At 41.8% G+C, this 144,179-nt stretch overlaps 3 protein-coding genes and 1 long non-coding RNA gene across 4 annotated transcripts; 3 read left to right on the top strand and 1 right to left on the bottom strand.

Annotated features, from left to right (window-relative positions):
* The first annotated feature begins 14,245 nt into the window (after nucleotides 1-14,245).
* LOC307250215 (uncharacterized protein) lies at nucleotides 14,246-16,144 on the top strand. Its single transcript, XM_080027222.1, has one exon. It carries the CDS (start codon nucleotides 14,333-14,335, stop codon nucleotides 15,329-15,331), a length of 999 nt encoding a protein of 332 aa, XP_079883348.1. The 5' UTR covers nucleotides 14,246-14,332; the 3' UTR covers nucleotides 15,332-16,144.
* A 21,535-nt stretch (nucleotides 16,145-37,679) lies between these two features.
* LOC307250300 (A disintegrin and metalloproteinase with thrombospondin motifs 20) lies at nucleotides 37,680-121,847 on the bottom strand (the record flags this gene model as incomplete). Its single annotated transcript, XM_080027343.1, has 39 exons — nucleotides 37,680-37,769; nucleotides 38,088-38,192; nucleotides 38,789-38,880; nucleotides 40,248-40,381; nucleotides 40,563-40,657; nucleotides 40,758-40,852; nucleotides 41,691-41,820; nucleotides 42,002-42,208; nucleotides 42,823-42,993; nucleotides 43,964-44,137; nucleotides 47,840-48,007; nucleotides 60,398-60,574; nucleotides 60,973-61,134; nucleotides 67,532-67,801; nucleotides 69,035-69,199; nucleotides 70,905-71,012; nucleotides 72,186-72,305; nucleotides 73,410-73,580; nucleotides 73,981-74,145; nucleotides 74,474-74,684; nucleotides 74,786-74,912; nucleotides 75,677-75,806; nucleotides 76,069-76,235; nucleotides 78,827-78,922; nucleotides 82,205-82,322; nucleotides 82,661-82,797; nucleotides 83,641-83,822; nucleotides 84,397-84,542; nucleotides 94,359-94,463; nucleotides 94,809-94,950; nucleotides 98,189-98,335; nucleotides 102,015-102,120; nucleotides 102,503-102,543; nucleotides 102,638-102,762; nucleotides 103,348-103,431; nucleotides 105,799-106,055; nucleotides 116,381-116,549; nucleotides 121,166-121,530; nucleotides 121,757-121,847. The coding sequence occupies 39 exons, from the start codon at nucleotides 121,845-121,847 to the stop codon at nucleotides 37,680-37,682; spliced, it is 5,745 nt and encodes a 1,914-aa protein (XP_079883469.1).
* A 10,150-nt stretch (nucleotides 121,848-131,997) lies between these two features.
* LOC307251286 lies at nucleotides 131,998-132,441 on the top strand. Its single transcript, XR_013844897.1, has 3 exons — nucleotides 131,998-132,061; nucleotides 132,224-132,314; nucleotides 132,409-132,441. It is a non-coding gene; the product is annotated as an uncharacterized lncRNA (long non-coding RNA).
* A 141-nt stretch (nucleotides 132,442-132,582) lies between these two features.
* LOC307251055 (sialic acid-binding Ig-like lectin 11) lies at nucleotides 132,583-134,799 on the top strand. The gene is made up of 5 exons (XM_080028363.1): nucleotides 132,583-132,720; nucleotides 133,527-133,838; nucleotides 133,999-134,283; nucleotides 134,353-134,470; nucleotides 134,583-134,799. Exons 2-5 carry the CDS (start codon nucleotides 133,562-133,564, stop codon nucleotides 134,689-134,691), a joined length of 789 nt encoding a protein of 262 aa, XP_079884489.1. The 5' UTR covers nucleotides 132,583-132,720; nucleotides 133,527-133,561; the 3' UTR covers nucleotides 134,692-134,799.
* Nucleotides 134,800-144,179: the final 9,380 nt, after the last annotated feature.

Here is a 144,179-nt window from a genome sequence, read left to right as displayed (position 1 = left end):
AGGAGAGGAGTGGCCCAACAGGAAGTGTCCAGGGTGGGCCAAAGTGGGAGGCTGTGAGCCTCTGGGTGGTTAGGCCCATGGAGAGCTGGAGCTCAGATCTGGTTTAAGTGTGATGCTATCGCACTGCTGTGCTTTTCTTGATTTTCTTTTGGCTCTTATTGATTTACCCAGGAGACAGTCAATACACCTAGAGTAGGTTTAGTAGTGTGATTGTAGCTTTGTTAGTTTCACTGTGAATGTGATATTGTCATCTCCGTAGAAACCCCATATGATTGTCCAATTGAACTCTGAATTAACAATTTGACTGATTTTATACCCCTATCGCTGTAAAAAAGAAAAAGAAAAAAGTAGCTTTTTTATAGGTTTCTTTAACTCATAAAGATGTGCGTTTGTTCACATAGTTATATTAAATGTAATGTGTTGTGACATTAATAAAGATAATTTGAGATCAGTTGAGGTAAATCCTTGTAAACATTGAAAAAATAACGTGATGTATCCTCACATATTTAAAAGTAACATAGCCACAGGTTAGATAAATAAAAGTAAAAGCATTTACGTTTTGCATTGAGGATTATTTACAGGTGTGTGTGGGGGGAATACAGAGAATTCTGAGTGCTCTGCCCTGTGCCTACTTTTGCAGCTTGATTTCAAAGAATATGTCCAAATCTCTCAGAAATGTATACCCTGTGTGTAAAATAAATACACCCAGTATTTACCCACCCTTCATTCCTGAAAGATTTGACCACATGTATTCTATATTAAAAATTATTAAATGGGTGGTATATTCTGTGCCTTGGAATTGGCTAAAGGTTTTCACCACGGCTTCCACATTCTTGTACATTCCAATGAATGTCTTGATACGGGGGTACACAGATCAAAATACTTTCAAACACATCTGTGCAGAGGAAAAGCAAACAGTTTAGCAGATAAATATGTGCACTAATGTAGCAATGTTTCGGATTAGCTTTTCTCCAGTGGAACCTTCCCCTAGCATCTTTGTGACCTCGTTGTTTTGCTTAGTTTTACTTATTTTACACACATGATGTGCCTGAGCCTTGTTAAGGACAAGGAATGGAAGAAAAAGCTCCTTGAAGTGTAATCCCCTGGTTGTCCCCAGTCGTAATATGTGTGACAGTCTAAATTAAGAGCATGACATCCACAGGCTGACCTTTGACCCAGCTAGTCCTTTCTGCCCACTTGACCCCGGTACTGATTTAAGATACCGAAGACTGAATTACTCAACAAATGCCTGCGAGGTCGGTGCAGGGTCAACGTACCTGTAAACAGGGAAGTGGAAAAGGATCACAGGGACAGGCTAATGCCGAGAGCCTGATAACATTTAGCTTTTATTAGAGTCCTGAGGGTCAAGTCACTGTTACACTGGCAGTCCATCTTAGTTCAATGGGTCAGGACAGTAAAAACTCTACTATCTGTTTGATTGTTTCAGAGCTCCAACAACGGTTTGTAAAAAAAAAAAAAAAAAAAAGTAGATTGAACTCCATTCTAAACTTCAACCAGCTGTGTTAAATTGACATCCTGCCAATTTTGCTGGCTTATCAACCCGTTCACAGTGCGTGCTTGTTGTGTTGAAAATGCTTGTGTGGGATATGTAGTCCGTCATAAATCTTTGAGTCACCCCAATAAAATGTGAACTCAGCAGTGTTTGACAGTGAATAAGCAGCAGCAGTGACATAATCAACAACACTCCCTCCTTGTCTGATTACGCCACATAATTGTTGCGTCCTTACAGTGTTTTTCTGTCACTCTGGTTATTACTTTCAGCTGGCCTAGCACCATCGATCCCCATACTAAGAGCTTTTTATTTTACATGCCAACAGGAAACAAATTGACAGCAAGAAGCCCTAGAGTGATTTGGTTCAAGTCACCGATACAAAGATTGAAAGGGGATATGTAAATAATATTTCAACTTTGGTCTCCCACAGAAACCACAATAGCTGACAGTTTGAAAAGAAATGGGAGGTTGAGAATCTACTTCTATTTCTCTTTTGCGGGGATATAGAATTGCAGTGTCATGATTTTTTCCAAAGCAGAAATCTATGTAAGAAATAGGCTATCACAGAGGTCCAATCCAAGACTGTCTCAACAAGAATGTAAACAGATCCTCCTTCATTTAAAAGTGAAAACAGACATTTTACATGCATTCAGACGCACACACACACACACACACACACACACACACACACACACACACATACGCACACACACACACATGTTCAACTGTCAAACATAAAGACAAAAAAGACCACTTGATTCGAATAAATGGGGTCAAAAAAAACCTGTGAATTATTTTCCTATTATGCTAGCAGTCTACTTGAATAGAAATCAAATTAGGCGTATTGACTTGAGTAAAATGGTTAAAAGGGTTTCTAACATGTATTTAGCTTTCAATGTCAAAGTAAGCACATGCTTAGTCAGCAAAATTTGAGAAACTCCAGTACATTCTTTGGTCATCAATTGATCTGATTGTTGTATATCCAATGTCACTTCCTACCACCCCATCTCAAAAGCTCACCAACATGCTGTAGACCACACCACATGGAAAGAACTCCAGTCATAGTGAGTGCAGAGGCATTAGCTCGCAGCATAGTACCCAAGTGCATGCAAGCCTTTACAAACATGCCAAATTTGATTTCATTTTGAGTATCCCGAGAGCTGCAGTCTTTGACACTGTCCAAAGAAAAACACCAATTTACTTTCAGTCGCCCTGGGCTGATGTTGGAAGCATAGGCGATATTTTGTCAAGGCTTTTGGGAATGTTATCACAAACACAGCACGCTGAGTTTATAATACCTCTTCAATCCCCAGATTATCCTTGAACTCTCTGTTACCTGTGGTTGCTAAACTATACTTGCCGGGCCATGGCTGACACCAAGATAGGTCATATGACCAACATTTGCTGGCCTGTACTTCATTATTATTATTCCAGATTAGAGAGGGATTTCATTCACGTTCTGTAATTTATTAGTGTTGACTATAAATGGCAGATTCCCATCTACCATTCAATTTGACATTTATGGCAGTGAATCCAAAATCGTCTCCAAAATATACTGGGGATCTTTTGAGTAGGGTCGGCTGCTACAGTAAAAATGTATACTGCTGCCATATGCTGAAATATTCTCTGTTGCTACAGTGATATTTCTAAATAATGCTTTTCCAAACAGGGGATTTCTCTTTTTCCTGTGTTCCCTCCCTTTTCATATATTCTCTTTTGGCAGACATGCAAAATAAAAGTGTAGCGTATCATTAAATCAGCAATGGTTCCAAGGTCTCTGCCCCCATGGCATGCTCAGGCTTTACGGCGAGACCTAACTCTTATCGCTCACTAACAACGCTGCATTCCATTGCAGGGCAGATGGAGACTTTTTTTTAAACTCCATTAACAAGATTTACTATTGTGCCAACCATCTCTGATTTGTAGGTACAACGCACTTTGAAATTATCCAATTTACCTCTGCTCCCTCTGGCACAACACAAAGCTGAAGTATGCTCATGTGTTGACACTCCCATGTCAGCAAAATGTTGTATTCCTTAATAAGCATGCCAGCGTATTTTTTTGTGCCTCATTAAACTTAACAGGACGTGGTTTACAAGAGGTCCAGATACCAATATCTAGAATATCTACCTAGAGAACAAGGAGTTTTATCATTTGAACAATACATAATCTATCTACAGCTGAAACTGTTTATAGCTACCAACTAAATTTGGTATGTTGCAATTCCATCAGTACAGTGTTCCCATGACCTAATCTTCTAAACATTCTGAGCATGAAAACAACAACGTACAATTTAAGTACTACATAAATAACAATAATTGAAATTATTGTTGCATAATTTTGAAATATTGTTTATTGTAATTATCGTCTTAATTCATTGTTGCGGTAATTTCAGAATTTAATTAACTCACTTTTTTTTCTCCCTAGTTGTCAACAGTTAACCATCTTGCCCTGTGAGTAGCTACTTTGTCACAAAGCTTGTAACACAAATATTCATATTTAAGTGTGGATGAAATTTCACTGTGAACCTTTCTGTTGTGATCAAATGATTGTAGGAGTCATACAGCATAACTCAGTTATCAGAGATACAGTAGGTTCTCATGTGTCCGAATGATCCTTGTCAGGTCTAGTCTGGTTTCTTTGAGTGTGTTAGATTTTGCATGTGCCACAAAGATCACGTCCTGGATTGGAAGTACCATCAATACTGTGATCAATACAAGTTGTAGTTCTAATACATTTAAAACTAAATAAAATAGAAATATTGGCATTGATTGGGCAAGTGTATAATTGAGATATACACTTTGAATACTCTATTTTGCAGAGACTATAGGCTCCTGAATGGTTGATCAAATCAAATCAAATTGAATCAAATCATACCACCTTCTGCTAGTGCATCTGGTCATGCAAGCAGTTGCATGTACAACTGTAAGAGGAAAATGGGAAATCCTTTTATGTTGGGCTCAGAACCAACAAACCCTCTTTCAAGCCAAATATGCAGCATGGCTCATCCTCTATCTGAAATCACCCAATACCAGAAGCTCCAGAAGTCCAGGACTTTTTGGCAAAGTTAATACTACTGTCTGATTACAGCCTGAATTAAGACGCACAAGGATTACAAAGAACTGACAGAATGGCCTTCTTCTTGCATTAAACAAAATCCCCCTTTCTTTGTCTCTTTGTATCCACAGACAGCCAAGTCAGTGCTGCCAGGGGCAGGGCACCATACCAGGGCGTTGTAAGCTGTTTAACCTACATGAAAGTGTCACGGCTCAATAAGAAAGGATGACCCCTTCTTTCTGGTCGCCATATCCTTCTTAAAAATCATTTGAAGTTAAGCCCTGTGTTAAATGCATCTCTGGTCTGCAAAGATAAGACTCTGCTCTACAGGAGGCCTTTTGGTGGTTAAAATGTCATGGACCAAATAGAAATGCACTTAAAGCCAGCTTTTCCAGGGTTACACAGCAATGTAAGTTTTTTTTGTGAAGTTTGTGTTTACAGTTTGGCCAGAGTACAGGAAGGAGGGAGTGATTGACTCCCAGTGATTGACAATCTCAAATTCAGCGTTTGATCATCCTGAAATCTGTTTTTGGTCCAGAATGCAGGGAATAATTCAAAAATGTTCTGCAGTCACTCATGCATTTGGATTTGCTGGCACTTTTTCTAATGACTTGTTGTGGAAACCAATGATAATGTATTATCCAGTCAAAGAAAGTTTTCCTTTGAAAAAATGTCCTTGCGCTGTATAAACAAAAAACAAGAAAGCTGGGATGTCTTTCAGCGGTAACATTGAAAATGTTTGGATGATGATGTTGACGTTGATACAGGCTAATCTCTGGAAATATCTCCTTGTCGTATACTCACATTAAAGACATGAGCAGACACTGACCGAACACTTCAAAGCACTGGGAGGAATTACTGGTTTCCTTTAATGCTTATCCTTTTCGCTGAGGAATTTGTTGTATGTAAATAGCTGTTTGCGTGGACTTGATCACTTCGGACCACACCCTACTATCGTCTGTCTAGTCCCACTTGCCAAAATCCCTGCATCCTTATCAACAGAACACGAACACAGCCTCTCTGTCGCTTTGTCAGATTCAACTGACAGACATGACCGTCAGCTTTATCTCTCGGATGCAAAGCGTTTTTTTTTATCTCTTGATCTTTTCTCACATTGAACCCACATCAAAGGCTTCACACTATTCAAAAAAGGTGGAGAATATAGCATCCTGTCTTTATGGGAGCTAATCCAAGCCAGGAGGAAGCAGAAGAGAGGAATGAAGACTGATGGGTGGCCTGACATGCAGATGTATAGCTCGTGGCCTTGCCAGACCCTGGAAGCCTGTATACTCCATCACTGCATTCAGACTCTTTTGTTTGAGAATCCGTCACCGTGCTACATAACAGCCACTTCTGTGTTTGTCTTATGCCCAGAGATGGCTTCTGTCGATGTGTGCAGCTTGAAGCTTCAATAAATATTTAGAATTCGGAGCCTATAACCATCCATAACTTAGATATGAAAAATTATAAAATCAACAAATGTTCACTATGAAAGATTTATCATAGACAGACATATTGTTATGTCAGCAGTATACTATCAGCTAAAATGACCACAGAGGTATCAGACTTGTCACCGTGAGGTTGCTTGGAAACATCGGACATTACAGGAAGGAATGAAAACTTCAAAGTGGTGTCCATCTTCTGATTCAGAACAGAGATGGAACCAATATGTTTTTGGGAATCATCACACTAAGGGCTGACGACTCTGACACTATGTTCACTTTATGTGATAAACTGCCACGTGGCAATTGCAGTTTTTTGAGCAAGCAATTTGTGTGAGAGATGAATGGAAAACTACAGCCCTGATTTAACGGGGATAAAAATAATAAATAAATACATATAGGGCCTATAAAGAAAGAAACTTATCAGATTATTGGGTTTTACTATGGTTATTGTCTTTGCCAAGTTTTGTGGCTTGTGGCTTTAATTTTTTACGGTCTTCATTTTTACGGCAAAAAATAGGCGTCCCTCCTGTGCTCAAGCTGACACACTCCCTGAGCCGCACGGCGCTGACTCCAGGGATGCGCTGCCAGATGAGGACTGTGAACGGTTTCACCTGTTCACATGGGAACCTCATTAAAAAGAAGCACACCAGGCTCATGCCACGCCTATAGTGTGAACAAGGCATCAGTTTTCATTGGTTTGCAGCAGTGGGTCAAACCTTGAGTTATGCCAACCAAAGTCTTAAAAATGTGTAACTCTTAGGTATACTCAAAAGTATAAGCAAATCTCCAGGAGATTCATACCAGTGATGACCAATGAAATGATGACATTTACTGAGTTTGGACTTGTGCCTACCTAAATCACTACAACGTTTAATTAGTTTTCCATTTTAACAAGCCATACCTGGCACTTCTCCACACTCCATACTGTTTATATATACAAACGGTATCAAGTTTCCAAACTTTGAAATGATCGTATAAACTGTTTAATGTGCCACAGCTACATTTTGATGGGGTTGCTCAGTTGTTCTGACAAAGCAGTAGTTCCTAACTCGGACTTCAATAGGTCTTAGCAATAAATACAACTGACAATGTGTTTTTGTGGGTTGTCGACGCAAATGAAAAATTGTCCATTGCACATCGTCAAGCTGCTATTTCTGACCTCCAGCTGTGCAGTGATTTATGGCCTGGTACTGTATTTATTTTGATCAGTCTGTCACATGCTAACTTTTAGCTTGTTAAACACAGTCACTTTAAATAGAACTACAACCTTCCTGATTTACCACTCCACTCCATTATCCAATACCTCCATAATTTTAAGTTCCACGGCATTCATTTGCAGGTAGGTAATTGAAGGAATATTTTATGTGTATGGACATTGCACAAGTTGAAATTTAAAATATAAAGTGATAAACATTCATAGCACATACAAATGTGCAGGGAAGACAGAGGGAAGAGAAACATAGTCTCAATGATAAGGAGAGATGAACAGAAAAAAGTCACTGAGCAGAAGAATGGACTTCATTGTAACATTCATTGTCCGCACACAGAAAAACAAAAGGAAATGCTCTGGCACAAGTGGGATGCTTCATCTGCGGAGGATTAACTTTTGATTACTCATAAAAGCAAAAAGAGCAGACCAAAGGATCACCTTCAGGCAAACACAAATGGCATCATCTGTGGCCGACTCTCAGAAACAAGTGTTTGTTCATTCTCTCCAGCTGTTGGACAAACATTGCTTCAACAGAGTTCCCTGAAGTTGGCTTTGAAGGAACCTAAAACAAAAATCTTGTTTGGATAAAACCTTGCAAGTAATTGTCAGGAGATTGTTTTTGTATTAAATTACACTTGTAGGGTATGTAGCTTTTCTGATGAGACTTAATAATACACAACTACGTTAACTTAATGGAAAGTTGTCCAGAGATTATGGTCAGCCACAGAACGTCTCGCTAAAATGTCCTCCATAGTTTCCATAGGCTATTGTAAGACACCAGCGAACGCATGCCCTGCAGCGATGAAAAAAAAGTCAAAAGGAGTTCCCACAAAAACAATCCTTCTCAGTTGTTTAAACTTAAACTCCAACAGGGCCGATGGGAGGTGGATTTTGGGGTCATCGATGCCACAGTGTTTCCCTCTCTATATGGCGCGCCTTACTTGGCCATATCAAAGGTCCTTTAGCATCAGCAGATAGCCAGTCGACTCGTTGAGCATAAACAGCTGTGTTTGAGCAAAACAAAGATGATATAAACGGCTTCCTCCTCAGTGGCGGCACCAGAGCAGTCAACAATGATAAGCCCAAGTCTTTATTGTGTGTGGAGCTCAGTATATCCCCCCCCCTCTCCCCACTATCCCCCAGCACTACCACCAAAACCAGACAATTTAGAGACCCATGTAATGCAAGAGGAAATATAAACTCTGATCTCTTGAACCCTGTCAAAAGAAAAAGGTCTGGCTTTTATCTTCACAAGCATTTTGGGGAAGTACTGGGAGTGACTTTAACTCGAAGGGACTGTGATGCCTTAATGTCAGCAAAGGGGAATGGGGGAAGTATAACGGAGCTGCGCTGGATTTGATTAGACGTACAAATGATGTACATGCGAAAAGAATCCTCTCTTGAGTTAAAGGTCTGACAAATTGTTTCCTTGTTCTTCTCGAGCCTGTGTGGAAGATGTGGAGATCTCATTTTACGTGAACCATCATGACAAACCTCCGCAGTGCCAATAAACCACAATGGTACTATGCAACATGCGTATACACTTATTTAGAACACACCTATGATGTAACAAAAACAACAGCAAAACAGCGATCCTTCTCAAATGATTAAAAAAAAAGATAGCCTGCTGTTTGCAGACCTATAGACTTGTTTTCTTGGACCGTACCCAAGGTAAAAGTAAAAATGTCCTCAACATATGTCATTTACTAATGGATTTTGCTGACAGTGCTCCAGGCATAAATGACACATGGTATAAGCAAGGATCCAACTTCAGGGGTTGCCAGGAACAGACTTTATTACCTCATATGTTTGAAGACTTGGTAGCACACATGAGATATACATTTTTTCTAAATAGATAGAATTTAAGTAACCTTGTTCCTCTAAGTCTTTACCTTTAGTCTTAGTGACCCTGATTTAAACCAAATACACGTTTTGTCCATTAACACCGGGGTGCTAGTTTAATCCAAAATAAATGTACAAGGTTATTAGGATACAGCTGTGTGAGGGATTATGCAGGATTATGTAAATGAAAGGGCTAATATGATTATTGTGTGCATACTCCGTAGGCCACTGACATAACTTTTAGTGTTAAATGGTGAATAAGGTTGATTCTCTTATGTTTATAAATGTATGTATGTGTACAAGTTACCCTCTGCCCAGTCCTGTAGCTTCTCAATTAATAAATCCTTAAACAAACACCTCATTTAATTGACCCAGCCACTTCAATGCTGGCTGATCTGCTTAAATCCATTCAGTAAATGTTTAGTATCATTTGGCCATGTATGTTTGAGCTGACAACCTGTAGACTGCCATAGGACTTCCTAAGCTAAAACATGGCAAACATAAAATGCGGTTTGTCATGTGTTGATCTCTGTCAGTCGATAGCCAGAGAGCGGTAAGCATGGTGAGGTCATTATGCTGACGCTAGCGGAGACCATAAGGAGCATGTCCACATAAAATAGGTGCTTGATGACATAATAAGTAACCTGTCAAGCTATTGTGGCTAACTTTTAGACTTTTTGCTAGCCGGAAACAGGTTAGATTTATAACTGTTGGTGTGTCCCATAGAGAGCATCTGTCAATCCAGTTCAAAGCCCTTGGTTTAAGGTGACATCACTGTCCCTGATTATATTGACTTTGGATTTGGATAGTAGGAGGGGCCACGCTGACCCCTCATCCCCCCGGGGGCCGTCCAGAGCCACATCCACGTCTGCCCAAAGTGTGAGTCAAGGATCTCACAGGCAGGCTGTTACGCCTCCATCTGGGCCCCTGAATTAAACATCAGCTAGACAGACGGGCTCCCTGCCTGAAAGCTTAAGGGACCAGGAACTGGAGCCAATTAACCCATGCCCAGCCTATTCAGACCTTACTTTGTAGCCAATTAAAAGTGCATGGGCATAATACAAAAGGAGATCAAAAGGGATGATAAAACGGTTGGCTTAGATTTGACATCAGGCAAACAGGGTACCGTTTGCATCAAATCCTACTGTCTGAAGAGGAGTGCTTGATTGCCTTTAACATGAACCAATTTAAACACATTCAGAATGCCCTGGATATCATCAATAATAATGAAGTCAACTTAAGCTATTTCGTCCAGGAGCACCACAAACATTTGATTACACTAATATGAGATTAGCTGAGCTCGCAGAAGATGGAAAAACATCGCCTTGACATTTGGCACTATGTCATGTGTTATGTCACGATGTCGCCACAGCTCAGTTCCTCTTCTCTATCTCTGACACCCGTCTATGAGGAAACACTGCAGATGATACAAGGACAGGAAACACAGTGAATGACAGGAGCAGAAGCCAACGCAATAAGGAGAGCTGTTTTCTTATACCGTTATAACATGCAGAGTTGATGTCATGGTCATTATGTCACTTGTTGTTGAGGATTTATGTGGATTTGTTTTATAGAGGGGCTACAAGGTGGAAACGTGTTTCAATAGGTTGTGAATGGGGAAAACATTTGTAAGTTAACAAGAAACAGACAGCGTTCATGGACAAGTGCCATGAGTGTCCCCTAATAATACATCTAGGATGTATCTTCGTACTGTGCAGGCTCTAAGTGTTAGGACAGGGATACGTTATTCATTGTTTTGGCTGCAGTCCAACACCTTGGATATGAAATGAAACACTTGCTATGAAGGTTGACCTTTTGTTTTAAAGGTGCTTGTGGGTTGATATTGCTGAACTTTGTGTGAACACACACGCACAAACGCACACAAGCAAGCATACACACATTTACACGCACAAACACACACACACACACACACACACACACACACACACACACACACACACACACACACACACACACACACACACGTTCCAATATGTGAGCTGGACATTTCTGGGGATATTATCCCCACAACATTTTTAACAAAGAATTCATTGGATTCAGTTCTCAGCACGCCTCCACTGAATAGCTAACATTTTACATCAATCTATTCCCTCAGGGTAGGAAAAAGTGTAATGATGGTGAAACTAAAGGAAACAGGTGTTCTTCTTGCTATGGGTTTCTTTGAAGGTGCTGAGAACTACAGAAAGAGTGTGAATCACTGCTAATTGCATGAAATTATACTTGTGAGGTGCAAAATGAACTCATTCTTATCGAGCTCGAGCAAACTCAGCTATAGTGGTATGTTGGAGGCTCGTAGAAGCCATGAATTATGGAATTACAAGGGTATTTTTTAAACGTTAACCGCACAATGACTCTGATTTAGTGGCATTGCTATAGGGGATTAACAAATACCTCACTTGATTATAATGATTTGGGTACATTTCTAAAGCAAATCTTTTTTATTTAATACGCGAAAAATGCCAACTCAGCTCCAGAGCCATTAAATTAAAAACCAAAGAAAAATGCGCCACTTAGAGACTTGCAGGATTACAACCACTGAGCCGATTGAGGTCAAACTATGACGGGATATGGCTGCAGCCTCTGTTATTGTTTGTGAAGAATAAAAGACTGCAAAACAGCGCTTCTCTCAAGAGAAGAATAATGAAATGATTTAATATCAATTTTAATTGACAGAGTCGCCACCGTCTCTAATTACAAAATAAACAGCCTCTATAGCTGAGCTGCTCAACTGCAGGCACCAGAACAAAAGCATTTGCAACAGATATTTACACAAGGCGGTGGTCTCTCATTATTAAATTGCTTTATCTGAAATGGCAGCCTTGACTAAACCAATTTAGACTAGACAAATAAAAGTCATTTGTATTCCTTGACAGGCAAAAACCAATAATCAGAATGAGTAATGCAAAAAGCCAGCAGGGACATTTCTGCCTGATGATAAATCTTTGAATTTCGGTAATTTATTATACTCTGTGTCCTAACTTGCTGAGACATTATACTGATTATTGTCAGCTTAACATTCTGTCAGCAGAGCACATCGCAAAGCAGTAATAACCGGACAGACACATATTTCATCACATTGTTTCTTTCACATCCATTTGCATTCACAGTGCAGTCTGACATGTTCACCTCAGCAGTTTGACATGAACCACAATTTTTTAATTTGCACAGATTACAGTAAAATAGTTGAAGCACATTGTTAGAAAGTGGCATTTAGTGATTTTTTTAACCATTAAGGGGGCATATCGACTACAAAATGAACTCAAACAAACAAATCCCTGAAATTCGTATTAGCTTCTTCTGCAAACATGTTAGCAAACAGTTGCTACTTAAATAGCCATCCGATACAGAGAAACATGAGCATCTTGAGGAACTTTGTTTTACGTGACAGATTCACATTACACACAAGTATTGCTTAATGAAGCACCTGTCCTGCACCTTAGAACTTGACTTGGTCTTATATATAATGATAACATTACAGAGGAACTAATCACTAATCTATTTAGTTCTGTACATATAATCCCCTTGATTGTTGTCAGCAATACTGTTGATATTTCCAGATATACAAAATAAGCTTCTATGTGTTTTCTTGGATTTGAACATTTGGTCCAGCTGAATTTTCTCTGAAACAGACTAAATAGACGAGAGTCCAAGGTCTACTTCTTATGCCAGCAGCCGTGCCAAGTATACATAGCAGGAAACTAGCTAACTGTAGCCTGATGAGTGCTGGTGGAAAACGTATGTTGTACATGGATGAAATGTATTCCTCTTCAGTGGCAGTGAACATAACACATGTGGGCAAGTGGGTTACTGCAATATTCAGGGCATAACAAGATATTAAGGGCCGAGGAATAACATTAACCCAAGACAAACATTACAACAAACATGGGTCACGGCTTTGTATTGTGGGTAACTCCCTCAAAACGACCATACATGTTGTTTTATTGATCTGTCAGTGATCCACCAGACTCTCAGGAAGATAGAGACATTTGGCCTTAGAGTCATGGCTCCCCCACTCCTCTGTTACATCTTCAAAATAAGCTGTGAGGAAGCAGAATTTGAGAGTGTACTTACCCTTCAATACCCCTCTAATATACTGGTGCTAATACACACTACGAGTTCAAGTATCAGTGGGTTTGAGTTACTAGCCCTCAGCAGCTGTTTTTACAACGTATGGTCCACAGATGGACATCTGTCACTGTGATGGATGGGTCTGTCACAACAGTGAGACTGTAAGGGAAGAGTTATGACTGACAGCCATGCAGTTACAACTTCTAAATCTCCCTGTCTCAGTCAGTGGGCAAAGCAGGAAGAGTTGTTGCTGTTTCTCAAGTTTTTCTTTCTTTGAAAATCACTTTCACTGCTCTTTATTCCTCTTTCTTTGTAGCATATTTATATAACGCAGCCTCTGGCAAAACATTTGTATTACAGATACAAATCTTTCAAATTCATACATATAACATGATTTGACAAATAAGCATGCACAATTCACAAGAGTAACTTTTATAATCTGACATACTGTAACTTGTTTATAAGACATAACTCTGGCTTTAACCAAACCCTAACCTGACCCCTGCTCTGTTTTTTTTCTGTCAGTGTGTGTGTGTGTGTGTGTGTGTGTGTGTGTGTGTGTGTGTTGGTCAAAATGCTATTCTCAAAAGGATACAATTTTCAAAAGAATGAAAAAGGGGGGGAAGAAATACCTGTACATGTTTCTATTGAATTTTACCATAAAAAACACATTTCCCCACCAACTCCAAATTTAACAAACCAGAAACAAAAGATATAAGCTCCATTTCCCACTACAGTAAAACTCAACTCAGAGATCTTTATATTATATATTATATACATGTTTGTACATTGAAGTTAAACAAATGTCATGGGGTTTAAGTGGTAATGCAGTAATGTCTGGACCGCAATTCTTTTTCCATCAAGTCATGCTTGACAGTATTGCAGTAAATTACGACATAGGGCACAATACTTTCACCATGCTTTACGCAGAGAACTGAAAGCAGACTCTTGACTAACAGCGTTTCCTTCCTACTGAAGATTCACTTCTCTTTGGCTTGACGTTTCTCAATTGTGTGCCAGTTCTATTGTGGGTTTCAAATGTATAGTGATCCATCTTGACAGGACTGCTTCTCGATCAGGGCTTAGAAATCAGCAAATCATATTGAAGACTGAAGAAGGCAACAATTTTAAAAAATCTGGTTTTATATCATATTGAAAAACTACCTTGGTCTACACATGTCTACAATGGCGTGTTTTGCTGCCACACTTGGAGTCGTCATTCTATCAGGATTCATCAACATCTCGGCAGCAAACAAGGACACCTGTGAACTGAATGCTGTCGTTGGGCATAGTATTACTCTGCCTTTTGTCTACGTGGGACTGGCCAAGTCAAATGTGCTGAGATGGACTCATAATAGCACCATCATTTTCCTCAGAGAGCAAGGTAGATTGTCTTTCGGAAAGCCAGAGGACGTCTCTGCAAGCGGATCTCTTTTGCTGAAGAACCTACAATTCGCAAGTGCAGGGATTTACCAGGCAAATGTGCTGCATCCCAATAATACTGCAGCCACAACATGGGCCGTTCGTCTCTGTGTGATGGAAAAGGTACCCAAACCCAAGCTCACTTTTACCTGTGACTTCAAGTCTAGTGCTGTCAATCTAAACTGCAATGTAGCTAAACCGCAGGACTTCATGTTTTCATGGACTCTAGATGGAAAGACATTAACGAGTGAAACAAGACAGACACTGAGCATATCCTTGGCCCAGCTGAAAGGGGAAAGGAGCTTTACATGCGCGGTGGCAAACAAAGTCAGCAAGGAGAACAGTGACACAGTCCGTCCGACCTGCAAAAAGCCATCGCCAACACCACCAACTTTGCATTGTTTTCCATCCAAAACTATTGCGGCGTTGACAGCAGGAGGATCGGGTCTGATTTTTCTTTTGCTCATCATTATCATCGTATTGTGTTGCTGCCGCAGACGCAGCAAAACCCAAATGAGACTCAGGGATGAAGGGGAGTTCAGGATGCGTTCTGTAAACAAGGGGGATCCCGAGTCCACCAGCCGAGAATATGAGACCATGCACCAGACTGAGGACAGATACGACACTCAAGCTCAGCCTCAAGCTCAGGCTGAAAACCTGCCTCCACAGCTGTCCACACTGTCTGCGGAAGGACAACAACCATCACCGGTGCCGATGCCAAGGACCAAGAACCCCCAGACACCAAACATCTGATTTGTGCCCCCCTGTCTTATTATCCTAGGACCTACAACAACAAAAAAATACCAGTTTTCAGCTTAATGACTGAATGCAATGCAACTGAACAAAAATGAAGAACACACCAGTTAGGAGCATTTCTCATTTTGTCCGTCATTTTACCCTACACATACCTTAACACTTTAATTGTTCAGTGTACACCTATATGGAAGCATGGCATGGAAAGGGGGTTTGGATCATTTTCATTTCTGTCCTCATTTTCTTATCAACTTTAAATGTGACATTGTGGCTCATCTGTTATGGCTTTAGCTGATTTATTTTGTTCTAAATGTTGAACTAAGTTGTTATAGTGGTGGGATTTGAGGTTTTGAAGGGGAATACTAAGGAGAAGAAACAGTACTGGATGAATTTCATTTATGTATTTTGTTGATATTAATGATGGTCTTATTGCAAGTGATATTCTTTGTTTTCATTTTATCAGAAAATCTCATTGAAAGGCCAAAACCAACAACGCATACAGTAATTCCTTCTCTTACTGCTTTCCAACTTCCTTAACCCTGTCTCTTGCACTCAGCCCCGAGTTCACTGGTTCACACACAAACACACACGCACGCACGCACGCACGCACACACACACACACACACACACACACACACACAAACGCACACTGTTCGGGTTAATGCAATGAAGGGACATGTCACCCAGTGGTGAGGCAGTTCGGCTGCATAGATTTTACTAGTTATTCATTAATTGGTATTTTTTATGGAAATTGGTTGACGCTGAAGAATTCAAAATACCGTTGGACTTTTCCTCTTTTTGTAAATATTGTAATAAATGAAAAAAACGTGAACATTGTTTGCCTCTTCTGTCTGAGACACAACTACTCACCGCCTGACCTACTCTTCACGTACGTAAGCATTTTTGAATGAAGATTTCTATACACAATGATCTTTCAAGATTAGAGTTTACACGTTTACATAGGGTGTTGGGAATAAATGAGCTTGCCACAAATGATCTTACATCTCATATTTGTATGGAAAACTACATTAAGCAGCTTATCCGAGTCAAACACGGCCCTTTGTTCCGGCTTCTTACATGTCAGCATTCTTGCACTTATTAAAATTTGCTTGCTTGCAAGAAGTTATTAAACGGGGGGGACAAATCAATAGAGGAATGGATTAGCCAAGGCAAATATCTATTATCTCCAATGGGTAAATGGTAATCCAGACATGAAAGTGTTTGCTGTCTCGCCTAATGCTGTGTGACAGCCACATAATGGAATCCCCCTGAGCGTCATCGCCTAAAACTTACAAGCCAATGTCATCTTTTGTCAGGCCCCTGCTCCACTCCTGCTCTCTTTACATGGCTGGAATCTCAGTCCAGCCGGCAGGGATTTGGCAGTAAAGCCGGTATCTGCTGCTGGAACAATGCCATTTGTCTTTCTTGAGGAACACTGCGATTTCAGCTGGCGACATGTCACGTGACTCCACTGATAAAAATTAGCTACATATACATATAGACGTACAGATAGAGCAACACGCATGCACATACAGCACAGAGGCAACCTGTATTCTCACATATACAGTACACCCTCTTGTCGAGGGACTATATTGCATGATACAACTTAATGAAACACATCTCTAAAGTCTTTGCCAGATCGGCCCTGGAAATGAAAACGGAAATACTTGTGAAATGTGTTTAATCACTGTGCTCTTGGAGTCTATAGAGGATACGTACCCTTTTGATCTTGGAGTGTGTGTGTCCAGGAAAAGGGTCAATTATCCGTGGAAAGCATTTCTGCTCATGTCAGATCATTCTTGTTACAGTTCTCTCATTGTCACGGCCTGCCAAGTCTGGGGGAAAGTACAAACCAAATCAGGAAATCAGAGGTCAGCCTTTTACATCAGGTTGATCTGAAAATACCGAGACGATTATGACCTATTAGCATTCTTGAGCCACATAGCACTCTTTGACCCTCAGTCCTTTTTCTGAAACTCAAGTTGGATGTAGCCACAAGCCTCCAATTTATTGTAAAAGTAATGTGGTCAATTACTCTCAAAGTCAAACATAGACATAACGACTGGAATACCATTTTGTTTAATGTAATAGCCTTTAAAAGTAATTCAAGGTGGAACATGAGAAGAAAGCTTAGGTTGTGGTCCGGCTGAGCACATCATAGCAATGTATTAAAGTCGTATTTAATCCCCCTTCAAACTGTTCTATTAAGATTCAAAATTCACAGTATCTGTCGACACACCAGTCATATTTATTTGTTCACCATCTGTAAACCTCACACTTTTTTTTCACATGCAATTCGTGGATAGGCTGTACACACTCCAGGCTGTACACCAAATTGATTTCCCAGAGCTAAGGGAATTTTGGCTGCAGTGATTTGTAATGGAGACATAATAATTCAGACCTAAGTAAAAAGCAACTAATTAAAACAGGATTTGAATTTTTTTTTTAATTGCTAATCCATACTTAGTTATTACTGCTATTTATTGGAGAAAACAATATGTCTGTTTCAGAGTACTATCTTAGTTTGGGTAGTACTGTTTAGAATGATGTTTTCATCCAGTCCTACATTATCGATGTGATCATTTGAGCTATTAGTGCCAACTGTGATCCATTACTTCTTCTATTCTTCATGTTCACAATAATACCGACTCCGAGCTAACATTACTTTGTGAGTTGGTTCAGATATGATTGCAACAGTACACCTGGCAGTTATTGAGTGTAAATAAAAATTACACAGAAAAGAATGAATCGCTGTGTAAGCACTAGTTTGTGTCCCAACCATAGATTCATTGAAAGAGCTTAATGCAGCCCCGCCAGACAATTTTGCCAATCATTTTTCCTGGTGACCACTGGTGGTATTGCAAGCAAATAAATCCCCTGTGGCTAGAATATGATTTTCCTCATAGAAAAACATTTTAAAAGAGTCGTTCATAAAACTATGGATAGGACAGGACAAACAAGTTTGCTTATTACTCTTTGTAATAATATACATTTTTATTCCATAAAATGTATAAGTGTAAAACTTTCCAAAAGCCTAAGTGATTTGCTTGAGGTTAATATAAAGTAGTTTGGCCAAGTTGGCAAACATGGGGAAATGTGCAGATGTCCTGGAAAACTTTTTGCTTATGCGCCAGGCCAGCTATTTCCATTAAAGTGAGTGGGTGCCATCTTTGAGTCTGGTATGCAGTTCCTATAATGCATCTATAAGACCTAGGCCATATCGTACATGATAAGCTTTAGGTATTCGTTTGGTGCTGTCTCTCAAAACATTCATATACACACCTTCATTAGAATTCTGCACAAGGGTCAGATCTTCAGTAAGTATATGTGACCTTGCGGTGAATAAAAGTGCCAGGAAAGAAAAGATAAAAAGTAAAGTTTGAAGAGGGATGTACTGTTGAAGGGATTTACCCCCTGTTTTCATCAGCAGGACAGACACAGTGAATCATGGGAGATTAAAGCCAGGCCTCCCTGACAGGAGGACCTTATGAATCCTTAAAGGACCTTCAAAATATGACATGTTGCTCACATACATTTTGCACAGGCTTAGTTATCATCTGAGAAAGGATGTCATTCAACAATTCAGACATGAATCAAAAAGCTTCTATGACAACACATCCTTCCTGCCCTAGAAAAAAACGACTGTTGTGTATGCTTTTTCTGTCCTGGTTACACAAGGATAGCTTGTTGAATCTCTGTTTATAAAAGGATTTTCTTTTACCGGATTTCCTGAGCTGTTTCTCAGTGTGTTCCTTGCACCCTTGCCAAGACCTGTATCGCTGTCTACTTTGACATGGTGGAGGAGACTCCTGAAAGGGCAGATTCCATGAAAATCCATGACAAACATACTTCCAACACGATTCTGATAGTGTAGCCTACCATTTTTATAGTTTTTATCATGGATGACTTAAAGTTCCAGAAAACAAAAGTTTTTTTTTAACAAGGCATTGGACGAAAATTAGAGATGAATGATTGCCTTGGAAGGTTTGATAGGTTTTTGGATTCATTTTTTTGTGTTATGATGATCAGACTTTGCTTACGCCTGTAATTCTAAAACAAATGTTCATTAAAATGGATTTCATATGTTTACTGAGGTCATGGGGGAGACATCTAAACATGCATATTTGGCAAGAGCTATGTGTATTGACCTCTCCTTTCTCAGGGGCCAATTCACAATTATCACCTTAAAACCAACTATGCAGACGCCTAGTGAAAGTTCTGGATGAGTTGGGAATTTGGCTTGAGCAGTGGTTAGGAATGCTTTCATAAATCAGCCTGATACAATATCATGTGTCCAGGACATGACATACAGGGATCATACTGGAAGGGGAGATGGATTGCATCAATGGTCAGACCATATTGACGGCGAGTAGATATTCCCATAATTTAATTCTTATGTCATGGCATATGCTCTGGGCCAAAGAGGCTGGTGTGTGAAATGAGAAAGGCTGAGAAAACAACAGCCCTTTGTCAGACACAGACCTAGACAGAAGCACTGTTAACTTTTGTAGCAAACGAAGGAATGTGACGGCACCAAGGTCTACTGACGTGATTCAGGACATCACTGCTCTCAGCACATCTTCAGAAAAGCTCAGTGGAGCAAACAAGTATTGAATATGGTTCCCGGGTTAAAGAAAAATGTGTAACCTTTCTTTATTTTTCTCAGTATTGTCTTTTTTAAAACCTGTCAGTAAAAGACTTTGTCAAACTATTGTAACTTCAAGGAGATTGATTATATCTCCCTCAAACTGCACCCCAACCGACAGGTTTCAATCGAACTGTGTCGCAAATTTTAAACTAAATGGTAACACTTTACAATAAGGTACACAATTGTAGTAACTACTACATAATTATGCAGTACCTACTACATAGTTTTTATTTAATTTTTTTTAGTAACAACTACATAGGTTTTTTTTTTGTTGTTGTAGTAACTACTACATAGTTATGCATTACTTGCTACACAGGTTTAAATTTTTTTTAGTAACTCTACTACTTTTTTCTTTCAGTAACTACAACATAGTAATAATATTTTTTTTAATTTTTTTTTAAGTCTGTTTTTTTTTTACAACTACTACAAAGTTATGCATTACCTACAACATAGTTTTTTTAGTAACAACTACATAGGTTTTTATTAAATTGTTTTAGTAACTTGTGCATTACCTACTACATAGGTATTATTATATATATTTTCTTGTAACTTCTACATAGTTATTTCCATCATGATTTATGTTTTTTTCATTGAATATACATTTTAACCCCAGGTGGATCTCACCGCTTGTCTCCATTTTGGGTGCTGCCATGAATTCCAGATGAAGCTTGCATTCAGGGGATGAGGCTAAACAAACATTCCAGGAGAATAAGCTGTAGACCAGCGGTTTTCAAACTGTGGGGCGCGCCCCCCTTGGGGGACGCGGGGTTATGGCAGGGGGGGGCGCGGATGAATATGTAAAAAAAAAAAAAACTAAAAAAAAAAAGTATATTTTTTTATACTAAGATCACGGCATAGCTGGACACAAGTTCTTCTGCTTCGTTCCCCTCACTGCATTTAAATGCATTCAGTAAATTACAGAGAAATAGGTCTCGTTAAAGAAAAAGAGCACCAAGCCCAACCCAGAGGACCCTGCATACATTTTGTTTATTTTAAATTAATATTTTTATGGAAAATCCATGTGTCCTTCTTCAATAGCTTCTAATTCATCAGACCCAGTGTCTCCAAATTATTTGTTCACACAAAATTCCTCATATTTAGCCTCTTAATTGTCCTCTCAAAGTGCACCAGATTCATGCATTTCACTTTAAAAAGGTGAAAAAAAATCTCCCGGGAGGGCATACCCCCGGACCCCCCTAGGAGGGTCTGGTTCTCCACTGGCTACTATTCTCCTCCAGCAGGACATTGGAGGCACTAGCAAAAAAACACTGGGTGTGTGAATGACATTTAACTAGTCAATAATTTGGGCAAGTCTGTCTGCCTATCTTTCTCACTCCGATGCACACTCAGTCAGTATTATCCATGCTTAAAGGAAGCAGGATTAAAACACTGGATTAAGATGTTAAAATGTATTAAATGTGTTTAAAAACGCACAAAAATGTTTAGAATGTTTCAAAAACATGTTTAAATTTGTAAAATAATAATAATTTTTTTTCGGGGGGGGGGGGGCTCCGCTGAAATTTGTTCTCTGAGGGGGGGCTCACTCTCTCACACTTTGAAAACCCCTGCTGTAGACAAAAGAAAGAGGGTAAACTCCAGTCCACAAATGCTATAAAGCAGTCCTATCATTTCCACTTAAACCAGAGCTCTGTAATAAAAATGCCTGTATCAGACAAATTACCCATCCATGGTCTTGCACCTGATATAAATCAGATGCAAGAAAAATTCCAACTCCTGCTCTAATAAGCATCTTGTGTGCCCAGACTCAACATTCATGCAAAGATCAAACATTTAATGTAACATTCTTGGCGATTTAGTGAATGTGTGCCAACACAAAATTACAACTTGGCAAACAAAAAATGTACACCTCACTGTCTACGATGTGCATTTTGCACAATAAGACTTTGATGATGATGATTTGCCATTTCGGGTAAAAGCATTTAAGATGACTCTCCCAGATTGCTGTAATACATTTGAGGAACACCCAGAAGAGATAATTTGGATAGTTTGAAGCCTTTGTCTTGGTCTACGGGCCTGTCTCCTCTCAAAGAAAAGGATCCCTTAAGCCTTATTGTGCATGGGGATTCATGTTGGGATAACAGCATGTCAGTGAAGGGCCATACAACAATAGTTGAAGATGAGAGAGGTGTAAAGGTGTGACAGGGGGCTAAGAACACAAGATTTTGCTTTGGCTATGCCATGCATATCTAACAAAGCATCAACAAAACACTCCAATGGCCTGTGTCTGTGTGGCCTTGGTTTCTTCAAATGTCTTTAGAAGGAACTCTGTGTTTTGCATTGACCTCATACTTGAAAATTGCCTTGACAAGTACTTCATCACCAAAATAGATTAGATCTGTGGGGCGGGAAAACAATCTGTGTTAGCAGGTTATGTATTGATGCCATGGAGACAAACTGGTTACGTGAAATGCTAAGACAAAAGTAAACACACGTAGATGCTAAAATATGTACTTTACCAAGCACGACTGTCTAATTAGAATACATCTAATTATGTGTCTAACAAGTCTTCTGGGCCAATTAATCTGAGTTGAATCTTATCCTTATGGCAAGTGACAGACAGTCTGGTCAAAGTAGCCACTGATGCTGCCAATAAATGTGTCACGGGCAGCTGGGTAGTGTACGTTGTTGAGCTGGCGTACCATATGGAGTGCTAAAACTGAAGCAAAAATCCTGCTGCCATCATGGCATGTAGGAAGGCTCATGAATCTTTCCTACCGGACACATTATATTTCACTCAACGCTGTCTGGTGTGTCTGGTGTGCCAACTGGGAACAATGGTATAGGCTACGGGGCTAACAGCATGAGGCTTGAATTAGAGGTTGCCTTTAAACAACACAGGGAAGCCTCAGCACAGAAGAGGCTATGTGAATCACTTTTAGATCATAAAATATTTAGAGCAGACACTATTTTGTTTTACTGCTGCTTGCTTAAAGACCACACCATTTTCCCCCTCGCTGACATAATCTGATCTATGGAAACTTCAAATCTATCCAGCGTAGTTGGGTGAGAACTTTGTTTCTGACTTTTTGATGTTTCCAACTGACTGGTCTTAAGAGGTCCATGTAAATAGGCACTTGAGGGCTACACTAAAAATCACATAATGATAAAAGACTAGTGCTAACTAGCTTGACTGGTCTTGAAATAAAATCCAAGTCCTCTTTATCTGAGGCCGACAAGGCACAGTAAAAATGAGGCCTGGAACGTAATGTGAGGTTCTTTGGTAAGGGGACTACCCATTATTCTGACAGCTCAATACTCCGACATGTTTCCCATTGGACCAAAAGGCCATTGGTCCAGTAGTCCATTATCCTGAAATTACACATACTCCTTGGAGTTGTTTTACCCTTAATATTTAATGTATTTTGACGTGCAAACCATGTGGCTTTGCTTCAGCAAAAGCCAAGGTATATGGCCAAAATGAAAATAAGCCCATACATGTCTATTTCTCACAAAAATACAAATCCAACTATTGGTTTTGTTTTGTATTTAGCAAGCTAGTTAGCAGGGCAAGCTATACTGTAACATTAGCAACTAGCCCGGATAAACACACAATGTAATGGATTCCTTATAATTTTAGGTATAAGGTAAGGTTAGGTAGTACATAGTTTTCCACTCACTGCTGCATCATGTAAATTAATTAAAGGGCCTGGATTGCAGAATTTTACAACAAAGGCAAACACTGCTTTAAACACATAGACATGTCAAATAAATGTCTAGTAAATACTATCAACACTCAGTATTACAGGCACACAGAGTTGAAGGCTAAACGTGTTATTTGCCTAGATTGAAGTACATAATATAAATAGCCGACACTCTCTTAAAATTAGAATGGGTGGGAAATGGAGGGTGAAGAGCTTTGATAGGGACTACAGTGTGATAAAAGCCTTTCATTGGCTATTGCACTTGAAGTGGCTTTGTCTGTGTTTGAGGACCACTACCACAAGACAGACTGGGATGAGTGCCCCTCTTGCCAGCATAAGTGTGTGTGTGTGTGTGTGTGTGTGTGTGTGTGTGTGTGTGTGTGTGTGTGTGTGTGTGTGTGTGTGTGTGTGTGTGCGTGTGTGTGTGCGTGTGTGCGTGTGCGTGTGTGTGTGTGTGTGTGTGTGTTCTTCAGACACAGACACAGACACACACACACACACACACGATAAAAAATAGACACACAGAGGTACCCAGACACACAAAGTCTGCAGCCCAGACAGGCAGACATGCTTAATTGGAGCAGGTAGACATAGGGGTGGATATGTTTTTGGGGGGAGTTGGTGGTGGTGGTGATGGTGGAGGGCTGGAAAAATGTCACTGGTTGGTTGAATAAGATTACACCCTGATGCAACAAAATAATGATTGATGATCACAACACAAGTTATTTTCACTAAGTCCATGCGATAAAAAGTGTCCAACCAAATGTTTAAGTGTTCAGGTATTTCCCATTTTTCTCTTGTCCAGAGATTGTATCTTGCCTTGACAGAGGAGTGCTATAGTCTCCATGTCTCTTGGGTACAAGAAACCAGAACCTATCATTTAGTCAAGCACAGAGAGAAAAAGTGGCTCCAGAGAGCATAGGACCATCTGAGAAGTGATTGATGTGAGTTAACCCTGTCAAATGCAGGGTTATAGATCAGTGCAAAACGAGACATAAATCACTTCCAAATGGTCTAACCTACCACTGTTAGATCAGACTGATACACTATTGCTCTCTTGGCTGCCTCTATGAAGGACCTGAATATCACTGTATCAATCTAACACATTGGGTATTGTAAAGTTAAAGTAAAATTGTAAAAAAAAAAAAAAAATTACAAATTACCTTAAGTCACCAGCGCCCTCTTTAGCTCATATGAAGCAAGGCCACTGATCAGTGGAAACATATTGCACTAAGACAAAAATGTCCTAACAAAAGTATCCACCACAAATCACCAAATTTCGCAGATTTAACTTCAAAATATTTCATTCTATATTTTATATTTTATTCTAATCATTTTTAAAACACATTATATAAATAATGCAGGACATTATTGTCAATGCATTATTCTATCATTGTATCACTGTCAAAACTGCTGTTGTGTTTTACATGAGGATACATCTCCTACTTTGTGGAAGAGCTCCTTGGCTGTGTTTTTATTTATTTTCTATTTTTTTTTTCAGTTTGTTGCATCCCCTCTATTTTGAAGGGGAAAAAGTATGGTTAATTTCAGCAGGAAAACAATTGTGTATGGAAAAGTGGCATAAACTATTCTGAGCCACCTTGACAAGAATTCCCTCATGACCGCTAACGTCTTTTTCATAAGCTTTGAAAAGTTTTCCACTAAACACAAATAGCATGCCGCTTTTTTTCACATACACTGTGGAACCCCCAACATGCTGAAGCCACAAAACAGCAAATGTAGCATTATTTCAGGAATTGTACAGTCTGATGTCTCTGTAATCACATGACAGGGTGTGTGTGTGTGTGTGTGTGAGAGAGAGTAAACTGGGTTGTACTGTATATAGCCTACCTCATAGGCTTTTGTTAGTGTGAAATGCAGACCAACAAAGGCAACATTATGTTAAGAGGTTTAATTTACCCTGGTGACTCGAGCCACAACAGTGTGTAAAAATCTCCAGAAAGCACATAGATTTGAGTGTTAAGCTGTTAAAAATAATTAGCCCCCCTTTCTGTTATCCCGGTTCATGCCTACTAGTTTCACACACAAAAGAACCGACCACAGCTCACAGCTGTAGCCACGTCTGGCCTTTGACTCATTCATTCTAACTGTGCTGACACGGGGCAACATTTTCCAGGCTGCTTAACAGCCTAGAGTTTTACAATGGGAAAGTATTTTCAGAAACGAAAACACTGCCACTGGTCATAATGTGTGCATCTGCAATGGCTGTCAGCAGGCTTTTACGACTTTCATGCTTCTTTTCTTTTTTACAATGAGAACTACTTATTGTGTGCAACAAACAAATATTCTAACCTTAATAATGGCTACAAGGTTTGACTTGTCTAAAGATATATTGCCTTATTGCATTGACACAGAGAATGTCTTCTGTTAGCCTGTTAGTACGGTGGCCCTGAGAGCTCACGGCACTGCAACATCAGAAAACACATGCAAGAAGACAAAACGCAAGCAAATTAAGAAAACATCTTCATCAATTTGGCAACACATGCGCACCATTTAGAAAACGCGCAGCAAAGTTCACAACAAAACACATTAGAAAAACGCTGAAAATAGGCCGAAACACAACGGAAGTGCTTCCGTAAGTGTTTCCAGAGGACACTTAAAAGTGATGCACATGTCCTACCGCAGATCACTTCAATAGGCTAATATCTGAATCATGCGATCACAATGTTTAAATAAATCAAAAACACTTACTTTTTATGTCATTTTCCAACACCACTGACTGAAATCCGAAATCCGGTGCTTGCAACAAGCCTGTCTGGACGTGTGCATCACTTTTAGGTGTCCTCTGGAAACACTTACAGAAGCACTTCCGTTGTGTTTCGGCCTATTTGCAGCGTTTTTCTAATGTGTTTTGTTGTGAACTTTGCTGCGCGTTTTTCTAATGTGTTTTGTTGTGAACTTTGCTGCGCGAATGGTGCGCATGTGTTGTCAAATTGATGAAGGTGTTTTCTTAATTTGCTTGCGTTTTGTCTTCTTGCATGTGTTTTCTGGTGCAGTGCTGTGAGCTCTCAGGGCCACCGTATGTTAGCCAACTGATTCGGCTAGCCTTAATGTGTGTTTCACACAAGAATCTCAGATTCACGGATCAAACAATGCAAGTCAAATTTTTTTTACTTCACCACATGTGCATATGGGCTATTGGCCCAAACATGCGGACCTTAGGGGCCCAACACCATCCCCCCTGGCCCCTTCATACCTCCTCCAGTTGGACTATGCCTGTCTCTGACAGCATACCACCCAGCCTTGCAGTGAATAGGTGGTCAGCTCTGGTCGAAGGCTGCAGTCCGCCACACATCACATGCAGCTGTTACAAAATGGACACTCTAGACATGTAACACAATACCTTAAAATGACCTAATTCAGTCTCAGCCATTTAAAGTCAAAGCTGACATGATTTCCTTCAAAGGAGCTGGCAGCCAGGCTGACAGTACAGTCTATAATGCCTGTGAGGCAAAGTGCCAACAGCCTCTACCCCCAAACTACTGATAGTCCAGTTGGCAAGGGAGATAAGTGTGTAATCGTGTGTGGGTTTCATGGATTTTGAAGCAGACATGGTGCATCAAAAGATGGAATTGATACTGTTCAGGGCCAACTGTTCCACTATAGGACGGATGGGTGTGTATCAGAAAGCGAATCAGGGGTTGGAGTGAGTGGGGGAATATTTGTGTGTGTGTGTGTGGTAAACAAGGATTTATGCATGCTTACATCATTCTCCTACTGCAGCAACTTTTATGATGGAAGAAAGTTTTGACAACAGTTGAACTTCAGAGCTGTTTATCTAGCAGCAGATACAGCCCTGTACGGAAAATACAGAAATGGCTTGAGTATACTAATGTGAAAAAATGGGACGAGGAGATAAAATCCACCACACATTACTGGTACCTAATCATCAAATCAATCAATCAGTCACACATAAGAAAATATTGAACGGCCTGCAGTACCAACTGAGAGACAACAGGACCTCAGAAGAATACCACAAGGGCAGCGCTATTACACATGGGGAACAGGACATAATTCATTTGTAAGAAAAAGTACCGAAAAAACAAAAACACAATTATGTAATGGTGAGTGATGTATGTGGTCTCAATTGATGTTGCATGAGCCAATATACAGTAGATTGCCATGGAAGCAAACCAGCCAGTGGTTGTGTTATGCTTTACCACCATCTAGTGGTCAGCAACACAGATGCATTTCAATGCTTACAGTTTTTAAAGAAATGTTCACCACAGTATAACATTAGTTTAGTATGACTGAAAGTTAATTGTGTTTGCTAAAGTATGATTAAAAAGTAACTGTAAGGATATTCACTTTGATATGACATATAGACAAAATGTCTAGTCAAGTTGTGCTTTGTGTAAATATTTATTTTATCAAAAATCTTTTTAATTTAATTTAATTTAGCCATTATTGATTGCTGAATTCCATTGAACAGTTAAAATGTCCTGGTATTGTGCATGGTGGCTCTTTCACAACCTGATAGCGACACTTGAATGAAATGAAGCCATCATTTATGTAACACCTGTTCCTTTTCTCCAATGACAACTTTACTGTGAAAGTGGCCTCACAAACAAAATTACGTTCCCGGAGAACTATTCGGCATTCTCAATTACGTTTGGCTGACAAAAACGTATTTTGTCCCTGATTACGTTTTATTGAACATATTGCAAATTAGTTTTTTCTTAACCTATTTTTTGTCATTTATTTACCTCTAGGATTATGTTCGGTTGAAACCTATCCCAGATATGTTAAATGTCAACATATAACACATTATTTTCTTTAGGCATATTTACCTCTCGGGGAACATTTGATTGTATGTTAATAGTCCTATGGTTTATATCAACACAGGCTATTTCAGTCACAAAGAGGAGACATCAGCTGCTGACTGGGGAGCGGGGGTTGGTGACGGGAGACGGGTGATTTATTCATATTTTTAATATGCAGTGCAACTGTAGTCAAAGCGGGAGGTGTGCGTTGTCTTGGCGGCTGCCTGAACTACACAGCGCTGCAGTAGGCCTATATGAGTCTGTTCATATTTTACTTCATTCATTCACTGGTTAGGGGGCTGTAGCATCAGCCCTACAACTATACACACCAAAGGATTTGATTATAGGATGAAGAGAATTAGATTTTCATAACCCTAAGTCAACCCTAACCCTGGGCTATTTACATTGACCTCCACTCATTTCCTGAAGTGCTAGGGTTAGGATAGGGTCGCTATCTCCCACTAGGAAAGTCTTACATACATGAAACTTACCCCACCTAGTAGCATCAGCCCTACAACTATACACACCAAAGGATTTGATTATAGGATGAAGAGAAATAGATTTTCGTAACCCTAAGTCAACCCTAACCCTGGTCTATTTACATTGACCTCCACTCATTTCCTGAAGTGCTAGGGTTAGGCTAGGGTCGCTATCTCCCACTAGGAAAGTCTTACATACATGAAACTTACCCCACCTATTAGCATCAGCCCTACAACTATACACACCAAAATTGAGAAATCTCAGGGAGAGTCGACAACGTAAGGGATCCCTCTCTCAGGACGGACATACTGCAATAGATGTCATAAGTAGAGAAAAATCACAAAGGAATTTGATCATTTACCAGATTTTTACATGGTAATACTAAAGTAAAGTGTGAATAGTATGGATGCAGGAGGACTTCAGATGCTGCCAGAGGGGGGACTGGATCCACACCGTCTCGTCTCCACCAGGGAAAACTGGAAGTGGACAAACAGACAACCAATGAGCGAAGCAAAAATGATTGAACAGGCATGCGAGTAGAAAGAGTATCAATGAATCAATGCTGATGTGAGGCACTAGCAGCCGGGGTGAGACCTATGTACTGTATTTTCATAATCTTGATAAAGCAAATTCATATGATCCGTCTGAAGTCTGATAATTCTCAAGAAATGTTCGGTACACAAATAGGCTACGTGCCAAGCTAAGTGTAGATCAACTGGGCAAAATCAAAGATAGCACACCAAGGGCATAGGTTTCGCTTCAATATTGGGGGACACACATTCTAAGTGTGGGTCTGGGGGTACTCCACCAGCAAAAATGTGTTTCAAACATACCATTTTGTGCATTCTAGTGCATTTTTATTAACTAATTTATGCCTTCTGTATTTATTTATTAATTACTCTTGAGGAAAAGACAACAGGCTCCCGGTGACGTAAATATAATGGAATATAAAGCAGTAAGGCTCTCAGGCATTCTGTATTGCTTTCAAATATTTACTCTACTGTATTGATTTCTCTTCATCAGATAATCAAATCCTTTGGTGGGTACATTTGCCTGCCTGATGTTAACAAGTGGAGTAAGTTTCATGAGTGTCAGACTTTTTATGTGGGAGATAGCAACCCTAGCCCAACCCTAACCCTACAGAAAATGATTGGGATTCAATGTAAATATCCCCAAAATGGACTGGCTTGCTGTGAAAAGCATCCCCTCTCAAAATGTATGTCTCTTCATCAGATAATCAAATCCTTTGGTGGATATATTTGCATGACTGATGTTGATAAGTGGAGTAAGTTTCATGAGCGTCAGACTTTCCTTGTGGGAGATAGCAACCCTAGCCCAACCCTAACCCTGCAGAAAATTAATGGAATTCAATGTAAATCGGTCCAAAATGGACTGGCTTGCTGTGAAAAGTGCCCCCTCTCAAAATTGATTTCTCTTCATCCGAGAATCTAATCCTTTGGTGGGTATATTTGCATGACTGATGTTAATAAGTGGAGTAAGTTTCATGAGCGCCCGACTTTCCATGTGGGAGATAGCAACCCTAGCCCAACCCTAACCCTACAGAAAATTAATAGAATTCAATGCAAATGGCCCAAAACAAAAATGGCCTGATGTAAATAAGTGGAGTAAGTTTCCTGATGCTCATGAAACTTACTCCACTTATTAAAGGTGCTGTAAGCGGAATGGTTCTGTTAGCTAACTTCCTGTCAGTTACTGCAGTCAGCAGTCTCCTCGCTCATCCCTACGTCACCACATTAATGCACTGCGGTCTTCAAGCAGCGAGTTATCTAGCATCATCTAGGATCCATAAGTGTGATAAAAACATGATAAAAACCATCAAAACAGACATTGGGAAGGATTTTTACCTGCTCCGCCATTGTAGGCGCATAAATTCACCCATCTGTTACTCTGGCGATGAGTGAGACGGGTGTCGGTTTGTAGAGTTCTCTCTTGTGATTGGATATTCATTTCGGGATCCCCCGAAAAGTTTATTAGCCGATTACATGCAGAGCAGCTGACTGAGAAATCGGCTTTATGAAACGTACACATTATGAAAGTGATCACTGTATGAATAAAGAGCGATATAACACTTATATTAACATGAATAAACCGCTTACTTCACCTTTAACATCAGTCATGCAAATATACCCACCAAAGGATTTAATTTTGGATGAAAATAAATCAATTTTGAGAGGGGGGGCTTTTCAAAGCAAGCCAGTCAATTTTGGGGCGATTTACATTGAATTCCATTCATTTTCTGTAGAATTCGGGTTGGGCCAGGGTTGCTATCTCCCACAAGGAATGTCTGACTCCCCTGAAACTTACTCCACTTATTAACATCAGTCACGCAAATATAACCACCAAAAGATTTGATTCTCGGATGAAGAGAATTCGATTTTGAGAGGGGTAAGCTTTTCACAGCAAGCTAGTCCATTTTTGGGCTATTTACATTGAATTCCATTCATTTTCTGCAGGATTAGGGTTGGGCTAGGGTTGCTATCTCCCACAACGAAAGTCTGACGCTCATGAAACTTACCCCACCTATTAACATCAGGCATGCAAATATACCCACCAAAGGATTTGATTCTCGGATGAAGAGAATTACATTTTGAGAGGTGAGCTTTACCCAGCAAGACAGTCCATTGTGGGGCTATTTACATTGAATTCCATTCATTTTCTGTAGGATTCGGGTTGGGCCAGGGTTGCTATCTCCCACAAGGAATGTCTGACTCCCCTGAAACTTACTCCACTTATTAACATCAGTCACGCAAATATAACCACCAAAAGATTTGATTCTCGGATGAAGAGAATTCGATTTTGAGAGGGGTAAGCTTTTCACAGCAAGCTAGTCCATTTTTGGGCTATTTACATTGAATTCCATTCATTTTCTGCAGGATTAGGGTTGGGCTAGGGTTGCTATCTCCCACAACGAAAGTCTGACGCTCATGAAACTTACCCCACCTATTAACATCAGGCATGCAAATATACCCACCAAAGGATTTGATTCTCGGATGAAGAGAATTACATTTTGAGAGGTGAGCTTTACCCAGCAAGACAGTCCATTGTGGGGCTATTTACATTGAATTCCATTCATTTTCTGTAGGATTAGGGTTGGGCTAGGGTTGCTATCTCCCACAAGGGAAGTCTGACGCTCATGAAACATATTCCACTTATTAACATCAGGCATGCAAATACACCCACCAAAGGATTTGATTCTCGGATGAAGAGAAATCAATTTTGAGAGGGAGTGCTTTTCAAAATTTGTTCGGGGGCATTTTGGCTTCAGGGTGGCCTAACAGTAGAATATTATATCAACCTGAAATTACCTTCCTGATGCTACCCACAGCCACTATATACACACTTGCATGATACTGTTTATAATGTTTTACAAAAGCATGCTGCCTGCCTTCCTCAATGGTGGTGGAAAGAGGTGAACCCGTAAAGGTTGGGGGACCAAGCTTTTAAACCTATTGCCGTCAGTCTGGAACCAATCAGCTTAAATCACCCATACACTCACTACACAATCATTCACTCAGCTAAGCAGAGAGGCTCACCTGCTGCCTATTACACACACACACACACACACACACACACACACACACACACACACACACACACACACACACACACACACACACACACACACACACACACACACACACACACACACACACACACACACACACACAGCCAACAGGTTGACCAGAGGGAAGCATTGAGAGAGAGACAGAGGTCCACAAGCACACAAAGTGGGTTATGAAAAAAATGCAATGCGATGACACAGACTCTGGTGTCAGCCAACACAAAAAAATGTAATGCACCTGCATTTGACAGGAATTCCTGTAAAGACATATCTCAATAGATATACACTTCCATCATATAAGCTATAATACATTCTATCTACAACATTAAACTTTAAGCCACTAATGATGCAGTGTATCGTCATTTCATCATTTCAATGCTAACATTTTCTGTGGGCATTTCACATTGTCATCACGTTCATCTCAGTCAGATAGGCTTTCATGAATTATGCTTACAGTAACAAAACATAGCATAGCATAACCCATCAAAGCTGTCTCCAATGGGGAAAGGGAATGTAAGATCTTGTTTAATACAATAGGGGTCACTGTTTGCTCAGTTTAAGGAAACACACGTTCCTTTGGGTAACTAGTTCCTTAGTGTGAATGAGTTTGAAAATCTGTATAATAATACAGTCAAAATGATAGATTTGTGTGGGAGTAGTAAGTTGACAGGGTTGTCTTTAATGCAACCAAAAGTCATTGGCAGAACTTATGGATAAATAATTATTTATAGAAGTCTCAACCTTCAATCTTCTGCTAATTTTTAAGTAAAGTGTGAAACTTTAACATTGGACATCTCTATAATAATACAGTAAACATGATTAATTTATCTGATTGACTTTAATATTATTTTGAGGTCTTACAGACTTTGACAAAACACAAATTTGATGTTTTTGAAACAGTCATTTTTAACTTAATCCACATGAATCCCACATCCTATTTGACATTTCTGCACTTTTAGCACTATTTTTCAGCTTCTTTAACAGATTGCACTGGAATGTCCGTGCTGTTACCTCAGACCGTGCTTCGTGGTAAACATCCATCGTTTGTGTCTTTTATGAGGATTCTCTGTGCAGGTTTGTGTTTGTCAGCTCACTCATTAAAGATCCCTGGTTCACGCTCACAGTTTTTCCCCAACTTGTCCGTAGCCTGGAGAGTCTGTAAATTTCACTGGAAAAATGCTTTTGAGCGGCGTTGTTGGCGTGCTTTCGAACTCCTTTCCAAAATCCTGACATTAGATTTTAGGGAACAATGCAGGATTCTGGCCAGAAATCAAAGGAGTTCTCCGGTTGGGACCATGGTATCTGTTTTCATTTAATGTATATACACTATCTCTATGCAATGAGCCCTGGAAAAGAGGCTTTTACATAAACAGTTTGTCTTTGCTTAAGTACCTGCACCTGCATTATCGGGGCACTTTGGTAACACTATTCTTCGAAAAAGGGGTGCTTTCCACTTCTTGGTAAAGTTTTTTGGAGCTTATATTGAATTTACATAAATATTTGACTTGACAATAACAATTTGATGAGTCATAAAGCAGTTGACAGCTTTAGCTATTACCGAACCCCAGGAATATGTTAACGTCAGTGAGAAATGGCTTTAAAGGTATTTGCTCTGTTTATGTGTCCCTTAAGTGGAAATTTACTCTAGAACGTCATGTTGTGGAAATGCGACCTGCCCGACTAAGTGAATCCACATGGAGCCACAATCTGGCAATCACGTGCATCGAGCCAGCGCCGACCTGCTGCCCTTCTTCATTAAGGGTTGACGTGAAATTGGCTCTGTGTAGTGGAGAGAAACTCTGCCGCGCTGATGACACAGACTTGAGTTTGTACAGGCCAAATTCTGTTTAAACCAATTTTCTTTTGTCTCTGTGTAATAACACTCTTGGAATGACACTGACAGTGACAGTGAAAAAGGGAAGAGAGACATCTTGTTTTGAGTAGTTAACATTTTAATGGCATCTTCAATTGGATTGAGCGTTGGCGATAATTATAATAATCGTTCTGATGGCAAACATTCATGTCTGTATCAGGTCGAATGGCAAACCAGCTAATAGTTCATGAGCTATTTCCCAAATAATCTAAAACATCAACCTCATGGTGGAGCTAGAGGAAAAGTCAAAGGATCATCATATTCAGTATTGGCTTCTGTCTTCGGGGAAATATCATGGAAATCCATCTAATAGTTGTTGAGATATTTCGACTGATTTGCCATCGCTGGAGCCATTCCACTAGCATGAATATCTTAGATAGGCATGCAGGAAGTGTGATGTTTAATAAACTAAACCCTTTTTTTTATAAAGGAAATAAACATAAATCGACTTTGTGAATCAGCTGGAAAGCCTTTTTAATATAAGTTTTACAGCGTTAGTACAGTAGCAAGACATACAGTATTGGTACGATTAGTAATCATAGCACCAGAATCAATCATTCATTTATTTTATACAGGCTACATACATACTGTAAGTACATATGATTTAAAAAAAATCTTTGGATAAAGCCTGGCAAACAAACACACTGTTTCTCTATTCAGTACCAATGCCCATTCAATATTTAGCACACTGTTTACAATTCAAGTATGAATATTAAAAATACATATATATCATAAGTTACAAATCTTAACGGTTATTACATTTAAAAAAAAAAACAGGATTACATTTCTACAACATTTATGGCACATAGTGCATCAAGTATTCTTTAACTTTCTGATACAGACCTCATAGAACAATTGACCATCACAAAAACGAATGATGGCCAAAGGTTTTCTAGCTGCTCATTGACTTATTTATTTATTTTTCAGCCATTCTTTAAATCAAAAGAAGCTGCATTGTCGGAGAAGAAGAAAAAAAAATTCTGCATCTATCTTCTAACTTTGGTTAAAGCTTAACATCAGAGTACCAGCATGTTAGGTAGGTTGATAGTAGTGGTCATGGTGAAAGTGAGTTACGTTCTACTCAGGGGCGGATTTCCTCATGCAGTGGTTATTCTGATATATCTGATACATATGGCAGCCTTGGAGCTACATTTTCCTTTAGCTATGTACATTAACATGACAACCATTCTAGGCAGATCCTAAATCTGCTCAAGATCCAAAATCCAGTGTTTTCCTTCTCAATATCAGAGGTAATTCCAGTAGTTCAAAAGCACCATTCAAAAGATCCTCACTTAAGGTTAGTGGTTATACACTACTTATAGTAGTAGGCTAATAACTTCTTTTTTCGTTTAGCAAAGCAGACAAAGGACAAAAAACATCAGACAATGGCTTCTCCGTTGGTAGTAGTCATTGTACCCTTAAAACACAGAACATATCTACAGTCATTACAGAATAAATATGGTCAAACATAAATATATTACAAAACATATCTCGGTAGAGTATGGGTCTTTGTGAGAGGTAGGGAAGGCCTATGGAAGGTGAGCGGTGAGACGTCACACCTGATACTGGTTTGCGGTGTAACAGATGAGAACATGTGTGGCGTGTTGAAAGAAAAACACATACACAAATCTAAAAACCAAAGAATCCTCATGGTTAAAAAAAACAACAACACATAAAACTTGTATACTGTACTATACTGTTGTCAGATATTTCCTCACAGCAATTGTGTCATATTTCAGTCAGTGGACTGTGATGCAGATTTTAGTATTTTTTGCATAATTCGTGACACCATTTCACAGCAGACAGACTCTAAACAAAAATGTTAACTACATCTGTAGATGTTCTAAAGGCTCCTTAAGTTCTCCTGAAGTTTGACCTCTGATATAAGGCATGTCTGGAAGGATATCAGTAGTTAGTTGCTAGCTTACTCTTACAACAAGGTTGTGAGCCCCAACAGAACAGTTTGACATTTTATGAATGACCCTACTTCACTTTCTTGATGAAGTCAGATGAGAGGATCGGTATTGCTGTAGTTTATGGTGAGGGTGGAGCTAGTCACAAAGCTAAATAATGTAAATGCCAAAATTCTGAACTATACCTTTAAACCTGTTTAAGGCCAACGTGATCTGCAGTGTAGCTAATTTAGTACTCGCCGGAAAAAAAGGGAGCGTGTCTACGGTCCCACAGCCCTATGTTCCCACATTTCTAATTAATCTTAACTATAAAATAGAGAATAGTATGTCTGTCTCTGTCTCTGTCTCTGTGTGTGTGTGTGTGTGTGTGTGTGTGTGTGTGTGTGTGTGTGTGTGTGTGTGTGTGTGTGTGTGTGTGTGTGTGTGTGTGTGTATGTGTGTGTAATTCCTATTATAACCTCTTCCCCTGTTCCCTTACCCTAACCCTAACCAACCAGCTGTCATGCCTGAACCTTATCGCCAATGTTGGGGACATAGGGCTGTGGGACCATCGGGATGTGGGAACATAGGGATGACCCCCCCAAAAAAACTGTTCTTGTATTAATAATTTTTCAGCCAAATGGCTGTCATAATGTTTAACAAAAACACAGCCAGCCTTCAAATACTATTTCAACATCTCAATGTAGCACTGTCACCAGAGGATCACAATGATTATTACATACATGCAATAGATTGATTTGTATACTGTCTCATTGATTGTAAGTCATTAAGATACATTGTAACTACATGTTTACTGAGTAGCTTTAAATATAAATATCTATATAGCCTACCATGGAAGGTAGAACATTAGTTCCAAGTTCTTTCTAAAAAAAAATCTGGAATAGTTTTTTTTAAACCAGACTTAATTTTTCTTTCTTTTTTTACAGTCTATGCTTTACTTCACAGAATACCATAAGATTTATTTTTTTAATATGAGAATGATTTCCTTCTTGGAGAGAGAGAACCGTTTCCAGTGTTTGTGTAGTTTTCTTGAAGCATTGTATCCCTTTGTAAATATGGTGCAATAAAATACATTACGGTGTTAGAAGAAGAAAGCAACATTTTTCATGTTCCAAAGCGCTGAAGTGTTTGATTGCAACACTGTTGGTTAGCACGTATTGCTGACTCTTCTTCAGAGCTAGCAGTTTGAATGAAGGGCCTGACAGTGGCCCTGCAGTACCGCACAGTACTTAAGTGTCTTGTAGGTTTTAGCTGCCATGTAGAAACTGGGGACGTTACTGTCAGATGATTACTGTTAAATGCTCCTCCACGACACTCACGGATGACTACGGGGTCCAACAAATCAGGACTATATTGCATGTTCTTGGGGCTACTGTCTTCAGTGTAGATTTAAGGGGGTTTGGTCTCAGTGGACTTGGAGGAGTAGGCCATTGTGAGCCTGGGGAATGCACTTCCCACAGAAACCACCACAGCGGCCGTAGATTCTTGTTCCGTCCTACAGATGAAGACAAATGAGAGAGGAAAGAGTGGGCCAAGGGCAGATTGTAACGCGGAGAATGAACGCTTCATAAATGTCAGTGGGGATTCCTCTTGAGTGAATCAGGCAGAAATGCCAAGAATGGCAATTCCGATGACATTTCAAAGCAACCGTCTCATTACAATACTCCTAAGACCCAACACGAGGCACACTTACAGCCCAGTACATTGACAAATATAAGCTTATTACATAATCAGTTCCTTAACAGCATATAATAGCAACAGTACATACAAAAGGGAAACATTATATATACATATACTGTTGCTTTCTCCTTACCTCAGATCTGTGGACTTTGATTGAAACATAGTTGCCCTGAGATGTCCACTTGGTGGCCTCAGACACTTTGAGGCCGGTGCCAATCAGGTTAATGCTGAACTGGCCCTGAAAAGGCACATCAGATTGAGTTATTTATGATCAGTTATTAAACCGGCAGAGTCGAGCTCATTCATATCTGCAGAAAAGGGTCAGTGGTTATAACTGCAATAGGAGAGGCTTAAAGGTGAAGTAAGCGGTTTATTTATGTTAATATAAGTGTTAAATCGCTCTTTATTCATACAGTGATCACTTACATAATGTGCGCGTTTCATAAAGCCGATTTCTCAGTCAGCTGCTCTGCTTGAAATCGGCAAATAAACTTTTCGGGGATCCCAAAATTAATATCCAATCACAAGAGAGAACGCTGCTAACTGCAGGGGACTGCTAACTGCAGTAACTGACAGGAAGTTAGCTAAAAGAACCATTCCGCTTACAGCACCTTTAACACATATGTCTAGGTGGTAAGCACCTCAAGTGGACTACTAGAGAAGTTATTGCCTCGATCAGGGGCATATTCTCTGGAGCATAAGGGAATTATAGAAGCATATTTTCAGTAGACATCTCTCTTCTTTGAATTTTAGGCCACTAACAAACATAGCAAATAACATAACAAAGGTACATTAAACATTTATGAGGCCACAAATGTACAGCATTTCACCAACCTGTGGACACTTGGCTGCACTATAACAATCTCCCGCTGTAGCAAAGGGCACAGGTCGACCAAGAAGAGTCTGGGAAAACTGGAGGTCCGTGACTGAGAGACAGCAAAGATACAAATCTAGAGTCACAATGTGCAAGAGCAAAAGTAAACAGAGACAAAAGACGACAGCTGTGTTAAGGTAAATAACCACACAGAGCATCTGCAACTACAGTTTGTATACAGTTCAATTTCACTGCAGGGTGGATTTCTCATCACTGTCGCCGGATGTTTTTACTACAGCTAAAAGATGTTCCACCAAGATGTTCTCGCAATGAAATTTGGGGTTATAATTAAAAACCAGTAATTGGCAACCCTAATAAAACCTTAAAATCCACAATCAAATCTTTTTTAATTCTCATGTAAAAATTCAAAGAACGAGCTACAAATAATTAAAACTCATATTTTCTGAAACCAGATCTATAAGGAAACTAGCTATCGAAAAGCCTCCCGTGTACATTGTATTCCCCTTTCACAACAGATTGTATGACTAAAGTGGTAACAAATGGTCCCAAACTTTTGTTTCAGTTGAATCAGTGATCAAAATCTGAACCTTTTTTTACCTGACTCTCCTGTTCATTCCCATTTACTTCGCATTGTCGCACATGATAACCATAACCAGTACCATTCCCTCCCTCCCCCTTCATATACCTGTAAAGAATGATGATGAGGATAAAGTTCACAAGATGCTTCCCTTCATCTTGAACTCATTACCCCCCCCCCCCCAACTTTCTTCAGGCGGACAAATTAGTACCACGCAGAGGGCTGGGAACATTTGCTGTGAGGACCCAGACCAGACGAAGAGGATGGGTGGATGACTGTATAGGATCTTATCCAGCCCACAGACACACGTTGTACACTAATCCACAAACTCTAATCGAAAACATACTGGGACACAACAGGGAAGGTCAAGTAATATATGAGCAGTAATACGACTATAATAATGAGCAGAGGAAAATCGCCTGAAAAGATGTGTGTGTGTTGGGGTGTATTAGTCCATGTGTGTCAGTGAACGTGTGATCACTCGCATGCTAGCATGAGTAAGTGTTTGTTATCCATGCACGGCTGTATTCACGGGTGTGTGCACTAGTGTCTTCAGGTCCTCCTGTGTGTGCCTGCCAAGGAAAAGATGTGCGAGGCTGCATCGCATATTGTATGACTGCGCTCTAGAGCCGGCACGCATGCATTCCTTTATTCTGGTGCTCACGTGTTTGTGCTGAGAGGCCCCGGTTTGCGCTAAAAGGTCATTATGTTGGGGATGTGGGGGAGAGCAGCACATATTGCATTTGGATGGCCCAGGCGTTCATACAAGGTGGTATGAGGCTTTACGGGACGAGGCGTCTAAGGGTTAAAACAACAGCGTTGTGTGCGGTCTCATGGCAGCAGACAGTGTGTAGTAGGGTAATCACACAGTAATTACGCACTCATTATCCGCATGGAGCTCAGGTCAAGGCGAACTTTGCTGAAGAGTGTGTATCCCGCTGCTGAGTAGTCGTTCCTACAGTCGCAGTCTTGTCTCCGGCTGCCATTATACGGACATTCAAAGGGGTTCACCAACCTTTGTATCAAGGACAAAAAGGGATTAGGATACATGCGAATACAGCAATCTCACAAACACTATCTTTCATTCACATGGTGTGATATGCAACACAGTCATTCTGACGCACACATGACATATAATCCCTTTTGAAGCTAAACCCAGTCTCAGCTCACATCAGTCAACGCTCCTTTATACACACCTGTTCCCATACACCTCGGAGTAGTTGTCCGTTTGACCGCTGCGCAAGGTCACATACTCCTTAGGAGAATCAGTCTGCATCTCGGCACAGTAAATCTGAGGCCAAACACATTGAGACAACAGATGAGGGTCTGTTGGGATACAGCAGGTTGAGTCATGATGTGTGCGCCAGATTTTTCTGACAGGACATGCGCACCTGTAGGATACGGGACTTGACTTTGAGGTAATACTCCCCATCCATCTTCACTCCCTGTCTCATCTGGACCTCACGGCAGGAACTGAACAACTGGCCTGGGAGAAGAAATATAAAGGGAGAAAGTAGAGGGTTTTTAGTCAAACAGCAAATCTGACAGGCCACATTTGAAAATCATGCCTTTTAGGCACACAGCTTGTGCAATCCAGTCCATAGATCTGTTGTCAAGAAACGCCAGACGGATTTCAAAAGCTAAAGAATTAAACTATCAGGAGGATTATTGAAACCTGGCATTCATCTTCTTAAATGAGAGGTGTTTCTAAATGTCTCATTCTTTGTGTTGCCTCCCCTGTTTTTCCCAGAGTGTTGTAGAGCTCATATCACGCTGATTAGCTGATTAGCATTTATACTTGACAGCAGAACTGGCTGTCATCCGAGCATATCATTTTAATTTCGGCAGTGCCTGACTTGGCAGAAGCCAAGTCGGGAATGAGCAGCCCAATGCGCCAGCACTGAAACATCTGAAATGTGGGGGAGCAAAACCTACAAACTTTGGCCCGCTGCCGGCTTTTAGAGCGCTCGCAAGTTCACAATGAATGCTGCCTCAGCCCCGCCACACACCCCGGAGGCGAATGTTCATATCACAATTTTCTTTTTGAAAACTGCTGACTGTGTATTTATTGTTCCACTAAGTAATCATTCAGAGAGGCTTTATGCTGGGGTCACCGTTCTGCCTAACGCGTTAAACATATAGCAAGAAGTCGAGTTTCTATAAACACAATCAGATACGGTGTTGGTTGCAATAACTACAGCACAGTCAATTTAATACCATCACTCCACATCTTCATGTCTTTAGCCGTAAGCACTACATGGATCAGAAAAGTTGAATAAGACGGGAGACTTTTTTGATTTGAGAAGAAATGGATTTTGACTGACATTCTCTTTCTTGACACGCAGCTTGAGACTCGGGTCTTTCTGAATGACGGCAGTGTTTGTTCATTTGGCCTTTGGCTGTCACACACTCCACTCTGCGCTCCATGACTCCCGCCCCGCAGGTCTGCGAGCACTGTTATACACACAAATAACACAGAGATGCATTCAATCACATGGCAACAAAACAGAAAAATATCAAATGCACTCTGGCCGCATCCAAAGATGTATCAGCTGAGACTTAAATTGCACAAGTTATCACAATGTTTTGATGCAGATTGTGTCATTGCCTAACAAGTGTTTTTTTTGTGTTTCACCTTGCTCCATGGTCCAACTTTCCAGTAGGTTGTGTGTGGGCAGTCCCTAAGGAGGCAGGGCTGGGTGCCAGGAGGATGGGGCTCGGGGCAGTGGGTGCTGGCAGAGGAGGACAGGGCAGCGGAGTACGGGCGCTGAGCTCGAGAGGAGGGCAACACCGAGCAGGAGACAATACGCTGCTGGTAACCCACACCGCAGCTGGCAGAGCACTGAGTTACACACAGATACACACAAATACACACAGAGAAAGACAGACACACACACACACACACACACACACACACACACACACACACACACACACACAGACAGTTACTCCCACTGGCATGAGAATGTCTTCACAGAACAGTAATATCAAATACAAAGGTGGATTCCTTCATCTGGGTCTCAGTGTAATATTTACGAGAACAAAAAGGGACTGATAATTGACTAAATACATAAGAAGTTGTGCAGCTGTGCTGGGAATACCATGTATCCCCGAAATGTCAACTGTTCATAACCATAAGAAAAACAACTCCCTCTTCAGTATTGTGGAAATGTATTCTTGGAACTTGGCTAAAATGGCTCATTTAGCCTGAAATGTTGTAGGCTTTTCTTAACTTATGAGCCAACATTTAATGTCCTCGATTCATCTGTAAAAATTCAAAACTACATTTGGAGAAACGTTTAGCCAGCGACTAAAATGGTTCTGGCTTAAAATGTGATTGTTGGTTGGATAAGAAAAAGCAATCAGAAGACAGTTTTAAACACAATAATTTCCATTTGTTAAGTATTTACAGTAAAAAAAAAATCAATCTGTACTTTCTCTTTCTCAAATCCCCACCTGTGACCATTCTGCTGTTATCCAGGTGTATTGGCAGGGTGCTGCTTTGCAGGGCTGGTGTGACGTTGGCTGGGACGATGGCTCACAGTAATCATCCTGGACGGGTGTAATACCTGGACCCATGCACCCTACCTGCCTGCTTCTCTGTCCTTCTCCGCAGGTTGCATTGCACTACAAGAAAAAAGTAACAAAGGAAGAAATGAGTGATTCAAGGAGTGCAAAAGGGTTGGCAGAGGGGGGGCAGTGTTGTACTTTCAGCAACAACAGCATCACTGACTTCTCAGGCTCCTGCTTGCTCGACTCCTTAGCTCTCCATACTGAAACTCTTTATTATAAGAAGATAAAATGTAGTTCTGTGCTGCCACGGCCATATTAGCTCTCAAGAAAAACACAATCCCAAACATAATGCTCCGAGTTGACATGAAATATAAAAGTCAAGCTGGCATCCCACCCCTTAGGACTGGTAACGGTTTATAGGTGCATTTAAAAGTAGTGATATGGACCAGAATCTTAAAAATCAATTCATGCTCTAAGTGGATTTTTATGAAAATGTATTTGTATTTTATTAGGAACTGAATATAGTGCAGGGGCCAAAACTGTGAAAGAAATGAGGCTGCAAAGCTCTCGAGGCAACACAGACAGGAATCTGAACAGTGCAAACATTCCTGCAGGAGGAGGATACTGACTGGTGTGCGCAGTCCCTACATGGTGCCCCCTGTTTATGCCTCACTTTCAAACACAAAGCACGGGACATAAAAAAGGAAGAGGAGCTAAGAAGAAAAAGAAAAAAAAAACTTGTCTAGCTTGCTAGCGTGACACAGAACAGCCATCCACAGCGGGACAAAAGGCACAATGATGGCCGGGGGTTTGATATGATTTAGCCACTGATGGTTATCACCAAAGACCAACATGATTAACATAAAGAGAGCCAGAGTATACCTGCAGGCCCTCTGTTTAACTGTGCAGAGGAAGAGAGAGAGAGAGAGCGGAGATCTCAGCCAATAAAAATCTTAATAAGATGGTTAAACATCTGTTCATCTGTCTCACACTGGGAGACGAGGAGAAAGGAAAGTGGATGGGGTAGCAGGGGGTGAGGGCTTGTAGATTAGAAGGGAGAGAAGGAAAGAAAGAGTGTGTATACCTCTTCCCATTGGCCAGCAACCCAGGTGTACTGTGTGCATTCAGCAGTTTGGCACGGCCGGACAGTGGCTGGACGCTGGCGGGCATCACACAGATCCTGTCTGACGTGCCCAGTGCCTTTCAGTCTGCAGTAAACGTCTCTGTGCTGAGCTCCGACCCCACAGGTGACAGAACACTAGACAGACAAAGAACATAGGCATCTGATCAGGAAAAAAATTATGTGGTTTATCGAATTTTAATGTATAGCGTGCAAATGTATTCTTGTGTTTTTGTTTTTTTGCGGAAGAGTATTAAGGCCACGGGAAGAGAAGGAAAAGAAAAATTAGGATGTTTTTTTTCATTATGCACTATCGAGAAGAAAGCTGGAATGTCGAGAATAGAGTGGTTGAAATACAAGTTGTGAAAAAAAGTCGAAATGTCCAGAATAAACTAGAAAGTTCAACACTGCATTGAAGTTTGAAAGATTCGGACAGATTTGAACTTCCGGAATCAATATAAAACTCAAGCTTTGAATACGACTCGTTCCGGTCAAAATGAGTTTGTACTTGCAGCCCATTGTCTGCCTTACGACAACAGCAAGGATGCATTGTAAGTGTTTTACCAACGTGTTTGGCTTATGAGTTATTGATTGGGGAAGTTTGAATCCGTCAATATCTTTCAGTCTTGAACTGTCGAGACAATAAACTGTATTTAGACTTTATTCCCAACATTTCGTTATCATTCATATAGCTACTTGTGTTTAAAAGAAATTCTCAAATTGCATATTTGCATAATCCTCTGGCTGTAAAGATTCCTGAGATTCATTCCAGTCCGTTTCTTTAAAGAAAAATCCTAATTAAGAAAGTATGTGAGCCTTGTTTCTGCCTAAGACCTTAAGTTTAAATATTTGCAAACGGTTGATTGTTTGGTCTGCAGTGACAGAGTGTGCTGCTTTGAAGCTCCTGAACAATGCACTTAATAAAATCCAAAAGGCAGTTTGTGGCTTCTGTGTGTGAGACGTATATCTAGGGTCACACAAAGGTCTATCTGGAACATCTCTTTGAAGTGCCTTGAGAAGCGTATACCTGCATACAGCGGAAGCACTCTGTAAAGGCTCAAGCTGATCAGCCTGATGATTTCTCCCTAACTCTCCATCAGACCTCAAAGAATCGTGCCAGGTCTCAGCCATTTCACACAGTCAGAAAAACTCAGCGCATTATACAGCGAGTATCATATTTCCCCAAAAACTTCCAGATGTATTTGTGTTGTTCATTTCTCACTGCGATTTTGTGTTATCTTTGCAGAGTGTGTGGTGGATGGTTGGATGTGACGGTTGAAGTCCTTGGGTTTGGAAAGAGAACAAAAAGCCCCATAGTTAAACGACCCTATAAATGAAAAAGAAAAATGCCTTTTTGTTTTAAATCTTACAAAGCATGAAAATAGAACCTACTGTTAAAGTGATTAGAGTCACAGTTAACTGCAGCAGCTAAAGAAACTGCACAAGACAAGAAGCCCTCTTATCTTTTGTGGAACTATAGATGAAAAACACAGGAGACTATTTAATGATTTCATAACAGTGTTGAGTGAGCCTTGCCAGACCTTAAAGGTTCAGTTCACCAAAATTGCAAGACACATTTTCTCACTTACCTCTAGTGATGCCTATCCATGCAGATAATTTAGGTTTTTGCCCCAGTTGTGAGATAACTGCCTTTGAGATAACTGCTTTCACTCTTTATCAAGTAGATGCAAATTGAACATATTTGTGCGGCTCACAGCAAAACTCCAACAACACCAATGGCTCTTTTCAAAAACACTTAACTAGTAGAATGATCTTCTACTATTTTCTTTTAAACTTTCTACAAAAGAAACAGAGCTCATAAAAACTGTTGCCAAACTGATCTCTGTGAAATAGGAACACTGTTTCTGAGGCAAATAAGAGTAAAACTCAAAAATATCTGGATACACTGTACCTAGAGAGCTCTAGACAAAAATAAAATAATATATTTCTATTGTAATTTGAATGAGCCAACCCTCTGGCAGCAATTTAAAATAGCACACTGGACATATGTGTGCAAAGTATTGCAAAAGCCACCAGTAAAAAGAGGAAAAAGATTCATGAATCTTTGGCTCAAGGGGGTAGTCCAACCCCCTCCATCCAACATGTTGCCCATTACACCCCAGGACTGAGTGGGCCGGGGGAAGCTGTGGAATAACTCAAACTGCGGGTGCTGAGGTTACAAAGTTGTCACATGCATGGATATTAAGAGATAAAACATGTCTCTATGCTGTAGTTGAAGATTTCATGGTTGCTGGTGGTATGTGGAGGGAGATGATTGCTTCCAGACTCCAGTGAGAGAGTGAGTGAGAGGGGAGGAGGAGGAGGAGGACACCCTCCAAGCATGGGGAGTGGCAGTGGTCTTGTGGAGGGAGGCAGACCTGGGTCTTCATGGACCGTTTGGGATTTCACATCTCCTTAGTAAGGAGGATGGATGTGTTACATTTTCAAACAGGAGATGGAAGGATTTTTGAGATTTTTTTTTACTGCGGTTTAAAGAAAAAATCGATCAGGAAACTTTGTAATATGAACTTTAAAGCTAAAGTGTGTAACTTTTTCATTTAAAGAATGTCCGTGGCATTCAAGCCATTGCCAAACGAGTTGACTGAACATTGATTAAGCTCCAAAAAGCTCTCTGTGTATTTTACAGTATGGCAGCTTTAACAAACCGGTGTCACCCTCCGACACTGGCGCAGGAGCTCAGAAAAATCCCAAGAAGAGCCCAAAAATGGTTTCAGTTGTCGATTGTACCGCTAAGAAAAAAACCTTGACATAGAGCAGAGGGGATAAAATCCATGCACGACCACTAAGGCGCTGACAGTCTTCCTGTAACTCCTCAGAATTCCACATGGGGGCTACATAAGTTACGCACTATAACTTTAAAGTATCTAATGGTGTTACATTCACAGATGTTTCCCATGCCACTAAGAGGCCGTTATGAACAAATCAAATGTTGCAATGTACTTGTATCTATTGTTTGTTGTTGAACACAGCTTAATTGTAACCTCAGGATGTTTTGCCAGAGCATTTCTTCTTTCTGTCTGCTCCTTGACTCCGTGTGATTTTGAGCCAAAAATTGTGGTGCGGCTGTACACATCTCCTCTTGGCAGCGGATATCACGGCTGGGAGGTTGGGCCCCACAATGACTGCGACCTCAACACCCCCCTATCGACTCCCTCTATGCAAAGCCTTCACCCTGCCAGTGTCTGGCTGCACTATAGGTACGCATGGCACAGAAACCTGCCGTGCTTTAGGACGTGTGTCATTCTTAGCATCAAGCTTTCTTGATGGGTTTCATAAAAGGAATGTCGTTTTCAGTTACAAGCTTTTGTGTTTCACTTTAAACACACACACAAAGAAAAAACACACACACACACACACACACACACACACAAACACACAAACGAAAAGCTACTGAAACATGCTGGTTGGTGTGTGGTCTGACGGAACGCTTCAGAAGGAGAACCCCGCTCAGTATGAAGCTGCGCCGTAGATCACACTACACCACAATTTCAACTTTTTGTCGGAATCATTTAAAACCTGACACGTAACATCAAGATCAAGTGCACTGCATAAACAGTTTAGCAAATCCATCTAGTGCTGTTTAGTTCACACTCCAGGAAGTGACACATTACTCTCCAAACCAGAATAAACTGATTGGTGATTGGACAGGTGCTCTGTGTGTACATGTCCTATATCCGAAACCGCTGGGAAGCCCTCGGCGGCTGTGTTTGTGCTTGTGTGTCAGCTGCTGGAGACAGTTACTGTTAGTATGTTTCCCTTGAGAGGCCTTTGCAGGGCTATTTTGCGAGCCAAGGGAGGTGGTGAGAAGGGCAAACATACCTCTGTCCACTTGTTGGCCTTCCAGCTGGGGCATCCCCGCGCCCGGCAGGCCTTCTGCGTCCGCGGCCGAGGCAGATGGGCGCAGTGCTCCTCCTCCAGTTTGGTTTGGTTCTGATAAACACAGGCGATCTCCCGTTGCTTGGTCCCACGACCGCAAGTCACTGAACACTGTAAAGGGCCGGGGAGGGAGGGAGGGAGGGAGGGAGGGATGGGTGTTTGGTGGAGAATGAGAGAAAAGAAAGGGCTTATTAGCAAAGGCATGTAGCTCTCAATCTCAACCGATAGTGGTCATGATCAGGGTTACACAACAAGGTATTATAAACCTATACACATTGTAAAAAGTTGCATTATGTTGTCTGTTTTAATGGTGAAGATAATATTCCATTGTGTGATTAGTGTAATGGCTGTAGGGCTGTTTTTTCTAAATCGCATTAGTTCGAAGCCCAAAAATAATTATTTAGTAGAAAGTTTTTCCCATGACATTTTTTCAGAGTGAGATGTGAGTTGCCATTGTTTCTGAAAAAGACTCTTTGCGGTTGAGCGTAGACACAAATGTCATCAACATAGAAATAGATGTAAACGTTATTGTATAGCAAATTTTTCTCTCAGTGCTCAGATGAAGCATTAAGACACAAGAGCCCCTCGGTGCAGCCAACATCTTCCGTGTTGGAGGTTCATGGCCAAGTGAACCCACTGCAAACAAATGTAACCAAACAACTCAAATGGCTTTCGCCCAGAGAACCTTCGGTCAAACACTCACACGCTGATGGAATGCAGCCGACTATTTAACCTGTAAACAGAGAGGAATTACTTTTCGGGCTGCTGTGAATGGCAGAGGCCGGGGCAAGCTGCATGGATGCATGTGCAAGGCCAGACAATCATCTGGTACAAATAAGGAACCTAGAAAGACTTCAGGAAAGATAGAGAGACGGCCCAGAAGGAGAAAAAAAACCCCACTATGAATAAAAATCAGATACACTGAGTAAAGTCCTGAAAAAGACTTTTGCCTGAGATTTGGTATGACATGATATTGTAGAGTCTTCGGTCCCTGTGAGGCCAGACAGCAATTAGTGTGCCTGCTATTTCTGCTTGACGAGTGAGCGCCCCTATACAAAGCCACTCCAAAACTGGGGTGCTGGAAATAAATCGAATACACAAGACGAGGAGAGTTGCATTGTTTCTTAGCCTATTTTCCAGTCCAGATAATAAACATAATATTGCATTGTCCTCTAATTATGATCTCAGAATGTTGCGTAACTGCAAACACATTTTTCTGAGTGCCGTCATCGTAGTATACAGATGACGGACCATTGAAAGGAATAACCTACATTTTGCAAATGTCTTGAGTGCTTTTTTTTCTTTCTCCCAGTTTCAGGGAGCTTAAAGGCTTTTTTTTTCCACTTTTGGAAGAAAAAAAAAATCCACTGACCAAGGTTTGAGCATCCATCTGAAAGCCTTCAAACAAAGCCAGCCCCAGCCTTTTTTTTCTCTTTTCCTCTTAAAGTGTGGTGCGGGGCTGTGGTTGACACTGCACACACATGCATCATACACATTGTAATTACCCAGGCATTTTAAACACAGGGTTGTGGCTCAGCTGACGGAGAACATCAAAGCCAGAGAGCACCAGAGCTGAGTGAATGGACCTGAGTAGATGGCAGATCCAACATACCTGCTGCACACACACTCACTCAAAAATGATAACAGAACTCCCTCTACCTCAAGAGACAAGAGCAAGAGACAGGCAAACATGTCGAAGTGGGGGGTGCTGGTGAATAGCCCCTCCTCACTGCTGTAAAAAGCAGGAGGAGAAAAAAAGAGAAAGAAAAAAAAAGGAGGAAGAAGAAAGGAGATCGCAGCCATACGGGCTACGCTCCCCCGGCTGAACTGTATCTGCATTTTAACGGTGGGAGGAAAAAAGACGCTATATGGCGACCTGCTCCTCCCTCTCTATACTCTGCCAGCCTCATCTGTCAGCCATTAGTTAATCAGGGCTGGTAGTAACATAGAGCACACAGAGCTGGCACCGCTCGTGGGACCAAAGGACAGCTTCACCTCTGAGAGAGAGAGAGAGAGAGAGAGAGAGGGAAAGGACTCGGGGACCCCTTCCTTCAGCCATCTACAGCTGGGGCTCTCCCTCACTCCCTCACTCACCAGCACACACTCAGGTAAGGCTGTTCCACTTATCACTTACTCTCAGAAGCTATACGAGTGTAATAACCTCCCGTCTCGCTGCATTTTAAGCTCCTTACATAAAAGAACAGTGTGCCTATACGTTTGGAGACATTTGAAATGGATGGCTGCATGTCATTTGAAAGTTGGTGCCTGACTGATTGAATATACTAATTTGTATATTGAGAGCATTTGGTGCCTTGTATTGATGAGACATGACATAATGCGTATGTATCTGAACTTGTATGTATGTCGGTTCAAACTGGTTATGTTCATGTTATGTTGGTACTGTAATGTGTCTGCTGAGTGTTTTGAATCTTGGGTACAATTCTGAGGGTCATTTTAAGAACAACTCTGTGAGAGAGAAAAAAAAGGAATTAAAAAAAAACCTAAATCAATTGGTCACATGGGAAGTGTAACACTCTTGAGACAGATTTGCCCTCCCACATTGTCCCAGCAATTGATTTCACTTGATTAGGTGGGCTAAATCTAGTATAAGCCGGTGAGGTTCATCTAGGCATAATGTGGATTACTATAAAATGGAATGACTCCAATGTCCTCAGATTTGCCACAGAGTAGTTGACAACCAGCCAAGCTAAACAGCTTTTGTGAAACAACTTTTTTTTTCTTTCTACCTCCAGCAGAACAGAACCTCTGCAGAGAAAAAGACATAACTCATACTTTAAAGACCGTACATAATGAACAGGAAATATTCAACTTTGTGGCTCCAAAGTGCCATTCGTCATTTAATGGAGTTTCACAGTCAGTGGAACAAATCACATAATTGAGTGCTAAACCAGACCTCGACCAAATCAATGCCTTTTTTCCTCATGCTATACAACCATAAAACAGCCCCAAGGACGTTTGAACATACTGTAGATGTCTTGACTTTGATTTAATCAACAAAGTAGGATTTCATGCAGATAGAGTTACTTCCTACAGATACATTCTGAAATGATAATGAGACTGACATCCAATACTTTTGGTTTTAGATTAATGTCCAAATATGATTTCATACAGACTGACTTCCTGTAGATAAATTATAGCAGGATAATCAGACTGACACCAGATACTTTTTTTTTTGAGATCCATGTCTTTGTCTAGGAGTGGCAGCCAGCGACTTCAAGAAGACCCCGCCCCTTTGCTTTGCTATAAACAGGTAAGCCAATAGCAGGGACACATGGAAACTGTTAGGCATCCAAGGGAAATTCAACTACAGCTTTACTATCTGTCACTCGGCCAATATGGCAATCAAAAGGAGCTGTACAGTGCCTTACATGCAGAAGGTAGATTCCACAAAACCATCTAACCACAAAGGCTCAGATAAAAAAAAAATGCTTTGTGTTTAAAGGTGTATTTATTTGATCACTGATTGCTAAGGCCTCAAGCAGTTTATCAAAACATTTATTACAGCGAGAACTATAATTACACACGCTATAAAAGTAATTTTTTTTTGTTTGGTGATAAACGTTAAATTGAGTGTTTTGAAAACAAAAGTTTATCTTGGAGCTTAGACATTAGAGAGAGAGAGAGGCCTCATAAAGAGTTTTGCCAAATGCCAGGGTTGACAGAATAATGATAAAGCTGTCTTCTTTTACCATAAAAATGTGATACACTGACCTAGGTTGTTTATAACTAATTTGATGCTGGTAAATTGAATTTTTATTATAAAAACAAGATCTTCTGATAGGGCCACAGCCACGTTAGTATCAATATACCATGAAAGTGTGGAAGAAATGATCCATTATGAAGTATGTAATGGCTGCTTGAGGCAATTTGGAAAAACAAATACATTGTTTCCATTATGTTTCATATATTTAGTGGTTCTAAGTGAGACCATATCTTAAAATGTGAGAGCCAAGGTCGAATTCCGATCACATTGCAGCATGTTCGCAATGCAAGAGGATAATAATACCAAGCATATGGTAACCATAGTTACATAGTCTCTTCAAAGGAGCTCAATGCTGACCCGGAGCAAGAACAAACTTGCAAGTGTAGACTGTGAAGGGAGTGTAGAATTATACCCTGGGCTACATGCTGTCAACGCAGTGAAATACAGCATCTTCAAACAAAGGTAGAAGCTCTATTTGGTCAACCATACAATGCAGAATCTTCATTAAGTTGAGAACCAAATCAAGAAAAGAAGGGAACTGAATCGACTTAAAGATAGTGTGTGATGTCTTTTGTTACACAGTATCACAATGTCCTCCGGTACATAGATTAAACTGCAAATCTCAGAGAGAAGGAGACAAGAGGGAGGAAGATAGAGGGTCACAAAACATTCAGGCTGCCTCTCTGTTCATGGTCTTGTTTTGCAGGTTTTCAAAGACAGAAGTCAAAACAGCACATGTTGTCAACGTGGGAACAGCTGGTAAGAACGGCGTCACGGGGCAGAGGAATGTCAAAAGTCATAGATCTTTTATCCATCCGGCCAAAATAGCCACCCACCCTGGTGGTTTGAAACCACGCACAGGAGCAGTGTGAAATCCAAACATTTATGTGTACAACCCATCTAACCTTTACTAAGTTTATTCATGACCAGTCCAACAACATGTGCTAAAGAATTCCTATTATTTAAACAAGGCATATGTAAATGTTTACCAATTGCAAACTATGAGTACAGTCAGTTAAGACTTTAAGATAAAACAAGTAGATTTTTTCCCATATTAGTCATCCCGGGATGGGACTGATTGTAAGATGTGGAAATAATTCCCTGTTTCTATCAATGCTGTTCCTGACCGACAGTCAGCATGCAGCGTACTTCTGATAGGCTGAAACTAAACAGCATATTCTGCACTCCATGCCAATGTATGACTTTGCAATGCAATCTTAAAGGAGTTAAATAAACAACCGGTTGAGTATGCGTATACACTTTCTTCAACACGGTTTCCTTTTTAAGTCAACACCACTCAGAGAGGATAAGCCATGCGGCTATAAGTCAAAATGAAATGACAAAGCAGCAACAGTTTTTTCCGTCTGTCTAAACATTCCACTGAGAGCTTTTTCCATTACCGTGTTGTACTGAAACATCCAGCGCAGCTTACATTAATACTGATGGAAATTAGGACGATAAATAAGATAGAAAATAAAAGCAAGGTTCACCAACTATGGGTGAACTGTCAGAAGATAGACAAATAAAAACAGCAGAGCAGCCGTAAAGTTGTAATGTTGCGACCCTTGACACGGAACATTCAATTCTAACTCCCTCTTCCTGCAAAATGTCAAACAGCTGCTTTTCTAATCTCTCATAGCAACCAGCTTGCCACAGCTTGCATACAGGAAAGTTAGGAGAAGGTAGGAAAAATAACACTGGGAGACCCTGACCTTGCCATTACATTTACAAGAAAGAAAAATGCTATGTGTGTGTCTCATTATTATGACATTTCAATATTCACTTTAAATCCATGGGTCAGATTTAAAATGTATCCTCCCAAAGACACCGTATCAGTGAGAAAACAACGTAAAACAGTTGTTCATGATCTGACAGGCCTTGTAAATGATCAGCATAGCTACAAAGGATTTCAATTCAAATGTACAACTTTCCACAACATCAAAAAATAAACATCAGGGTTTTGGCTTCGGATAATCTTAGGTAGGATTGTTTTGTAGACTCATGCATAATGCAGTGGTAAAGAAATGCAAAATAAAGCACCCCTTCTTAAAAGGACTTTTGCTATTTAAACAAATGGAAGAATGTAAAGTAGTTGCACACTTAAACTGATCCCATGTTAGGGCACTGAAACAATGCTATTAAGTTGTAGGCTACTAAATAATAAGTACATACAAAAATAACTTTGAAAATAATTGGCAGATTATTTGATGATGAAAAAGAATCATTAGTTCCTAGGGTGAATTTCTTTTTGAATGTTGGTGTCTTACTAACAAGTGAGGAAGGGGCCCACAAAATGAATCAGGCACTGACTAAAGTACTGATATTTCCTCATATCTGTCGATCAAACAAAGTCGCAAGTAGTACGACCCGAGGAAAGATGCAACTCTAAACCTCTATGGTGTAGCTTAGACATTGCCAGTCTTGTAACTGTCGGAGTTGAAATGAAGAACCATTATCTCCCCGTTACTTAAAGTGGACACCCAATCCTTCACAGTTGTTCCCATAAGAGGGGAAAAAGAAAGCTCTTTGACGGAGATGCAGAGTCCCACAAACTCCATATCACTCCATCAACTCGATAGGATTAGACAGGCCCCAACAAGACCAGGCCCCATCAAGTCTGATGCACAAGCCCAATGTGAGAAGAAGATTTTTAAGTGGAGTCTACGAAGCGACTCTGAGAGGCTTTCAAACCACTTTACAATGTGTTTGGCTGACGAGTTGAGGAAAAGCAGGGCGATCTCCACCTGTGTCAATGTGAGGCCATGTTCTCTATGGTTTCATGAGCCAGGGGTAGGCCACCCTAAATGCTTCCAGACATTCACGCCCTGTCTCCTCTCATTTCTTCTCACTACATCTGCTCCCAACCATTGGAATCCCCACAAACATAACATCTACCCTGAATAGAAGGGCTTCTCTCTTAATTTCTTCCAATGCCCTGCTGCACAAACTCATCGTGGTTTACAGTCAACTCTTATTTGTTCAGACAAGGCTTTTTCTACTACAGGGGACAGCAGCAATGTCTTTTAAGTGCTCATAGACTACAGTAAATTGTAAGGATGTTTATGCAAGTGCTGGCAACAAACTAAACTTTCTTATCCAACTCTTGGCCTAAAAAAAAGGCTTCAGTTCCTAAAGTGAAAGACATGCTGGGATCCAAATATTTTGAATCTTCAGATAACAGAATTCGGTTTTCTCCTCCCCCCCACGTCTTAATGGTTGCCAAAATCTGTAGGTCACAGTGCTTGACTTTTAACCAGCAAATCATAAACGCAACAATTTGGCTTTCTCTCAAAGGGAGAAATGAAACATTATCTCCCAACTTCAATTTTTAAATTAAAGCCATGACAAGAACCATGCTTGTGAGGACCATGGGGGTGGAGGGAGGGGGGAGGGGAGCTTCAATAGCTCGCGCCCGACTGGCATATGGGCAAGATCAGGAAACGCAAGCCCCAATGATGTCAGGACCAAGTGACCCCAGGGGTGACGGGTTTGGAGAACAGGTTTGTTTTTGCCCATTGCCCTCAGGCCTAAGTCAAGTATATGTCAATGTTGTGCATGTGGATTTCATTTGAAACAAGCAGCATGATTAGTTCACAAACGCTCAACTGCGATCCCCCTCCATGGGAAAGCCACTCTCGGCAGGAAACTGGATGTTTTTGTTAGCAACAAACAGGCATAAATTACCAAAATGGTGCCTTGGTTGCCAATTCATCACACACAGCCGTATTGTTGCTGCTTGCTCTCATTTGACATTGACACTGCTTTTAGAGGTAATTACCATGAGTTTAAGATATTTGCATTCCGGATTCATGTTGAACTATGTGTCTGAAATCCTAAATTTGTGCAATAAATGTGATAATTGTTTTGTGTCTTTTCTTTTTCGATATTTGACATACGTTTTGATGACCTGTATATGGAAAATGAATATAGCTTTCACAATCCTGCATTTATAGTTCATAAAGGGGTGCGTACAAAGTAGAAATGAGTCAGTGTAGAATATAGGCAGATTATTTTGAAGAAACAAATTTATTCGAGGATGATATGCCTTCTCTAATTTAAAAGGTGCTACAAGGAACTTTTAAATATTTCTGAAACAGTGTAATTTTTCCTCTGATGATCATAAATGACATGTAACAGCAAATGAGACCATCAGTGCAAAGAATGCTATTTTATTTAGTTTTTCTTAATGCCTTTGTCATGGGTCCCTCACCCTGGAACTATTGTTGGCGTATTAAAAACTATACCGCTTTTGTCCAAAGGGGGTGCAAGAATTAACAAAAACTGAAAGTTACTCGGTGCACCTTTAATAAAACCATTTCGCTGTTCACACAAGTCCAAATGTTTATTTCCAGGAATGTAGCCTGCTATTTAAATGGCTTCTTAAACAAATAAGGATTTATTTTGCACAATATATGTGTTAACTATATTACCAAAAATGTATTAAACTGTATGCAATAACCTGGGATCTTTTGGGAGAATATAGAGCACGAGTTAGATATGTTTTTTGTACGAATATATTTTCACAAGTACATTAAAAACCTTACAAAAACAAAAGGGATTTAATTTGTGAGCTACTGCTGCCAATTAATGTGACTGATATCACTGGTGCAAAAAAATAAGGTTTTTATGTAGCATAAATATTCTGGGGATACTACAAACAGAAGAGGCCATTACATAAGGTAAGACTCCTTTTAATGCAAAAATAAATATTTTGACAACGTTATGTAATAAGAAAAACCCCAGACAACTGTATCTCCAAATCACAAATACTTTTAAACATTTCCCTTTAAATATTTGGTTCTATAAATGTATTAAAATTTAAAATAAATGGTATAAATGCTTAATATATATAGATAGATATAATCAAAGTCACATGTATAAAAGTAACATAATAATCTATTTTAGCTTCTGATTTAGTTTAATCATTTAGATCAACACTTAATGCTGCATGTCGGCTACACAGTTGCTTTATATAGAGCTATATTAAAATAATACTTCCCTGCAGTTGGTTAATTAAAGGTTTCTTAAAGAAAAAAATCTGACGATATGGTCTATTTTGAGTTAAAGCGTTAGGTAAATTACTTCAATTACTACATTATTTAAAAAGAACTGCCTGCAATTTTTCATGTGTTTTCCTTTAAAGAATGACCAAAGAAAGCAGGACATGAAATAAATAATTCAATCAGTCCCCATCTGTAAATACTGGCTTTACAAGACTTGCTTTTTGGATCCCCTCAACTAAACAACTCTTGCCAGCATGAAATAATACCAATTATTGTTGTGGTAAAAGTAATACTCAGGCGGTCTCCTGCCAAATGCATCACAGAGAGCTCCATTAATGCAATGGTAAACAGATGTGCCACCCAGCACCGAAGTTGGACTGTGCATGTTTTCTCCAGGGAGATTACAAAGTAATATGTTAAAAACGCATAGGGCCTGAAGGGTTTTCTACACTACATTATTCAGAGGTATGTGAAGTACTATGGATACTATAGAAACAGATTTGAAGTATAACCCACTAAGACTGAATTATAATGAGGATTACTGAAAAAGGCCAAGAAACAGGGGAAAGTCAATTGAGGGTCAAATAGCAAAATACCACATAATGAGCCCCAAGTCAAGTCTTTTTCTATCAGCTGTTTACAATAACTCACCTATGCACTATACACTGCATAAACCTACTGTACATGTTTTGCATATAAGTGTGATATAAAGCTATTGTACATGAAAGAATAACTGCTGTATCTAAACAAAAGCTGTTCCCCTGTTAAATCAATAAACTATATATTCCAAGTGTTACTACTTAGCAGTGTACTGTGTCTAATTGTGCTTTTCCATATTGTAAGGATGTCCCCTAGAGAAACATGTCTGTAAGACCTATATGTGTTCACAGCCTATCATAACAAGAACTACGGTCTTCCATTGAAGTGCAAAGCGATCACTGTATAGCTGTTAAAGGTAATGTCCTGTATTTAGTTTGAGGGTAAAAATATTGCCTTGAGAAACAACACAAATGTCACAGTTATGTTTCTTTAATATTCTTTACAATGGGAAAAAGCTAAGTCAACATGTATATGTACTTTTGCACCAAGTGAATGAAATAAATAGCAAAAAGAACAACAAAAAAAACAAAAAAATGTGAAATAATGAAGTAGAGTTGCTCCTTTGAGTTTGGCAACTTTGCACCTTGGGTTTAAAACAATTGAGTGGAAGTGAAGTCTTGGTTGTAGTGGAAGTCTTGGTTTAGAATGACACACACACACACACACACGCACACACACACACACACACACACACACACACACGCACACACGCACACACACGCACGCACACACAGCGAGAGGAGCAAAGACACAAAGAAGGACTGCAGACCTCCTCGCTGAGAGGACGTAACATAAATCCAGACCCATCTGCAACACTTCACCTGAAATATGTATCATGATCATTTCATGTTTCCCTGATAATTGAGCTTGCTTAAGTGTCACATTTTAAATCTCGTCACAAATTGTTTGCACAAGCCTGAATCTGCAAAGCTATACTCAAACATTGTAAAGTGTTTGAGTAGCCACTGTATGTGCCAAAGTACCTAAAGTTTCAAGTCCGCATATCTTCAGGTTTGGTTTGGTTAGAGGTGTGCCTATAGTTGTACCTGTAACCTATCAATGCTACCCTGTTGTACACCCTTGAGATCAACTCTAAATCACCGGAGGTAAGAATACACAAGATCTTCAGCTGCTTCTTAGCAGCTCTTTAGGGCAAACTAGCCAGAGATTCAAATCTATAGGATGTTGCAATGCTTTTACCTGCAAGCCTTTTCCCACTAGCATAATGTTGGAAGTGCCGATTGGATTTGTAGATTTCTATTAATCATTTCAAGTTGAAAATCTTTTGCAAAGGCCACTCATGGAGATTTTTATTTACCTACGAGCATCATTCCCCTTGGAGTATCATGTTTATCTTATATCACTACAAGTGGCCACTGGGCATTGTTTTTGCATACTTTATGTGTATAATGATGACAAATAATTCAAGTAAAGTGTTACATCAATCTCAACTGGAACAAAACATTAAAGCTGCACCAATTAATAATCTATTGTAAACAAATAAATAAGTTTAATTTGAAAAAAACAAAATCCTTCAGAAATACAAAAAAATAAAACTGGCCAAAGGAATAAAGAGACACAGCAACACATGACTATAACGTTATAAGGAGGAGGTATCCGTGTGCTTTAGTGTGTTTTATAGACAACCGTGAAAGCTGTAGAAAGAACGACTCAATGAAAATGTTTAGTTTCACTTTTAGGTTGAATAAGCTACACTGATGCCGCCTACCATTAACATAATGAATAAATTAATTATAAGCCTGAAATATGAGAAATCACTATCTTTACGATACTGTCAGTACACCATTATATAATGTACAACTGAATTAAATTAAATTGGATTTCTAACATTGCTGTTTTTGTTCATGTGGCATTTTTGCAGAGGCATTACTGGAATTAACCTCCGACTGACTCCCTTATACAGTTATGGTGTAAGGCCTAAGTCCCAAAAAGCTCCCAACCATTTCCATCAACACATGCGGTGATTTACTTTGACAAGCCATTATTATTGTGACGTATCGCAAAAACAATCATTCATGCCCAATGGCTTAATTGTGTATAAAATAAGAACCAGGTGAAGAAAGATGTGTGAATGGTAATTACAGTGTAGTTTATAAGAATGTTTGCCTGTTTTCCTAAGCGACATAGACCAAAATGTATACTGTAAAATATACTTTATTGAAGCCTAAAATAACAATTCATATTTTCTTCAGTTACTTTTCAACCTTTCTGCATTTCAAGGCACTTGTGTTTAGTAACATTTTTGGATAATGTTTTAAAGATGAATCTGTATCTTTATTTGAATAGTTTTTTTTGTTTTTGTGACAATGTAGGATGATGATCTAAATGAGTTGAACCTGACCGAGATGAAGCCATTCGAAATTACATTTCAACTTACGAACAAACAAAAACACACACACACAACATAAAAAAATACAAAATGAAACATGTTTTTGAAAATATTTTCCTCTGTACAACCTGTATTTACTCATAGAAAGATAGGAGAGGTCTGACTGAGAGCACCAGCAAAACAAATATTAAATAAAATATTCATATCATAAAACTAGCAACTTGAAAAAACAAAATCATACTGTACAAAGATACATATACAAAATACACTGACAGTCATTTGTTGCTGTTCAATAAAGGTCATAATATTAACTCTTATACACAAATATACACTTGTGTACTTCAGATACAGGGCCGAGACAGCAATAACTACAAAGAACATTTACTTCACGCCTCATATATGAAATAAATATTTTCTACAGTTACGCCTCTACAAATATATGGCATTGTTGGACAACACTCCTGATTTATAGGTTTTAATTTGGAGCCTTGGCTCAAAATGGGATCCATGTGTTTTTAATCATCCCCTTTAAGTGGAGCAGCATTGTGTTTTTGTGTATTTTTCCTTTTTTTCCCCCATCTCGATTCTAATCAGCACCATGCCACTGCAGGGCCCATCTGGGTGGGCTGGAGCTGGCTAGCCTGCAGTGGCGCGAGACACCCAGCGCTCACCACAGACTCTCATCTACAGCTTGAGGGCTAAAGAACACGCCCCCAGTACACACGCCTGAAGTCATTTTAGCACACACCATGTCTACTCACAGTGACGCGTCCTCAGGGAGGAAGGTAATTGTGTTGGAGGGAAACGAGTAAGCACTATCGTACCGGTTTCCATGGTCGGCGGTGCCAGGAGGCAGAGCCTGGGCAGGGCTGCAGGTTGCACTGCTCCATGTCGGGCGGCTTGTCCAGGATGTCACAGTTGTAGTCGTTGAGCCTCTGGCCGCTGGGCCTTTGACAAACCACGAGGCGCGTCTTTCTTCCCCCACCACAGGTCTGGGTACACTAAAGTTAGCAAACAAGAAATTATGTTTAATATCATATGGCATTACATAGTAATTATAATATTTTAATGCTCTAGTGTGTAACATTTTGCTATAAATGAATGACCGTTACATTCAAGCCATTGCCAAACAAGTTGACTTTAATCAGTCTTTTCACTTGCTTCAGTGGTCACATCTCAAGACAAGCTCAGTGCCTACTTTACACAAACTAACTTAGCTAGCCTATCCAACAGGTCTTTTTTTCTGAATGAGATTGGACCAACGCCTGTGTTTTGTTGTGAAAAGATGAGAGACAGACATTCAGAAATAGAAGACAAAACAGAGAAGAAGGATAAAACGCTGTAGTTGTGTGGGAACTGTGCTAAAGGTTGCCATGAGTGAGTAGAAGAGGATGCTCACCTCTCCCCAGACGCCATAGTTCCACAGAGGGCAGGGCCCGGAGTCGCAGCCCTTAGACTCTGCAGGTTTCACCCTCTCGTCGCAGTAGCTGTTGCTTCGACCGTCTGCATCCTGACAGACCACCACCCGCCTCTGGAAGCCCCCTGCACAGGTACTGGAACACTGGGGAGCACAAAACATAGTGGGTTAATTATGACGGCTATACCGCGCACAAATAGGCTTAACTCGCATGCCATTATTATATGGATTGGTTTGATCATCTTAAAGCTGGGGTATGTGATTTCTGAATGGTCAAAATTAACATGAGCAGTACACTTTGACCAATCAGAGCGAGGCTCCGATTCTAAAAAAATCCGATTCTCTGTTCTAATTGGCTGTTGGGACTGTCAATTCACTTTGGCACCGACGTTGTTGGTGTAGAGCGTGTCAGGGAGGGACCATAGGGGAGGGACCAAAGAGAACAAGTGGAGCGGTTGAGGTATTTGGATTCAAATCTCTATCCCAACTGCTATTTCTCCCCAAATTCTCCACCCCAGCTTTAATGAAGAGAATAAGTTAAATTTGGTAAAGATAATTTTTTGCATTTTTATGCTTTTATTAGACAGTTTGGAGAGACATAAATGAAATGGGGCAGATAGGGGAATGACCAATGCAGAGAACGACCACAGGCCTGATTCAAACCCATGGTCTGCTGCTTCTGAGGACTGAGTCTCTATTGGGGGGGGGGGGGGGGGGGGGGGGGAAGGGGGCGCTCTAACCACTACACCACGAGAGCCCCTAAATTAGTTTAAACTTTAGCTCTATTTATAGAAATGAAGTGGAATGATAGTGTGTGCATAAATCCGTCGAACAGTCCTAGTTAGATGATTAGTTAGGATAGGTGGAATGGACTCTTTTTCTCTCTTGCATGTATGTATACATTAAGAAGCTACAGTCAATTATTCCAAACTAAACCTTACATTAGCAGTAGTAGATATTTTAGTTTGATTTTGCTTATTTTAATTATTGGAACAAAATACCCTTTGTGGTTACTTTAAAAAAAACTAAACTTTTTTTAAGGCTATGGATTTTTTTTTGTTAACGCCTACAAAGTTTATCCAGGTCAAATAAAGCAAACAAAGGATACTGTTGTCAAGTATTTTGCCGTTTCCAATGTTTGAAAGTTGGCGTGTTCAGTGTTTACAAAGCAGAAAATGAAGGGGCGGACGTACAAACACATACAAACACACAACTTGTTCTGCTGAATTTACCTGAGTCTAACCAAGAACCAACAACAGCTGTTCAAAATGATCTTATACGAAGATGGAAAACATCAGTCCGTGAAGGACAAACTCAAACACGGAACAACAACACAAAGCAGCCTTGAACGGATCAGTAGGTACACTCTGCATCCAATTAAAATGACACATCCCCACTGTCAATGGGATTGAGTACATTCAGTGCTCTCTCTCTCTCTCTGTCGCTCTCCCTCTGTCTCTCTCTCTCTCTCTCTCTCTCTCTACATGTGAGGGAGGACAGCACAGAGTGAGCCTGAACAGCAGTGCTTCCACTCAGGCTCATTATGTGAGACTGAACAGTGTAGTGGGATGAATGCCTCTGCTGGGGTTGGGTTTTAGAGATTTAGAGAATGGCTTTCAGGAAAAGAAGATAACGCCACTTAAAAAAAACATTTGTCTCGTTTTAACAAACAGAGTTCTACAGTAAAATAAATGGGTCTTTAATGGGTCTGTTGAATGACTTGAAAATGTACCACTTTTGTCACTAATCTTCTAGCAGGCAGCAGATTGTACTCCTTAATAAACAATGCTCTTAATCTATTTTAATGACAATTGGGCCTAGTCTGACGAGAAGGCACAGACACAAATTAGGTAGCAACTGCAGGGATTCTGCTAACGGGAAATGAAGGCCCTCATGCATCCAAAAAGAGGTGGCGGATGACGTCACTAGTAAGAATCACTCGTAACTTTAACTCGTGCTAGCTTCCTGGGATAGTGTATGTGATAAGGCTCGTCTGGGTAACCATAGGCAATGTCACGTCCTAACTGAAATAGCACAATGCAAAACAAAACTGCAGAACACAGAAGATACAACCCCAACTGCTTCAGTGTACCTACTTTGGCATTAAGCAGATTTACTTGCAGATGTGAAACTACCAACAAAAAAAATCAACAACACGAATGTAAGTCCCCAAAAAAAAAAAAAAACATTATGACTGCTTTTTTTGGACAATTTGATTCAAGGCCAAGGACATTAGGTGAACTAAGAGCCTGATCTGCCCCGGACCATTTGGGTTTGTTCATGCCCAATCAATTTTCAGCCAAACATTCGAGGCCATGGTTAGGTTTAGGGTTACGCCTTACACCCCTACTGGGGTATAGGCCGTCGACAAGGGACCTCCAGAGTTCACGGTCACTGGCGTTCTTTTCTATCTGCGACCAGGTGCCTCCCAGTCTCTTGGTGTCTGCCTGGAGGTCCCGGCGCCAGGTGTTTTTAGGACGTCCTCTGCTTCTCTTCCCTTGAGGGTTCCAGGTCAGAGCCTGTCTGGTGGTGCTTGGTTGTGGTTTGCGTAATGTGTGCCCGATCCATCTCCATCTTCTTCGTCCAATTTCGTCTGCTGCTGGGGGTTGTTTTGTTCTTGTCCACAGATCGTTGTTGCTGATCTTGTTCGGCCAGTAGATTTTCAGTATTCTTCTGAGACATTTGTTTATGAAGGTTTGCACTTTATTTATTGTGATCTTGTTGATTCTCCATGTCTCTGCTCCATAGAGCAGGACAGATTTTACGTTGGAGTTAAAGATTCTGATTTTAGTTGTTTCCCGTATCTCCCTAGAGTTCCAGATGTTCTTGAGAAGTAGAAATGATGTCCTTGCCTTACCTATCCTAGCTTTTACATCTGCATCTGTACCACCCTGACTGCTGATGATACTCCCCAAGTAGGTGAAGGACTCTACCTCTTCTAACATGGTGTCACCAAGGGTGATCGGTTCGGTACTAGTTGTATTTATCCGTATGTTTTTTGTTTTACCCTTATGGATGTTAAGTCCTACTTGTGAGGAAGTCTCTGTGAGTGTATTGATCTTGTCTTGCATCTGGTGGTAGCTATGTGACAGTAGTGCCAGGTCATCTGCGAAATCTAAGTCATCCAGTTGTGTCCATAATGTCCATCGGATTCCGTTCTTCCTTTGTTCTGTTGTTGTTCTCATGATCCAGTCAATGGCTAGTAAAAACAGGAATGGGGATAGAAGACAACCCTGTCTGACCCCAGTCTTGATCTGGAACTGTTCTGTGAGCTGCCCATCATGTATCACTCTACAGGTCATTCCAGAATAGCTGTTTTTAATGATGTTCACTAGCTTAGTGGGCACTCCATGGTGTCTCAATAACTTCCATGCAGTCTCTCTATGTACACTGTCGAATGCCTTCTCGTAGTCGACAAAGTTGACATAGAGTGGGGAGTTCCACTCTAGTGACTGCTCTATGATAATGCGAAGAGTGGCAATCTGGTCGACACAGGACCTATTCTTTCTAAATCCTGCTTGCTCGTCCCTCAGTTGGTGGTCAACTGCATCCTTCATTCTGTCCAGGATGACTCTATTTAGCACTTTTCCTGGCACAGAGAGTAGGGTGATCCCTCTATAGTTGTTGCAGTTTCCCAGGTCTCCTTTCTTTGGGAGCTTGCTAATAAGGCCTTCTTTCCAGTCTGATGGTATCTCTTCTTCTTCCCAGATCCTTTTGAAGAGTGGATGCAGCAGGCTCACCGTGGTACCAACGTCTGCCTTTAGGGCTTCTGCCGGGATGTTATCTGGCCCAGTTGCTTTCCCACTCTTCAGGTGTTGTATCGCTTTCCTGATCTCCTCTCTGCTGGGTATGTCACAGCTGATGGGGAGGTCGGTCTGTGCTGGTTGGATATCTGGTGGGTTTACTGGTGGGGGTCTATTTAGCAGTTCCTCAAAGTGTTCTGCCCATCTGTGTAGTTGTCCGTCCTTTGTTTTAATGCTGTTTCCCTCTTTATCCCTGACCGGTCTTTGTGGCCTGCTGTATTTGCCCGACAGCTTTCTGGTGGTGTCATACAACTGTTTCATGTTTCCATTTCTTGCTGCTTCCTCTGCTTCTTCGGCTAGGTTGTCGATGTATTTCCGCTTGTCCGCCTTAATGCTCTTCTTAACCATTCTATTGATATTTGTATACTCTTCTTGTGCCTTTGCCTTGGATGCTCTTGTACGGCTGTTTGTCACTGCTGCTTTCTTCTCTTTTCTTGTTTGGACCCTTTGTTGGGTTTCTGTAGATATCCACTCCTTTTGCTGGAATTTCCTGTAGCCAACCACTTCTTGGCAAGTGGATATTAGTGCGTCTTTAACATGTTGCCACTGACTGTCGATGCTGTTTTCGTCTTCAAGTAGGTCCTGGAGAACATCAAATTTGTTTGATAGTTTCAGTCTGAATTCCTCTTGTTTTTCTGCGTCCCTCAATAGGCTCACGTTGTATTTCTGTCTGTTAGCTGTTGTCTCTGTCTTGTTCTTCTTAAGCTTGAGTTTCAGTCTAGCAGTTAACAAATGATGGTCAGATGCTACATCTGCCCCCCTTTTAACTCTCACGTCCTGTAGTGATCTTCTGAACTTCTTGCTTATGCAGATGTGATCTATTTGGTTCTCTGTTGTGTGGTCTGGTGACACCCATGTTGCTTTGTGGATCCTCTTATGTGGGAAGATGCTGCCTCCGATAACAAGCTTGTTCAGTGCGCAGATATCCAGGAACTTCTCTCCGTTTTCACTTGCTTCTCCAAGTCCATGTGTTCCCATCACCTCTTCATATCCGATGTTTACTTTTCCTACCTTTGCATTAAAGTCACCCATGACGATGGTGGTATCTTTCTCTGGATATTTGTCCAGGATGTTCTGAAGCCTGTCGTAGAACTCCTCTTTTTCTTCTTCTTCACTGGTGTTTGTTGGTGCGTAGCATTGGATGACATTCATCTTTATCTTCTCCTTTGTTGTCCTAAACGATGCTGTGATGATCCTTGGTCCATGGGCCTCCCATTCTATCAGTGCTCTCTGTGCGGCTCTTGATAGCATGAGAGCTACCCCTTCTGTGTGTGGTGCATTGTCATCTTCATGGCCCGAGTAAATCAGCAGCTCTCCACTCATTAATCTTTTCTGGCCTGATTGTGTCCATCTTGCCTCGCTGATGCCCAATAGTACAAGATTATAGTTTTTCATCTCTTGTGCTATTTGGAAGGTTTTCCCTGTTTGATACATTGTTCTTACATTCCATGTTCCAATGGTAATGTTTTTCCTGGTTGAGAGAAGGGTGGTCGGTCCTGCGGCTTCCAGGGGCTCCTGGCTTTCACCACACAACGTCATTTGTCTTCTAGCTGAAGAACTACTCTCTCCCAGGGCCGTGTCCTCTCTTAGTTCTCTTGTCGGCGTTTCTGTAACTGCAAGTGTTTTACAGGGTGGGGTTGTTGGCCCCACGCCCAACCCCCAACCTGGAGGACCAGGTGCTGCTTTTCGTCCGGCCTCTACTCTAAAACCTGCCCGGCATGGTTGCACCTACAGGGGGTATGAATCCCCGCCGGTATAGCCTTTAGAGTCATGGAGGCACGCAAGCCTCCCCACCACGGCAAGGTAGCAGCATTGGGGAGGGCCATGCTTTGAGATAATCTGGTATTCTGGAGTCCTGAATGTCTATATACACACAGTGGCACACAATATATACACACTCTGCAGTCTCTTGTATTGCATAGCATTGCAATCTGTCCCTTGGTGCGTATTTTGAAAGCCTGTTACCATGTATGGCCCTCTGCACTGGGAAATGAAAACATCTGCTACCTCCAAGTTAATGTGTTCACAAGAATGTGTTTACAGAAAGACACGCACAGGCCTTCATGACAACACGTTGTACATACTTAGGTCATGCTGGTCATGCATTACAAAACATACTTCATTGGCTTTCCAATGAAAGTGAAGTTTTGTGTGCCAGCACAGTGTGTACATCATTATCCATATGAAGATCTTAAAGGTGGAGTCAGTGATTTTTGGAGAACGCTTGTTGTCAAAATCCCTTCATGTCAAAATCAGTGAATATCTCCTTACGAAAGAAATCCAGTGTTATTAAACAGCCTAGGATCTGTAAACGGGTATGTTGCTAGCTACAGTTGGGCTCACTTTGTTTACATAGACTTTGTTTACATACCAGTTTACAGAGCCCTGGCTGCATAATAACACACGCTTTTTTTTTACAGCCCACACACAGTACGTACAGGTAACGGATCGTGAGGAGATATTCACTGATTTGACAAAAATGGATTTTGTCAACAAGCGTTCTCTGGGAATCACTGACTCCACCTTTAAGATAAGATAAGGAGAGCTAATAATGTATTAATCCCACAGTGGGGTACATTTTCAGTGTTACAGCAGCAAAATAATTAAATTTAATAGGTTTCCAGTAATTTATGCAAATCCTTACTGGATTATTTTCTTTTTAAAATCAATCAAATCACAAAACACAATACGTCTGCAAAGCTCTTATTTCCCCCCAAAAGATGACATGTTGAACATACTGCTCCCCAGGGTCCGGTCCTCCACTGGTTGTCTGATGAGGGCACGTTCCAGCTGCTGTGCCCTGGGTGGTGCCCGGGGTCCTGGGGATACCCGTAAGGTTGGTCGTTAATGCGTTGGCGGTTGTAGACGGAGGAGCAAGGCAGAGCGTTACACTCCTGCTCTGTGGCGGGTTTATCATCCGGGTCACAGAAGTCCTGGTCCACTGGCTGGTGGTAGTTAGAACAGACCACCTGCCTGTTGGATCTACCCACGCCACAAGTCACTGAACACTGGGGGGAAAAAGGTGTGGGAGAGAGAACCAAGGTGTGAAACATGGAAGTGAGGGAGTGGGACTGAATTGAATTTCTCAAGCAAACAATAGCGTTAACAACTGAACAGACATTTAAAGGTGGAGTGAGCGATTCAAGAGAATGAGTGTTGTTTCGTCAAAATCAGTGAATATCTCCTCACCATCGGCTACCTGTATGTACTGTGTGTGTGCGCTGAGAAAAAAATACAGTGTAAATATGCAACCTAGGATTTGTAAACGGGCATGTTGTTATAGCTACAGTGTGCCCCCTTTGTTCACATAACCTTTGTTTATATACCAGTTTACAGAGCCAAGACTGTGTATTAACACCAGATTCTTTTTTCAGCGCACACACAGTATGGCTAGGTATCAGATTGTGAGGAGATATTCACTGATTTTGACAAAAACTGATTTTTCACAACAAGCGTTCTCTGGAATCACTTACTCCACCTTTAATGTTCAAAAATAACTAATGTTTTCTTTAAATTATGAAATTTTACTTTGGGAAGTTTACCATGGAAGTCTCATTCACAGTAAAGCATAGACTCAGCTACAGTCTTTACTCTGCAGTGCCGTGACTGAAGTCATGTGACATGATAATTGATTAATTGTCACCACATCTTGACATCGGATGCTTTGTTTACTGTCGTTCAGTTCTTTCGACAACATTCATTACATTTATTTCTCCAGCGAGAGTTTGCTAGGAGATTTGCCAGGTTTTGAATCTACATTGATTTCTCTCATGTATTGCTTCATGATGTGAAACCTTGTGATGTGAAGTCCCATGAGTCTGTCACTGTATTAACAACGGGAGTGGAAATCTCCTTTAATATGACATGAATTAAATGAACTTAAGCATTCTCCAAGAGGAACTTTGATGTGGCATTTTGTTTTTAAAAGGACTTAATTGCAAACAAACACATGGATCTAAATATCATGACCCTGTCACTGTAAATCCTGCTTGGCTCCTTAAACTAAGAGTTAAACTAGTCCACCACTTGACTGGCCTTTAAGGGACATTGTCAAGAATGTGTGGCTGTCTTGACATTCACAGATCCATACTTAATTGTCACAGGAGGGCCAAGTGCCTATTTTATTTTTGGTTGATTAAAATTGTTGGAAAAAATGAACTCGATGACAAGTGAAAGTCTCTGGAGTGGAGCACATCTGTATTGATTGGACATAGTGTTGTTGTTTTATTTTTTTCACTCACCGGAGACCACTCCCCGGCACGCCATTGGCCACAGGGGATGAAGCAGACGGAGGTCTCTGGGGGGCGGGGCAGCTGGGCGCAGTGGGATTCGTCGGCCACCCCTCCCTGGGCATCCCTGCAGCTGACATAGCGCGCACGCTTCCCCTTTCCGCAAGACACTGAGCACTGGAGGTACATGCAGACACAAGCAGAATAGAGATGAATATGTGTCTCATGTGGAATTGAAAACATTTTATACCATGTGTGTGTGTGTGTGTGTGTGTGTGTGTATTTAAAAAAAAAGAAGTGATGCCTATATTTGAATTCCGACCCAAAATATTCATGAGATAATGACTGTCTGACTGTATAGAAAATGCACCACAAGATTGGCCTGTTGTGCCATGTAAGCTGTGCCTTGCACATTTTGCAAACTGGCAGCCCTATAAGTAATGACAGCACACTATGCTCTACACAAAATATACCATGTACTGTATCTATAGATCTATAGTTGCTGTAGTACGCATGCAATTACATACTGTATGGTAAAAAAGTAACTTGCGTTTTGATTGACCAGTGCAGTAAGATCAATGTTGATGATTTTCAACCATGATGCGAAACAAACAACTTCATAAGATAATTCAACTTTCTTTAAAAGCCACATGGTCTTGATTGTCACGAGCAAGTTTCTCTAGACCTGGCGGTATTTCTTTTTGCAGTTCAATTATAATTCCTGACATCGTATGTTCGTGTTTACCTGATGTCGGACAAAAAACATGTTTATGATTTTCTCTTCCATCTCCCGGTTGTGTCCTGGAATGACTCTCTGATCAACCTTCACCTGCCTTCACTCTATAGCTGTACTACGGGACGTCACAGTAAACTTTCCTGACGGGGATGAATACCTAATGCAATCAAATGGCTCCGGCTCAAATAGGTCCATTAATAACCTTCTCATATCAATTACACTATTCAGAGGATGGCAGTTCCGCTGCTCTGGGAGAAATGTATGGATGTGTACTTATGTGTTTGTGTGTGTGTGTGTGTGTGTGTGTGTGTGTGTGTGTGTGTGTGTGTGTGTGTGTGTGTGTGTGTGTGTGTGTGTGTGTGTGTGTGTGTGTGTGTTATGTGGGCGTGTCTCCAAGGACCACACCGGCGCTGGCCTCTCTGACATGTGAGCTCACACCGACTTCTTCCAGATTGACAGACGTGGGTTCAATCTTAGAAACCGTAGACTCGTGTTTAGATGGAATCTGGTTTTCATTTGCGATGAGTAACAATGCAAAGTATCAGAGAGACAGAGGGGCCTCTCAGCCCAGACAGTGGAGCCTGTGTGTGTGTGTGTGTGTGTGTGTGTGTGTATGTGGATTCAGCAGGGGGTAAACGAGACAATGCCAACAAGGATCATGGTCCTGCATAGTATGTACTATCGGAAGGAATGTTGGGGTATACATTCAAGTTTAATATGTATACCCAGTATTTGCAAACACACATGCAGGATATCTGTCATTACTGGAGTGTGGTTTTCCTTCCTCTATTAAACAAACAGACACACACACACACACACACACACACACACACACACACACACACACACACACACACACACACACACACACACACACACACACACACACACACACACACACACACACACACACACACACACACACACTCTCATCAGTAATCTCATTTTTCATTCCCCTTGTCAAAGACAGAGCTAAGGCCATTTCCCTCAAGCTGCACACACAGGAAGACGGAACGAAACGATGAAGGAATTTGTTTACCATTCAACAAAAAAACCACATCGCCTTGTGTATATTCTCTGGTCTGTAAACCAACCAGGCTTTAATGTGCTCTGATAGACCCAATAAAGCCCTATTTGTTTTCCTACCGCCGTCCAGGAGCCGTATCTCCACTGAGTCAGGAGCTGGGCTGAGTTGTCTGGACGAGGTGTGCTGTGTGCCGGAGAGGACCATGCACACGCTGGCATCTCACAGTCCTACAAGAAAATAAACACGCAAACACAATACAATGAGCAACGAATGTGAGTTGTACATCACTACTCTACAAGTGGTGGGAGTAAATATACCAATGAGATTTCTAAACACATTTCAGACATCCCCCCCGACCCCCACACACTATATAAGCAGTCCAAGTACCAGAAAGATTCAAGATCCAGTACATGTGGTGCGGAAATCGTCCTAAACAAACAGCTATTGGAGAACCAATATTCAGTATACACAAAATAAAAGATGAAACAAAAGGCTATGTATAAACTGGTTGAGGATGTCTCCAGCTGCAAAAGAAAATCCCTTTTCTTGTTTAGTCCCATTTCCAGAAGCTTGTAACAGCACAACTTCTGTCCAGACAGTGGGGGTGACCTCAATTCCCACAGCTGAGACGGATCCCCCTATCTTGAGACTGACAGGTCATCAGTTCAACACTCTAAGCTAAGTTTCCATCAGTGTCTAAAGAGCCCTTATGCAACACACACTTTAGCCACTCTGGTAAAGTGTGCAGCAGACCTTATGGTCTTTGTCCACCTTGACCTTGACATGGACTTTGGGTCAAAGCAAAGCAGAACAGGCAAACATTTAAAGAGAGCTGCAGAGGTCGAGCGGGTCACAACCTTTTACTTGAGTGAAGTTTGTGATGAAGGTCTTAGACTTGATCTTCAAAGAGTGAAGATCAAGGATACTCCAATCAGTAGAGGATTGACAAAAGCCTGTCCTTAGCTAAACAACTCATCAATATCACCCAAATGAAGTGTGGTCGCTCATTGAGCTGTCAAATGTTATCTAAAGCATCCAGTGGAATCAGATTGGGAGTGAACTTGAAACATAAAAGTATGTCATGTAGTTGGATGTAGAGCCACAGTTGCTGGTCATGCATTACAAAACATACTTCATTGGCTTTCCAATGAAAGTGAAGTGTTGTGTGCCAGCAAAGTGTGTACATCATTATCCATATGAAGATTTTAAAGGTGGAGTCAGTGATTTTTGGAGAACTATTATTTTTAAAACAATCACCAAATCCTGATTTAACTGTGATAAGCAGGTCAAAACCTATACAACATTAAGGGTGAACCTTGGCTTATTTGAGGTGGTTGGGAGAATTTGCAAGCGGTTATTAATATATATATATATTTTTTTTTTTTTTGTTATTGTTTTACCTGGTTGTCTCTGGGCCTGGCCGCAGCATTGCACTCTCTGTCATCCACTGTGTTACCGTAGTCCCCAGACACACACCTAACAGCTCTCATCTGGTATCCGTGGCCACAGGTCACCGCACACTGGAAGACAGAATCACAGACAAACACATGAAGGGAGAAAGCCCAGTCAACCGCAAGCGTATCTCAAACTCTATCTAAGTATGTCAAGGTTGATATATTAGACAGGGGCCTCAGTCAAGGTTCAGCTCAGCAGAGTCTGGGTAGGACTCTTTACACATATAGACACACACACAGACACACACACACACAGACACACACACACACAGACACACACACACACACACACACACACACACACACACACACACACGGTCTCAACCTGACCCTTTACCCAATTCTTCCGACAGTGTTCAGGTACACGAGAGCAGAGGAAGTGCCACGGGATAGGTTTATTTGAGCAGCAAATTATAATTACACAGGCATTAACGGGCCAATATATTCCAGCTCTGTAAATACAACTATCTGACTTCATACAAACACGTGTGGGAGGGCATTAGAGCTACGTGTATAAAGTAGAGTATGAATGGCCAAAGACACCCATTCATACATGTTTTATTCGGTTTGTGCTTTATCCTAACAGGGCTAAATCGCTATAGAAACAGTCGGAAACCTGGAACGAGTGTGGAGTGTGTGTGTGTGTGTGTGCGCGTGTGTGTTTGCGTGCACTGTGGGTCAGGTTTAGTCTGACAGGATATGAGGGCAAACGAAAAGCACTATGGAGGAAATGGCAGCTGGAGTCAGAGGAGCACACTCTTCCGAAACTTGCCGGTGTATCAGGTTGCACATACACACAGTTGAAATCGATACCGTCAATCCTACACACAGCTTTCTGTCTCTGTGACCACACACACATGTATGTATGCACACACACACACACAAACACACACACACACACACACACACACACACATACAGTGACACACACACACACACACACACACACACACACGTGCAGAGTAACAGTTACAAGTCAAACTCCTGTCAGCAATCCACACATGAAACCCATTTCCTCAATCAAAGACTGCATCAGGTCACCTCGCCCCAGTGCGTCTATGTCTTATCTGCATGCATGTGTGTGTGCGCTTGTGTGTGTGTGTATTTTTGTGTGTTTGCGCGCACGGGTGTGTGTGTGTGTATGGGTGTGTGCGTGTCTGCAATACTCACCGCTCCCCAGACCCCAGCCTGCCATGATGCACACTCAGGCAGCTCACAGCTCCCCACAGCAGACGGTTTGCCGGCCGCGTTGCAAAGGTGCTCGCTCAGCTTCTCCTCCCGCGCTCCCATACTGCACGACACCTGTCTGTGCCTCATGCCCTTTCCACAAGTCACCGGGCACTGGGGGAAGAAGGGTGTGCGGGGATGATGGTGGAAATAGATAAAATGATTAATATGAAAGTGTAAGGGAAGGATGTGTGCGCGTGGATAGTATAATTCAACGGCAAAAATAAACTACATCCTTCAAACTTATCATAGAGAAATACAGCGTCAATGAAACCTGGATATAATCTTGCTAAAGTGTACTTTACTAGACTCTATCAGCGCTGAGCAGTTCTGAAAGCTGGTTTTCTGTCAAAGTGTACAGTTATGCTTGAAAGAATCCCTTCCCAGAGGAGAGGAGGAAAGACTTGGAATAAGGTGTATTCAAATCTTCTCACTGCTTTGTTGTGATTTTGGTTGTGTGCGTGGGTGTGGGTGTGCGTGTGCGTGCGTGTGTGTGTGAAAAAGAGGTTCCCACCTCGCTCCACTCGCTAAGAGTCCACTTTGGACACGGCTGGTCGTTGCAGGTTTCAGTGACCGCCCTCTGGTATTCGTTGCAGTCGCGGTCGGCCAGTCGTCTGCCCAGGTTGTTCATACAGTAAGACTCTCTGCTACGGCTCCCGCGTCCACATAGTTTGGAGCACTGTGTGCAAAGAAATACATTGAACATGCTTAGGCCACCTACTCATGTGTTTATCTATGTTGTACTTGTTTCCAATAATGACATTCTTATGATGATGAAATGTGCAAACGAGAAATGCCCTTCAAAATGATTTTTCTTCTGTCCAAAAATGATGTATTGAAGGTACTTAATACAATATTGTATATACCATATTACACATGTTTCAGACGTTCAAGTAGGCTATGAACAGTTATAAGTCTAAATGCACTGTTTATCAGATAATAGTAATAAAAAGGATTCAGTCTGTGTACCCAGCATGCACAGTTTAATACAATTCCCCTGACTGTACCTGTGACCAGGCGCTGTACTGCCAGCTCTTAAGCAGACAGTCCCCGTGGCAGGACTCTCTGGTTTGAGGTTTGGCCACATCGCTACAAGCACTGGCCTCTATCCTCTCACTCTGTCTCTTCATCAGGCTGTACTTCATGCACTGCACATCCAGGGTGCGGTAGCCTGGGCCACATTTAGCAGAACATTCACTCTTTCCGGCAACGTGCCACCTGTGAAGGGAGGGAGATAATTAAGACAAACGTTGTGCCTCTTGTACCCTGTAGAAATGTTTCCTGGGTTTAAGCGTGTCCCTTCGTGCAATAATGCGCACCTGAGTTCACAGTCAGTGCTGCAGGGCTGAGCGACAGCAACGGGGCGAGGTAAACGTTCACAGCGCTGGTCCGATACCTCAAGGTGATCACTCTTACGCACGCATACCACCTTTCGCCTGCGCTCACCTGCACACGCACACACACACACACACACACACACACACACACACACGAAGAAAAAAAACAGGGTTAAAATCACGCAGACGGTTCACTTGCCAAATTATCACATTTCTTCACCTTTGACTAGCTTAATAAGTCCCCCCATCATAGCTTGTTAAGGGTTCATGTCTTTCTCAGACCCCACGACTGGATCCCACTGTGCACTCTGACCCACTGCGAGCCTGATTAGGTTGCTTCTAAAAGGGGAAATTTGATGGGCTTAGTCGGGTTAAGGGCCAGGCTAAAGGGAAAGTGTTGGGCGATGTGATTGGCCGGGGTCACACCGGGGTTAGCCACAGGCCGATTTATATAGAAGAATTCACGGATGACAGAGTTAGCGACGTGAGAGAAATGCTAATCCGCTAATGTGCACTGATGCTTACAACCACGTCCGCCTGACAATAGTTTATGTAGTGAGCGCTGTGAGACACAATATGGATCCCATACATTTCACACTTTTTACAGATCTGCGGTTTATAAATCTTAGGGGTTTATTTCCAGATGAGCTGCGAAATGTGTGTGTCTAGCAACAAACATTCCTTCACAAGAACAAATGTTGCAATTTGTAAGACAACCATGGACCTTAAAAGTACATCAAATATGTACTGCACGATAGGTTCCCAGATCATTCAAATTATAATCAAAGTTTAATTTTTTTTTAAGATTCACTGAAGAGAAACAATCATATTCATCATATTTGGAGGCTTTCTGCAGCCAAGCTAAGATCTTACCCTGACAGTTGCGGTTGCACTCGAGCCAGGAGCCTGAGGGATCCCACACAAACTGCTCCCTGTGTTCTTCGATGGGTATGTTGAAGGAGTAACGGACATCTGGGTTGTAGAGGTTTCCAACACACAAGACCTGGTGGGAAAGGCAAGGCCCGAAAGACTTAGCGGTGCTTTTCTTATGTTTGCCTATACATCTAAAACAGAGATCTCATCCTTTTAAACCTTAAACAGAGGTCTATCTAGCTCGGTATGTTAGTTGGGGAGATGTAGAGATCAAGACATAAGGAGTGAGGCAGGAGGCAAAACAGAGGAATACACTGGATAACTAAAGTAAAAAATAAAGAACTGATAAAGAAAAGGCAATTGTTAAAATGCAAAAGAGTTTCCTAATATACCTGCAGAATGAGCTCCTCTTCGATGCGTTCAGTGCAATTGATGCGCTCCACTTTTGTGTCCGAGCCGCTGTACTCGATGACGCTTCCCTTGAAGGGGATTTCCCTTTTGAACATGGCCACCACAAAGTTCCCATTAAGGAGGGAGTTGGAGTGGCTATCAGATAATGCTGGAATAACAAAAACAGAGCCATATAAGAACCAACACATTTGACCACAAAACCATGAACCAAACGCAGAACTTCAAATGTGAAAACAGCATTCAACCCTAGTCAAGGAACGGATTGGTTCCCGAAATGAGTTCCTCTCTTTTCAGAAATTGGAGGCTTTCCGGGAATGTTTACGAGATGTGGCAGTCCTCATTTCATCATTTAACAATATGTTAAGTAAACAGTGTTTGTGTGTTACCAAACCTATTGTTCTGCAGAGCCATTGTTGTTGGGGGGAGGTATGATGAAACATTGGCAGAACTAAATTGCAGTTATTTGGAGTTAGACTGCGTGACTCTTGCTAATGACTGACATTGCAATGCAAACAAAGCAGCTCCACTGACCGCAAACTACAAACAAGTACATTAACCTACACACACAAATAACACACGGGAACACATGGATAGACACTTTGCAAACTTGCACATATGACCCGAAATGAACACCGACCACCTCTTTCCAAGAAGCACACAGTTAATTACAATCGGAGTGTGCATGGCGAAACAATGTGTGTGATTAAGTCTCCAGGCACAACTTTTTGTGTACATTTAAGTGTGCACATTGTTGGATGCCAGCTAGTCAACTTCAGGCCAACCACGACTGTGGGGTCTGTGGGGTTTTGGGAATGATCCACAGACTCTGGTTGTCATCACTGACACTTTGCAGACATGGAAAGAAAGCCAACAACAATGCTTTAGAAAATAAGCAGACACACAAAGAGTGAGCCCTTACTTATAAGAGAATCTAAAAGTTGTTCTCATGCCTTGTGCTGGCTGGAAGATGCATCTTTGGAAAAGGCTACTATCCAGAAATATTCACACCTTAATGCTCTAAGAAAATGAGTAAACCTGGCATGGTGGCATTGCAAGGTTACATTTGTTTTTCCAGAACAAATGCTGTTCTCAATACAATATGCATCGACACAGCAAAGAGTTTGGAAATAAAAACAGCATCATGATGTGTATTAAAAAGGGTTTGAGCGAGCCACCATGAGCTTCCAGAACAGCTTCAGTCATCCCTTGGCTCAGCACACATTCTTCAAATCTCTGTAACTCAGCCTTTCTTCCAAAAGATACTCTCTCGCTTGGCAGGCACTTCTGAAACATCAACTTAAGAGGCTGTTTCATCACAAGCATGACACAGAGCTAAGATAATGTAAAAGGACTATCCGTCTTCAAGATTTCTTTTCACATTTTATTTTTTCATGATTGCTTTCTGCATTGATTTATCCTTTTTTTTTTTGTATTGGTATTTGTATGTGTAGATATTTCTTTCAGAACGACAATTGAGATCTACTGTACATTTCTTCATGTTTACTTGACAAAGCACAGCTGTGCTCTGGTGGATGTCTAAGTAGACCCAAGGATTCCCCTTTTGTGAAACATTTTCCCTGATAACGGTCATCAAGCCCTTAAGCAGGTGCGTTGATTTATATAGGTCTTTAGTTGATCAAGACTTTTGCAAAGTATCTTATGATAAAAGACAAAAGAATGTCATATAATACAGATACCAGATGGAAGTAATATGTTAAGAAATTTAAATAAAAAAAAATACAACTAAGTATAGGTAAATCAAAACAGGCGCTGAGTTGCCTTACAAGTCGAACTGGAGAAAGCTTTAAAGTTAATTTGCCATGTACGTAAGTTGTTCCTCACAAAACACTTTCTACATACTGTACAAGCCGCACTAACAAATAAGCAGCCAGGTTTAATACAGACAACACTCACTCAACGTGCGGCTTTGGCACTCAGCAACAGCTGCAGTCAAGCTTTCACACAGCAGCATGGCAAAGAGACCCCGCCAGATGTGTTTTCTGACAATTTGACTTCTTGAACCCAACTTGAACCATCTGAAAATGGGCGCCCCGTCCATTCTACATAGGCAAAAGTCTTTTCTTGTTTCCTCTCTCTCTCTGTCTCTCCCACATGCAAGCACACACACAGACACACACACACACACACACACACACACACACACACACACACACACACACAAACTCTGAGCCCAGTGGGTCCATCTAACCTTATACCCCTATATCCACTTTCATGCTCCACATGCCTCTAATTAGCACCTATTGCTGCCTCATTTATCTTTCTCAGGGGCTGACACTCCATTTGCTTTCCCAACCAACCCTACTTTGCCATGACCAGATGGACCAACGCCCCAGCACGTTTCCTTCATATACACTCCAATGACAGCCCCTTTTCCTTTCTGCAAACGCTTTGACAACAGTTTGGCCCGAGTTCCCCTTACCCGTTCCTTCACTAAAAGCCTGGGGGGGTTTATGGTCATGTTAAGGGATAATGGCATTGACCTATGGGGATGAGAACTGAAGGGGTGGAATATAAACATCTTATTAGGGTTGGACTGCTTCCATGTAATGGATTTATTCTTCCAAGAATAACCTTCAATTTGATAGGGTGTTGTTTGAAACCACATCGTTGCACGCACGCACGCGCAAGAACACACACACACACACACACACACACACACACACACACACACACACACACACACACACACACACACACACACACAGACTGCACACTCACCGAGGTAGTTGTCGTCCTCTGGCTTTCCAGAGTAGCTGACCTGTTTGATATCAATGTTGGTGGCTCCGGCTGGGATCCGCACCACTACGTTGTAACCTGGAAAAGAAGAAAAGGAAAGAATGAGACACTGACAGAGACGGAGAGCACAGAAAATGACAACACATTATGAAAAGGTCTCATAGGGGAAGCAATGAAGCAACAACAACATCAGTGTGATGACCGCACCTCAACTTTTTATAATAGCTCCACTATGCTTAACCAAAATCCCAGTCAGGGAAGTCCGCTTCCAACCACCAGGGATTTAAATGTCACACTTGGAAAAATACGGGGAAAAAAAGGCACAGTCCTCTCAAATAACCTGCAGGAGGCCTTGTTTTAGTCTCAGAGGCCCGACCCGTGAAATGATATGTAATTATTCCCTGGACCTATACCTTTGGCCTGTAATTACTACGCCGGGCCTGTTGTCCCATGATAAACTAACATAGAAAACGAGTGTCCATGAGGGAGAGGGAGCGCGTGAAAGCCCAAGAGGCGACAATGAAAATATAGGGCTGGAGACTTAACAGGGGCCAAGGAATGAAATAGGATACAAGGGAAATGGGACCAATACATTTATTTTATGTACTGACAGGAATGCAGCTGTAGCAGCAAGCTTTGCAAACTGTAAGCTTATATTGAATGCTCACATTTTTACTCTTTCTATTTCTTCCATCATCCAGTTTTGGATTCAAATCCTGAATTGGCCATAGCTGCACTGTGCTTTGTTTACTTTTTGTACAGCATTTCAAGAGTATTTAAATCTACAGATTGTGCACATTGTTGTACACCCAACATACATAACAAACCCTGTATAGTTAGTGTCTAATTTTTAACATTGTCTGTTACATATATTTTATAATCGGTCAGGTCAGGTTTCCAACTACCTACTGCTGCCTTCAAACTAAAATGTAAACTGAAAGAAATTGGAGGAAAGGTGTGGGCTGGTGTGACGTGATGGTTTATCTGACACCTTGAGCCACTCGGGGGCAGCACTTGGTTTACATTTCTTCTCCCATCAACCGTGGAGATCTTACATACTGACACACACTGACACACACACACACACACACACACACACACACACACACACACACACACACACACACACACACACAGGGTAATGTCATCCAAAGCCATGTCAATCATGACTGACAACCATTTCCGTTTTAGCCCACGCTTTTCAGGAAAAAGGAAACAACTTATATTGCTTTAAAACCCAAACCCCAAAACAAACCTTTTCACCACAACACAAAAGCCCACAGTATATCTACAGTGAGTCGCCCTTGTCGTTTAGTGTTACTGTTTTTAGATATCATGTTAAACTCCCTCCCTAAACACTGTGGACAGGATAAGCCCATAAAACAACAAAGGCATATGAACTTAAGAAAGCAAATCCAACGATCGCCACCAGCCCAGCCCCTACTAGTACTCAATGAGGGAAACACTGTATCCAAAATCCATCTGAGACCTTGGAGATCCCCCCCAGCTTAGCAACTGACCACACAAACAATCCTCCGCCACCACAGAGTGACCCAGGGATGAACACTAAACACACACACCAGCCCCGGGGGAAAGAAAACACAACCATGCTGCACTTATAGAGAGTGTCAGGGTTTTACACTCACACAAGTTTCTCTCTGCTACTCATAAGAAGATGATGTATTTATAGAGTGGTCAACATGAGTTTTAAGCCTTACCCTTTCACAAGACTTAAAGTGCTATGAGGAAATTTGAAAATATTTCTGAAACAGTCTCATTTTTCCTCTGATGATCAGAAATGACATGGAACAGCAAACGAGACCATCCGTGCAAAGAATGCTATTTTTATATTGTTTTTTTTAATGCCTTTGTCATGGGTACGCTCACTCAGGAACTACAGCTGGCGTAGTAAAAAACGCTACCGCTTTTGTCCAAAAGGGGTGCAAGAAGTAACACAAACTAATAAAAATGAAAGTGATTCATGCCTTTATGACTTAGCCAAGAGATATGGTGCTGGACATCAAACCCTAAATGGCTCTCTTTTAAGACTTGAAGAAACTTGAAGGGGTGTGACTGAAAAAAAGTTTACATAGGTAATCACAATTTTATAAACAACTATGAGTCAACTTGAACTCATACATCCTCACTCTGTAAAGCTTGTTTACTTTTTTTTGGAGGGGGGGGGTGATATTTTTGCTGGGTTGGTTGTCTTGAGACACTCCAAACCAAGCATTTGTTAAGGTCAACAGTGGTTTTTATGATGTAGTCCAAAATGGGAATAAAACCTGACTGCCTTAAGTCTTAGCTCATCAAACATCTCAATTCTTGGAGAAAGACCTCGCAAAAACGTCAAAGTGTCATGTATTTATGTTACATGTTATGTAATGCTGTGCAAATAAGCTGATACGTTGAAAGGGTTTCAGGTCTCAGTTATATGAAAACCCCATTACCATGTATCAACACCCTCTAAGGAAAATGTTTATACGCTGTGTTATTTCAACTGTCAGCTCAGCACTCTGAAACCTGATCGACGTGTTTCTTTAATTGCAATTTGCTAAATGAAGATGTGACTTCGCTTCCCAAAAGACAAAACAAAAGAAAACACAATGAAATAGAAAAAGAACAAAAGTGTGAACGACAGAAAGACAGGACTGGAGGACCCAGGAACTGAGGGATATCTTGCCTGGGCTGTACTCCCACTCAAGTTCTATTTCTTGAGGTCAAGCCAGATTTCAGACAGTGCCTGTTTTTTTCCAAACAGAGTCCTCAAACCCTGTGCCCCCATCCGACAGTGTGCAGAAAGAAAGCAGATGGATAAAGAGAGAGAGAGAATCTGAAGCCCCAGCGCCAAACAAATGCAAAGTAAACATGACAGCGGCCACACCCAGGGCTTTTAATGCTGATGCTTCTGCTGTTTTACTGCCCAGACCAACCAGAAAAAATAAATGGTTGGATGCAATCAGCACTTGGCCCATGTCAAAACACCGCCTTAAACAGAACAGTTCAAAAGGGTGATGTCAGATTTTGTGTTTGCTATCGAAGACACGAAAGAGCGAGATCGCTGTCTTCATCAGTTTCTGAAACCTTTGGAGAAGATTGATGTGCTCCGAAGTGCACATTGTTGCTGAAAAATCTAAATGCAATGCGGTTAAACGTAACCAGACATGACATCAGAATCTCATGTGAGCATACAGCATGTCAGCATTACTGGCAGCCGCATGGAACTGAAGTCTCTCTTAGCCCTTCTATGTATACTGTGCACAAGATATAGTAGCTGACGTACAGAATGTTTAATACCAACACTTTCTTTTGTAAACCCCTAAGCTATTAGTGTATGTCACCTAAGCAGCGAGGACCTACCATATTGAGCGTCGTTGAATGTCCCCGCCAGGGTTTTACAGGAGGAGTTGTCCCCGCCACACACTCCACACTTGTCATTCCTGGCCTTTGAGTTGAGAACGTGGTCGCAGCCTGCTTGCTGAAGACGCAGAGATGAAGAAGGGAAGGAAAACAAATGTGTGATGTGAAGGGATTGAGATAAAAAAAAGTCTTAAAAGAATGAATGTTTTGAAACAGGCATTTGTCGGCAGTGTCTCACGGACATCAACAAATGCAGGTGTTTCTGATTGTCACACTGAAAACTCCGGCTCCATCTTTTCCGGTAATTACAAATGTTGATCGTGTAATAGTACAATAATACTGAACATCCATAATGTAGCTTTGACATGGATAAACATACCGTATGTGGCACTACAAATTGTGATAGTATGAGAATATGGGGGGTTGGGGTAAATTCAATATAAAAGACGACTATACCCTGCAGAGGCCTTGAACACAGATGTCAAAGGTGTCCGTCCCACACGGGGTGCCGTCGGTGACACGGTCTTTCAGCTGATAGTACGCCGTAGTCCCGGCAACCCGACAGAAGAGCTTACAACGATCCTTCATTAGAACTAGAAAATAAAGTAGAGCAAAACAATTGCTATTAATAAGAATAAGAAAATTACAATTCTAAAAAAACACAACACCTTAAATTTGTCTTATACTTTTATCTGCTGTCTGGAATAATGTGACAACATACTGGCTCCAGTGGGCTTGGCCTGTTTGCTTGCATCGCATCAATTAAATGAATGAATCACTTGCAGTAACTTAGACATGGTGGTCTTTGCCAGATGGCATTCTCATGTAGCTGGGCAGGCCAATCTCGGCATGGAACGAGATACGGCTGGGAGATGGAAAGCTGCCAGAAAGGTTTGTATGGAAAGGATGTTTGTTGCTGTAGTGTTGCTATTGCTAAGCGTTTAAGTAAAGATTTACCCCAGGTAGCCCTTATCAAGGCAATGCAAAGTATGGTAAAGGAAAGAAACACACACACATATATATATATATATATATATATTCATATTCATTAATTACTTAATGTACTTATTTATTTAAGTTAAAAGTGGAGGCAGCGATTCTGGAGAACGCTAGTTGTCAAAATCGATTTTGGTCAAAATGAATATCTTCTTTTACAGAGCCTAGGCTGTGATTTAACACCAGATTATTTATTATTTCAGTGTGTGCACACAGAACGGACAGTTTCACAAGGAGATATTCACTGATTTTGACCAAAAGTGATTTTGACAACAAGCGTTCTCCAGAATCACCGGCTCCACCTTTAAATGCACCAAGCAAGGTGTATCACTGGCTTCAACCCTCATAGTATAGTAAATAGTATACGTGTGTGATGTTGCAGCACAAGATGCCACAGCAGAGTCAAATGACATGTGTTCGGATGCCATTGCTGTACTCACTGCCGCTGTACTTGGGCACCCAGCGGACGGAGGGAGGTAGACCGTTGATGTTGAAGTGCTTGCCGTCAAAGTGAGAGCACTGCTCCTCGCGGAAATCTTTCTGTCCTCGTGGACACGGCTCAGTGTTGCAGGAGCGGAACTTCATCCTGCGACCCACACAGAACTTCCCGCCATTCCTGGGCCTGGATTAAGACAAGACGCATCACCTAGGTTCAATATTAAGATCATTTTCGCTCTCATTTTACTGTTGCTTTATGACTTTGTTGTCTACAATTTAAAGGTGCAGTCAGTAATTCTGTAGAAGGCTCAAAATCAGTAAATATCTCATGCTCCGCTACCTGTCCATACCATATACACGCTGAGATAATATCTGGTGTTAATACATAGCCTAGGCTCTGTCAACAAAGGGGTAACACCATAGCTAGCAACATGCCTTTTTACAGAGCCTAGGCTGTATATTAACACTGAATTATTTTTTGTCAGCGCTCACACACAGTAAGGGCAGGATTCAGATTGTGAGGAGATATTCACTGATTTTGACCAACAGTGATTTTGCTTGCACCTTTAATTCACACTAAGGAAACAAGCTAGCTGATGGGTGTTGCTTTAAAAAGTTTCGAGACCAATTGAATCTGACATTGAGGTTAGTAACTGACTTAGGCTTGTTTACACCTCTCAATCGGGCATGACTGCTCTGCTTTGTTTTACTACTGTACTTGGTGGTTGAGAGTCTTAATACAGAGTCTTCATTCTTACTCGGGCTTGTTACAGTCTCTGCCGTTGCTCCGTGTTCCTCCACCACAGGACCTGGAGCAGGCGCTGTAGGGCCCCCAGGGACCCCACTCCCCGTGAACCGGCTGCAGGTCCAACTCCTTGTTCACACACATGCCGTGTCTGCAGTACTGCATATGAATAGAGAGGAAAACACACACACACACACACAGGTCATGTTAGAAAACAATGTGTGAAACTCCTGTAGTGCCGAAGACAAACACAGACTGTTTCAAACACGTTTCTCCTGTAGAGTCATTGCACCCACAGCTGGGGAGCGGTGATTCTCTTTGCCCTTCTTAATTCTCTGTTTTGATCTCAATGTAAACCTTAAAAGAAATCCTAATTCAGCTGATGTTTACCCTCACCGAAAGGCATACAACTCCTCCAGCTGTCCAAAGAAGAAATGGGAGAAGGAGCGAGTGACATTGATACAGACAGATATAGAGAAAGTGAAAGACAGTAAAAGTAGTGTCAATTAGAGTAACCAGAAACTGAAATGTACAGTAGGTGCCACAAACATTCTTTGAGGTCAATCAAATCTATATTGTATGTTGGGGGTGTTCTTTTTGAAGGGAGCTCTAGTCTTATATCACATGTCCCTTCCATCAGCCTCGGACCGATTCCAAAACCATATAGTCATGATGAAAGACATGTATTTAACCCACCCAATAGATATGTCAGTAAGACATTACTGTTTGCTTCTCTCTTTGCACAAAGTGACACAAAATATTTCACATGAGCTCCCCGCTCTATAAGCCTGATGCAACTATTAGGCATTCCACATAAAATGAGTAAGTAGGATTTTTGACATAAAGCTAGTTTAGCCACAATAAGAATTCTGTCAAAATAAAATAAAAACCTCTGATATGCAACGGACAATGGGGCGAAACAGGAGAAATTCTTTCTTGAAATCATCTTCGGCTTGGCTTCTAAATAAACAAAATAACATAATAAAGATTTTCCTTACAGTAGACCCACTGAGACATAGAGAGAAAATAAGGCGCCCAGGTATCAAACAGTGTATCGCCACTGTGACCAACTACTTTGCCAAGAAGTGCTGACACTGCCTTCATAAGCAAAAGCGAGCACGGCAGGCCCATTTCCCTTTGTGTGTAACCAAATCCGACTTCTCACTGACTGAAGCTATCGGAGGGGTCCTGTTCACTGAAAGAATGCAAGACAGGACGGCGTCTGTCTGGGTACGCAGCCCGCCCGCCTGCCTGCCTGCCTGCCTGCCTGCCTGCCTGCCGTCCGGGCACACACAGGCACGGGGAAGCAGTGGCACCGTGATTAGGAAACTCTAGAGTGGTGATAACATGTGGAACCAAGTTCATTACCGGCTTGACATCAGGAGCTCCCTTCTCCTGTTCTGCTGTCTGTCTACTCAGGTACACACCGCTATCAAAGTCTAAAGAAAAAAAGAGGATGCTATTTGCGGATAACTTAGTGTTGTGTTGTTGTGTTACACCCATAACCAGGTCAACTGGCCAAACGCCCATTCCACTACAAGTCACTCAATCCGCTACTCCAGATAAAATAAAACTAAAAGACTGTGCCTGTTCTCAAGACTCTCGAGAACCCTGCAAGATAGTTTTTTAATTATTACGCTAATAAACCAGGGAGGATATCACTCATCTGGCCAGTTTCCGATTGGACATACATTTGCAACTTGCAGCGATAACCTTACATAGGTGAACACCTGCAAAAGTGTAAAGTCGTACACACAAACACATATATACACACACACACACACACACACACACACACACACACACACACACACACACACACACACACACACACACACACACACACACACACACACACACACACACACACACACACACACACACACACACACACACACACACACACACACACACACACACACACACACAGAATTTGGCACTGTACGGTCCTGGCCTCGTATGTATGTTTGTTGCAAATGTAATGATGGAGTGTGAAGTCTTTGCACATGACGGACAGGTGTGAACAGCTGCAGGGTATATGGACTAAACAAGCCGCCCACAAACATTTCCGAAATACAGACCTGGGTTTGAGCAAGGGCCCGGGCTTTTTTCTTTCTTCCCCGTCTGACTCTGCTGTAAAATGCAAACTGAAAAGCACTGATAATGTTGTTGAAGCACTAACAATGGGTTTTAGAGGACAATTTAAACATAAGAGGCACTAAATGGAATGTGATAAAACATTAGTGAAAATGGCTTCCACACCACGAAAAGGCAAACAGGTGCTGGTTCTCGTTAGGTTGTGCAAACTCCTTGCTGGCTTAACAAGTAGAAGTTCACGGAATCGTCAAAGAAACACATTCTAAGAATTTTTCTTTAGACTTTGCCTTAATTACAACTCAAAAGTGTTCTGCCCCCTTTCCCCCACCTTCAGCTTGGGGACTTACTTTCAACCCTGGACCTGAGCATCCCTTCTATACCTCCACCCATCCCCCTTATCCCCCTTATGACCATGCAGGGACCACCACAGTGCAGCCAGGCGGCAGCAACCTTAAGGAACTGTCAAACACAAGGCACACTGTCTGTCAGAGAGGACCAAAGCCTGTGTAAGCCTCTGAGGCATTCCACTCCCCCCACTGGCACCCTGTGTTTACAACCGTTTTGTTTGGCTTGAAAAGGTGAAAAGAAGAAAGAAGGAAAAGGGGGGGAGTGGAAGGAAAAAAACATCTGTGTGAGATGATGTATGTGTGTGCATGTGTGTGTGTGTGTGGGGGGGGGGGGGGGGGGTTTGTGTGTGTGTGTGTGTGTGTGTGTGCGTGCGTACACATGTGAAAATGTGTGTCAAGTGTGAGAGTGATTGCTTAGAGTCTGGAGGCATCTGGGGGCCACGCTCAATTCCAATTAGCCTCTCTTTCTGAAATGCACTAACACACACCCTTGGAATACGCCGAGGTGAAAGGCAGTCTTGGCAAAGCTCAAGCACGCATTAGGGACGCAGGCACACCCTGCGCTCGAAAGATTGTCAAAATTTGCCCCCCCAATTTGGAATGTGGTGAGACATTTGAAGGTCTTGCGAGAAAACCTGTCCAGCTGTGACTATAGCATGTGTTTCAAATTAGGAATCTTAGAGAGACACACGCTGACTCACCAGCTAATACCAAGCCACCCATGTGCATATGTTCATACACATATTTCACACAAATGCATGTTGCACGCGCTGTATGTAGATACTCAGATAACATACATGGTGAAACACACACCATTGACTCTTTGCTCTTCAATCACAAACCACCACATCAAACTAAACAATTTAAGCAACTTAGCCGGACAGCCACAGAGGGTATAGTGTACCAGCATGCTAACCTCAACAGCGGGAATAGTATCTAAGGGGAGAGCAGCATCTGCTCTGAGCACCTCAGCTGGCTGCTTTGGAAGTTAGCACCCTGTAATTGCCAGGAAACTGTTGCAGGGAGCACCTCATTTCTGAACCCAAGCCATACATCACCACAGGAATTAGAAGGCAGCGGACCGATTTAAAAAAGAAAAAAAAAAAGAAAAGCCCTTTCATTTTAGAACGGCCATTTCCAAAAGGCATCACCTTTCATGTCACGGACGGTGTCTTTCTCATGGCTCTGGGATCGGAGTTGACTTTGGCCTTGGCCCGTAAGGAGGTTTGTGTCATTGTCTCTGACAGGCACTCTGTCCTCTCCACAATGCACAATTAAAAACAGCCCTGCAATCCTCATAAACTTCTGAAACATCTTGAGTCACCTGTCAAATTTGCACAACGTGGACCACCACTGTCGATTTTCAATATTGCATCATTCACTTTTACTAATAACTTGACCTGGAGGTGAGAGGTGATAGGGCACCCATCAATCTAAACACTAGTGAAGTATTCAAAGACTGAAAATAAGTCAAATGACAGAGTGTTTTTTTGAGATAAGATTTACACTGACACCTTTATCACCGTTATTTGCATATTTCCTCTTTGCGTTTGTGTTGAAAGTGTGAGAAGACAGGAGGGATAGATGAGCAAGAGAGACAGCGTGAAAAAGCAGTGACGCCAACCAACCTCTAGTCTTATTATATATCTCTTCACTTTGGTTCCTATGCGCTTTTTCCACTCTCTGTGATCATCTTTCCAACAATTAGAGGGGTTGTCATTAGATTGACTTTGCTCTAGAAAAACTAATATGGTTGCTACTAAAACGTGCCTTAAATCAATAAGGTTTGTATTAACCATAGGCGTAAAGATGATGTGCAGTGTAAAATGATGAACCTTCCTAGAATGTTCCACTCTGAGACTTTTGACAATTTTTATTTTTTTTAAACATGCATTATTTTTGGGGGCTAATTGGGGGCAGCATAAGGAGCTCTAAATACAACATTAACATTGTTGTGTCGGCGGCAGGCAGCTGTTTTCACCCAAAAAAACTATCAGCAAATAGACAAAACTAGCAACTAGCTGTTATTAGTTAGCTAAGCAAGTTGGTGGAGCATCAAAATATGGGGCCTACTTTACATTCAACAAGTGACAGACTGACAAATGAAGGCTGATGCCGCTCCATGACTATTAGATGAGAAATTGTTTGCTAACCTGTTAGCTATATAACTTATATAACTTTGTACTGTGTATGTCAGGTGTTGGGATTTTAGCCTCTTGTCATTGTGTAGTTGTTTACACCTTCGGCCAAATATCACCTAATTTCACATAATAATTCAATATTATTAACTGCATTTTGGGGTAGACATTATAATCATGCAAATACATTGTTTTTGTTCTACATTGCCAGCAATGAAAGCTCCACTCATTGGCACAGTAATTCCATCAGCAAACTACATGAATGCTAACACAACAATCCTCTTGTAAGCCCCAATCCACAGATGTCTGTGATGATGGCAAATCAAAGTGGCAACATCCTACAAATGTCCAGAGATTAGCTGAGAGTGACACTGATACCAGTCTCACAATCCCCAAACTCCAGTATACAGATACACGCGCATGCACACACACACACGCACACACACACACACACACACACACACACACACACACACACACACACACACACACACACACACACACACACACACACTCTGTCCCAGCATCGTACGACAAGTCTGTCAGGCTGCCAGGGAGCTGCAGCCAACACTCACCGCCTCCGCCAACAGACTCCATTCTGCCCTGGCTTCACTTTTCAAGACCTCGCTATCTCACTCTAATTGGCTGAAACCAGAGCAGGTCGTCATTCCTTTTTTTCTCCAGGAATGTTCTGGAAATCCAAAACCACTTCCCGTTTATTCACTTCCACTAACCACTCAATTAAGCCCCGATTAAGAGTAACTGGGTTTAACACAAAGTCAGAGAAAAGCTCAGCAAGCATTCATCGGGATGAATGAAATCAAACACTCGTAATCACGACACAATTTTGTTTGACATTTCGCAACAAATTCCCCCCCCCCAAAAAAAATGTCTTTAAAGACAAGCTTACGGTCAAGACAAACATTCAAGTTAGCAATAAACTGAACAATAAGAACTTTTTAATAGCAAACACCACAGTTTATTCAAGCTCCGAGTTCACTTTCTTCCCCCTCTGCCACCCACTGAGCGACGACGTGGTGAAAAGCAGCACAGGGCTGTGGATACAGGGCCAAGCGGTCCCTGGCTATGGCTTGAATGGCTCTTATTGACCATGCTGGCTGGCCCCTAATCTACACACACACACACACACACACACACACACACACACACACACGCACACAAACACACACACACACACAGAGACACGTCTGAATGTGTGCATGTGCTTACACTTATGAAATTTAGATACTTTTGCAAGTGTATAAATGCAACCACACACAAAACTACTACATGCGTGCATGCAGACACTATCAAAACATTGCACAACCACACACACGCACACACACACACACCCACCACACACACACACTCACAGTCGAACAGGCAGAATCCTTTTGAAGAGTGTGAGGGGACCGAAAGGGTGGGGGTGTGTGGTGTGTGGTGTGTGGTGTGTGGGGGGTAAGGGAGAAAGAGCAGAGAGAAGAGGAGGATGGAGGACAGGGTGGCGGTATTTATAGACAACAAGTGATGGGATGCCCTCGTTAGTGCACGGCCCACTGAGCCAGATGACAGACGCACCGCCAAGAGGTCATGTGACCGCATTACTCACTCCGGCGCCCTGTGAGAGGGCCTGCAGAGCAACAGAGAGGGAGCGAGGGAGGGAGGGGAAGGAAGAGAGGCAGAAGAGGAAGAGCACAGAGAGTCAGAGGAGAAGGTGAACCGAGGGGAGAGGGGAGGGGGGAGTAAGCTACCCGTGAACCCTGGCCTGCAGTGCCCTATTTTAACCAAGCTGTATACAAACACTATTTTTTTTCCACTCTTCATTTCCGTGATGTGCCTCTTCCCCAAATGTTTGGGCACTGACTGACCTCAATTACCCGATGCGGTCACAACTTTGTTTCGTAACCCCAAAGAGGACAAAAACTCTCCCCCAGACAAACCAGGAGTTGACAGCAAAAAAAAAAAGGTCTTTACAACAAGAGGTGACGTTTCCCCATGTAATTGCTTAAAATGACATGTCAGACTTTTGCTCTAATGATAGGCTACACACACACACACACACACACACACACACACACACACACACACACACACACACACACACACACACACACACACACACACACACACACTCCCCTTCAGGGCTCTGCAGACACCTCAGAGGCCAAGAGCGCGACCCAAGACCCTCTAAAGCCTTTAGACCTGAACCTCATGACTTCTTCAGAAATGAGTGAGAAGGTGTGATAGATGCCGAGCAGTAAGAATGTGTATAGGAAAGGACCATAGACTGAATATGGACAGGAGGACGCATAGGGAGACACAGTGGATGAAAGCAAGGGAGGCCCCATACCAGGAAACACAAAGAATGAACAAAACAATACCGACACAAGAGAATCAAGGAGAATCATCAAGGTTTGCAGATTATCTGACTTTTGAGGCTGGCATACGCAACAACAACAAAAAACTACGTCTCGCACACACGCAAACACACCAGACCAAAAATACCACATAAAAGAGCTCTTGTGTGGGCAGGTGAGTGTCAGTGCTGGGTCTCCCCCCCGCCCCCCACCCTCTCTTTCAACTCACGCTACTTCAAACAGCTCCCCTGCATGAAGATGAGGGGACTGGGCCATTGACACTACAAACAAAAGGTGGTGCTTCAACTCCAACACATAAAGAAATAATGGAAAAGCTGTTGATTTTTTTTTGTATTAAACTCATTCATATAGCGTTTGGATTAAAACCTCTCAACAACTACTACACTGTGTAGTTGTTGAAGTTGTTGTAGTCTACACAGACAGCCATGTTTCCCAGACAGTGAATCATAATGGCTTTGGTGAAGCCCTGATCCTTGTGTTACCTTCAGAGCTTCCACGCTCCGAACCGTAGTTGGGAGCGAGCTGCTATCATACTAATAATTTGGCTCGTTGCAGGTAACTTGCGTCTAGTGGTCCGGTTTAACAGAGCCGAAAAACACACCGTGTGAGACGTTGGTTGGTTGCAGCAATGAACACGGGCTTTATTACTTCCACAGTGGTACATTCACGGGCATAAAAGGCACTTGCTTGCTAGCTTTAGGCTGGAGCATGGACTACACATGACTATCACATTCGCACCTTATGCCTGCGTTTGCTGTTTTCATGTACATGATATAGTGCAACCGCGGGAATTTTTCCACGTTTGCACCGTTTCGTGTTGCCGTGAGAACAGGGCCTTAGATTGCAACACTTGCTCTAAAAAAGCAACAATGAGGTTAGCATTTTTGGATTTTAAGTTAAATGTTTTGACAATTTTAAGCAAAAACTTCAACCTTTTATGGATATTTGTGATCCGCACATTATGAATAAAACACTATCGCTATCCCTCAATTTTTAATCCAGCACAGTTAGGCCTAGGCTATCTGTTTTTTTTGTCCAAATGTGTTGATGACCAAAGCACAACGCTAACAATAGCATTTCCAACATCAGCAAATTAACTTAAGAGCTAATTAGCAAATATCTAACCATGACCATGAACTTTGTAAAGATTAGGCTACAGTACACCTGTAAAATATCAGCATGTTAGCACTGCCGTTGTGAGCCTGTTTACATGCAGTTAGCATTGAGGTAATATCACTGCTGTTCCTAGCAGCTAGCAGACTCAGACATGTTTAATGTAGCTTTTGGTTTTAGCTGACATCTAGCTTGCTAGTATAAAATGTGGCTAAATGTGGTTAAATTATCATAACCGTTCTGGTTATAACCTAAATGTGTATGTCTATGTGGACCTGTAAACTACCAAATTAACATTTGTGGGGTTCCAATCCATTGTTATCCAACTAAATCAGCTCATATTGGCTTCAGAGTTTGTAGCTTATTAATACAAACCTGGCCCGTTACTTTTAAGTGCGGTTGTTGTAGTTGGATTAAGAAGTTAGCCATCCCGTTAACCTCTCCTCACTAGACTGAGACGATCCAAGGACCTAACATGGCCATGAGAGAGATGGAGCCAGATGAAAGGATATAGGGGATATAAGACTAACATGGGCCCTACACAGCAAAACACTCCTGGAGGGCAGAAGGTTAAGGATAGAAGAGAACTCTCTCTCTCCCTCTCTCTCTCTCTCTCTCTCTCTCTCTCTCTCTCTCATGCATGTTCCGAATGCTAAACATCAGCCCACCACATCCTCATCCCCCTGTACCTCCTGCCTCCCTCCCTCCCTCCCTCCCTCTCAGCAGAATCACTGATGTGAGCTCTTTGTGAGAGAGCGCTGGCTGGCCTCAGCCCGGGCTCTGTTACGGCCTGACCACTGACCCACTCACCCGCCTCTTAAAGAGGTTTGAGGGTCATGAGTTCACAACAAGGTGACTCAACTGTGAACGGCGGGCGGCATCCTCTTTCAAAGGCCCCACGTCTTCACCTTTCCCTCTCAGACTCTCTCTCCCTCTCTCTCTTCCCCCCCCCTCTGTTTCCCTTTTCTTTCCTCTCTCTCTCTGTCTTTCTCTCTCTCTCTCTCCACCCCTCCTTAGTGACTGACCCGCCGTCTCAGCCCTAATTAGCATAGCATCCCAGAGCGAGGAGAACATGAAGGCTAATGGGGGTTGGGGCCCCATAACAACAGTGAGGGTAAAGCTTCAAGTTTCTAACAAGGGCCATCACCTGACCACATTTACATGGGTCTGTGCGAGCAGAATGCAGGCAGGAGGAGAGTAATGGATGATAAATTATTCCTTTTTCTCTGTAGAGGAAGTGAAGTAGAAGGGGAATTCGGCATCAGGATTCAGAGCGGCACTGCATGGGAGGTTTTGGCTTGTGTTTGTAATGTTTTTTTGTTTTGTTGTTGATCAAATGCAACAATGCTGATTGAGTGAACAGAAAAAAATACATTCAGTATTGCAACACAAATATTTAAACCGAAACCCGTATTTGGGTTGGAAGCTAACTCAATCTGGATTCATAATTGTTGCAAGCAACTCATTGCATTTTTCTTACACTGTCTCTCATACTAGATTTGTAATTTTTTTTTTCTGAATTAGGTTAATTAAGTATGTCAATCTACTTAGTGTCCTGAGAGAAACAGATGCATTTTATTTATAGGTTAAGTTATCTAACAATATAGTGGTTGACCTAGACCATGCATAGCAGATTATTTGTGATGCACTTCTCAATCTGCAAAGGAATCAACTGTATGTAATTCACAAAAACTCCACTTCCTCATTGATTGTCATATTATTACAGGTGTCGAGTGCTACAATATAGTTTACCCCCAGAGTGACAGCAGCTCAACACAAGTTTCATTCTATCAACTTAACTATCTATGTATTAATCAAAAAGGTCAGTGTAATTCTAGTGTTGGGAATTGAACTCCAATGATCTGTTCATCAAGCAACACAGATCCACATGAAATGACTTACCATTCCATTTCCACAGTCCGTCCCATCAGCCAGTGGCATGTGCTGTGTGCGACATCCTTTATGGTCCCCCTCTGCACTTGTGCACCACAGCCTTTTGCACTGTTTCTGTGGTGGGGAAAAAAAATTGAGCGCTAGAGATTAATTATTTTGGCTGAGTAGGAAAAGAGCTTTGGAAGGAAGAATATGTGATTGTTTCTTTGTGTCTTCAAACGATGGTTTATATTACAGACATGTGCAAGATACAATTTTAATGGCTCAGCATAAGGATTACATTAGTGGCTTAGTTCAACTGTCTCCATGTATCAAAACGACAAGAAATTTACTGACAATTGAATGGAAAACTGCTCTGTGGGTTCATAAAAAACAAGATTTTGTGAGTGTGTGAGTAGACGAAAGTCTTTGTTCTGCACTTGTGCAATTTGTACTTGCTTTGACAGCAGGCCAACTCACCATGTAAGGGCAAATTTGAGAACCAGGTCCAAACATTAGTTCACACTGTCTGTTGGCATTGTAGATTTGACCAGGGAGGAGGGTGGGCAGCTCGTACGTCCTGCCTACGGGCTCATCAAGTAGGCACTCGCCATAGCCGGTGCTATAAAAAATTCAAATGAAAAAAGTACTGTTAATGACAAGGAAATACAAGTACACTTGAACACCAACATGCACCAGGTAAACTCTCCTGGTTTGAACATGTTCAGGGTAACCCATAATTTCATGACCCCCAACAGTATCAACATGTGTCCTCCTCTTTCAGAAAAGCAAAGTTTCTGTGTCTTTTTCTGTGATCCATCCTCATGTGGTCTGTAAAGTTACCTAACAGTGAGACTGATACCACTTACCTTCGATGGCTGTCACCATGAAGCTATAGAGTCAAGTGCCGCCCACTCATTGACTCAAATAGCATTCACATGTTTTTTAACCAAGGAGTATTCAGGGGGAAAACGAGAGAATTTGTAATGGTTAAGCAAATTGATCGAGTTACATTCATCTCTGCCAGCTCCAGCACTGCGGTACAATAACAGATTGTGCTGTATATAGCAGCCACACCCTGAGCCATGACACAGTAACAGAGACGACAAAAGCACAGCTGGACTAAATGTATGCATTGAAGGATTGCGTGTAAAAAATCATCCGCATTTACACTTGTGAAAAGGCACTAGTCAAACATATTAGCAGAGCGAGCCCATGCAGCCACAAAGGATCTCTTCTTCTTTCTGTGTTTACTTTTGTAAAAAAAAAAAGGAAACTGGCAGATGAGACGTCTATAGATGTGTCATCATTACACAACATGTCTGACAAATTTGAACTCGGGATTGAGCTGCTAAATACACCTGCACTATACAGCACCATGTGTGATGTGACAGGCCAATAATTACACAGGATTTTCCGCAGAGTTACAACCACTGTGTTTCTTTCTTTCCCCCTTTCATTTTCCAGCCATATAGTGTAAAAAAAAAGTGCAGCAAACATCACTGGGCAAGCAAAGGGGGATTGATTAAATATGAAGAAGTATCCAGCAGTGGAGGGAGATACTGTAAATGAAAGCTATTAGGAAGCCTGTCAAGGAATCATACACACAGTCCCATATTACGGTGTCTTTCAGCAGTTTGTCATCCGTCTAATCAGTGTCCTGGTACCTAACGGAATGATTATTAAGACCAAGGCAGACAGACAGACAGACAGACAGAAGGAGAAGGGGTCAGTGTGGTCATTCTTTTTTCTTTTTTTTCCCTTTTTTACACATGAAACATCTACTTTTCTTCTCTTTTTTTTCTAAAGAATATCGGCTGTGTGGGTTTTCAAGACGAGCGAGGCAATTCCTCTCTGGCACTCGAGAGGAGATTCCACACCTGGCAGCCATTGGGAAAAAAACTTGAAAGTCAGTTTATTTATAAGATGACATGCATTGGGGCTGTTGTGTGCTTGTCGGACGAGACTAAACAATAATAGCTCCAATGTACTGGATCTCCGTTTGCAAACTGTTGCAAGAAGTCTATAGTCAAATGTCGGTTTGATGGGTTTTTCGGGTGAAATGACACAGAACATAAATGTAAAGCGTGTGATCAAACAGCATCAAACGAACTGCAGCCATGCCGTCATGTCAGGGGATTTCACTCGGACAGCCTGTAGCCATTATTGTACATGGAGATATAGAAAGGGAAGATAGACAGGGGGGTTCTGTTACATATACTTAGAGATCCATCTTGATTTTATTCAGAAAATGACGGTCTGAAAAAAAAAAGCAATTTGGAGTTTTCTAAAGCTGCTGTCAAAAGTGGATAGGCTAATTTTCCGAGGTGCATAAAAAGGAAAATCATATAGGGCTTGCCCACTAGCACTGATTATGTGGTTTCAACAACACGGAGCGAACGCAGCAATCACTGGGGCAGCAACGGTGGGAGATTTGCATTTTACTTTTATATTTGGATTTTCGAGGCACGGTGCCAGAGGGAGGAATGAATGGTCGCTTTATGTAGCGGTTGACACATAATAACACTGCACAACAGGAGGACGCTTTTCATCAGCTCTCAGGTGCGGGAGTTCAGTGGACAATATTACAGCAACAGTGAGATAAAGGGGGAGAAGGAGGGCGATCCTTTGCCTTCTGAAAAGCGGGATGTTTAAGAGGTGGCGCGGCCTTTCGTTTTTTAAAACTTGTTGACGGGCGCAGATTGAATTTGCTCTCGAGGAGAGAATGGCTATAGTCAAAACACTGACGTACTTGACCAGGTCAGCCCACTGAGCAGCAGGAGTAATACTGTACAAGTGCTATAGTTTGAATCAATGCTCCTCATTGTTGGCTGGAGAAGGATTTCAAAAGCACTTGGGACTCCACTCTCCAAGGGCCTTTTTCCCACCGCCATGGCTCCCACACTCTCAAAATGCTGCTCTTACTTTCTACACACCTGCATTGTTTTGTTGGTCACATATGGTTAACAAATGTTAAAGTTGATCTCAAATCGTGTTTGACGTTTACATCATTCTCTTCCTGTTTTTTTTTTTGGTACAGCAATCAGCCCGACATAGCTGAGCCGGATCGGTACAAACTAATAAAGAGATCCTTCCCATCTGTTGAACTTTCCGGCCACTCCGTGTGTTGAGGTCATCTCTGGCTGGAAACTATGTGAAGCACAAACTTCAAACCTCCATACATAGGCGTCAATGCCTAACGCTGCGCACTCTGGTGATGCATCTGGTTCGACAACGCCGTCCTTTGTGAAGGCCTCCACAATTAACAGACGAAAAAACGGGAGGCAAAGATTAAAGGGTCATGTCCAGGGAAGATCTAATTATAAGTGACATTTCCCCATCGTAAAGGGAAGCCTTTCACCAGGATCAGCGACCCCCGGTGCTGAAGGAGGCCGTTGCCCTGTGTTACAGGTCTCAGTTGGGGAAGCCCCAGCTATAGTCACTAGATTTCTTCTTCTAATTTTTCCCCCAGCATCTTGCCTTGAGTGCAGAGACCGCTGAGGTGGGGGGATAAGGGGGGGATCCATTGGTTCAGGTCAGCAAAGGAAGACCCCCGGATTCAAACAGGAAATACTCTTTCAACACCAGGCAATAACAACTCCACACAGTTTACATTGCGCTGACCATGTCTACAGAGCACTGCGAGGGGGACGTGGAAGCAAGTTTTGTTTAGCCGGCCACGTCACAACAAGTGAAAGCTAATGGCACACTTTGAAAACGTGGATATGATCATATTAGATTGGGAAAAAGAAATAAAAGGATTATCATTTATCGTGAGAAGAGGAGCCAACGATCAGTCATTTGTTTTGATAGTAAACCAGTTTTAAACATTTGAAAGTTGAAAGAGGCCTGGCACCTACTCTAGAAACTCTGTGATGTACTTGCGACTGCACTTGGACCACGACCAGGGGTTGGTGTCATAGTTGAGGGTGGGAGCCATTACATGATACTGGTGCTTCATGCCCGCCTCCCGACACTTTGGGTTGTCATCGTGAGGCATGTTAAACCTGTCGCCGAGAGAGAGAGTGAGAGAGAGAGAGAGAGAGAGAGAGAAAAGAGGGGGGTCAGAGAAAAGGAGAGAGAGGGGTATAAGGAACACACACAAAGTGATTATCAGCCGCTTAACAGCTAAGTTGTCGCAACGAGGATGAATGCCACAAGATTTACATTGAGCCCTTCTTAAAAGGGGATCACCCCACACCATCCTTGTAGGGCCACCACACAGACACACACACACACACTCACACTCACACACACAGATGCAGCCACGGACACATCTGTGAGTTGTACAACACACTCTGCACCTCTCCCTCCACTCACCTGTTTTTTGTTTTGTGTGTGCGCCTTATTAAATGTACCTCCCTTTTCTCACCTCTCAAATACAGTAACATCTCTGGAAGGCTTCAATTAAACTCCAACTGGCTAATTTTATGCAAAACTTCCTAGTTTATCTACCGTCATCTATCCCCTCTACCAACATGGCCAACATGCCAGTGAGAGGGTTCAAGAAAAGGTCAAGAAAAATTGTAAAAAATAAAGTATCCATCACATATTCCTTGTATATTCTGACAAACAGTCCATAACTCAAAAAACTGACACGTTTGACAACCAATCCATGGTGTATTGCTTTATAATAAATGACTTGAAAGCTCAAATGATACATTTTCTGTTGATCCACCAATCAGTAAATCCACTAACTGTCATAATAAGTCAGTCATAATAAGCAATGAAATAATAGTCTTCGCGGAAGAGCAGCTGTACAAAATGAAGTTCACAGCATGCCATCTGCAAATTAATGAATTTGTCCAGGCCGTCTGCAGTTGGCAGTCTCATAATCAAGAATAATGCAGTCCATTTTCCGAGGATGTCCTGTTTTTTTGGTTGCTGCGGTTTGGCTTATACTCATAAATACATGCACATATGTGTGCATCCGTATATACACACACACACACACACCGGAACCCATGCAGCTGTATGATGTCTCTGATGTTTACAACAGGATGAGCTGGGCTCTGGACTGTAGCTGAGGGGTCAATACATACCGCCACATAAACAAGACCTAGCATGGCTGGCATGAGGCCCACCCTACAGGGGCTGAGGGCCTGAAGGCTTACACCCAGGGAATAATGAAGCCCCTGGCACAGTAATGAGCTCCTCACACACAAACCCAGCAGTTGGCTTATGCTGACAACATCAAATGAACCTGGCTCGAATGGTATTTGCAAAGTATTCTCTGTAAACTAACTGTATGATGGTGCACAGGTGCATCGGGGCAATGCAGACAGTGGTAGGCAGTGCCGCAGACTTTCTTATTATCATGGTATGATACGGCTTGTGATGAGTTCCAAACATTTTGAACTCTTACCACGTTATGATGATTAAGTTGACCCAGATCTGAAGGGAAAAAATTACAATACTTTTAAGCCTTTCAGTGTAATGAGATCGTAAATCAGGGTGTTATGTGACTCTCTGTTTTGGCAAGCTTCAGGAACAGATCAATAGCTGACTCAATTCCAGTCAGAGAGAGTACTAAATTATTAGCAACCGGACTGATGTGATTTATATTCTAAAAGTCTATGCACTTTTAATCAGAGCTTTCAACGTACACCTCTTTGCACATCACACTCTCACGTCGCGCCACCATCCATCTAAACTGGTTATAAGCCAGACCAAAACTGTGCTAAAATGCCTATTAAAAAACTGTGAAGACAAGAGTATACTGCTGGAGAGTTGACGATCTAGGTTGTAAATCCCTACTGATTGGCTGTATATAATTAGGAGCCACAGCAAACAACAGCGCAGTCTGCCGGAACAGGCTTTATCCACACTGCAACAGACACAGCTCAATGACACCAGGGGGAGAAAATGGAACTCTAATGTCATATCAAAATTTCAGGGAAGATTTATTTGTGGTCTGAGACAGTTGAGGACTCGAAGCATTGTCTTATCCTGGTTACATGTGTCACACCTTTGCTATGGCTATCAAGTGACACCACCTCGCCCCACTGAAAATCCCCCATGACGGCTATTAGTGACCAACACGTCCTTGCGGTTATATCTGAGAAAGGACCTGCTCCTATCCATTAAGTCTAAAATCCTTCTTTAATCTGCATTGCTCTGGAGTGGCTCCCACTACCTGACACTGGCTTTCCCCAGAGCGCTAAACACTCTCAAGAGCTCACGACGCCTGTGAACACAGCGATTAACCACGCCAAGATCGCACAGCCAACTGCAGGCCTCCAGCTGCTTAGACTTTAGCACAAACAGATCCACACGAGATGCAGTGTGGAAAGAAGTGTGTGTGTGTGTGTGTGTGTGTGTGTGTGTATTTGTGTGTGTGCATGCGTGCATGTGTGTGTGTGTGTGTGTGTGTGTGTGTGTGTGTGTGTGTGTGTGTGTGTGTGTGTGTGTGTGTGTGTGTGTGTGTGTGTGTGTGTGTGTGTGTGTCCATCTGGCCAGCCCTGGTACGATATATCCAATGGAAGAATGTGTGCGCGACAGAGAGGAGGTAGAAGAATATCTTTCATCTTCCATTCATTTCCAATAGATCACCAGCTGACACGACACCTGCTGTCCTTTTTCTTTTTACTATTCTACACATGTAAACAGGCAGACCGGAAAGGGAAATCTCTCACTCACTTTGACTGTTCTACTCTGTGAGGGAGGTGAGACGTGAGAAGGAACATGGACATGAACAAAAACAAAACCGCTTCATCTTTCTCAACAAAATATGCACTAAAGTGATTTTGCTGAAATGGAAAAGAAGAGAAAAGAAGGAGGACGGGTGTGTCAAACTTCAGATCTATAGCTATTAAGAGCAATCTAAATGGCAACACATTTTAATCAATGTAACTCAATAAAAAACAAACAAGCGGTAATAAGTGCTTTACCGTAATCTCTCCTTATTGGATGTTTGGAATAAACAGGCTCAATATCAAAAGATAAAAGCATATTGTGTTATGACTCGGTCATTTGGATAGAGATGATACATTTCGTCTTTTTTTCCCCCCTTCACACATGTGGCGATATTTGCTTGTTGTGAAAACACTCTCTTCTTTCTGGCCGTCAGCCGGGCGCGTTGTGATAACACTGCCATCACTCGCTAACTGACAAGTTACTATGACGACACTGTGACATCTTCGGCTTGTTTTTTTTTTAGTCTTTGGGGCTGATACTTGAGAAGGGTTGGGAACAAGCCAGCTCAAACTGAATATTTAGCCTTGCCACTGCCTGATAAAAGTCCCGTGTCGTGTGCAACTTTAAAGCAATCTTTGGATATATATTTTTACACCATGGCCATGTTGAATTACATCTGAGCTCGTCATCCTCCCGAGACAAAGCTCTGACACATATAGGGTTAACCTCTTGAGCTGTATATAGTCAGGTAGTATAGGCTTGTGTGTTATTAAAAAAAAAGTCAAGATTTTCACTTTATTATGTTATGCACCTGCGTCTGCTACGTACTATGTCTCTAGATAAGAGGGCTTTTGTTGGCCCAAAGCTGACTGTGAGGGGGTAGATAGTGTGTGTGTGTGTGTGTGTGTGTGTGTGTGTGTGTGTGTGTGTGTGTGTGTGTGTGTGTGTGTGCGTGTGCATGTGCGTGTGCCAGTGTGTGTGTGTGCATGTGCGTGTGCCAGTGTGTGTGTGTGTGTGTGTGTACAGTACAAGCCATGTGCTGCAACTTACACATGGCCCAGCTCATGAGCGATGGTGAAGGAGGCACTAATTCCATTCTCCTCGCTGATGGAGCAGCTCCGGTACTGGTCGCACATGGTGCCCAGCTCCGCTAGCCCTGCAAGGGTCACGTACACACACACGGGGTGAAACACACAGATGCATATAAACACATACAGACACACACAGCTATTCGAAAGAGAGAGAAAAAAAATTGCTGCTGCTGCTTGGGTGTTAAAGGCGATTAAACTATCAAAACTTATGTTCCATAAGAGAGAGATTAGCAGCGCCACCGCCTCTGGCCTCCCTCCATCCTCTCTCCCTCCCTCCCTCCCTTTCTACCACTCTGTTCTGTCACTATAATATTATTAGCTGACAGCTTGCCATAAACTCATTACTGCACACTTTTATGAGCTGGGGTTAACGGAGGGGAAAGTTGATTGAAAACGACTTGAGGTGCCGATATATTTTAAGCAAAGAGAAAAAAGGCAGAAGCTTACCTAACGTGTCACATTTGTTTTTCGCACGGCAGATGTCTTCCCTGGAAGAAAAAAAAACATACATCAATGTTAGCCACTTATTGATAAGGACATGCGCTCCTCTCTAAAGTATAAGGATGGGGAATGAGTGTGTACCTGGTGATGAGGAGTGCTGTGTCATGGTGAGACGGGTGGCTGTCGTCCTGTACGTTTTGGCTCTGCTGCCAGACACAGAAATTGTGGAGAGTGGTGGCAGCGTTGAAGCTCACCGAGGGCCCTTCCTGTTTTGGAAACAGCATTGGGGAATTGACTATGGGACTGGGTAAACATATTGTAATGTTTAAAGTTGTGTTTGTAACTTAAAACTCAAGTTAAAGTCCTTATCTTATGTATTACGGTATTTATTACATACAGTAATTTGTCCATTGTGACTACTTGTCATGATAACATTCTACTCAATCTTTGAGAAGAATAACATAGATTGGGGCTCAGTTCCGTTATATATTTGTGGTGAATTTTTTTTTATTTTGATCAATAGTCATAATGGGCAAAAATATGTGAATATTACCCAGGTTGGCAAATACAGTAATTCATTTGACTGTTTAACAATCAGGTACAATGACAAAGCAAAGCCCGGCCAACCTTTCTCAGCCAGCTCTCATTTGCAGGTGGCTAGCTGCCTCACTATGGTATCGTTTGTGTTCAAGGAGAACCTCTCTTGAGACTTGAGACTGACAAGGCAGGCAGTGTGTCCTTTCAAACAGGCCCCACAGAGGAAAAAGGCCGGGCCAGGGACACCTGCACTGACGTCAGCCATGTTGGAGACCTGGACACGGGTACTGTAGCATTCAATAAGCCACACTCACCTGTTCATTGTGGACCACGACTAGCTTGACAATCATGATGTTGATGAGGTTTCCTACGCTGGGGTCCCTGTACACCGCTGCTACCTGTAACAAAGACAAAACACACAGACAAAAAAAATGCAAACCTCCACTAACCTGAAGCAGAGAACAGACAAGGGGACAGCAGAAAGTCTAGTGTAACGTCACCTCAACTCAATACTTGAATAGGAAAAATACAGCTGTTGCTTTCTTTGGTTGAGCTCCACAGGGTTTAATCAAAGAAAGCAACAGTTCATTGAAGTCAGAAGAAAAACTAAAAATCTCTCCTTCAGGGTAAGTTTAATCAACATGGAATTAAAACCAATTACAATTCCCCTGTAGACCTTCACAAAGAAAAGAAAAAAAAAACTAAAAACCTGGACCCAGCAACAAAAGCGAAAAACTTCAGCTAAGTTGGAGCTGAGAGCCCCTCTGTGAGGAGAGCAAAACATTCCCTCTGTAGTCACGGTCGGCCAGCAGTCTCCTGAGGCTGTGTGCGGCCTCCTGACAGGAACTCATTAGTCCACTATAAACATTTAGCTTGTCTTAGCCTCGGGAAGGCAAACGTGGCCCGGGCCTGTCCAGAGAGGGCAAAGGGAGCCTTGTCCTTGCTTGCTCTGACACATGACCTTGTTCTGTATGCTCTGACCGATGAATTGTTGCGTAAAATAGAAAATCGCAAATTGAAAACAAACAATACGATTAGCAAATTGCAAATTTTAGGATTTACTTTGCGCCGTGCTCCTCGTATGTGTTGTGTCCACCAGTCATGTTCAGCCATCACAAGTGGCCCAAGGAGACTGTGTTTACGCCTAGCAACAACAAACACGTGAAAATGCAAAGAAAACGTTACGCTCCTCATTCGGAGAGATGGCCTGAAGCAACATTTTATGGAATATTTCCGTTTTATTAGGAAGACAGATGTTGAACTAAAGAAGGCACTTTAGGGTTTTTTTAAGAACGGTTTGTGGAGAAATATCTCGAGGCAACGCCACAAACCTAAATCAGCACTTGAAAAAGCAGCACAGGGAGCTACTGTATATCTGTCAGCAGTATCTTTCTTAAGAATTTAGCCAATAAATATCTTAGCAAATTGATGTATATTCAATAATTTCTTGTTGATAGGGGTTCTTGTGGATGAATTTGGACTCATTAATATTTATATTTTATTAAGTCAGTAAATTGTAGCTATAGCCTTGCATGTCAGGAATAGCAACAGCAACACACACAAACACTTTTCCGTAATCAATATATAGATGTAAGCATTACATCCGCATAGCCAATACTTGAAAGCCTAACTAAGATCCAACTCAATGAATCAGACTTGGGTAGATTGCGCTGTTCTGCTTAAAATTGCTCCGTCATAGTCTGTCTGATTTGGTTAAATTGTGGCTAATGTAGTAAAGAAACTGAGTGTGCGTGTGCGTGTGCGTGTGTGTGTGTGTGTGTGTGTGTGTGTGTGTGTGTGTGTGTGTGTGTGTGTGTGTGTGTGTGTGTGTGTGTGTGTGTGTGTGTGTGTGTGTGTGTTGTGTGTGTGTGTGTGTGCACCACTGGTCTACAGACATGAGCATGGCAGAATGTTTTGACCTCAAAGCTGGTAATAAAAAGAGTCCTGGCACATTTTACATTGACTATAGTCTCTCAGGCTTACTAAAGGATAACACTCCACTGACAATCATTACTGCTTTATAAGTTAATGAATGTTTATAAAAACTCAACCCATCATAGTGGTGAGAGGCAGCAGAAGGTACACAAAGTTCAGTACAATTGATAACCTATCCTGTTTTGACACACAGATTGCAAGCTAACGTTTTTACTCTAATACAAACAGATACAGTCCATCAAGGTCTTTGCTGGCTCGATTAACGTCCGCATCTCTCCCAGTCTGATATGGAACTCATAAAAGAGGTCACCGTGCTGAGTCGGGATTTTACCAATTAACTGAGCCACTTTCACTTAAGCAGCCGCATGCAAGGGTCACAACAGGGTTTACAATCACTTCGCAAACAGTAAAATCTTAGGCTAGGTCTATACCGGGAATGGGGGATATGGTTTCAAATTTGAAGGCTTTGTTGACCAAATTGCAACAACAACCAAAAAAACACCCCTCATGGAATGGAGATAATGTGGGTTTAATTTGGAGGTTGAAATTTGAAAAAAAAAAAGAGCTTAAATCCCATTACAATTTGGTTAAATAGAACTGTTTTACATGGTGCTCACATCATTAAAAACTATATCCAATAAATCGAAGCAACATACTAAGTGGACCAAGTTTATATGGGGGGAAAAAAAATCACAGATTTCACAGTTCCCATATGACTTATCTCTTAACAATATTGGTCCAATAAAAACGGACACAAAACACAACCCAATTATCTAGAGTATAGGCCTAAGCATTGTTAAAATCAGAGAAGGAAACATTACTTTACTTACTACTGACATGATTGTTAGGATGTAGTGTTCCAGGTTGCGTCCGTGGTGACGCGTCATTTTGGCGTCGGCGGTCACCATCAGCTCAACGTAGCGTGGGTAGGAGAGGAAACGCTTGCGTCTGTGTGGGGATCCAGAGTGTGTGTCGGTGGAGTTGCTGTCTCCATAAATGTGCTGTTCTTCTACAGTGGCTCTGAGATTGTCCAGCTCCTCTCCCATATTCCCTCTGCTCTCAAAAGACACTGGCTTCTTGGTGTCTCCTGTTTTAGGGAAAGCAATATTATGGTAAGAGTGGAGAGACAGATTGTTTGAAATGTACTGGAGTTAAAATATTGGGCGGCAGTGGTGGGTAGGGTGGTCAACCCTCAACAACAGGGTCAGTGGTAAGGCTGCAACTAACGATTATTTTGATAATCGATTAATCTGTCGATTATTTTCTCAATTAATCAATTATTAATCGATAAGTGTTTTGGTCCGTAAAATGTCAGAAAATGGTGAAAAATGTTGATCCAAAACACACAGATATTTCAGTTAACTGTCATAATAGGATTAAATAAACCAGAAAATATTCACATTTGAGAAGCTAAAATCAGAGAATTTGGAAATTTTTTATTAAAAAATTACTTGAAACGATCAATCGATTATCAAAATAGTTGCAGATTATTTTAATAATCAATTAATAATTGATTTGTCGATTAATCGTTGCAGCTCTAGTCGGTGGTTCGATCCCCTGTCCCCCGCCACATGTCGAAGTGTCCCTGAGCAAGACACTGAACCCTAAATTGCTCCCGATAGTTAGCCTGCTATCGATGTATGAATATGTGTGTAAATGGTAACTTGGGAATGGGAACAGGTCTCCCTTGAAAAAGATTCTCCAGTCTCAATGGGATTTACCTGTATAAATAAAGGTTTTAAAAAAAAATATTGATCATAATGGGAAAGCTGCACTATGAACGTTGCAATTATTTCACGCTGACTGGATCCCCCCAACACTTTATGTGAGGTGTTATATGAGAGCATGGTACATCTACAGTTAAGAGCCAAGGGTTTTAGCTTAGCTGAATTCCAGTGACATAACCCCGAAATACGCTGGACTTCTATGGCAGAAAGACCCGCCATAAATTATTGTGTCATTCCAGGGCTCAGGAAAAACAGTTGTACCAAGAGACACGGGGTCAATGGTGAGCTTTGAGAATATTTTTTTTTCTTTCAGGTCAAGCAGTGGCCGCTCCCCCTGCCTGGGTTTCAGCCAAACAAAGAGAAAATTACAATATTTTACCGACTATAGCGGAGGGTATGCAAAATAAAAAAATATATATAACAAACCTCAAATCCTCCTGCCTCTCTGATCCTCACCAGTATATCATCTGATTGTTAAAGTTAAATGTAGACAATCATGCTTAAAAGGGAAACAAATAAAAATATATATGATGCCAGATTGAAACCATTCAAAATTACAACTGGCGTTCTCTCAGCTGAAGTGCACGTGTTGAGCTGGCTAGGAGCGATAGATTCCTTCACCATGACATGAGTGTGAAGTTAAAAAAGAGGGAGACAGAGGCAGAGACACACAGACTGGGAAAGCACAAAGAAAGATCAGAAAGATCTGCAGAGGTTAAAGGAGGCATATTTAATTACACAAAGACATATGACATACAGTATGTTATGTTATTACAACAAAGCACAGCCAACTGACATAATGCATATTCATTTTACTGAGATATGTTCTCAAAACTGCAGCAAAGTACTGCTAACTTAGATAGTGCATGTTTATTGTACTGAAATAATCATTTAGTTTAACTTTAGTCAGTTAAGTCCATTTACCTACTTTTCCCAAGGTAATCGGTTTCCAGTTTTTTTTAAAGTAAACTCAACTTGTTGGAATTTACAGTGTCTATACTGAAAAGGTTTGAGCCACAAACCTGAGCCACAGCGGAAGGCCAGGCTTTCTGGTCTTCACACATGCAAGCTCCAGATTGAAAAAAAAAAAAAAAAAAAAAGGCGGATGTTTTGTTTGGGACACACAGCTGCAGTATGTTCCTGTTACTGCCCAGTAAACCACCAACAAATTAAAACTAAGGGGATAGCTCTCTGGTTTTTGTCATCCATCATGCCAATGATAAACACATCACACAATGTAGCCAAAATCAATCATTTATTAGCTCTGGATGGATTTCCACATCCTTTTTTTTTTTAGTTGAAACAGGTCATCCAAGGACCAAGTGTGTGGATACTTGGTCCATTGTGCTGTCCAGATTGGCAGTGATGTATAACCACATGTGATACTATATAAGAAAAATTGTAGTAGTTTTGGCCATCACTCAGCTGGGGGAAATGGGCAAAATGTGCAACAGAAAATGTAGCAGGGGTGAATAACAAATCATGGAACACAGACACGACAGCTACAAAGGGCATGATCTGAGATGTCTCCTACCATCAAAATGAAAAAGTATTCTGCTCCTCTCTTAGCAAACATGACAAATGAAAGCAATTATCCTACATCCTTAATTCATGAAAAAGAATGACGACATCAATATTATTTATGTGATGCATCTGGCCTCAATGCAACATTAAGGAGTTGAAATGTATCTTTTTATGCGCCAAGTTTTTCCTGCAGCTTTTTGAGGACATGTGCACGCATAAAAATTAACAACGTGGTGGCATATGAATAAAACATGAAATGACATTCGATGAACATTCTGTATGATTGTTTGTGTTTACGAGCCATGCATAGTTTGGAGTCCGTCATCCTAAACAACCTCCTCAACTTTGGATAACCCGCTTTATAGTGAAGAGTTCCATTGTCTTTCTAAACACTCAATCTTTCCAGAGACTGTGAGACAGAGAGAGAGATTGTGTGTAACTGTTAGGTCAGACAGAGGAAAGAGGAAAAGAAAGGAAAAAGAGGAAAGAAAACTTGTTGAGCACTCTGAGATTGTTCAAGCGATGCCCCCGGTGGGCACGCGAGGTGGAGCGTGACTCTCTGGCACAATGGCACACAAGCTCTTTGCTGCCGTGAGGCCCAGCCCCATGCCAGCGCCAACATCAGAGTCAGCGCCAGCCAAGGCCCGTCTGTGCCCGTGCACACACAACCCCGGGCAGCTGGGCCAGAACAGAGCTTTGTATTTTCCAGGAAAAAAGAATCTCTCTCTCCGAGGCCAATCCCACTACACTAAACCCCCTTCAACAGACTCATCACTGCAGACAGTCTGACATCAAAGGGGATTATCAAAGCACAAGGGTATCTACGTGTACAGAAATTGCTGGTACATCTCAGTGCAAGCGAGTGTGAGATGAAAAAAGAGAGGACAAGGAGGAGGAGGAGGAGAAAGTATGGTCTCTGTTATAATAGCCTTTGAATCAGTGCAGATTAGCCACACACAAACCTTCTTCCAAATCGCCTTAGGTTGAAATCCGCCCTCTCACTAGGTAGTGAGCTGCTACTTACACCATGAGAAGACAGGGGTGACTGCCCTGACCCGCCGGACACACCAAGACCATGACATCACCCACTCTAGGCACTGGGCATCAAATCAACAGCACTCCACACACATCTACATCTCTTGGTTTTATATGTTGGAAATTGGTCGCCCAACATCAAATTGTAAAGGATTACATTTCTTTCTACAAACATTTTACGAGCCTTTTAAAACCGAACTCCAGCCCGGTTCGTCATAACAGAGAACAATAAAATGAGCCCGGCACAGCTTGAGTGTAAGCATTTTTAAATGTTGCTTCGGCAGGCACATAGCTGAAACAGCCCCACACTACACACACAAACACACTCACTTTTCTGCTTGAGATGTTAACTTGCAAAAATCAGCCAAAAAATTAATCAAATACAACGGATATTAAAAGCAAAGTTTATCTATTCACTCAATAACGTGTTTAATTGCCCACCAGGTTCCACTTATTATTACACATGACGACTGAGTGGTTTCACACATTTCTTAATAAATCAGTTGGGTTTAAAGCATATATTTGTTTACACTCATTACATAAAAGGTATAGAGGCCTTTTGATGCTAGTTTGCGTTCGAGCCCATTGCTGTACATCCAGCCCTTCCAAAGGGATCCCATGTTGAGATTTCACTCTGGATCAAAGAGCTGCTCTTTGACTCTCCTTCAGTTCCCAGTCAAAAGTATCAATGCCAACAGCCCAACAATGGGGGAACACACATTGCATTGTTGAACTAATTAACATTCTTTTACAATGGCCCGCTGAGAGTTAAAGAGCCCCATTCCCTGGGTGCCAATTAAATAGACAGTATATCTTACATTGAGTACAGGTAGCACCTTGGGTCTATACAAGGTCAGCCACTGTGGTTACCTAAAGTTTAACTGACGGCGCAATTCTTTAAGAGGGGAAAATGTTGAAACTCGTGCAGACAGGGGCACAATTAAGTGCAATTCTGTGGCTAGACAGAGCGAGGCAAAGGCAGCTAATTGTTGCTGCAGAAGAAGAAGGCTTTTAAATGTGAACTGGCATGGCTTTTTGACCTCATTGGAAGACGGTAGGCTGTGTACACTTAAAGGGCTCCCGGGTTTCAGTTGTTATTTTCAGTTGAGAAGACACGCTAAAGACAACATGGTGGTCAGCTGAAGAATGTGTTTGGAGTAGCAGACCCCCTCCGAGGAGACAAAACTCCACGTATGGATCTGGACTGCTAATGATGGGAAGGAGCCCTGGAGTGTTTTCTTTAGTCCATGAACAGTTTCTGTGTATGTCAGATTTGAAGAAAATTCATCCTAACATACGTTTAATTAAATTATTAATGGATGGCTTAAGAGAGTGAAAATAGATATTTTTCCTTTGTGTCAGTGTACTGCCAATGTGTTTTTTGGACTATTTTGAGTACAGAGCTCGAGATTTTCTATTCTTTATTATAGTAATTTGTGTATCTCTATTTCATAACTGAGGTGTAAAGTTAAGGTGAAAGGCCTTTGAAAACCACAGCAGCACAAAACCAACATTAAACATGGGATCCATCTGACCATAGCATACAAAATTAAAGGAAACTAAGTCTCCCTTTAGTTCATAACAAACTGTTTGAAAAAATTAAAATAAGTATGGATGATGAAATTACATCCCCAATATTTCCGAGCATACCAAAAAATCTATTTAAGACCGTGAAGCAAATAGTTATGCTGTGAGATAAACAAAGGAGGTCTGCAGTTCTGGAGTGACATCTGGCCTCTCACATGATAAACAACCAGAGCCACAGGCGATGACACTGATGTTTCACTGGCCGGCTCTCAACACCCAATGACACCACATCTCCCCAGTCCATCGTAGTGGGAAACTGTCGCTCAAGTGTCACCCCGTCTCACCTCTGATTGTCGCCCATGCCACCATGCAGTCAGTCGCTGTCACTCACGTCGCTCGAACTATTCCAATCAGTTCCCCATCTGCTAAGAATGCCCAGACAGTACACAGTGGCAGAAAATAGCCCCAGCTGGAATCTGTCACAGGAACTCCCGAGACAACACAACACATTGGGTTCAATAGGGCTGAGGCCTCGGGCCAGCCAGACACATGGCAGCTATTAAAGTTATAGACAGTCTGTGGCTGCCCAGCCCTGTTCAGCCCTGTCCAGAATATGTGTTATCTTAAAATTAGATGACAATGAAAGCGATGGACCATATTATTAGCTCCTTGCACTCTCTGTCATGCAGTGTTATGAAATTTTAGGCAATGATGGGACAATCGCTTCATGGTTGAAGAGAAAACCTACTGGGGTGGTAGGATGGCCTAGAGGAAAAGGTGGCCGAGCAGTAACCATGAGGTCGCTGGTTCGATCCCCGGCACCGGACAGGAGGGTGTTAGTTGTAAAACTAGCAGAGGCTGGTATTGCGTCTACGGTGCCCACCATCTCTACCATTGTGTCCTTGAGCAAGACACTTAACCCCAAAACTGCTCCAGGGGCGCTGTACTGCGGCTGACCCTGCGCTCTGACCCCCTCCGAAGTGTGGTAACTTGAGAGGGGATATGCGAAAAGACGAATTTCAATGTGCCTCGTGTACAACTGACAAATAAAGATAACTTAACTTAACTACACAAAAGTAATACGCATGTTGGCTGCAGTCTTGCAGTGCGTGCATGGCAAAACACATTTTTCAACTGATTCAACAATGTAGCAATTCAGCATCAGCATTATCATCTTGGTATTCCAAAGAAAGCACTATGTCCTTTTTAAAAGGACAATCGAAAGTTAAACGAAATTCTGACTATTTTTCTGTGTATAGCAATAGCAAGGCAGTGGGTGAGAAAGCTACTTTAGAGTAGCAGGTGTAGAAGAAGAAAGGCTGTCAGTGGGAGTTTGGGAAATGGCTGGGGCCTTTGCCAAACTCTGGAGCAAAACCAACAGGCACATGCAGGGCAGAACAGGACTGCTCAAACACGTGAAGAAAGGAGCTCCTTTCTCCATTCCCTTTGCACTGCTTGCTCAGCGATTCACGACACTACGTCCATTGACAGGCCAGGGAGATGACATGCACTCCTGCTGGATACAAACACAAACACACAACTTGCAGGGCAAACCCCATCCATGCATGCACACAAAAGACCAAAAACAAACTTTTCTTTCCCAGCAACAATAGGCACTTCCTGGAATGGGGGGTAGGTTCAGTCTATCCAGGGGGCATGGGGGCACAGAGCAAAGCCTAAGCCTTTTGGAGCCATCTGGCATTCAGAAGCTCCACCACACCATCTAAAGCCAGACCCTAAAGGTGAGAGGGGTTGTCAGAGTGATCAGAGGCCTGTCCATCACACCCTGGCTGGCCAACTTCCCTGACCCCTGTCAAGAGCCAGAGTTAAGAGGAAAACAAAGAGCTTAAAGCATACATAGCTCCAAATGAGGCACAAGGCAAACAAGCCAGAAAGCCCAGTTACCACGCACCTCTAGGAAGGGGAAAAACTCAAGGTCACATCCAGCCGTCCAGTGAGTGACTCCAAACAAAGAGGGAAGTGAGGTCACAATCAACAAGTGCTTCCATTCACATACATGAAAGCGCAAAGGGAGAGCGGGCAGCGATTCAAGTCGGCTAGTTCAAACCCCAGGCGGGGGAGGGCATTTCTTCCATGTAAATGAATCCATTGACAGAAAAACCTGATGCTAGCATTTGAACTATACCATGTACACACAGTGGGCACCGAGGGGGGAATCCTATACAATGATTGTGCAGAGGGTCAAGGGGCACGGATATCATGTGTGCCAAACATTGCCCCATCAAAGCCATTCATTGCACTGTCCCAGGAAGCTGCCCCTCAGTCAGCGATCAAGGAATCGGGTGAAAAAATTGCTCAGTAGCCGAACACTGCAACACTTACAGCTGGTAACGTTTGCCGTCAAGCTGTCTGAATTCAATTCACTCTTTCCAATTCAGCCCAAAGATGACACCCCGCCGCTTTTAGACATGAGGCCAAAATATGTGTATAGTAAAGAGATACTGCGCAGCTCCAGTCTCTTGCTTGTCTTCACATGGGTCTTTTTTTTTAGAAAGCAAAGAGAATGTGAGAAGAATCCGCCCCTATCTGTAAGCAGCCCTCATCTTTGTGGCTCTATCTCTATCGAAAGGACGACGCAGGGATTCACATGCGAGCTCAAGAGACAGATACCCCGTAGAATGTGTCATTAAAGGTCAGAGCAGTGTTGTGATCTGAGCCCCGCTAAGCTTCTTCCCCCCCGAGGCTTTCAAAAGCCAGAACAAGGCACAACAAGGCACTCTGCGACTTTCAAACATTAATCACCCACTCAACAGATACCTACACTAGAGGTATTCTAAACAGCACGGGGAAGCCACCCAGGTTGCCTGACAAGGACAGAAGACGGATGCAGTTGCTACTAGCAATGTCAGTCAGTGAGACCATATTTCATGTGCTCTTGTTGTTTTCAGAATTCTTCGATTTTACTCTTACATTTCCGATTTGCTGTGGTAGTCTGTACTGCTTTCTAGTTTAGTCCCCCTGTAGGGAAAAACTATCCATTTTAAAACGCATGTTAAACTCATATCCATTCAACAACACATAGAATGGTGTGGTGGTGCTTTGTCAACAGCACATGAGAACACACACAGGGAAGAAAAGGCTGTTGAAGGCAGCTATATAGCCACGTCAAGACTGCTGAAAAAACAAAACATCATTTTCCATAAAGGTCATCAAACACTTCAAAAACCCTTATGATTGCACTTGTGTTTCTGACACTTCACAGGTACGAGTCCCGTCGTGCGTGTGAGAGAGATGACAAGCACAGGGTTAAAAAACTAAAGATCTTCTTAAATTCATGTGAAAACATCCTCTCGCTTTCAACACATGTGTGTGTGTGCAGTGACTGAACAAACTCTGGAAACTCTTACATCCTCGGTAGATACAGACGACCCAGTTGTTCCTCTGGCACTGTCTGACAGCACGGAGCTATGAGGGAGGGAAAAGCTTATCTCACCAGAGGTATCTTTCTGCTGATACACATTATGTTTCCTGGAGGTCTGCTTGATAAAACGCAGAAGGTTTCATCTTTGTTGTGTTCAGAAAGCCGTGCGGCAAAGAGAAAGGCGGATTAAGAATAATAATCACAGCAGTGAGTACATTGTTGTTCACAAACCATATCTTTACAGATGTAAAAGGGCTGCCTGGCCCTAGCAGATTGGAGGTGAGGTGTTGGCCGTCCGGCATGTTTTCATGTGTTTGGAACCAACTAAGACAGCTGACAGGTTTCAGGCCTACATTTTCTCTAAAAGCTTCAAAACCATTTCACAGTCCAAAACCTGCCAAACCTCTCAACACTCAAAATACCAGCTCCCAATTTTGATTAAAGACAGAGACGGGCCATAAGAAGCCTGACCCTGACAAAGAGTGCTTTTTACAGCTCCTCCAAAAAGAGGAGATACTGGGGAAAAGGAATCTGCCCCTGCTAACACCACACATTCTCCAGTATATCTTTAATGCGATGAGATAAATCAGAAACGTACGTTTTGACTTGCTATGAGACAGTTTTAAGAGCACAGTCAAGACTACTGCTGCCTAGAGATCCGGGTCTTAATACCCCAGCAAAATAAAGATCCTACTTGGTGAGCCTTTTTCTTTTTCTTTCTCAGCAATTAGACTGTGGTTAGCAGCCACATACTTAGACACTTAAGTCTTTGATATAGTCTGATGAAGAGCATGAGAACTGGAAAGACAGACATCGAGTGGAGTTAAGAGAAGGGAAAAGCTTCAACAGTCAACAAGACCACAAAACACAGTGCTGGATGTGTGATTTAATTAACACATTTTAGAGTCCAAAATCCAAGACCAGAAGCAGCCACTTCAAGTGTTTTGCAAGCAGAACAAAAACGCGCTAAGACAGTGTTTATGTCCGACATGCTAAAAGCAGCCAGTACTGCACTCCTTGCCATAAAAAGACAGGACATGCCTGTTAGTCTTGGCTCTGTAAGGCCTTCAAAGACACATTTATCACCGCATCTGGGAAGGGGCCTATCTGATAAATCTGAGGAGCCACAGCCTGGGACACCTCACAGTCCTTACACAGCTTCTTTTAATCCTGCAGCTCATTGTTTGCCTCCTTCCCTTTGATGAAGTCCTACAGGTGTCTCATCCATACACACATTTTACTTCATACTATCTCCTGCTGTACACTGCAAGACTACACCCTATTCTTTTTTTTTACAAAAGAGTATGTAATGTACAAGTAAGAGTATATGAATTCATAGTTGAGGTAAAAGGATAAAAAGTCAGGAAACATCTCATATTGGGTTCAGTAGATTTTGAATGAGTATTGGCTAAGGTATGAATGACTGTTCCCATCCAGTTTCTTAAGGGAGAGTATATCTAAAAGTGCCACAGAGTGGGGGCTGAGAGACCCTCCAGATTTCTAAGTCTCTGTTTACCACACACAGGCTGAGAGTGAAAGGGCAAAAACATATGAAGGAGGTTTTGGCCTGGCCCATCAGGTCACTCCAACCTCTTTAAACCACCGCCACACACAATGGCCACCACCAGGCAACAATGGCCGGGGTTCAGACAACAAGCAAATCAAGCGGTCTGCACATAAAAGATTTATTGCCACATACAACAAAGGCCGCCCACGGAGCTCCCTTCGAAGGCGACTCTAAGGCCTTCCATGGAGTTGAGCGCCACTCGGTCACCCTGCTTTCTCTGGAGGGCCTCTCCACGGCCCAAAGGCTGCCCTCCGCCATAAAAATTCAAATGAAATCGAGGGAACTTTCAAGCAGCCTCCCATGCGGAAAACTTCTCCACTTCTTTTCATCTTAACTTGCAAACTAAAAAGTAATTATTCCTTCCCTCTGAGCTGCTGCCACAGAACCCGGGGTTTGAGTGCTCCAGCAGAACATCAGTGAAAAACACCAGGCAGTGCAGAAGCACGTCTTGCTTAATTAAGTACAGTGATTGGTAACACTCTTATGGGCGATCCTGCAAGCCAAAGATCGTTACGGAGTATAATTTGCATTTTAAGGCAGTGTTTATTGCCATGGCTCAGAAAGTGAATGCAGCCATCAGTTTGTGGGCACAAGTCAGACAGTGGTTACAGGCAGTATACTGTATAGTTAGAGAGTCTGAAGTCTGTTACCTGAGGCAGCACAGGGCTCCGTTTGGTTGTGAGATTTGGAGATGTTCTTTTTCCTCTCATGCCGATACACAAGATGCGGTTTGTTGTGTTCTTCGTCATATTCCTCCCCCGAAGCGTTCAATAGAGGCTCCAAGAAGTATTCACCATGTTGGGTCGTAAAAGTTCCAATCTAGAGCAGGAGAAAGGAGATGTCATTGGTATATGGCTTTGGTATACTGTCTGTGTAGACGCTTTACTGTATTAGTACTGTAGTAGTTTTAATTTACAGATTAGGGCATGGTTTCGTTTGAAAGGTTATGGTCGTTCTGTGTTGCCCTTGAGCCCTTTTCTGACAGGTGTACATGGAAAGAACACGCTGGTTCATAAAGGTCAGAGAATATCTATAATAACTCACTCGCTGTCAATGTTGAATTTTTACCCATAATAATTACAATGTAGATACATTTTATATATATTTTTTGATCATAAAAAATACATTTCCCCATAGAACCCTGACATCATCATACGTGGACAGAGCTGCTGACAGAGGAATGCTAATATTGATTTGGCAGCTCAGTCCCTCACAAAGCTTCTTAGCTCACTCAGCCATGAGGCACAATGGTGTTTGTATGGTAATTTCATGCGCACACTTAAACAGGATATTGGACACTGGAATGTTATCTTTATGGCAGCATTACTCCATAACCGTCCCCACTGCAGGTGATGGACGTTCGACAATGGAAAACACACAAATCGGATACGGAAAAACATGAACAAACTGTGCGTGTACTTTTTCCTCTCCAACTTTCCAGGGGTGAAGGATTAGTTGGATTGCACTTATGCACTTCCTCCGAAGGTGCTATAGGCCCTGAGTGTCACATGTGCTCAGCGCAGTGGAGTAATGAGCATGTGAAAACATGACAGAGGAGAAGAACAAACACAACACTGGAAAAAAGACTTGGGAGCCTCAACAAGTTTTATTGTCCCTCTGCTTCTGAAGCTGCGTCGTGCAATATAACCATTTGCTTGGTTCTAAAAAGCCGGAGTGGATGTATTAAACTGCCTCTGCAATGCATGATTGAATTAAAAGATATGACGTCTTGTTACAGTGTGGGATTGTGAGGCATGGCAGTACATGCTACCTTTTCGCACAGGCCCAGCATCATGAAATATATTCCACCAAACATTGACATTTAGTTGCCGTGACAAATATGTCCGCCCACGTATAAGACTGTCAGTGGAGAGATACTGCTGGGGTGAATGCTTTCCTGGAGAAGTTAAAACAGAAATGTAACGGTCCACTAAAGTGTCTCTGCAGTTGAAATGAAAAGTAATTCATCCATTTACTTCTTTATTTTCCCTGTACAGGAGCCCATCCCAGCATGCACGGAGTGAAAAGAAGGGATTTAGCCTTTAAACACTCTATTACAAGCCTAACTGAGTTTCAAATGTAATTCTTGACCTGGAAAAGCCGCTGACAAATCAATCCCGGAACAAGTTTTCTTTAGTATCTACACTAGATCTTTCATTCATATTGCACCATGTTCAGCCCAGTTGTCAAGGTTGTTGAAAATGTCCTTTTTGTGGAGCTAACCCTTACCCACTTAAAACATTCAGTTGATCCTCATCCGATTGTGAGACATCAAACATTTGTCTAATTCTTGCATCACAACGACTTAGATATACCTTCTAATTAACCTTTTTCAATGAATGGTGTATAAAGCGTAACAACTGGTACATGTTTCCCCGAATCTTGTTAATCACTATCTATGGTGAATTAACTTTAATTAGATGATTATGGTTGAGCCTTCTCTACAGTTCTCATGTGGTGTTAACGGGAGGCGGAACAGACAAATGCTCTGTTTAGTCAATGGAGAGGGCACAGAGTTTCAGGTTTTTCCCAGCATTAGCTCAGCAGCAACTCTGGCAAAAGTTTCGGAAAAGACACAATGTCCGCTGCTGTTCAGTAGTGGGTGCTGAACTGGACCTTACAAGCGAGGGGACTCCTATTTGAAGCAAGGTCACCGTCATGACATGGATGGAATGACTGTTGGCACACATCTGTTTTATTAGATCCCCACAAAGACACTTTTCAAACTGCGGGTGCTGAGTCATCCGAAAGTGGCGTATACAGTTGCAGTCAATCTCTCAAGTTAAATAGGGCATTAAAAGGTGTCGTGATGAGCCTGATCTTTACACAGTGGTACATCACTTTGTGCTGCACTGAAGAAACCCTTAATATCTCTGGACAGGAGGGTGACTCACCTCACACTTCTGTAATGTGAATGAAGTGAGAGAGAGAGAGAGCGAAAGCCTTCAGGAGCTAACATTTCCCACGGTGTGAGTGATCCTTAAAGTTCCACTCGACCTTCATTGGCAGTTGTCTCAGAGCGTTTCTCCTCTTCTCTGCCCGTCACAGCTCACTTTGAAAAGGCCAAAAGCTCCTCAACCCCGCCCCCCGCCAAATTCCCCCCTGGGGACGGCTTTGAGCAACTCTGGATGAAGAAAAAGGGGAACCTGCTTTTCCTAGAATTACCCCTTTGTTTTAGGGGCTTAATTATTCCTTGATGACCTCATCCCAACAAAATGTGCCAGGCCATTTAGCCCTAGTGATCAGATACGGACAGATTTATGACCAAATAGCCTCTGGTTCTGTCCTCATTGTCCTGTCATTCTCAATGAGTGATGAAGTGGTTAAGCAAGAAAGATTGCTTGGAAAAAATATGCAAACATGTGTGGATAAGCGAGTCATACATCAATGTTGGGCAGAGGCGCAAGTAAAAGCTTATTACCCTGATAAGACCAACACAGGCAATGTCTCAAATTGCTATGCAAACGTGAAAGCACACTTTTAAGTGGTGGTATCTTTTTCTCCAAAACCTCCACTAAATGAGAGAAAATGCCTATTTACTTAGCAACATTAGACTGAAGATTTGTAGTCTGATAATTTTGCCAGGTTTCAACACGAGTACAATCACAACATGCATTGGGAATGTACTAGTTCAGAGTTAACTTCAAAGTGCAGCTGACACCTATTCTGTGACATGCTATCCTGGTACTGTACACACACACACACACACACACACACACACACACACACACACACACACACACACACACACACACACACACACACACACACACACACACACACACACACACACACACACACACACACACACACACACACACACACACACACACACACACACACACACACACACACTGCACCTATCTAAAATAAGGATTACGTCACTGATAGGGGTTGTGACGGGGAGGAATACTCCAAGGCTACGGTCCTTCTGTCATCGTAGCTGTGGCCAGCCAAACACACCCCCCCCCCCCCTCCCACCCCCACACCAGAGTCTAGGCCAGAATCCGGCCTGTCGAGCCTGAGGTCAACCCCCTGCCCCTGGATCAGTAACCTTATGTGACCCATGAAGTCGTCCCCCCTTCAACACTTATCAGATTCTCTCACACAGGAAAGCAAAAATGACTGCAGGGCCATCAGGGATCCTCATATGGTTTATGGTATAATGGAGGCTGTAAACTCATTATTATCCCAATAACGCCATCACAGCCCCGGACCCATCTATAAAAGATCGTATGAAGGGCAATAAATAAGGAAACAGCTGTGGATTAGAATTGATGATAACATTTGGGCTATTGTTTAGAGCATGCGACTAAAGATTACTTTTATTGACAACTTGTGTCCTTGGGCAAGACACTTCACCCACCTTGCCTGGCGTGAATGTGTATGACTGCTGTATGTTTGAGGTGGTGGTCGGAGGGGCCGTTGGCGCGGAATGGCAGCCAAGCTTCCGTCAGTCTGCCCCAAGGCAGCTGTGGCTACTATTGTAGTTTACCACCACCGGTATGACTGTGTGTGAATGAATGGAACCTGGAACCCTGTAAGCGCTTTGAGTCCTAAGGGAATAAAGCGCTATATAAATCCTATCCATTATTATTATTATTATAACTGATCTGATCATTTTCCCCATGACTCACTTACTCCCCTTGGTTTATGAAAACAGAAAAAACTACAGTGAAAGTTTCCAGGACATCTTTTTGTTTGGCCCGCTACCAATTTCAAGTGTTATCAAGAATGATGTAAAAACTGAGAGCCAGCAAGTCTTCACACATGAGTGGCTGGAAGCTGTGAATGTTTGTGATTCATCAATTACTTTTTAATTTTGAATCAGAGAATTCTGTGGACTTGGCTAAGTGACCACTTCTTTCTGCATGCATGTCTGCCTTTATCACACCCTGTTTTGTAAAGAGGTGTCTTCAATCAGCATAGAAGTGGGTGCTTAAGTAAAAGCACAGGCATGACACCAACCGGCTGCACTTAATGTAGATTTCACCCTGCAAAATTTGAACTGACACGTTATTGATATTTTGTTGGGAAAATATGCCTTTTTTTGCCTGCCATTTCCTCAGTGATGGCACAGCACTGACTTGAGAACAGTGGATTCTTGTTGCCTCATCTACCACAGTCTCTAACCACTGATTCCCCCAGCACAGCGGCTGTTCAATATCAGCATCTCCCAACACACAGTCAGACAGACACCGAGATGCAGGGCTGCACGCTCTCCTCCTCGGTGACATTATAGTCCAGTAACACTTGCTCTTGTTACACTTCCTTTACACACTTCACTTGAGCTGCGGGTTATGAGGGACATGTGTGGATGGAATTGGTTGAAATTGGAGAAAGCGTGGAGGCCTGTCAGCAGCATCGCTTGATTAAAGGGTCTTAAAAATGTTTAAAAAAAACTTTAAACCCCATTGAAAAGTAAATGTACTCACAAGGCCAGTGCACAGGCTGAAGACGGCAGGGTTGTCGCTCTTGGCGTTGACGTGTCCGCGGAAAAAGCAGTGGCGCATATCGCTCGGGTCATGGAAGTGGAAGTCCGTCGCGTTGCCGCTCTGTTCCGCTCCCAAGTGTGTCACCGTGTACGAGGGGGCGATGAAGTCCGAGTGTGCGGTCAGATTGAGATGAAAGCGTTCCCCGAATGCATCGATCCTGTAGTGAAGCCGCAAGAGCGACAGGTCCTCGTTCAGACTCCTGCGTCGCCTTCTGTAGTGCAATGTGTGGGGGAAGGATTCTCCAAAGTCATTCACACGGCGCGGGGTGATGATTTCGTACGATGACAGCTGCTTGATGAAGCTTTCTGCGGAAAAGTCAGAGCAAAGTTGTGATTCAGAGACATGTGAAGTAGCAATGCGTCAATGCAATACATGGAACTGCAAGCCTGACAAGCCGGCAAAGTAGCCTAGTACTAGCCTACGCCGGGCATCATTCTCTAGCAACACGGATCATATACTGTAAAAACACCTTCTCCAGCGGTATCACTTCACCGCACTCTCTCATAAATCAAAACATAACACTATGCCTACCTTGTTTCGGATGCAATCGGTGTTGCAAAGTGTCCCGAACAAGTGCTGACAGATGACACGTTAGTCCAACCAGCCAGATTGCAAACTGCATGATTCCCCTCCGCGAAGAAACCCAGGCTTGTCGTCTCCAAGGCAGTTACCCTCTTGTCTCTCCCGAGCGGCTCCCCCTCTCCCTCTCTCCTTTTTCCGCGGCTTGTCAGCAACAGGTCGTGGGATCCGCGGAGGCTCTCTGCAGCGCAAGTCTTGCAAAGTGCACTGGCCTCATCGCATTGCTAAACATGCATCCACTACCCCTCTATCAAACGCAACTATTTATGACACATTCATTCCCCCCTGACGAATACAAAATGCTGCCTAATGTAAACTGCAGCAGTCTATACTGAAAGGAGGGATCAGTGCCAAGTACGCTTTCCCTTAGCCATCCCTAGAACACCCCGTGCACCCTAAGCGCTCACCAACTGCGAAGCAACGCCCCTCCAGGCTGCGAGCCAATGGTGAGTGCGCACCGACCACCACACATGGGACAGGCTCGAGTGCTGCAGTGTTTAAAAAGCCCTGCAATGAAATGCATCAGTCCATTAGCGGAAAATCTACGAACACAACAAAATCGTCTTCAATTTTTAGGTTCCTAGTTTCGCCTCTCACCTGTGAGTAGGCTATTACTCGTTCAATATGTGAATGAGACCCAACATAGTAGGCTACAGTAAACTGTTGAAGGCTGCAATACTAAACTGACATGAGTTTATTTCAAAATCACCTATGGTTAAATAAGAATGTTTTTATAAAAGCCTAATAGGCTATTTCAGCTGGTAAAAGTTAGTAATAGTTAATAATTGTGTTACACAATAGACAGTAAAGAGGTATATTTCATTTTGAGGCTTTATCACATTCAACTTTTGTTGAAACAGCCATGTAAGTATTTATTCAAGGGGGTGATCATTTTGTCCACGGGTAGGGCACAATATCAGAAACAATAATGTGTCCACCCAATGGGTGACACAATATTAATATACAAACACCTTTTAAGATGAGAGTTATGGGTCAAGTTATTGTTGGTAGGCCTATACTCTTTGTAGCAAAGAGAAATTGGGAGGGGTTGAATCAACACCTGAAGTAATGAGCGTCATAAAGGGAAGATGTATTGGAAGGTTGATGTTTGGAATTGCACAGCACGCAGCTATGGGTTAACTTGATAAACTGGGGACTCAATTTGTAGCAGCCTCCTACATTCTTATGTCCAATAGTGTAATATTCCCAGTCGTGGTTTCACCAATGAGGACTTACAATATAATGTGTGTAAATATGCAATACATATATTTTGCTTCAGCAATATCACCATTGATTTGAATTGAGTCAGTTGAACCATAATGAGACATTAATGTTTTAAATCCCTGTTAACCTTTAAGGCCATGTTGACTGTATTTTATATTTTATTGCATTATTTTGTATCCACGTTAGTATGCAATGATAACTCGTGGGAAAATACCAGGCAATCGAATCACCAAATGATTAGCACAGAGGGCACTATGAGCCATTCTTCACTGTCATCATCTATTGCAGGAAGTGGACTTCTTTGGCCATGATGTGGTCAGCGTCTCGTTAATCATTTGGGCACGTAAAGTCTAACACAAAGTTGATGGACGTGTGAAAAGAGTCTTGTTTTTTTTCGTCCTTTGAAGACTAATGTCACAGTATTGTGAGGAATTAGACTCGGTTGGCTCACCGGAAACACTTTTGGGTCCTATAAGCTTTTTCTTTGACACAAAACATCTAGTCTCCAAGTCATGGCTATTACTTATAAAAAGTCTCTCTCTCTCTCTCTCTCACTAGTCACCCCTCTCCCCTCCCTCTCTATCTCTCTCTCTCTCTGTCTGTCTGTCTGAACTTAGTGCTTTCATTGACACATTTCAGCTAAAATCACAGTGTGGTCAGTGGTAGACCAAGCTGTGGTTTTGCAACGTGAACTTTTTTATTGTGATTTCGATGAATATCAGTTATGGCCCTGTCATCATGGAATTCAACGCCACTGTACATGTGAAAAAATATAAAATAACTCTCAAACCCACTTATATTTTCTTTGCTTCAATATTTTATCCATATAAATACCTATTGCAATAGGCTATTGGGTTAATTTACTATATTTAGGGAGATTGATGCACCTCAGAATTGATTCTAAATGTGTAAACATCTGTCATTTTAAACCCTAATAAAGTTAACTTGCACTGAAACCAAAAGAAAATAACATCTGGAAACAGCTCAAACTTGCTAATAAAACAACAAGATTCACACATTCCATTTTCTTATGGTTGAGATCTTTCATTAAAGAATGCGTGCAGGACATTCTGTTGCACTGCTATAGGCTGAGTGTTTTTTTCAGGCTGTCTGGATTTCAGTTCTCCTGAGATGAAGTTATTGTTATTTCTGAGCAAAAAATATCTCCACTGTAACTGGTCTGATGCCTCCCCTGTGTGTTCTTCATCCAGTCTCCATGCCTCCCGCGAGGCTTTTCAGTCCACTAAACCACTGTCACTTTTCTTTCATCGTCAAGACCCAAGTGAGAATTTGCGGGGAGAATCGAATTCGGCAAAAAAATAACACTAGTCAGGGTCGAAATGTTAAAAAAACAAGCAAAGTAACATACTGTAGGCTCTTCTATTACACCAGTGGGACAGGTCAAAATAAAGATCTTGAAAATAGGTTGGGGGTTGGGCCAAAAGGACTCTAAAACAAGCTTATAGTAAACCTTTTTAGCGTGAAAATAATAATAAACGCCAGATGTGCAGCTTTCTCACACTCATAACTAGCTTTTATCACCTACGGCACCTTTTAAAGTTGGACATAGGACGGCACTGGATATCTTATTTAGGGGTTAATGTGGCTACCCACATACTCATTAATGCTCCACAGATGCCACAGTTAAGGGAAGAAACATCCCCAATTTCTGCCAGATGTACAGAGTCAGGTCCCCTGCACATGAGTCAGTTTCTGCCTCAGGCCTCTTGCTATGGCGGAGTCCTCAGTTTTGTTTAGCGCTCCCCACTGTAAAGCACACAATCGCTCTTGTTCATGTGGATTAATGGTTGTAAAGAGCACTAATACTCATGTCTCCCAATTAAGTCAGAAACTCTTCTATTTCTCATATGTCTCTCCAGCAAAAAACCATTAGGAAGTTGTAACCTTGGTAGCCCCTAATTGTCAACATATTGAGGCCAATGCTTTACAGATAAATCAACGATCATCAAGGCCTGTTTGGTTTTCCAGTTAAGCACCTCATTCCCTAAGACTATGCAATGATATATCCTGGACTTGCCCTCTTCCTTGCTGAGCCCTTCCTCACAGTTGACCCCTGTGAGGTCAGTCAGGGGAAAGATGAGTCTGAGGTCTGGTGAAAGGAGGAATAATGACAAAGTACCTTTCCCAGTATTAAGCAGTTTGACATTTAAGTAATAAACGTATAAGGAGAGCAGGATTTTAAGAAGCATTGTGGCATCGATACTAGCACTTTCTAGCACTGTCTGATCTTAAAGTAGCTATGAGGAACTTTTAAATACTTCTGAAAAAGTCTAATTTTTCCTCTGAGGATCATAAATGACATGTAACAGCAAAGAACGCTATTTTTATAAAGTTTTTCTTATCGCTTTGGTCCGGGTACGCTCACCCAGGAAAAGACCTTTAGAAACAGCTGGCGTCATAAAAACACTACCGCTTTTCTCCAAAGGGGCCACTTGAATTAACACAACCTGAAAGTTCCTCGGAGCACCTTTAAGTTAGCAGACCACATTAGAATTGCACCTGGCTGCCATTATTCTAACATATCTTAATATCTAAATGATCAGCTACAGCTCATGTTTTTGATGTAAATGCATGTGCATTTTTCTTGTCTCCACGTGTTTGACTGGTGACTGGCCAAAGGGAAAGTGTTGTGCTTGAAGTACGCTCCAACTATGTGTGCATGTGAAAGATGTGGTCGGGGATTTATAACCCTGTGGGAGCAATCAATTGTGTGAACCGCCACACATCAATATAAAACATGTATCAAGTACGGGGTACATTGATTTTTTGGCTAATGGCTGATGGTTTGTCATGCTGACCACAGCATGTTTAATGACCTTATCATCCTTTTGTTTATATGACGCACCACCAAAGGTAGCAGATTCTTATGAATACAGCTGAAACATAACCGTATGTCATAATATCAACATATCATATAATACAAAATGAGAATCAATACCAGAGATTTAGAGCTTTACGGAAAAAAACCTCTTTCAAAGCGCGGCTCAGTTATCGCTACTGTACACACTAACTGAAAGCAGCCATGGAAGCTCTTCCAGTGACATGTCAGGTGATTTATCATCCACTGTTTGACTCCGCCCCTTCTGTTCTACCCCTAACTTGAGCAAAGAGCGGGCCCTGAGCGTTCAAACAGCACCAGAGCTACTCTCCCTCTCATGGTTCAGTGGGTTTGAACTCCCCAGTCATAACAGTGATCTATACCTCCAGATACACAAGAGGCCCTTTAACTTTACCAGGCGGCCACTCCTTGCAGTGTTCCAACCTCCACTTCCTTTGACGCACACATTAGTTCTCCTGCGTAGAAGATGGTAACAAGACCTCAGGGAATTATTCCTCACAAGACGGAAACCAAAGACGGCAATACATCACCGCATATCTCTCCAGTTGTGTTTGATAACAAGTCCATCCTGTCGAACATGTGGCTATAGCTAATGTGGGGCCCCTTTTTGTTTGCATACCAGTTTACAAAGTATAGGCTGTGTTTTAACACCAGATTTATTTTTTCAGTGCACACACAGTACGGACAGGTCATGAGGAGATATCCTTGGATTTTGACATAAGGTGATTTTTGACAACAAGCATTCTCCAGAATCGTTGACTCCATCTTTAAAGGAAATACTCTATAGCATCACTTAGCAGGGATTTTGTTGAAGCAAGAAAAATACCTGCATTGAACTATTCTTGTTGTGCTTTAACGTACACGCTACAATGACTTTGAATCATCCGGGGATAAATGAGAAAGTCAGTGGGGTGTAGATAGCAGGTTACTGTGTCACCGAAGGAGTTACCATAACATACATGGCCACACCTCCCCATTTCTAGCCCGTCTCTGCTCCCACCCTCCCCCCCTTCTCTGACCGTTCAGGTGGTTTCTCATGGTGCAGTGATCAAGGAGCGCGGCCACCTGAGACTTGTGTTGGCTTGCACTGCAGATTAAGCCCCCCTCCTCCTCCCTTTTGCTAAAGAGGCTTCCGCCCCCCATTGCCGCGACCAACCTTCATAAGCTGCTGAATTCCTAGTGCCCTTTAAACACAGTGGTCTGTCAAGCTCTTTCCTGCTCCCATTGAGTGAGGCATTGTCTGTCCTATAGCCCCGCAGACAGCTGTACAACAATGTCAAAGCAGCACTCTCTCACCACACTCCTGAGTCTACTGTCTCATTGATGAATCATCATATTATGGCAAAAATAACCCAAAAAGGTTTACGGCAAACAAAGAGATTCCCGTTTGATGAAAAACACAAAACAATGAGCCTTGTCATTTTAACATTGTGACGACTGTAGGGAAAGATAGTTGTGTAAATAAATGATGTGGTCTTGGTGCTTTCACGGCCACAGATTTAGCATTTTGACACCCTCGATTCATAGTGTTTATCGCACTGCTGAGGTCATTACATCCCAAGCATCAGCCTGCTGAGTAACCTAAGTAGGAAGGATTGTATACAAGGCAATTATCAGTTACATTTCGAGTTCACATCATTTCGAGTATTTTATCATGGAACAAGTGAGGAACAAGTTCTGACCTAAATGATAATTAAAACATTGCTAAGTTCTTAAATAACGTAATGGTGATGAAACTCAAACTTAATAGTAGATTGCAGATAATGTTAAGTTGTTGAACAAGTTCCGCCATTGATTCAACTGCTGATTCCGTATAAGTGATTGAACGAGTAATCACATTACATTACTTATTGCTCATCAGGAGAATACATTAGCCCAGCTCAGTCAAAGGAAACTTACAAAACCCTTTACGCCCACCTTGGTCAACACCAACTTCTGAGAATAACATCTGGGTCTTTGCTAGATGCTCTCCCATGTTTACTAGCTATAATGGAAAAGTTTGTAGGTCTGCCGTGGCTAGTCAACTCAAGAGTTTTGTCATCTGACCTTCCAATGGGCACAGCTCAGCCCTATAGACTGTGGACATAGTCACCAGAATGTACCCACATGTCGTTTTTTCTTGGTAGGACAGACTCGGATGTAAAGTCTAATATTTACTCTCCGTTTTCCCAGCCAGATGCTGACTTTGTCTTTTGGCTGTGTGGAGCTTATCAGTGGGATTTTAGCACTTTTTTTACTTAAACGCATTTCAACAAGATCTTAAAATGAGGTTGGTGAGAACAATCAGCTGACAGATGCTAAAACGTAGAGCTGTGCAACTGAGGGGAACTGCAGAGTAACTTTGTATTGCTTCATCCTCTTAAGGTACATGTTGACATTCGTTCACAAGTTCATTAGAAAAATATTGAATAGTGAGGCTTTAAACCTGAAGTAACTGGTTCATAGCCACTTGAGGGCAACACAAACAAAACTAACACTATTATCATCATTTGAAGTAACAGTGAAAACTACAGTGAGTCAGATGATAATTATTTCTGTATGTTTCACACCCGTCTCACATAACACATAGAAAATGGGATCGAGGAAATCAAGGATGTCTTTGCTCTACATGAATATAATATAACCACTTTATCTGAGGGGGTAAAAGTAATTTTGATATGATTCAGTAGTAGTTAGTACTTTAATACTAATTATATGCACTTTGGTACTTTTCTGTTGAAGTGTAATGGCCAAACTGTTTTCCATACCAGGAACAGTATACTTTGTCACTGCAGAGATATGAACAAAAAGTAGGGCTTGGTCTCCAGGTGTGTTTGGGTTATTAGGAGAAGGGTGTGGAGAGAAAAAGATCAAAATGAATGCATCACATGATTGTATCAGTTAGGCTACTCTAAAATGGGGAGACGGATAACAGTCAGGCGGAATGAGATCATATATTTAAGGCTGAAATTTGACTTTAAATAAGACCACGGGAGGAGGGATCGTAAACTGTAATCAGACTTCACACTCATAAATGTTCACTCACAAAAGCGGACGATGATTTTAACAGAAGTTATGCGAGAGTGCCACGCCCAGCATGTACCCAACATGACGCCACTCACAACATGACGCCTGCTGCACGACTCGTGTGGCTCGACGCTGAGTGATTAGGTTTCACTGAGAAATGTAGTCCTTTTCTGCAGTTGTCTGTTGGCAATCCATGCATCCATCCCTAGTGGGTGCTGCTGATTCCCTCTGACTTTTTTTAGTGATGAGGGCAGTTGGCTTGGTCGGTTTGACATGAAGAACCATTTTTGACATCAAATGCCAGAACTTCTTACGTGAGTGACATTAAACAACTCTCTGATATGTTTCCATATATGACTGAACGCCACAGAACTCGCTAGCGCTCATTATGTTTTACTCAAAGTACGCCCAGAAGGCAAAATGCTGAACATTTCACTTTGCATGGCTTCCCGCTTTCCCGTGTCAAAGAGTGGACTAATTCGGTAGTGATAAGTGGCACAGGCCACACCAGAGACAGCTGCCTAGTATTTGGGATATTAACAGCTGTGAACTTTAAGCTGGCAGTGAGATTTGATGACAGTCCGGTAGGGGGTCCTCGGGCCTTTTTCTCTTAGTCCACTTATAGGAGAGTATAAACACAACATTCTTGAGACGCAGCCATGTATGTGAGGTCGTAGGCAGAGATGGCCCTTTATAAATGTTTTTACACTTGGGATTACTTTTACCAGTAATGAGTAGAAGTGTCAGGAATTAACACTTGAAATGCAATCATTTCAAATGTGCATTTTGTTTATAGAGAGTTGCATGCTTTCACCAGGGCTAAGTTAACTGTTGACGGTCAGTAAACCCTCCCAGCTATTGGCTGGCTGCGTGTTAAATAAACAGTGTCTCCTTTTGACTTGTTGAATACAGGAGATGTGTAATGTGAGGGAAAGATTTTAAGTTGTTTAGAGACACATTTGAGAAAGCTGTGTTGAATAGCAATGGTAATGAAATGAGTGAAGTACAGACTTTTTCTATTAATAATAGGCAATACAATGAGCCATTTGACTGTATTTTACAGGTGAAAGGCCCAGAAAGCTTGCTGTTAAGAGTTGAAACTGCTCTGATACCCGAAATGCAAGTTGCAATCATGGAGGTTGTTGTGTGATCACACTAACAGTTTTGTATTCCAGCTTTGACAATACTCAATACTGCATATTTTAATATTCACTGTGACTGACTGGCTGCACATCTCAAGAAAATTAAGCATCAGATCGAAATTTTGGAGATGAATGGAAACCTCTTGGTTATGTGTAAAGGTTTATTGTTAAAAAAACACCAAACGATCTAAAATGATTTACCGTCTAACTTGAGTTAGCACAATACATTGACATTTGTGTACGTTAAATAAATAGGTGGAGCCAGAGAATGATTAGCCTATAGCTTAATTTAAAAACTGAAAGCAGGGGGAAACAGCTAGCCTTGCTCCAGTGCTCAAAGTGCCTGTTATAATATTTGTTGACGAACAAAGACAAAAATTAATGCAGGCACTTTGCCCGACTTTCTTTTTTTGATTCTCAGAAAGACAGAAAACACAGAAAATGTGTTTCCCTTCCCTTTTTTCTCTCTCTCTCTCTCTCTCTCTCTCTCTCTCTCTCTCTCTCTCTCTCTCTCTCTCTCTCTCTCTCTCTCTATCTCTCTCTCTCTTTCTCTTTTTTTGTCTCTAAGATTCTTGCAAGCTAGTTCCTTCTCTCACCCTCCCAACATCTCGTTTCAATCAGTTTACATATAGGTCGGGGTTGACAGTTGATGTTTAGATATCCAGAGCTCAGGGGAAATTTACTTTACTCCATTAGCCCCTAACTTGATGGCTTCATGCCTCAAGATGACATCCTTTCTGTTTATACACACCAAACACAAATACACACACCAACACACACACCCACGCATCACTTAAATGTCCTGTTCCCCTGCCCCATTGGTACTTACACAAGGTTTGGCATCAGCTGTGAGGGTCAGTTGTCAAGTCAGCCTTCACAACTAAATTAAATTTTTCTGTAAATACTTTTTGCATACAAAGAGCTTTGCATTTATCAATAAGTGCTAAGACACCTCATATCATTTAGTAGATGATGAGTAGGTGATTTTCATGTGTTTGAAACGGAAAATAAAAAATGTACAAGATAAAGTAATAAATCCCCACAGGCAACAGGCAGGACAACTGCTGCACTATTTGTGAACGGTAACCAAATATAACAGTGATGTCACATGAGGTGGAAATAGATAACACCACCACAAATGAGAGTTTAGCGTGAGGGTTATCCACTTCCATCAATAATGCCAAGAAGAAGACCACTTTGACTAGAGGAAATCTCTTATGTCTTTCTGGGTAACTTAATCATAATGATCCATTCCCAAACTTGGAATTTGGTTCTTTTGAGCCACTTTTCAGTACACAGAGTAAATTGGTCCGCTACAAGATTTTTTAAATTGTGTTTTTATTGCCAGGTTATTGTGGGAGTAGTCACCCTGGTCTCCGTATGATTGTTGGATTACAAACCCTGGTACTTCTCATTCTTTCTTAAACACTGTCCGTTACACTTACAGACAGTGTGAAAATATAGCCTTTGAGGCTTAGAAATAAGGATGTATAAAAAGGAAACAGGCAGTCTAATGGCCAACACAACTTGCCTAGTATTGATGGTAGCAAATAACAAAACAACATTTATTTCATCTATACTTATGAGTGCAACATGAATGCATTTTTTTAAATTTTAGAATCAACATTGTCTTTTTTTCAGTCCTGTATGTTAACCTGGATTATTTTCAAACACAGCTTTTCACAACATTTGACGGGAAATTCTCAGTTTTATCCGTTTTCTGTGCAAATGTGACAGCACCAAGTAGAGACAGCACCACGATTACAATCAGCGTTTCCTGAGAATGGCCACTTCCTTAAAAAAGCCTTCCAAAAAAGCAGAACTATATACATTTTTGGAACTGTGCTGGTCATTGAAAGATTCAATCACTTTTTGTTTCATATATATTCGTGAATTTGACTTCAGTCTACTCAAAACAAAGAGGAGAATTATCGTCCAAAAAAAGAAATCAAGATCATCAAAAGGTATCGTAGCGTGTGTACTTCACACTGACCAAACAGGAAGAAACAGCAGTGACAGCGAGTGGTGAGTTCATAGATTTTACATACTAAGACTTTTTACAAAAAATATTGTTGGATGTTTAGAATTGACCATGGATCTGTTAAAATGGAAAACTATATGAAAAAAAACACTCCATTAGTAAACGCAATAGTTTAGTGATTCATTAATATTTGATCTGCTCCCCAGTTCTTCTAATACACAGGGATGACTTTGATCCTCTCTGTGATTCTTTGCCTCTTTTTTAAGGCCATGAGCTGCCAGCCTCAATGTGTCAAAGGTTTGATTTTTTTTAAACTACAGTGTATATAAATAAATGCATTCCACAGTGAAAATCATTTTCAAAGTTGAAGTCTTTGTGCTTTCTTTGGCAGAAACTCCAAACGACACTGAGTTTTCAATCAATGTGACCACACACGTGTACGTGGAAGCTGGTGACTGCATTTCGATCACGTGTCAATTTACTTTTCCAAAAGACAAAGTTACAATTCCATACGAAATGATTTGGTTCCAAGGAGATCCCCAGAATGTGGTAAAAATAACAACAGTTGATAACAGTGAAGAACGTTGGACAGACACTGTTGTGATATATGGCCTACCACATGGAGAGTATGAGTATGGCTTTAAAGTGGAATGGGAATGTGGTCAGTACATTTTCCCGAAGAGAGTTCCAGTCTCAGTGTCTGGTGAGTAATAAATGGCCTAGTGTATTTAATGTTGATTGATATTTAAAGGATGCAATTCAAAATATTGTAACACTTGGGCTTGGTGCGCCACAATGTGCCTTTAAGAGATAGTTCAGTATTTTTGAAGTGGGGTTGTATGGCGTACTAATGCTAAGGTAGTATGTTACCTGATGGAGATGATGGTCAGCCCAGTGATACGGCAGTCAGCCGTGTTATATACAGTACATGGCGAAATCGCTTTTTTTGCCACGTATATTAATGCTTAGATCAAAAATAAATATCTGTTCAATTGTATGCTAAATTTGGGATTTTTCATTGCTAATTTGCGGACTGATACGCTACACAGCACTGGCAGAGAGCCGTTTATTTTTTATGCACTTTTTTCAAGCGTATTTCAGCCATGCATATTACTCTGCCAACTCACATCGGTACAGTGCAGCGTATCAAAATATTGAACTATTTCTTTAATGCTCTAATTTAAGAGTAAAGGCCTTTGCACACCGGGCGCGTTTTATTCGTACGATTAATTCGCAAGTTTTAATTAATTACAGAGTATACAGAGTCAATACAAGCTTCCAAATCAGTGTCGTAATTTTGCTTCGCTTTTTCGAGTTACATTTTTCTAGGACGTTGCTTCCGATAGTGAGACGCGTCAAAATTAACATTCCAAATGATTCCCTTTTTCGTGCCATTTATTCGCGTCACGCCCGGTGTGCAAATGCCTTAACACACCATACTTCCAAGAAAACCCATAGACATAAGACTTGTTTACAACATATGATAAAGTTAATTTTATTTATTTTCAGCATTAACCAAAACACCAGCTATTGAGGCTTCTCCCATGACGGAGGGAGAACCTAAACCACTGAGTTGTCAGGCAGATACTCTATGTGGTCGAAGTCCTACTTTTTACTGGGAATGGACAAAGGCTGATGGACAGTCTATTGTGCTTCATGGTGACACGTTCTGGGAGGGTAATTCAGAATTTATCCATTTCATGGATGAACCAAATATATTATTCCTCGAGCCTACAGCAGATGACCACAACACCAACATCACATGTGTGGCAGATTATGGTGACATTGTCAGCAGAACAACTGTCACCTTGGCAGTGAAATGTAAGTTTGATGCAGCATTTGTTTGACTAGATACGGTATGAACTATTTTAGTTTGACTAAGTTCCGATTCGTACTATAGCTTATCTTTACTGGTCATTACAATTAGGACACATACTTAAATATTATCTCAATAATTTTAACGTTTCTTTCTTTTTATCAGTTCCACCCACAATCCTAAATGGTTCCCAGTGCATGGTTGAGGGAGAGGTTGTGGTCTGTGTGTGCATCAGTTGGGGGAATCCCCCGCCACCCATCACCTGGCCTTTAGACTCTCTCACAGACTACTCAGTCACCAGCTCCAGCCTCAACCAAATAGTGAACAGCACCATTACCATGCCCGCTGCTGACTACAACACCAGTATCATGTGCACCAGCAGCAATGAACTGGGCCAGGATGAGATGGAAATACTCCTCCAGAACTACACAGAGAACTCAAGACCGAACTGTAAGTAGCCTGTCGGATTGGATAGGTTGTTTTGGTTGAAAACATCTTAAATCTTTTTTAATTTCTCAGTATGGTCAGATGGAAAGCAAAAGACTGGTGCAGCCCTTCCCTGGATAGTCGCTGCTGGTGTGTCTTTCAGCCTGAATATTGTCCTGCTCACCAGCCTGATCATCTGCACTTACAAACGGTATACTGTATAATATATACTGTATAATATACAGGATATATACATTTAAATTATGTCATATATTTAAACCTATCTGTATCTCTTACACCAGTTCTATTTTCCTGACTTTCAGGAGCAAACGTGCGCAGAAGAACCTTTGTGAAGAGATGAACACCTATGCTACTTTGAACAGGGTGGATCTTGAGGAACAGTATAGTGTTATTGGTCTCCAACCTAAATGAAAGATGCATTTCACTTAGAAGTATTTTTTTTAATACGTCCAGCCGTTACACATATCACATAGATCGATATCAGATAGATAGATTTTTATTTGTTTTCTTTATACTGTGTTTCCCAACCACTCAGGACTAGTGTCAATTCCTTAGGGTGGAATTTACATCCAACTTATCGTTTCCTATGTGGCATAAAATGTTATCCAATTGAAGAAATGTGAAATGCTTTTTTATTTTATGTACGATTTTGTAATTGGGAAGTGCCTACTGCCATGTCACATGGAACCATGCAGGGATAGGCACAACAAGTTTGAGGGTTCATCAAACACCTGTATGACTGTGTGTGAACGAATTGAACCAGGAACCCTGTAAAGCGTCTTTGAGTGCCTAGGCAATAAAGCGCTATATAAAACCTATCAATTATTATTAATTATTATTAGTGGTAGTTTTTTCTACTACAAAATAACGTAGCAGCTCCTCCAGTGCAAAGATGATATGTAGCTCTGCAAAAGCTATAGCCTAGAGAACGATTGGGGATCATTTGTAGGCTTTAACAGTGTCAAACTGTCTAAAGAAGGGCTCATCCTTTTACACACCCACTGAGCCCACTGCTGTGTTACCCTCTCACAAAGGATCCTTCTGCTTTTCGCCTCATTTCATTCCCTTAGCAGAATTAAGGCTTTGTAGCACAGAGGTGTTGTGCTCGCACTTATACACACACACACACACACACACACACACACACACACACACACACACACACACACACACACACACACACACACACACACACACACACACACACACACACACACACATACACACACACACACACACACACACATGCTTGCTTTGGTGATGACAAAATAAAAAATATTGTTAAGTAAGATACAGTTTCCTTAACCCCAAAGACGCGTTCAACATTTTGGAAAATGTGTTAATTCACTTTGTGGTCAAGAGTTACATGAGAACATTGGTATCACTGCTAGAAAATGTAAAAAAAAAAGACCCCCGGCCAATTTTCCTAGCTTAGCATGAAGACAGAAAAACAGGGGGAAACAGCTAGCCTTGCTTTGTTGGAAAATAACCAAAGCTTATTTACAAGCATCTCTAATGCTAACTAATTAACAAGTTTATTCTTCCACAAAAAAAAGAAGTTCAAACTATTCCTCTGAGATATTCAGCCTAACATAATCTCCATTACCCACACTGGTACATCAATCCTAATACTAGACCACAGTTAAATGTTGAAGTTGAAACATAGCCATACAATCTCTGTCATAAAAGGAATTCTGTATTCATATCGTCAAGTTTACATAATTTTTTTTTTGTTCTTTCCCCATCCGAGATCTACTCCCTCTAAATTCTGTTGTGAGTATTTTGGTCCTTGAAAAGACAAACCAACACACACAAACCCATACTGTGTTGCATCTCTGTGTTATCAGACCCTATCAAAGGAGGGTTTCAGTGCACCAAGGTGTCCCATGATGAAGACCTGCTTCTCCCAGAGGGAAAGATGGCAGCTCTCGGGGGGCCCGGGGAACTTTCAGCCTCAGAGATACTGGGACATCTAAAATTAGTGTCGTCAGAATGCTCCGAGATAAGAAAGCTTGAGATTTCACACAGCACACTGGTGGTCACTTTGTTCAAGTCTCGCTGCTGCTCTTGCTCTGTGACAGTGTGTGCGTGTGTGTGTGTGTGTGTGTGTGTGTGTGTGTGTGTGTGTGTGTGTGTGTGTGTGTGTGTGTGTGTGTGTGTGTGTGTGTGTGTGTGTGTGTGTGTGTGTGTGTGTGTGTGTGTGTTAGAGAGAACTGAATACCACAAATGTCTGTTATGCATGTGATTTTAATAGCATGTATAATCCATGGTAACTGTGTGTGAAGTAGCAGAGTGCTGTACTGGGTATGAGGGACCATTAAGTACATGATTCAAACTTTAACTAACTCACACGACAATGAAACCGTGTACAAACACTAATAAACATGCCAGGCACTAACTTAAATTTGCACAAGAACGGATATATTAAAACATTTATTATTATTATTATTATTATTATTATTATTATTATTATTATTATTATTATTATTATTATTATTATTATTATTATTATCATTATTATTATTAATAAATAAAAAATTACTTAAAGCCTATAGAATCTAAATATTCATCCATCCATTTATTTGAGAAAATCATAAAAGCTTTTTTGAAGGAATCATACCAATTTAAAGAAAGTATGTCAATCATACCAAAATCACCCTTTTTATAACCCTTCTCCATATATGAAGTCACTACAGCAACAGCTTCACTCAAAAGTGTATGAGAGGATCTTAATTTTGCATCTGAGTCTCCAATCTCAAGATGCATCCTTGTCTGACTGAATATGTTTCAGCCTTGGTTTCCATCACAGTATCAAGTGTGCTGGACAATCAGAATGAACAATTGCGAAATGTATCAATGTATTCCAATGGAATCTAGGCGAGGGGAGGATCCACTCCAGGTGGTGAAAGTAAGTTCAACTTACTCACTTCCATTGAACCTCCCCTGACGGAGTGAAATAACCCAACTGACTGTTAATAAGCTTGTTAACTTTGAGAGCGGAAGTAACTAAATGGAATTCAGCCATCCATATTTCTATTACTTAAGCTTGTGTTTTTAAAATTGTGTCATGTCAAAATGTCGTCAGTAAAAGGGGGCCTAACAACAGCAATAAGCTCCCTACAACGTCTGAAGCAGCAGCTGGTTCAGGGGTTTTCTGCTTTTTATTTCCTCATTTTAATACTAACTACTTTCACTGGCTGGCCACTTTCACCTTATCTTGAGATACAGTAATATGTATACAACCAGTCTTGTTAATTTATTTAATCATGGTATCTGTGTTTGTTTGTCTGTATGTGCATGTGCGTGTGTGTGTGTGTGTGTGTGTGTGTGTGTGTGTGTGTGTGTGTGTGTGTGTGTGTGTGTGTGTGTGTGTGTGTGTGCATGTGTGTGTTTCTCACACAAAGTCAAATCAGACCCAAGATCATTGTTCAAGGCTGCTTACTGATACACAACTTCAAAAGCACCTGTAGCCACAAATCTAATCTTGGTCTAATACCATGACATTGAAGAGCTCAATTTCTCTACGCATTCATTCAGAGTTACAATAGTATCAAGTTGTCCCATGATTTGATAACAGATATGATTTAGCATTGTCCCATGATTTGATAACCGTTATGACTTGGCAAAAAACAAAAGAGATATGAACATGAAACCCTTTTATCCTTTGTATTGACCAAAACGTTCAAGATTGCAAATAATTCATGCAAAACGGACACTGGGAATTAAAAGTTTGAAAACTAAAATGATATTTTATGAAGACAAATCCATCCATTCTGCATTATGCACAACCTATGACCTTCGGCAGGTTGATGGAATCGGAGACTCACGAGGAAAGGTTCAGTTCCCTCCATCCTCTCCGCCACCTCTATGCACCAAAAAAAACAAAAAACCCAGAGGCCTGTTTCAAATCCCAAAGTGTGTAAATCTAGCGGCATGAGTCCATGAAGCGTTCCTGTGGAGGATAGTGTTTGGGGGGGGGATTAGGCCCAGTCCAGGTGGTCTTCATTTGGCCCCCTGCCCCCCATCTGTGAGCTGCTGTAAGAGCTCAGCACGTGGTCCTCACAGCTTCCACCCGCTTCTGATCACCCATCCATCCGCTTCGGCTCAGTTTTTTCTTTCTTTTCTTTCTTTTTTGACATACATTTCAGCTGTGTCCACCTGAGCGTCGCAGCTTTGTGGAATACTGTTGAATCTCTATTATGCGACTTATAACATAGGCTTATGCAATCTTTGAAACAACAGCTTTTTTGCCCATTCTTATTATTTATGATAACAATGTCAGCTGTTAACACATTAAAAACTGAAAGAATATTAACATTATTGATCTGTAGAAAGACAGAGCAAATGGAGGCACACTGTAGATATTGCAGTCACGTGGCATGTTAGCTGACATGCGAGTATATTTTGTTGAAGATTAATGCAACAAGGTGTCTTGACAAAAAAAAAGGATATATAATTATATAAGGATAATAGGAAAAGTCAAGGAAGGAAAATGAGAACATGACAACAATTGTGGAGACAGTGATGGTAATAATGACGAACTGAAAACTGAGCTAAACTCAGGTCGTAGTTATCCGAATATGTCCACCACTATACATCTACCCCAGCTCCTTAAATGGGTTTTCCACGTATTGTCCCTCTCCTATAGTCTGAAGTTGTGTAAACAGGTCTAAATGGCAGGGAAGCTGCTGAAGATCTGAGAGAAACTCTGATCAAAGGCACCTTTACATGCAGCCGGTGTCAGTGCTTTGCATTTGCGTGTGCATGTGTGTGTGTGTGTGTGTGTGTGTGTGTGTGTGTGTGTGTGTGTGTGTGTGTGTGTGTGTGTGTGTGTGTGTGTGTGTGTGTGTGTGTGTGTGTGTGTGTGTGTCGCAATGAGATGACAGACAAAGATCTGTCTGGTGTGGTTCCTTCAGGGGCCCTGTTGCATTTCCACAGCCTCTGTTTGCACAACACAAGCCGTGGAGAGTGCGTTCACCTGCACCAAAGCTCACACAACACCTCACGAGATCTCCTCACGAAGGAGTGAGGCCACCGTATGTGTTTAAATCAGTGCAAAGAAAGCACATCTAATGCTGGCATTTTTTTTAAAAGTAACACTGGAAACGAAATCAATGGGCCCGGTCAATGCACAATTTCCTCCTTTTCAGCTGCACAAGTGGCATTTGAGTGATGGACACATTCTCAGGTAAAAGCTTTGTGAGCTAAAGACACCTTTATCCTCGACACCTCTTGAGCAAACAAAGGCAGGGAGAGAGAAAAGAAAGAGGAAGGGGTGGAGAGAGAGAAAAGCTGAGGGGGTTTGAGTTCAAGACAGCTTCCCTGCTCAGCAAGAGCAGCCTCTGAAAATCCCTTTGACAAAAAGAAAACGAGGCAAAGTAAATGTCTTTCCAGGAAGTCCAAACTCCGGAGCTGTCTTTTTTTTTTTTTTGCAGATTATTGTTCGAGGTGACATTGCATGAGAGCTCTTTTGGCTGCATGGGCTGCTTCCAATGCAGTCCAATCTGGAGGTAAAGAAGGGACCACCCATTAGCCTTATAGCCCGAAGAAAAATGCCCATTCAATCTTAGGCGCCTATTCACAGACCTGCCCTGCCTGTCTCTCTGGGGGGCTTGCTCCTGGCCAGGGATTGTGGCTGGGGGAGTGGGGGGGGAGGGGGGTGGCAGGGGGTTCCTTAAAAGCAAGAAATGTAGGGGAATGAAAGTCTGGTTGCCGTTGGCTGCCGATTTGGGGCTACTACGGCAAGCCAGATTTGGAGGGGGACTCCTGCAATGCTTTGATTCGACCACTCACTGCTCCTCAAGCCGTGTCACAGAACAATTCTCTGTTTAAGACCGCGGGGGCCAGGCTTTTGGTGAGAGGAAAAGGTTAGCAGTAGGGTGGGCTCATGTTGTGCATGATGGTGACAGTGACATTGACAATGACAGGGGCACAATGTGGCGGCAAGCAGCTGTGTGGGAGGTGACAGTGGGGTGAGGAGAGAGGTTGAGTCTCGAGGGGTGGGGGGGGGGGGTCTCCGTTAACAGACTTCTTGGAACGGGAGTGCTGGAGTAAAAGGGACAGGCTTCATCTGTGTGGGCCGGCCTTTCTCCTTGTACAGTTAAAGGGATAGTTCAGTATTTTTGAAGTGGGGCTCTATGAGCTCCTTATGCATAGTTGGTCTGTTACCTTATGGAGGCGGGTGTCAGCACAGTCTTTTGACTGAGGAGGAGATTGGAAGAGAGCATTGTACTGTTTCACTGCGTATTTGCGGACTAATACACTGCACTGCAACAACACATAGAAATACATGGCCGAAATATAATTGAAAAAAGTGCAAAAATAATCTCTGCCAGTGTTGTGTAGTGTATTGGTCTGCAAATCAGCAGGGAAAAAATCCTACATTTAACGTTCAATTGATCGGATATTTATTTTTGCTGTAAGCATTTATATACGTGGCGCAAAAGTGTTTTTCTGCTGGCCCCCTATGCAGAAGTACAATGCTGACTTCTGCTACAGCCACATCTCAGCCAAACTCCTCAAAATGTCTTCGCTGACCACCATCTCTATAAAGGTAACAGATTTTCTGCACAAGTACCTAATAGAACCTCACTTCAGGCTGCTTTATGTCTGACTCTGTCATTGTCTGTCATATAGCCTCTACGTGCAGCACGGTTGAAGGGCAGCCTTGGCAGAGCTCTCATGGCTCCAGCAGATGCGATGGGGTCCACCTGAGTTTAGCCTCTGGTGTCTGCTTCATATTACATGTTCTATAGCATCTGACAATGTGGCTCACATTATCGGAAGCAGCACAGCACTGCGGCAGGGTCAGAAATGAATTCCGATAGTGTGCATTGAAGGGAATGACCTTATAACTTTGCAATTCATCAGTTTCTTTAGCGAACTTCCCCGAAAGCGACCAACAAATAGACCCCACCAGACCGTTTTAGTTTACCGTGTTCATACATTTCATAGTGTCCTCAAAAAAGCTTTAATTTGGGAGATTTGTGAAGTTTCCTTACTGTTAATACCCTCTAGGTTTGTAGTATAACAAACACAGCTGAGGTCTGGTGACAATCTGAACTCACTTTGGTGATCAATAGGAAACCAGGAACAGGATGTATACCTTGGATTTATACTGACTTACATCTGTGACAACAACTGGACATCTTGGCAGAAGACAGTCCACATACTGTACTGTAGCTTCAAACCACTCCATTGTGGGTCATACTTGTGTATTACTGATACAAACAACACAGAATCTCTCTTCATTGTACCAGAGCATTGTATATCCCACCATATGGTGCGCTATAAACCAACATGCAGGTGAAGTTCATGTTTCTAACACTGTTATTGCAGCCGATATTAATTATCTGTTTACATTTCGGAGTGGACCGGAACAAATAGGGTGATTGAGATGTTATGCAAAACTAAGCGACACACATGTATCAGACCTATATACAAATACACACAAATGCACACACATGCACGCAGTCTGTACAATACACATATATAATACAGGCATATTGATACTCTGATACTGCAGGAATACAAGACATGCAAATTGCTGGAGAAAAGATGCTGCACAGCAACTCAGAGATTGGAGCATGACTTTACTGAACTGCAGGGTCAGCAAGTGCGTGTGAAATGAAGTTCTGTGCGGCGGTGTCTTCAACACTACATGCCAACACAGCAGAAATACCTTGTTTCTAAAATAGCCAGAAGAGACGGAAGAACACCTCCTTTCTCCTTAAGTTGTGATGGGGGCCCGGAGAAGTAGCACCCAGAATGCTGATAACTCTCCCTCCCTGCCGCCCGCCATTCACCATGCACCCTGGTTCATATTTTTGGTGGAGGTCCATTGACTTTCTCCTTTTCAGTCTCCCTTTAATCCCTGGGTCTGTGTCCTCAGTGGCTCTCTACAGAGGGGCTATTATTCAGGGCCTTATTACTGCGCCCCTCGCGGCTTATCTCCTTCCTGGTGACAGTCTTTTCAAGCCTCTCCCTAATGACCTGGGGAAGCTCACATGCTCGACTTCCCAGGGCTGCGGGGCCCCAGCTGATGTCAGAGGGGGTTTGGCCCCCACGCAGGGGCTCCTGGTCCCGGCCAAAGGAAAAGAGAGAGCGAGAGAGAGTCACAGAAGGTTATGCCACAGCTATACCGGCGCATCAAAGAATGACACTTTTCCACGCAGACACAGCTTCTACTGCTGGACGACTCCTCCAATGGACTCGGAGGAACTTGGTCCATTCTGATTATAATGAGTTAAGACGCTGAAGCACATCCATGGTGTCAGAGTCTCTTTGGACTGGGTTGATGTGGTGCCTTTGTTTGTTTGTTATTCAATTGACCGTGATGATGATATAATGAAATCCGAGCTTTGGTGTGCTGCGTCAGGGTCATGTAAGAAAAAGAAGTTGTTTCGGGTTTAAAGCAGCACATTTCAAATGAAGTGAAAAAAAATGGAGGGATGCAATTTCATTAGTGAAAAGAAACCAAACCTTGATTGGTTGATATTCCAAAGTGTTCTGCTGGCACACCGCTGTGATGTATTCTGTATCCTAAAGCTTTGATTAAAAAAGTCTGCTATGGTGGATCCATTCATCTTTGTCTAGACAAGTGAGGGGAATGAATTGCATTTAGACAAGTGAGAGCTTTTCATTCCGCTTACATGGAATTTTCTTGTCCCGGTAAATCAAGAGAATAGATCCCCAGGCAGGACCTCTGTTTCTATTCAATCATTCTAGCCTCAAAGTCCCTTTCAATGTGCCCAAAACATTGCCTTACAATGTACAGCAAATATCATGCATAGGGGCCTTTGGAAGCACAGAAGAACTCCAGCTGTTTGCGGCTCCGCTGGCTTATTGACATGCAGTTTCAAATCACATGAATGCTGTGTAGAGGGATCAGCGAGGAGGAATGAACTCGCTTTTAGAGGGTTTGTCAATGTGCTACTGGGGCACCTTCTAATTATCATCCCCATCTCCCTGCTAAACCCTGCAGTGTGTTTGGTTCATAAAGGACATGGCCGTCCATTATACTTCCATCTTAGACTGGACCCACAGGTTACAACAAGCTGACCACAATTGGGTCATCGGAGCAGGCGTGCTGCTGTCTGCAGTATACAGAGATGGTAGTAAATGTGACACAGGTGTCTTCCTGCTTACTCACATGGCAAGCAGGCCTGTCGCCCTGAGGCCAGGGGGAAACGACAGTCCTCAGTGTCTCTGAATCATAAAATACTTAAGACGTTGACAAAACAGGGCAAATTGGTCCAATTAAGAAGGTGTATTGACTTTAGTGTGGTTATTTACAGCACAACAAGCAGGAGACATGCAAGGCAAGCCCCGGAGGAGGTCATATAGTCTGTAGTCCCTCTGCTTAGTTTTTACCTGAACCCGCCTCCCTTTTCTCGCCCTTCCTACAACTCCATCTGGTCCGTCTTTAGACCTTTGAAAAAACTGCACTGCAGTAATGTACTGTTCTGTGAGTGTAGTGTTAGAGAAACGCTGGATCAATAAACTTGGGTCTTGTTTTTGTTGTTTTGGCCATTATATCAAATCCAACAGGGCATAAACATATGAAAAGTGATGATTAAAATGATTAGAAATTGTATAAACAAATATTTTTCACAAGTAAACAAAATAATACCCAAGCCACAGTTAATAATGAATCGCTATTTCTAAAATGCCCCCCTTCCTACTTGTCTGAATGGTTCTTGTGAGCAGAACTTGTGGAATCTGCTGAAAGAAAAACCTTTTGGAGCTGAGCCAATGACTCCCTTTAACCCTTGACTTTGTGTTTTCATTTGGGCTTTTAGGCAGGTCTGAACCCACTTTTAATTACCCTAAAACACTCTTCATCCCTGCCCCCACTAACAAGGTTACTGAGGGGACAGATTAAGGCACAGGGACAGAGG

The sequence above is a fragment of the Ammodytes marinus genome (assembly GCF_949987685.1).
Source record: "Ammodytes marinus genome assembly, chromosome: 5".
Lineage (NCBI taxonomy): Eukaryota > Metazoa > Chordata > Actinopteri > Uranoscopiformes > Ammodytidae > Ammodytes > Ammodytes marinus.
The sequence above is the reverse complement of the archived record's forward strand: the minus strand, read 5'-3'. Positions and strand labels throughout refer to the sequence as shown.

Coding starts and splice junctions, on each gene's coding strand:
- LOC307250215 (XM_080027222.1), top strand. CDS start 14,333: ATGTCTACAATGGCGTGTTTTGCTGCCACACTTGGAGTCGTCATTCTA.
- LOC307251055 (XM_080028363.1), top strand. CDS start 133,562: ATGACGGAGGGAGAACCTAAACCACTGAGTTGTCAGGCAGATACTCTA. Junction 133,839..133,998: donor TGTCACCTTGGCAGTGAAAT/GTAAGTTTGATG, acceptor TCTTTTTATCAG/TTCCACCCACAATCCTAAAT. Junction 134,471..134,582: donor ATCATCTGCACTTACAAACG/GTATACTGTATA, acceptor CCTGACTTTCAG/GAGCAAACGTGCGCAGAAGA.